Source organism: Cimex lectularius, unplaced genomic scaffold (genome assembly GCF_000648675.2).
Source record: "Cimex lectularius strain Harlan isolate CLEC.00 unplaced genomic scaffold, Clec_2.1 scaffold6, whole genome shotgun sequence".
Lineage (NCBI taxonomy): Eukaryota > Metazoa > Arthropoda > Insecta > Hemiptera > Cimicidae > Cimex > Cimex lectularius.
Window position 1 is genome coordinate 3,889,571 of NW_019392677.1, and position 126,420 is coordinate 4,015,990.

At 34.5% G+C, this 126,420-nt stretch overlaps 3 protein-coding genes and 1 long non-coding RNA gene across 7 annotated transcripts; 2 read left to right on the forward strand and 2 right to left on the reverse strand.

Annotated features, from left to right (window-relative positions):
* Positions 1-10,215: 10,215 nt before the first annotated feature.
* Positions 10,216-16,061, reverse strand: LOC106673629 (L-allo-threonine aldolase). Its single transcript, XM_014405811.2, has 10 exons — positions 15,860-16,061; positions 15,654-15,806; positions 15,477-15,594; positions 14,556-14,639; positions 14,289-14,377; positions 13,906-14,085; positions 13,258-13,451; positions 13,054-13,190; positions 12,671-12,795; positions 10,216-11,124 (listed from the first exon to the last, which is right to left on the reverse strand). The coding sequence occupies exons 2-10, from the start codon at positions 15,768-15,770 to the stop codon at positions 10,921-10,923; spliced, it is 1,248 nt and encodes a 415-aa protein (XP_014261297.1). The 5' UTR covers positions 15,771-15,806; positions 15,860-16,061; the 3' UTR covers positions 10,216-10,920.
* Positions 16,062-34,252: 18,191 nt separating this feature from the next.
* LOC106673610 (myosin heavy chain, non-muscle) lies at positions 34,253-112,223 on the forward strand. Of its 3 annotated transcripts, none has more exons than XM_024225514.1 (28): positions 34,253-34,857; positions 93,056-93,212; positions 94,299-94,429; positions 95,898-95,921; positions 96,684-96,776; positions 96,842-97,004; positions 99,678-99,821; positions 99,893-100,260; positions 100,329-100,499; positions 100,571-100,735; positions 100,816-100,991; positions 101,231-101,459; positions 101,522-101,737; positions 101,800-101,937; positions 102,124-102,338; positions 102,410-102,533; positions 102,600-103,262; positions 103,324-103,998; positions 104,079-104,264; positions 104,320-104,514; positions 106,663-106,827; positions 106,905-107,332; positions 107,391-107,533; positions 107,593-107,782; positions 107,867-107,984; positions 110,624-110,787; positions 110,865-111,014; positions 111,075-112,223. In XM_024225514.1, exons 1-27 carry the CDS (start codon positions 34,504-34,506, stop codon positions 111,001-111,003), a joined length of 5,934 nt encoding a protein of 1,977 aa, XP_024081282.1. In that variant the 5' UTR covers positions 34,253-34,503; the 3' UTR covers positions 111,004-111,014; positions 111,075-112,223. The 3 variants fall into 3 exon arrangements, with proteins under 3 accessions (XP_024081282.1, XP_024081283.1, XP_024081284.1); XM_024225515.1 differs by having other exon boundaries at positions 110,868-111,014; XM_024225516.1 differs by lacking the exon at positions 95,898-95,921.
* LOC112126445 lies at positions 95,680-106,664 on the reverse strand. 2 transcript variants are annotated; one of them, XR_002909978.1, is made up of 3 exons: positions 106,629-106,664; positions 97,787-97,974; positions 95,680-95,936 (listed from the first exon to the last, which is right to left on the reverse strand). It is a non-coding gene; the product is annotated as an uncharacterized LOC112126445 (long non-coding RNA). The 2 variants fall into 2 exon arrangements; XR_002909977.1 differs by lacking the exon at positions 106,629-106,664 and having other exon boundaries at positions 97,787-98,538.
* An 888-nt stretch (positions 112,224-113,111) lies between the features above and the next one.
* Positions 113,112-113,878, forward strand: LOC106673677 (cytochrome b-like; the record flags this gene model as incomplete). The annotated part of the gene is given in 1 exon segment (XM_014405864.1): positions 113,112-113,878. A coding segment is annotated over 1 exon segment (750 nt), but the record flags the coding sequence as incomplete, so codon positions are not given.
* Between the last annotated feature and the right edge of the window lie 12,542 nt (positions 113,879-126,420).

A 126,420-nucleotide genomic window follows, 5' to 3' on the forward strand; every position in this document is an offset into this window, starting at 1 on the left:
TTCAACTGGCACATTTATTGAATTTAACGCATTTTCAAAGCTTAGGAGCTTCTTCTTCAGAACTGTAAACATTACGATATCATGAAGATATGATCAATAACAAAAACATACAGTGAAGGTACGTGGTGGGACTTTCTATAAAAGACATGACATTATATTTTTACGCTGCCTACTTTATTGTAAAAGTATGGTTTAAAAAATAAATTTTCAAGTAGAATCTGCTAGTGATATTAGAATTTTAATAAATTAGCATTTAAGCCGACCTGGTGATCAACTTTCTTTTTCAAATTAATTCCCTGTTTGTAGTGAGTGATAGAGAGTGAATGAGGAAGACTGTGTGAAAAATAAAAATAAAAGAGAGAGTGACTGAATGAATGAATGAATGAGAGTGTGTGTGTGTGTGTGTGTGTGTGTGTGTGTGTGTGTGTGTGTGTGTGTGTTTGCGTGGGAGAGAGAGCACGAGAGAGTGAGTGCTTAAAACGATTCCGGATTGCTTTTCAACACAATTTTTTGGATTACTTTATTTTTGCTAACTTCTTAATAGTCTAATCTAAGGATGAAATAAAAAACTTTTTTTCCGATTTACGATGGTGTGGAGTCAAGGAATAATCCTATGGTTTATGTTTGTGTCTATCCACAGTGGAGGGACACAAACACAAACCAAAGAATTATATCGAAAACTCATCAAACGTTTTATTTCTTCGGTTTTAATTGATTAATATAGACTGTTTTTGCCATAATGTGTAGTTTATAAACGTGTTATTCCAAAATTATTGTACATTATATACCATTTTTGTGAGTTTTGAAAAAAATCTGTGGCGAAAGATTTGAAAGAAAAATTGTTTGTTTCTCACAAATTTGTATTCAGAGGGTTTTTGGAGCGAAATGGCCAAAAAAAATTGTTATCCATATTTTGCTAGGATCAAATTATGTATTACAATATCTACTTTTTAACTAATCTAATGTAATACGATCTCGCATTTACCTTCATATCCTACGTAAAAAAGGAATCTGTACACAATAACATTAACATGCATGCACAAAAAAGTCAGAAACCCTCACTCAAAAATTAATCGATCTGTTCTAGAAATGTTGAAGTTTAAAAAAAAAAAAAAAAAAAAAAAAAAAAAAAAAAAAAAAAAAAAAAAAAAAAAAAAAAAAAATACCGCCCATGTAATCTTTAAAATAAAAATCTTTTTAATGCCTATTTTGAATATTTGAGTTTCTGGTATATATATTATTTTAAGAATGTAAAGGACTCAAAATGTGTATTAAAAAATCATCCTAAAAATTAATTGATTTGTTCTGGAAATATAGACTTCAGGCTAACATATTTTCGATTTATCCGTCCATTTATCCAGATGCAACTCCGAAGGGCTACATACGACTAAAAAAATATGGAATAAACGAATAATAATAATAGAATAATAATATGCAGAAGAAGAAGAAGAAACTAGCGAAAAAAGGGAAAGCTTGAAAAGAAAAATCGAAGAAGGAAAACGAGAGAATTAAAAAGGAGGCGAGCTCGGGAGGAGGTGGTTTTTCGCAGATCTTAACACTGGCATAGCAAGAGGGAAAAAGGACGTAGTGGAGATTGAGAACGGGTCTAAAGGGATAAACGTAATGCCTATTTTGATAGGCTAGTTTCCGGTATCATCAAAAAACAGAGGTTCTCAATGGGTGAGGTTGTAGAAACGCGGGAATTAAAACGGAAGTGAGCTCGAGAATAGGTTTTTTTTTAATTCGGCTCTTGTCCAAACATACCGCCCATTAAAACTTAAAAATGGTAAGTTTTTAACGCCTATTTGGATTATTTGAGTTTCTGGTATAATTTTTTTGTAAGATGTGAACGATGAGAAAAAAAATCATCCTAAAATTTGATCGATTTGTTCTGGAAATATGCGGACGCCGACCACCTTTGGCTTCAAAAAATGTGGAAATACGATTGGAGGCAAGGTAAAAAACGGGAAAACTTGGAAAGGAAAACGAAAGATGCTCACTGGGCGAGGTTATCAAAAAAAGTGAATAAATCAAAGGTGAGTTCGAAAACAGGTTTTTCGCAGATCTTACCACTGGCAAAGGAAGATCTGAACTGCTGGAAAGGGAGGTAAGAGAGGTTGAGATGGGTCCAAAGGTATAATAGTACAGAGTTACTTTGCTCTCTCCCAGGCATACCACCCATTAAAACTTTAAAATGAAAATTTTCTTAGTGCCTATTTTGATTATTTGAGTTGATCTATGAAAAAACTCATCTATTTATTCTGGAAATATAGGAGTTTTTATGTAATTGACTAAAATATGACAATTTGATTTGGGTTGATTTAAATTTTCATATTTTATGCAAATAAATATTGTCAGATTGCAGTTATCGTTTTCTGAAGGAAAACTTCAATATTTCCACAATGAATCGATGAATTTTTGAGTTTTTGATATCATATCAATATATGTATTGATATTAGTATATACATACATATTAGTATATACACATATATTATTGTATCATACATATATATTAGTGAACACGAATTAACATCTATTAAATAAAGATGTTGCTGCAGATTATGGGAAGAAGTGACAAGATTGGTGTGATAGGAGAAAATTGCATCAGTAATTGCAGCAAAAGTAAGGATAGAAGTGTCAGGGTGCTCAAAGATATCAGCTATATCTGGTAAAGGTCAGGGGCTACCCCGGTGGTACAAGATATGAGGAATGAGCAGTACCCGGGCTAATACGGATATAGCTGGCATCGAGGTAGCTTCAGTTAATAGGTCGATACGAGGATGCCCTTCAAAAGACGTCTACAACGCGATGGTACTGCTTTGTGGTGGAATGTCGCCTGAGGAATCCAAACTGATGGTCATGAATGATATTTTAATATTCTAGGATTTAGTAGGTATCACTCTAGGATTTCCCCCATTATTGGCAATAGAAAGTAGAGATGAGTTAGTTTTTCGGTATTCGGTGTCAAGGGTTTCCAAAAGACAGAGAAGTAAGTTGCGCGAAAACAGGTAGGTGATTTAAACCATTGCTTTCTTGAAGAATTGTTTAAGGATATGAGGTGAAAAAACGCTCATACTTATTAAATCAAGTAGTGAAAAAATTACTTTTATAACTACTTAGTTTATGCGCCGTAAAAATAAAAGGCAATGGCTTTTATCTCAGACGGTTTATTAATGGTCGAGAACTTTACCTTCTTTGGGTCATTTCTATACCCCCTATGTGTATATGTCTTTACTGTATTTTTTATATTTGATTAATTATTTTGTAATAATAGTTCTGTTGAAAAAGCGTTCGAAATACATTAAATCTAATAAATGAGCCTATTGTTTTTGTTGAAATTAGAACCCTACAAACAGCATGTCTGCACAAGAACCAAGGTAAATAAAGAACAAAAATGATACACATTTATAATAAGGCTAAAAATAAGTTACGATTTATTGACCAAAACCTTTTTTTTTTCTTAATTAAACATGCATAAAAAAGTAGCATTTATCATTTTTTAGCATATGGATATTCTTCTTTGTTACCACGAGCATCATGCGTGTCACATCTAGTTTCAAGAATAAAACATCTAGAAACAAACATATAGAAATATCTATAGTAAGCAGAGAGTTTTCCACATAGAAGTATTATATGCGATGAGAAACGTCACAATGCATCTTGTGCAATTTCAACGATATGCCAAGTCCGACCGGGACGTTCCAATATTAAAAGAGACAGTCAGCGGTCTTAAATTTGTGTAGGGATTATTATTATAAGAAGATAAGATTAACTGGATCTAAAGTTAAATCAATGGGAGGACTCTAACTTCGTGCCAGGAGTTGTATTTAATGAATGGCGGTGCTTAGACCATATTCTAGGTTGATTTATATTTAATTGACATGGATGTTTGTTTTGTAAAATGTTAATAAACAAAGATTTCGTGTTTGTTAGAATAATTTGAAGGAATTTAGAGGTGGGTGAATTCTCCAACGTGTACATTGTACTAGCCTGCAAAAGGGAAGACCATGGGTGCCATTTACGGAGTGAAATCTATTACGAAGATTACTGTAATAGAAGTTTGTTCTATTCATGGAATCAGGTGATTTCAACACGGAAGACAGGTCTGGTTGCCATTCAACCGCTAATATCTAAATTGCGAAATCACTAGGGGTTCGTGTACATGGTGCTTATTCCGCACCTTTTACACTTTCGAACAGAAGTTAAAATTTGTGGTCTAGGCGATATTGAGCGGTTGAACCAATAGAAATAGAGTAAAGTTGATTGATTTCCCTTTGTATTCTCGCCCCATCCGTACCATTGATTACCCCATCCAAGACGATATTTATCAATAGATATTGATCGGTTCATATTATTCATTTATTGCTACATGATTCCTTATTGCTATAATTTTCTTTTTTATATACTACACAAATAGTACGCAAATTTAATTTTATAGTAAATTCGCTCTTCCAGGCTTACCGATGGGCAGAATCAAAAGAGTAATAGCCGTCAGCCCGCCCAATATAGGTACAGCAGCTTCCGTAGTTTCTTCGATATCGTCACCAAAAACTCCGACAACACCAGTAAACAACACTAAACCAGAAACACCTTAAGCACCATCGAAACCTCATCCTAAATCCACTGCTAAATCTACAAACTCAATACAGCTTATTCAGCTTGTTTCGCTTGGTTGGGCCGCAACACTTGTCCACCAGCTTAAATCAAAAGAGCCTCCAGGCTGTTCCTGAATTGATCCCGGAAAAAGGTACCTCCTCTCAATGAGCCAGCGTTACCTCAATCTCAGCAGGCGTTACCAATGTTCAGCACTGCACAGACTGGACAGCTCAATCCCGTTACCTCGTTAAGTTCGGTGTATGTTCCGACGCCGTTAGTGCCGCAAACCAGGGCAACATGGAAGAATTCGTAAGGGCATTGCAAGCAGCCATCATCTCTCTTGCCACGAAAGCTCAGACAAGGACAAAAAGGGGAAAAAAGAACTAAAGAAAGAAGACTGTGATGAAATGATTATTAAAAGAAAAGCAATTTTTTTTTCTTTTTATCACCTTGGGTAGTACACGATGGAAGTGCCAACAGAGCTTTACGTATCAAATTTCTGCAAGCAAGGCAAGTAATGGCTTCCACTTTGTAACACTAACCAAGCGGTGGATAGGGATGGTTGAATCAAGAGATGAACCACCTCCTGATCCGCTACCTCAACCAAGCCGCCAGTGTTGCAAGTCAAATCTGTGCATGTACTTCATGTTAGGTCAGTGTCTGATGAGAGTTGCAGTTAGCTGCAACGTGATCCTCGTAAAAGTCAATCCTTTCGTGGACCTATTCCGTGCAAGATTCCGTTTTTTAACGGTCTCCTTAAAAAGGTGTTTTCTAATTAGGGATGAGGATCTGTTCTATTAAAAAGGTTAAGGAGATTGGAAAAATCAAAAACATGTCATCAACATACTTACAAATAAGCTTAATATTATTAAAATAGGTCGAAAGCCTGGCAGTAGCCGCTTTTTACCAAGAGTGCATAAGATTGTTTTGAAACCCTTATCCATTTTTATGGCAAAAACATTTGAACCCTTCTTAGTATTATCAAATTACAATGGATTTTGATCACCTTTTCCCATATTGGGCTCACATCCCCTAAGAATCCCTAATCATCCCCTAAGAAAAGTATGTAACTAAGCAAAAACATGATTAAGAGAAATGACACCGTTCTTCAAGAAAAATCATACTGTCTGCTAGACAATAAATGGCATCCATGCTGCGAAAAAGATCAGTTTTTGTTTCAAATCATATGTCCAAAAGTACATTTTATACCAGGAATAAATATGCAGGGTGTCGCTACAGATGTCAGTACGTTGGAAGCCATGAAATGCATCATAGAGCATAAAAACACTAGAGTTTATCTATTGATGATTTGTTGCAACTGATGATGAACTATTACAGTATATTGTGGGATTTCTTCAAGAGGCCTGTGGGGCGATGAATTTGTAGTATGGTCATTGTCTGCCTACCCTTACTGGATCTAATGAACAGGTTTTTAATTTTTACCAAATCCAATAACGCATCTGACAAACTGAAAACAGCAAGAACAGATGGACCAATATACTCAAAAAGCCCAAATACAAGTTGTTCTCTTGAGGTCTTCGGGGTTATGACCTATAACTTGGCCATTTTCCATCTGGTCTGCCTATCCTCACAGTGTCTAATGGATGTGTTCATTTGTTTTATGCTGTTTTCAATAATGGTATATGTTGTTTTAGCACATCCCATCCTTTGAATTTTAGTAAGTATATTAATATTATTTCAATTAACTATACTTTTTATCTAAGGTCTTGGGTAAGAAGAAAAGTTAGTGTCACGAGCAGGATTCGAACCCATGACCTTCAACTCAATATGCCACTGCTCTAACCACTTGAGCTATCTTGACCTCAATCCACTCGGACACCAACTCCTCCCTCATCTCAACATCATTAAAAACAATATTATAATTAAGTACGTTATTAAAATAGAAGAAATGAAACTAAAATAGTTGATGTCACTCTGAATCAAGGTATGGGCTTGAAAAAGAAAGCAAATACAGTTCTTACTGCCAAGCTTTCTTCCTATTTTAAGGTCATCATCAGGGCCTATAATAATTTCACATTATGAAAAACATTTGTACAATTGATTTAACAATTGTTTTTCATACTCTGAAATTAATATAGGCCCTGATGACCTTAAAATAAATGGAAAGTTTGACAGTAACAACTGAATTTGATTTTTTGTTTGAGACCATACTCTAAAGTGTTCGTGAGTGAAAAATTGATTGATACTTCCATTATTGAAAACTAAAATAATTCTAAAATTAGTACTACTTTGACTCTTACAATGATGAGAAAAATGCAGCATATGAACTATGAATGTTGTAAAATTCTATTAAGGACATACAATCTTAATGTTTGCATAAAATATAATTATGGTAATTCATTATTTACATTTTTTTCTGTAACATTTTTGACCTGCAACTTTGAAGCTGAGCCTTCATGCTTCCCAAATTTGCTAATGAAATCTGAAGAGCCAGAACTGTCAGCATTAAAGGTCAAACTTTTCTTCTCATTACCCGTTATCAAAGTGCAATGAGAAGATACAATTGGATATTTTGCCCTGAAGTAGTTGCCAAAGAGGTGGAATTTGAAAACTGACTTCATTTTCATTATTGGTGGCAGTTTCCTTCTTGCTCATTGTCAACAAATTTAGAATCAGAGAGGCCATGTGATGTGACAGTCATTTTTACAAATATTTAAAATAAATACTATATATAATATGCAAATGAACTCTAAATCATGAATGTATCAATGCAGGAATAGTTTATTAAAAAGATTGGTCGGTTATAGTCGGTTACTCACACCGATGCTATAAAGCTCGGCAAAGAGCTAGGAAGAGATTTCATGAATGGAAACGATGGGTTTCCGCCAATTCAAAAGTGACACATGGTGCTGACTAGCAGCTAAGAGTCCACCTACAGTTGTGTCATTTTTCCTGTAGCATCACACATCCAAATACTTATAAAAAAAAAAGCTTCTGATTTTTAGAATTTTTCGACTTGCGGCATTTTTCTTGTGGGTGTGCGATATGTTTAGCAGTCTTAATTGACCCTAACCATTATTTAATTTAAACTGACTAGTTTGGTAAAACAATGTTTATTAATCAAGGTAAGATGAATCAACCTTTTATTTATCACCAATTTATTGAGGATCAGGGATGAGGTCACAAAGAAGTGAGTATTGTAACTTTTACGACAAGTTTTTGACCTTTGTTACAGTCTTCTTCAGGGCTACATTACATTGTCATAAATTTCATTACGATAAAATATTTTTAAACCTCTAACAAAACTTTAAAGACAATGGTTGACAATAATTAAATCTATTATTGTAATCAAATTTATTTTTGACAATGTAACATAGCGCTGATGATGACTGTAGTGAACGTCGAAAGCTTGGCGTAGAAGTTACAATACTCACTTCTTTGTGACCGCATCCCTGATCCTTAACAAATTGGAATGTTTATTAATATTTTATTTATATAATTTATAATTGTTCAAGTGTACATACCTGTAAAACAAAACCAGTTTTTATATTTTTTTAATCTTTGTACACTAATTAAACGTTCACTTGGAGCACTTTTCTCCATTCTGATGGTTTGGCGGTTACGCCACATGCCAGTAGTTCGTTATCCTAACTATACCACTGCTTCCTATAGTAAAGATACAAAGGTGAAATTTGTATGTTCCTATCTTTTCATCAGCAAAACTAATTCTACAGTTTTTCCGACTATATTGTATCAGTAGTTTTTTAAACTATAACTGATTCAGTAAGTTTTGCGATTCTAAAGTTTTAGCGTAGTTTTGGCGTCTATTGACTGTTAGCGCCTCCAAATCGGAATTTGAAAGACGCGGGAAACGCGTAATTATAGGAAAACGGTATTCGCCCGGAAGCTGACAGCTGAGAGAATGGACTCCACAAATTCCAGAAAACTCTCTTTTTTGTAAATACTAACGCCTATTATTTAGTCTATAGCCTAGTTTATAGTCTCTAAACCCGTCCAGCACTAATAAAAACAAAGTATGAAAGCTTCAACGAAATCGGTTAAGTAGTTTTAATTTTTAAGATTAACACACATACGAACATTCATTTTTATATATATATAGACGGATAAATTACATACTTTCGTTATTTTTTTAATAGAATGATTCCTACACACATATTTTTCTAATTGAATTGAGGGTCAATGGAGTACTAAGTATTTTGCCAACAGCCCCCTTACATTACACATTCAGCTTTCAGTATTAGAAGTATCGACCACTTTTTCACTTACGAACACTGGATCAAGGTATGGTTTTGACAAAGAAAGCAAATTTGTTTGCTACTGACAAGCTTTCATCCTATATTAAGGTCATCATGACTTCACGGTTGGCAATGTTCAGACTGAGTCGGTCTTCAAGGAAATTTGAGATCGTATGTAAAAACTTAAATATGTCAATCTGTAGGCATGTTTAAGGTAGTTTTGCCCTGATGATTACTTTAAAATAGGTCGAAAGCGTGTCAGTAGCTCCTAAATGCTTTCTTCTTCAAGAACACCTTGATCCTGACTACATATTCATGCTAATAAATACATTCAATCTCAATATGACTAAAGAAACTCAAAAAGACATCTATAAAGTACTATATACAGTAAAACAGGCGACCCAAATACTTGCGGCTGTGTTCAAACAAAATTCTCATATTGGATGACATTTCTACACGCTCTTTATATAGTGGCAAGTAATGTATACTTTCTCTGCACGGCCACCATTTGCCACCAGGAATAGATACTTTTGGGTGACTCGTGGAGGCTGTATAGAAATAGATAGAGCTAGTTAGAGAAATAGAAGGAGAACGAGAAGAAGAAAGAGAAATAGAGAGTGAGTGAAAAACAGAGAACGAGTAAGATTAGTGCAAGAGAGAGTGTTTTTTAAGTCCCTCTTTCCACCAATTACGTAAGATTATATTTGACATGTGAAAAGACATTGATATTATTAGTGTGAGATAGAGAGAAATTTTCAATTTGTTTATATTTTAAATTGTACACATATTACCTTACTTTAAACTTATAATTAATTTATTTGCAGTTAAGTATTGAAACAGTAATGATCAAGTTCAAGTTTTAATTAAGTGTCACACTACTGTTTTTTTCTCTATCAAAGTACATTACAGTTATGATCATATACTAAATATGAAAAACAACTCGAACCAGGTAGTGAAGACAAATTCCCAACGGTATTCCTCACTTAATAAGATAATTAAATAATTTGGCAACAATAACTTGCAAAATCAATTATTTAACAGTAATAGATACAAGTTTAGGATGGTACAAGGTCCTTTTCAATCATCTTTGTGGTAGTTGGTTGGCTCTGGGCAATTTATTGCATCAGTTGGTTAAGGTACGCTGTGATCGACCAGTGTGTCGACTGTAGGTGTCCTTGATCATCGTTTTAGTGTTTAGAATGTCCAAGTCTTTGTGGGTAGTATGGTTCCAAACATACCACGGAGTATTTGATATAGGTTACTGCTGTTGTAGGAAAAATTTTATTCAATATATATATNTTTTTAATACAATTTTCCATGATTAATAAGTTGATAGTGTTTAATTATAATAATTTGCCTGCTAGGCTGGAAATTTTTGGGGTATAAAAAAAACGTTTGAAGATATTTTTATTTTCATTTTTATTTTCAAAGTACATAATCAATGCGACATGGTCACATCAGAAATCTAAAAATTTGTTCCCAAACAAAAGTCTCGCCTACATGAAAATGCCGAAGACAAGAAACTTCTACTCAGCCAAAAAATAATCAAAAGGACAAAGCAAACAATTTTGAACTTCTGTAGTCAGTGCTGTGCGTTTACAATGTTACATGTTTCTTTATTATATAATAAAATTAATGGTTGGTGTATGAAGACCTTTTTATTATAAAATAAACACACAAAAAATAAAATTTGCATCACAATGTGCTCTATCAAAGGCAATTTTTTTCAATTAACTGATAAGTGGTTATGGCAAATTATTGTTTAATTTGTTTACATAGCAATTCTAAACAAAACTGTTATGCATAAAAAAATCGGCTAAAAAATAAAATAAAAAGAAATTTTATGCTACATTTTACTTTACAAGCCTTAAAATATAAAATCAATTACTGCTTGTAAATAATACTGATCTAACAAACATTGAACAATATGATAAATTCCATCATTAATATCAATGAAAATGGTTTTGTAAGTGAACAGTTTTTTAATTAAAAAATATAGAATTATTTATTTCCTAAAATATCAAGACATTGCAATGCTTAAAAATAATAATAATAAATTTAGCAAATGGATATTTGAAAATAATTATATCAATTTTAAAGTCAAAACTTATCTTCTATCCTCAACCCTGGATGTCATATTAAGTTTTGCGTGTTCATCAAGTTCCCTGATTACAAATTGCATTTTCTTAACTGTCGCTTCAGCATCTTCGGCATTATTGTTGCAACAGACCACAAGCCTAGCTATGTTCGTTGTCCATGGTAGGATTTTGACTGCTGTTTCAATGCCTTCGTCTAACTCGTCTTTGGTAATCTGACAAAAAATAAAAAGTTTTCTGATCATTACACATTTCCAATTACAATTTTCCTTACTGATTATTCTACTATCTAGTTAATAATAAGTAGAGAGTGGATTTAGTGAAATTAAATATATGTGTGCGTGCGTGCGTGCGTGCGTGCGTGCGTGTGTGTGTGTGTGTGTGTGTGTGTGTATTTTTTAACAAATATGCAAGTAAAAAAGAAAAATATGTAAAATAAATATTAAAAAATTAGTTAATGAATTTTATAATTTACAGATATATTAGTTGACAAGTAAAAAGGAATAATAAAACACCAAAATAAAATCAAGAATAAACTTTTAATTTTAAAATGTTAAAATGTAAATAAATAAGTGTATCTTTCTTGGGCTAAAAAAGCACTATGAAATAAAATATATACACGGTATATAATATAATATATATACTAGGTATTTGAAAAATTTGAACACGTTATCAAATCCTTAATCTTGAAAATTATTTGAAATAATTTAAATTTTTTAATTTTCCAAACTAAAATTAAATCAATCTGATGTTGAATATTTTTTTCCCAACCTATAGAATGTTCACATCTAAGGATAAAATGGGAGCCTAATTGAAGACTGCAATTACATTTGAAGTGAAAGAATTTTTTCCCCCAATCAAAATAAGAGCAATCTCTTTGATTTGTCAAGTTCAGGATTTTTTAAATTTTTTTAGGACATTCGTAATGTTTTGATTCATTTTATCTGCTGTCCTTCCAATAATATTCTCCGATTTCCAGAAGTTGTAGTTTACTACAGCAATGCTGTCTTAGAGTGAGACAAATCCGGGTTCCCAGTTGCGTAATTGTGCTTGCCTGTTGGAAGCAATGAAAGCTAAATTTTGCACGAGTCTATTTATTTCCGTTAATCTTCGAATTTTGCAATGACTTTAATTTTTGAAAAATTTTCATCATAGTATTCGGTGGCTTCTACCCAGGTCCCACCTCATTACAACAAGTTATGGTCAGAGCAATAAATCTGTATAGTCACAATACATCCTCCCTACCCTACTCTTTAGGAAATTCTTTTTTATTTATTTATGTTTGATATCAAAGATATGGATCTGAAAATTCACTTTTCTCAAAATTTTTGTTTGCATCTTGAATTCTCTAGTCTCTGAAACCCTTCTTATGTTTTTTTTATTTTTATTCTCAATCATTTTATTGTTTATTTTATTAAATATGGGCCAAAATATATAAATTAAGGTAAAATATGTTACTATATGTAAAATAAAATATAGTTTATTTGCTTTTAAATAGCATGGAACATGTAATAAAAGTTCCAAAATCGGTGTACTTAGGCCCAGAAAAAAAGTAAAAATAAATTCAGTCCCTAATAATAAATAAAATATCACTACTGAAGACAGAAAAAAGTTGAAACACATCTACCAGCCCAAACTATCAATAATAGGCCAAAATGATTGAAGATGACTAGATTGGTTCATTACCCCAAATCTCACATTATTTCTAGATATATATTTTTCTTTTTTATATAACCTAAAAATATATATAAATTCACTTACTGAAGCAAGTCGTTTGCAGAATTGTTGGGATGTGATAACATGTGTATCAACGTGAATCAAAAGAATATTCGTTTCCAAACTGTCCAAATCCACCTGCACTACTTGGCTTTTCATATCGTGAATCCCTAAATAACCAAATTACAAATAAATTAACAAATAAAATAAAAAATATGTAATTTAAAATAGTTCATGTTTTTTTTTAAATTAATATTCTTGCGGCTACATGTTAAATTAAAACAAGGTTGTAACTCTTTACAGCTTGTTAGTAAGCAACAACATGAACTATACAATTTATAATTTGTATTTAACAACTTTTTACTTTTATTTAAATGAATTAGCTTTGTCAGACAGCACATCTTTGAACTCAAATTTGTAGTTTATACCTTTAGCCACAGTTCTTGCATGAATATGATCTTCTTCCAATCTTTCGACCATATGGTCAAGAGCGTAAATTCCAGCGGCTGCCACTAAACCAACTTGTCTCATACCTCCTCCAAGGACTTTTCTCAACTGCCTAGCTCTGTTCAATAGAAAAAAAAAGTTTCATTTAGTACAATCGCTTACTCATTGGTTCAATTGAAATTTACTTATGGATGAAATCGGCTTTGCCTATAAGCAAACTTCCGATTGGCGCACCTAGCCCTTTGCTCAAGCATACATTGATAGAATCGCAATCCCGCACAATCTCGTGTGCTGGGACTTTGGAGCTTACGACACTGTTGAAAAATCTAGCTCCGTCCATGTGAAGAGGCACTCCAGTATCTTTCAGCGCATCACTGAGCTGAAAAAAAAAAATTGGCCTATATATTATGGATTTTCTAGTAGCATCATTTGTGTATGCAAAAGTTTAGTCTTTTAGAATTTTTTTCACATAAAATAATCAACTGAATTTTTATTTTTTGGTTTATTTATTTATTTTTTTAATTACTACGTTTTTCTACAAGTTATATAACATTAGCAATTAAAAATGAAATGTTATAATTTCACTAATGAAGATAACATATTAACCTTTGAAGAGATTTCACACAATTGAAAACAATGTTGTTGTTTTTTTCTTGATTTTTGTAAAATTATAATTTTTCATAATCGATTCAGGTAAAAAAAATGCAACTAACGAATAATAACTATCAATAAAAAAATATATATTTAAAAAAAATACTGCTTCAAAATAAGATAGCTTATAATCTCGTTTCATTTTATCAATGAAATCAAATCAAATTATTAACATCCCTCACCTCTCTAAGCCAACTGAGAGGAGTGACTCGCCCTCCACAAGAATTGTGCGTGTTTTCAACGCACACAAGCGATGTCCGTGGTTGAAAATTTTGACTTCTTCTAAACTTCTGAAGCATTTCTTTAACACTGAATGTGCCATTGGGAAAGTTAGGAACGCTCCGAAGTTGTACACCTGCAATCTATAAAAAATACAAGTGGCAATAATAATTGGTAATAACATGGTAATTAAAGGTTTAAACTCAACAACAGAACAGCAAACCTCAATAATGTAAAAATTAACAGTATTAAATAAGTAAAAAGATAGGGCTAGGTGGTTCTTTCTTTTATCCAAACTTTTCTACTTATTTGTTATAAAGCACATCATAAATCATTCAATGATTACCTGAGCGGCACCAGCTTGTTCCCATAATAATATATGACTATCTTCACCGACTATTATCTCACAGCCACGATTATCTGCATGGGTCATTACTAACACAAAAAAATATTCACACAAGTAGAATAAGAGTTGATATTAATTAAATTATAAATGCTATAATCAGATTTAAAAAAAAATCAGAAGTTTGCAATTAATCAAATTTTCATATTAACTGCTATGATGCAAGATTTATTAAACTGACTGATAGAAATTTAAGAAAAAAGCCCTTACTTGCCAATAGATTTGCCATGGTACCACTTGCCACAAATAGTGATGTTTCTTTATTTAACATTTTCGCACCTTTTTCTTCCAGTGCTAAAATTGAAATGTTACATAATAATAACCATTATTATCCCATAAAAATTTAAAAGCTGAAAGTATAAATCAATACATACTTAAAGACAAAAAACCGGAACTTGTTTTTTGTTGCATATTTCAAACTATTATGTATTTTTATGGTTATATTAATTAACATACTTATTTTAATGTAAACCAAATTCATGATTTTTAATTAAAACAATATGTAATTATGATGGTTTGAAAGAAAATTCACTGAAGTATTTTTCTTTCAAACCATCATAATTAAATAATTTTTATTAAAATTTTGTCTGAAAACTCTCAGTATCCACAGAAGATTCATACCAAGCGTCACCGCGATAATAGGAAATACCTTGAATTTCAGGCTTCAAAGCATTTTATTTTATATGCATACCAATTAGACACGTTCTGTATCACGTGTGCCTATCGTCAATGTTATGAATGTTTAAGGATTTTATTATTAAAAAAAATACATTGCATGCTAACATACATAAAGTGTATTCAAAGCAAGAAAACAATGTATACATACATGTTCTAAAACTCAACAGCGGATAATGTAAAACGTCAATAATGAAAGCACAGATAATGAGAGCCAACTGTATGTAATTATATAAACATAATTATATAAATAATAATGGATAAGCCCAAAATAAAATTTAAAATAATTAAAACAAAAAATTATGTTAACTAACAACAAGAGATTATACTTAAATATAGAAATTTATTAAATTTTATACCAATAAAAATTGCAAACCAAAAAAATTATGTACCACAATTATTATGACAGAAATATGTTAATATAAGTCAATTGTTTATTATAAATTTAATACCTACCATTAACAGTTGGATCCTCTCCGTATACATCATCTCCTACTTTTGCTTCAAACATGACCTGTCTCATTTCTTTGCTAGGTTTGGAGAATGTATCACTCCGATAATCGACAATCCTCACCTTTTCACAAATAATTTTGACATCAAATATTCATTATTAAATAAATAAATAAATATTACATTTTTTGGATAGGTCAACGATTCTTGAGCATTGTAAATTGAGGCTTTACCAACTTCGAAATAGTTTTTAGCTTCATTCAGCTGTCTTAAAGATCTGCAAAATATCCTTGCGTGCATTTTTGTTTTGTATGGAAAATCCTCGTTAGTTAAAACCTAAAAAAATTGTTAAAATAAAGAAATCGTCAATGTAAAGATAAGAATATTACTTTAAATGGTTCAATTGGGCACTGTTAAGTTTGGTGAGGAAGGAGCCAACTCTGCTTCCTTAAACTTTCCCTACAATAATTTCTACACCTATCTGCATGTTTGACGCATAATTAATTCATCTGGTGGGTGTGGCTTGTAGAACCAGTTCCTCGTTGGCTATGGTTAGTTTGATATTCACCACTGACTACTAGTAATGTTCCCAAAGATGTTTTAAATCGCCTGACCAGGGTTTATCAGTCTTGACCTCTTAATTGCGTCAAATACATGAATTATAAAATCCGATTTATGACATCAATCACTCTATTACGATTTTAATCTTTCTTTTATTCTCGGTTTGTTAGTTGTTTTAATGCCAATTGTATTAAAGCCCTAAAAATATTTTTTAATATGTTAATATTCTTACTTTCAATAACGTTTGATGCAAGTAGTGCTAATAAAAACATTCTTGCATTGTCAATTATCAATTTGATCAGGTACACAACATTGCAAAAAGTGCATTTTCAATGTAAACATAAGATCATGAGAAATGACAAAAATCAGAAAAAGTAGCTAGTGATCATAAAAATAATTATTATACTGGAAAACAAGTAGTAATTTAAAGGTCTATTTTAAGTCAGTTTTAAATTTTGGTTGCAAAGAAAAAAAATTTTAATCATGCATTTTGTATTTTACGAGAAAATTTTGAACAGCATTTTCAAAAACTTTTCTTTAAATAGAAAGAAATTCATACAGAATCTTTTGAAATTATTGGGTCTCAACTTCAAAACATTTATTCTAAAAATAGTCAAATATATTTTTCTATAAATTCAAGATAAAACAATTTATCGCAAACCCAAAGCATGAAAACTTGTTTCGTTGTCATAATTTGTTTAAAATAAAGAAGAAATTCATACAGAAAGATCTAATAAATCAAAAACTACTGGGAATTTATTTGTTATATTGGACTTTCATCCCAAAGAGATGCCATTCCCTGATGTGCTGACCCTAGGGTATATTGGAGAGTTAGGCGACTGGGTCGTTTCCCAACCAGGTTGGGTTAGGCTTCAACTGTTGGGTTATTTCAGCTCCTAACACACGCAAACTATAATCCAGCCTAATACTAATCAACTTCTATAATAAAATCTCACACTTAAATATATTCACACCTGTACATTGACTTATTCTCGTTAGTCAGTAGAGTATTTGATATTCCTCCATCAACCTACACACAATATTATAATATAATCTAAATTAGGTAATAAATACACACACTCAAACAAAACACATAACCTTCTTTGTTATAGTTGTAATAAAAAGAAAAGTTTTTCTGCCTACTACCACTTGATTGGCTTCGACTTCAAATGTATATTTTCCAAATATGTAGATTATTACAAAAAAAAAAAAAGTTTAATATAAAACTTATTGCAACGTAACATTTGAATTGATCTAACTATAAAATCAGTTTCTCATGGAACTACCATGCACTAAAACTAGAAGAATCTTCATGAAAACTTGTTTCATTATCATAATTTGTTTAAAATTGAGAAGAAATTTATACAGAAAAGTCTGATAAATCATCAAACTCCTATAAATTTTGTTGATAGGGTTGCAATAAAAAGAAAATATTTATTACTAGTACAGTTTGATATGCCTAATTGTGGTTTAAACTTAAAAACATATATTTTGAAAATGTTTTTTTCTTAAAAATATATTTTATTAAAGTTGAATGTAAAATGACTTACCACAACCCAAGGACTGAATTGATCTAACTAAACAATCAGTTAGTTCATCATGGCACTTAAATACTCGCCCCTAACAATCGTGATTCATACAAAAGAAAGACTTCTGTTGTAACTACTTAACTATGACAAAAATGTTTGAATTGACTTAGATTAGATAAGATTGCATGGTGATTTTCCCATTTATTTCCAAAAACTTTCTTCTAAAAAGCAAAAATTCACTTATTATTGCTTACAAACTACTCTTACTGCTCTATTCACATAATGCAATTTATTCTAATTGTTGATATTATAGTTTCAAAACTTTTTTATTTCTTTTATATTTTTTAATTGCACTATCTCTCCTGCATTAGCAAAACCTCAGTTCGCATATTCAATGTGGTGATGAATTTTTTTGTCAAGGGGAGGGGTTTAAAGTCCTGTGGAGATGTTGGGAATTGAACCCACAACCACAAGAGTCTAAGAACCAAGATTCTGTTGCTTTACCCACTCGGGTTTATGCAGTCCCCATTTTTGTGGTCTTAATCAACCATTCCAAACAGTAAAGATCACCGAAAAGAGAAGTTCGATGTTATTTACTTATGCACAGCTTGTAATAATCAAAGTGTCAGCCATCAAAACAATTCTGCATGATGACTTAGGCCTAGGAGAAAATGAATAAAAAATATTTTAAAAGAATTATCCAATAGCCACGACTACCTTGCAATATAATGCTGATAAAATACAGCATAAAAAGCAAAAATAAATGCTCTACAAAAACACAAAAACCTAACTGCTGTTTCTTTTTTTTAAATGCGTTTTATTCAAATTAATTGTAAATTTATAATCACAAAATTGCCTATGGAGCTTGGTCATTTTTGGTTTTGTTCTGCTCATTCTCACTATTTTAAGGCATCATTCTGCTTACATCTGTGACTAACTTCAAACCCCTTCACAGAAAGAGAAAGGCTGGCATGTAAATGGGATTAATCAGTACAAAAGTAACAAAGGAAGTAACAAATAGCAAACCATTATTTACTGTTTATTTTGACTACAATAGCCCCTAATTACCTGTAATTAATGTGGAAATATAAATGATTTAATTTTAAACCAAATAAATTGAGTGGTGAGTTAAATTTGTTCATCAGTGTAATATCGATAAAAATAAGTGATAAATTTAATGCAATATAAGATTCTGATGATGGGTACAAATTCCTGAAATGTCCAAATAAATGTAAATAAGTAATTTATTTACTTTTTTATTTTAAACCACATGGAAATGTTTTCTAAAATAAATCGAAAAATTGAAATAAGACAAATCAGTCTTAAAAATTCCATGCTAAATAAAACACCTTTATAAGCTAAAATTATTTACAAAAAAAGGCACATATGACATGGCAGTAAATATCCAAAAGGCCAAATGACCATCTTTTATTTTCATTTTATTTTAATTCTTATTTATTTTTAAGAAGAATATATTAAAAATAATTGATAGACTGACTCATTCACTCTTTCTTTCTATCTCTTTCCCTTGTTTCTACAAACTTAGTCTGGTATTTCTAGTAATATGCAAAATTAGTAAAATTAAACATTTTTTTATGTTTATTTCACTTTGTTAGGTTTATATGAGTTAATTTCAATATAAGTTATCGTATACCAATGTTGACATTTAATTATAAATTTTTTATTTTTCATTTTTATTGCTGTATTACCAGATGTGAAAAAGAGTCCAGTTTCACATTTTTATAATAAAACTTAACGATTAAACATATCAAATATATTTCTCACCAAATAACAGAGCAAGATTTGTTCTAATCGACTGTTCAGGCGACACTGCTGTTATTTGCAAGTAGGATGTGTTTGATTGATGTCAACAATGCATAATTTGTGGGGAGCTTGGATTGAAATACCTTAATCTGTCCGTAACAACAATTTAACGAATTTAATAGGTTAAAACTATAAAGCTAAAATATTGATTTGGTCGTAGGAAATAATGTTAAAATCAATTTATATATTTTTTAACTCAAACATGAAAATGTTCATAAATGGGGTAGTTTTTCATAATCGTACTAATCATTAGGGTATGTATTTAATTGCTCTGGCACAAACTGTTAGAGAATCTTCATCAGGTTTAATTTTTTTCTTTCAATTTAAGAAAAATCAGTGTTGATTTTTATTAAAGTCTAATTGATATTAATACAAATGCATTATTTGTATGTACAATAATTTGAAAAATACAAATAAAACCGATTATATTGCACATGTTGCTAGTTCCATCAATACTCCTACCTAGAGAGCATGTGCTTTCTTACCCTTGTCCTTTGGTTATTGCATCTCGTATGTTTCACTCTCCCCAGAGTTGACCAGTTACTGTTTTTGGATGGCTCAAATTCTCGCCTTAATTCGTTACACTAGGCATGCATGGAATAACAGATATTAGTTAAGGAGTTTAATTTTTGATTTGTATTGTACAACCTGTTTTTCTTTTCTTTCTTTCTCCTTTTAACAGTTGCTATTTCTCTTTTCTTTCAATTTATTGCATAGGCAATAATTATTAATCTTACTTTATTGTGTATTTTTTTCGTTTCTGATTGTTTAATCAATGACCTCTGGCAGACGGATCCAAAATCCATGTCCATAAATGCTTTGAAAGCATAATTATCATTTTTTCTTATGTTCAATAAAGCATTATTATTATGTATTTAATTGCTCTTACTGTTGCAGAATCTTCATCAGGTTTAATTTTTTCTTTCAATTTAAGAAAAATCAGCCACCTTATACAGGGTGGGTGACCAAGACCCGAGGGGTTAAATGCCTGGGTAGACTTGTGCCCCATCCCTAAAAGGTCCAGGACTTGGTCGGCTCACGTGTCCTGCATAAACCTCTTGGACTTGTGCACAAACCCTAAGATTTTGGACCATTTTATCTCGGGGAGTGATTTGGTGATGTTCTCTCCTTCAAAGATTTCAAATCTAGACCTAGCATACCTATCACACTCTGCGAGGTAGTGCCTTGCCGTTTCTTCTTTTATTTCGCAGAAGCGGCAAAAGGGATCTGGCAGGATACCCATTACGAAGAGGTCTTCTCAGTGGGCAGTGGCCCGTCAAAATACCTATCAGCCTCCTAATTCCCTTCCTTGAGATAGAGAATAGCCATTTCGATTTATTTTTGGATGTATCTTTTTTATGTGGCAAGTTGCTAGGCCACACTAGGGTTTGGGGTCTAGAGAAGTCATATTGGCTTCTTTTTTTGACCGACATGTCATGGTCAGGTTATTGGTGCCTCTGTCTTCTGCCAGGGATTTCATATAATTCCATTAGCTTTTTGCCTTTACTTTGTGCAAGAACCTGGTATTTTTATTTCTCTGGTGCATTATTCAACTATGATGTCAGACTGAAAAACTAATTTTAACTAATGAAACAGTTCAAATGTGAAAAGAAACAAGAAGAAAATTTTAATTATTAATTTGTACGGGGTTTTAAATCTTGCAATCTGCAAAATTTGTCTTCCCAGAATTTAATTCAAACTAAAGGAAATTTTTTTAAAATCCAAATTCCAGTAAAGGCTGAAGATCTGGCTACCATGTCATCAAGCCGTGAAAGACTGAAAATCTGAAAGAAATGCTACACAGATCCATAAAAATAGTTACAGAAAAATATGTTATTAAGTCCATATGAACTTATTTCATGGATTTAGAAGATAAAATGGATAGGAGCTTAATTTTAGGACTGAATTTATCCCTTTCTTTTAGTACTTATTAACACCACGTGAACTCGAGTCAAAACAAATTTTACCATCTGGAAAAAATGGCGGTTATCTTTTGTTATTTTATTAAAGGATATTTTTGTTTGAAAACAATTTGCTTTTATGATATATTCATTGGTTTTTAATAAACTGACTTTGCCAATCGTGACTAAATGGTCTCCCAAGTGCACAATCGTTCCATTCTTAAAGATAAATAAATGAATTGAACAATGTTCCGAGTGAAGTTTTATTCTATTGATTTATATATTCTTCAGGGTAACCCCAAAGTGATCGTCAGTGTCTCACGTGAGTTTTCAGTTTATTCCTAATTTAATCCACTATTTGGAGACAATCTCCAACTTTCTCTAAACTATTTTGTGATATATCTCACCAAAGCTATCAAGCGAAGAGACGAGAAATTTGAATTTTTTTTTACAAAAAAATAACCGATGAGATTCTCGAATTTCGTTTATCTTCAAGTCCGATTCTGTTGAATTCTTCGGGTAGAAACGCCTTGGAAACTTTACCCCGACTCATTTTTAAAATATCATTCACTTTTTCAGAACAACCCGGATATATTTTAACTTACAAAAATAGGTTGTTATTTTACATCGAAAAATTGTCACCCAGTACATTGAATTTTTAGTAACAAGTGGCAAAAGGCATGTATTTTGGCAATAAAGTCGTTTTAGATCATTTTTTGTCTGCCTACCCTAGCTGTTACGAGCTGAAATCTAGAGGCCCTTCATCAATATTACTCGTTTTTAATAATTTTGAAAGTATTTCAACCCTACTTCTATTTAACTTTTGCAACCAAATTTCATTGCTAAATAAGGCCTTGCTCGTTTAATTCGATCGTCCGCAAGTTTTGTTTAACGCCTTATTTGGACAGATACGAAACAAAGTTTCCAGGTGCGGTCGAGACCTGAGAAAATCAGTTTTTAATGGTTATCGAGGGTTAATCCTAATTTAAAATGTCAAGTCCTACGCAAAAGGCTATCCTAAAAATAATTAAATCCCCCCCCTTTATAGAGAGACTTTATTATCCAGAAATAATTGTGGGAATCATTGATCATGGTCATCAGTATAACGTGCTGAGATTTTTTTATATTACTAAATGAAAAAGTTGTCTGTTAGCAAGTTTCATAGAGCATAAAGTATTTTCCCTAATGGGCAGATTTCAGTTTTTGAAGAAATCATAAGAGGATTTTATTTACAACATTTAAAACTGTATTCCTGATCTTTAATTTCTCTTCAATTTGAAGTCTGACTTTGTTTAAAAATTTCATATTGAAACTGCCCTACTATTTGAATTTTTTAAAATTCAGCTTTCCAAGTAAACACCCTGTTTAAATATTCTCTCAAGTTAAACCCTGAAAAGGCGTGTAGAATTAATTGTCCACAAGTTAATTAGAATCATTACGATAATCAGAATTACGTACAAAAATCCTGCAGTTTTTACTTACTTAATATTCGATGAGCGAGCATTCGAAACTGTTCGTGAGAACTTCCTAAGCTTCCCTTAGAGAATCAATACTTCACATTTACCCGTGCCAGTTTCGGACTTAGATGAATGCCTGTGAAAGAGAATAATAGCAAATAGGTTTTACTTTGAGTACCACTTGGCGTTTATATGCTTTGGGTGTTGTTGAGGGCACAACGAAGCTTTCCATTATGACTTCCAAGTCCCCCCTAAGCTTGCCATTGTCTTATATAGGCACACCAGGCACCATATAAATATGTACATGATCATAGCCTTGATATAAACATTACAGACTTATCCAGACACTCTTCCTATATTTTAGGTAAGGGTAGCTAGTTGTAAAAATTTACTCACCATGTTGGGCAAAAGTGAATTAAAATAACTTCAAAACTTGGCTATTATAGAGCACAGACGAAACATAAATTTAAATCAAGCTCGTTTATTTCTTTATACCATACCATATATGGTCTATGGAACTTTCCCTTGAGTACCGGTTTAACGATTAATTCTTTAATTAAGTCGTACAACGCTGATGGCAACCACCATTTTCAAAAGGAATTCATCCCCTATTTAGATTCTATTTGGTATTAATTAAACAACGTTAAATATAATGAATATCTTCTTCCTGCCGAATCGTACAAAAATGACCGTTTGTCATTAGTGATAAGAAGGATGCGCTAATTAAGATCTTAATCCGACCCAGTCGCGAATTTCCCTTATTATTTTGATGTATCATTTTTAGCTGACTTCGAACCGACAAAACGGGGACTTCTTCCTGTCAAAAATGTTACTGCTGATGCAGCGGTTAAATATGACAATCTTTGGAAAAATTATACAAGTTTTACATAATTTATAGAAAAACATCAGACAGAAATCAGATCTTCTGTTTTACGTTTACCTCAATCCAAAATTTAACGTCATTAATCATGCACCAATTTAACTGACAAGGCGAGGATTTTGATGAAACTTTTTTAAGTGATACTAAGTCGAAAAATATTAGTCACAAGACTTGCCAAAGTACTATTGGGTTGTCCGGAAAATAATGCAGGATTTTAAGTTTTCATTAAAAAAAATCTATATAAAATATTCTGTTTACGTTTACAGGATTACTCATTTGTATGAATGTCANATTTTGATTAAAGAACATTGCTTTAAAGTAACTAGTTTCTTTTTTTTTGTTTAATACCAAAATCCTGCATTATTTTCCGGACAACCCAATATAAGAACCGAGAAAAAATTATTTTATCTAATTTAAGTAATTTTTAAAATATGGTTTTCTGTCTTTGATGTGCATGTATTTCAAAGTTATAATATATCATTCTATGTATTTTTTCATCTTGAATAAGAAAATGATATGCACGAAGTATTAAATGAGATTAGATATACGAAAAGTTACAAAAACAAAAACAGGCTTGCAGTAAAGTAGGTCAATTTTTTTAAACCAATTCTGATTCGTTGTAAGCACAATTTAAAGCCCACAAGACCGCATGTTTATGGCAAACAAAAAATTTTTGGCTGTATTTGGTATTTTGTTGGCTTAAAAATTCACATCTCCTCTGGATTTTACGATCATCCATATTTCACCGCGAGTGAGGAAGAAAGTAATTGCGACCAGTTCATTTCAAAATAAATTTAAATTTTCATGATAATGCCACATAGTTTATATTGTGGGATAACCTCGTAGTCACTTTGATAGTAGTTTATTCATAGATTTTTCTTTATGAGTCAGTTCAAAAAATGGCTGATCTTATATATTTTTACAACTATGTCCAATTTTTAAATTATTGAGTTAGTTAAATTGGAAAACTAATTAACAAGATTCAGCATCCCGGTACTTGGCTAACTTTGGATCTAAACCACAAAGTTAAACAAATATAGATACTTCTATTAACAATTTTACCCATTTTCTGTAAAGATTTTCCATCTGCCCTGATGAATAAGTAATTTTCTAACTTTAACGGAAACATTATGTAAATTTAAAGAAAAACAATTTGTAGTTTGGTTTTTCCGATCATTATGTCTTCGTAGCCTCACTGTTTTGTCAGAGGCGTTTCAGGTTCTCGCTATCTTCAATGGTGAGTTTTCGTCTTGCCTTACCTTATATCCCTGACCACATAAAAACTTTAGATGAATCATAGATTTTTACGTTTTTTCTAACCGATGTGATTGCAGTTTTTATGTAATTCAGACTTTTTTATCTTAAAAACCTAGTGACCTCAAACAGAAAACACAAAATTCAGGTAGCTTCTAAATTTTTGAAGATCAAAGTAAAAATCGAGAAATTTCTTCTAGTCATGTCTTAACCTGCTTATAACCCTGACCCACTACAAATCTACGGTTAAATGATCAGAAACTGCCTACCCTATACTACTTTGGTCTTTAAGACGCGTTACAGGTCCTCCTCGTCTTCAGTGGTAGGTTTGCCCCTTGCCTGCTCAAAACCTCAAAACCTTCGATGAAACAACATTTAACACCTTTTTCATTCCGATGAGATAGTTGTTTTTATATTAGACTTAGTTCTTCTAAAAATGTTTATTTTGCTGTTGAACCAGTTAAATATTTGTTGTTTGTAGTTGGTCAAGGATATAAGTAGGGTGAGCCACCTCCAAATATCTGAGCCAACGACGTGCACCAATGAGGAAACTAAACAACCTTAGGAATTATCAAAGTAAACATTGTGTGTGTGTGTGTGTGGGGACTTCTGGGCGACAATGCAAGCCCCAATGCAAGAGAATGCTTCCCATATGCCCCCTGAGTCCCCCCGTGCTGCCTGGCTCCTCGGTCGGGCGTCTGCTTCCCCCGCAGGCCGCACTCAGGACAGATTCAAGGCAAATATAACCCTAATTGTGGTTGCTGCCTTTAAACAAAAAAAAAAAAAAAAAAAAAAAAAAAAAAAAAAAAAAGTAAACTGTTTTTTAAGATCAAAAACTAACATACGTATTTCAAAAGATAAAAATTATTTATATCAGAAAATATAAATAAAAGAATATAAAAAAATCTATGAAGGGGTTTAAATTAAACAACAAAGATCGTGAAGTTTGATCGGGCAGAATCACTGAAGATGGCAAGAAACCGAAATGTGTCAGACCAAAACGTATTATAGCCGGACCGAAGTGATAGGAAAACGTCCAACCTACAGATTCATCTTCCCGCGTAGCTCTAAAGGACTACTGACTAGAAATTATCTCGCTTCAATTTTGTAGATAGATAAAATTGTTTACGAAACATGGTGTACACAACAAAACAGACTTTTTATGACAATAATTTTATCTAGTCGCGGATATTTAATACGACCTTGAATCTATGATCAGTAAAAAATAGGTTAATTTAATAATTTAAAAAAAATAGGCGATTCTTAAAATTAAAAAAAAAAAAAATGAGCTCTAGGCATGGTGTAATATATACTTTTTACTGACAGTAAGTAGCCCATATTGGTGTAAATAATATGTCTTCTTTTAAGCCCGAGCATGCTGAATTTGTTCAGTCATTATTGATCTATTAAAAGTTGTTTTGACATATGGACGACAAGCGAGTATTTTAAACGTAATTACTTGTCCAACCGTAAATTACAACTATCCTATATAAACAGGCTTTATGACTAATAAAGGATCGTAGATTGACAGTGCAGGGTGTGAAAATCAACAGCTAGGCAAATAAGGCCAACGGTCCGTTTCAGTCGGACGCAACATAGTCCTTGTTATGCCGTAGCGTTGTTGGCCGCTGGATCCACTCGATTCCATATATAGTCAAATAACCGTAGTGGGATAAACTAGGCTGTATAATAGAGACTCGTGATGTTGAGGGGGGGTAGTGTTTCGAAACGTTGGGATGAGAGGACACTGGTTTAACTTTACTACCATATTTAGCATGGTGATTATTCAGAGATAACGCCATGTGGCGTTTGAGGTAACTCGAACCTCTGTTCGTATTGCTCAACTTAATCCAATCCAGTAACGCGCATTTCGGGCGCCGAAATGTGACTCACCGCCTTCCCCAACAAGGAAAGAGGTTGAATTTCTTCAATTATTATCCCGACAGCCCCACCTCGACCTAAAAAGACTAAATCGAACAACCAATGTTCACGGTGATTTTAAAATAACGATTTCTGTCAGAGCTATATTTTATAAATTATGCATAACGTTAGAAAGGTTTTTAAAATTTAAATTATTTGAAAGTGACATAAAAATTTTATCCTCTCATACAGAAAAAACATTCAGTAATTTTACATTGTGGAGTTTGCTTCTGTGGCTCCGATGTTCCCTGATCATATTGTTCTTCAAAGTCTCTTAGCATGATGTTAAAATTGGCATTTGTCATCTCAGATATCCACTAAAGTTGGCAAAATTCCGATTTACATCATAAAACCCCGAATATGTTGATAATGATGGTCATGAATATTGAAAAAGATTCATAAAAGAAATTTTTGTGCCGTTATCTGTGACCAAAAGAAGTTTTTTTCACATATACAAAACTAGTATAACATGCTTTTATATTTATTATTTATTTTATTGTATTATTTATTATTTCTGAATGAATCAAAGTGAACGCTTTGAATTTGAATTGAATTTTGGATAATAGATACGTTCGGTTTCTCGCTTTTTGTGGTGAGCACTGTCTTGGCCTCACCCTACTTAGAACCCTGACCGACTGGAACGCCATCACCGACCAAAATAATCGAAGACGACAGACTATATGCCCATCATCACGCATATTTCAAGGGGAAATCTCAAAATTCCTCGTTGTTTCGGTTTGTCAGACCTATTTCGGTTTCTCGAAATGTGTTGGGTAGTGTCTTGCCTCACCCGGCTTAGAACCCTGACTGACCGCAAAATCCATTACCGACCAAATTAATCGGAGACGACCAGACTATATGCCAATAAAAAATTCCTCACTGTTTCGGTTTTTCAGACCCATTTCGGATTGTTGTCATGTGTTGGGTAGTGTCTTGCCTCACCCTGTTTAAAACCCTGACTGACTTCAAACGCATCACCGACCAAAATAATCGAGACGACCAGACTACATGCCCATCATCACGCATAATTCAAGAGGAAATCTCAAAATTTGTTTTGTTTGGCACACCCATTTCGGTTTCTCGTCATTTCTTTGCTGGGTAGTATCTTGCCTCACTCTGCTTACAACCCTGACTGACTGGACATCCATCACCGACCAAAATAATCTGAGAAACCTAGACTACATGCCCATCACACGCATATTTCATGGGGAAATCTCAAAATTCCTCAATGTTTCGGTTTGTCAGACCCATTTCGGTTTCTCGAAATGTGTTGGGTAGTGTCTTGTCTTACCCTGCTTACAAACCTGACTGACTGGAAATCCTCATCGGTCACAATGATCAGAGGCGATAGGACCCCTTAGAACCAAAAAGTTATCTCAAAATTCCTTTCAGGCCCTTTCACGAATAAAACACATTAAGATTTCTTTAATATTAGCTATCTTAAGCTTGTTTCTTTTTTGTACAAATTTAGTTTAAAGCAGCAAGAATTTAATTTTTTGTTTTAGGATCGGTTCATAGGCTGAAAATCGCCTAGTTCAAGATAATACTTTGATTGAGAGTGTAATGCGAGCAATTCGAACATACAAAACTATCCCAGTCTACTGCTCCCTATGTTCCCACAGGCCAGTTCATAGGGTGGTATCTCTGACCTCCACAAACGAATCGTAAGTAAAAACATCATTTTATAATAGAACGAGAGAAAGAGAGACTGTCACAAATCTCGGAATGGCACGGCTTATGTTGTAACATAAAAATAACAATTCGTTTCATCTCGATCCTAAGGCATTCCGTATGGATGTAGTGAAAATAATGACGTATGTGAAAATGCTGCGGTTACGCGCCGTGGGTTTCAACTTATCAAATATGCTGGACTTTAAAGAGTGAAGTCTGGTCCTTTTGATATCTTTATTTGAAATGTTTAGGAATTTTGTTTTTCAAACAAATCGTTTGATGTCCTCCCGACATGAAAACCCATAAATATCTTACATAGCTGTACAAATTTGGTTTGTATAATTACCACATCGTGCCTACCATTTAAGGTATTGGACGTTTACTTTGACTAATTATCCCATTAACATTTACAAATGTATGAAGTTGTTTTCTCGTTAATCAGCTCAGAAAAAAAATCTTTTTCTAATCAATTTCACAAAGTTCTGTTGGCATAACATAGCTGACCGCTTTACGAGTTTTATCAAATCCACATCATATCCTTAGGATTAAATTGTGAACCGTTGTTGTGCAGTATGCCAGTTATTTTACATTTATACACAGTTTGATCGTCCTCTATCGGTTTGGTCCGCCCGATTGCGCTTGATTGAGAAGAGTTGGATGCTCTTTACAATTAGATAAGCAATTACCGCATTTAATTTCTAAAATGTAATCTTGTGGATCAAAAGTTTTGGATTTGAAATAAACCAAAATAGCCGTAAAAAGGTGATATTTTGTATATATTTTTTAGATTGTGCCCCAAATAACGGGCTAATTTTAGTAAATTAGTTCTTCAAGAGATCTGACCATTCCTCCATAGCCGTACCTGGGCTTAAAAAAAATTATTTTGGATATTTTGAGTGATCGGTTTTTGATTTTATATATACCAAAATTTCCGGAAAGAATTGACATTTTTCGTATATTTTTTAGATTGTGCCCCCCCATAACGGTCTAATTTTTGTAAATTAGTTCTTCAAGAAATCTGCCCATTTTTCCACAGCCGTACTTGGGCTTAAAAAAATTATTTAGGGTATTTTGAGTGATCGGTTTTGGATTTTATATATACCAAAATTTCCGGAAAGAATTGACATTTTTAAATGGTGATCCCATAAAGGTGTAATTCTGGTAAATTATTCACGCGATCTGTGTATTCCTGCATAGCTGTACTTGCCCTTTTCAAAAAATTATTTAGGGTATTTCGAGTAATCGGTTTTGGATTTTATATATACCAAAATTTCCGGACAGAATTACATTTTAAGTATATTTTTTAGATTGTGCCCCCATAAAGGTATAATTTTGATTAATTAGTTATACACGAAATCTGATTATTCTTCCATAGCCTTTCTTGGGCATAAAAAAATTATTTAGGCTATTTCGGGTAATCGGTGTTTGATATTATATTACCAAAATTTCAGGAAAGAATAGATATTTTTAAATGTTGATCCCATTTAAATATATATACATATTAAGATTGTGATCCTACAGAGGTTTAACTTTGGTAAATTAGTTATTCACGTGATATAAGTATTCATTTCAAAAATTATTTAGGTTTTTATTAATCGGATTTTGATTTTAAATATGCCGAAATTTTTCATATATTTTTTAGATTGTGAACCCACTTAAGGTGTCTGTTGAAAAAATATTTTTATCTTATAATTATTCAGAATTTAACGAGAATCTCACGATTTCTGAATAATTATCGATTAACGGTCACTAATCACCACTCATTTTTATCTTATCCTTAGACGGACCTTTTCTTGCCTATTAAGCGAAGAGTACGTAAATTATTTATTAATGAAAATTGTTTTATTTCAACTTTGAATTTAAATTGAATTAATTTAAAAAATGAATTCTATTTTTCACGAATCTTTTCCATCTAATGTCAAATTACCCGGAATACCAAGTAATTTTCATACGTGATTCAAACAGCGTACCCCTACCCTGTTCTTACCGTCTATTCGGCTTTAAATAATGAACATGAAAGTGATTATTGAGTCGTTCAGACCTAGTTATTAATCTATATTAGGGTAAACGAGAAAATTACGACAAGCTTTAAGGACCCCGTTTTGGCCGTATAACTCTTTTCCTAATGGGCCTATCGCCTCCTTGAAAGGCGATGTTCGGTCCTGGTTCGACGTTCCAATTTTCACCTAACAGATGTAACGATCTCTTAACGATCAGCCAGCTGTACCGAAATGGTCACAAGGATGAGCTTTAGACGTCCAATTATTTTTTTATTTGCTTGTTTTTATAACACGTGTGATTTTATATGGCAATTGGCACTTATAAAAATTTACCAGGTTATGTCAAATCAAACGAAAACACAAAATACGTCAAAAACTGCATACTTAAAAAACACTGTTTTGCGTAGTACCCTGTCGATGATTTTAAATTGTCATTCTGTGAGGATTGAAGGTTGAAGTTTCCATTAGAATCCTTGAAAGATCTATATAGCTCAATCTTATTGAGATTAATTTTAATTATAACTAAATTTAGTTGTCAGGCTAAGCTTTAAGCCCAACGTTTAAGTATTTGTTCAACGAACGGTCAAAAAATAAGGCTAAGAGCAATTACCAAAACTCTGTTGAATGGTTAAAGGTAAAAGTAACAACAGCTGATCTATGGCTTTGAATTACAACTTTACCCCGGTAAAGCTCATACGTGAAGAAATAAACAAAGCTAAAGAGACATGCCCACCGTGGAACAGTACCAAGTCATGGCAACTATGAATTTCGAATAAATTGGATATCCTGTTCCTCCCATCATACACGGTTAAAATATCCTATGAGACAAGTTTTGCATCCTTATTGGTAATATAATCTGTCATGAAGGTCTAAGTGAGTAGTCTGGTAGTCTCCAATCATTTTTGTCGGTGATGGATTACCAGTCAGTCAGGGTTGTAAGCAGGGTGAGGTAAGACACTGCCCAACACATTTCGAGAAACCGAAATAGTATGACAAACCGAAACGAGGAATTTTGAGATTTCCCCTTGAAATATGCGCGTTGATGGGCATATAGTCTGTCGTCTTCGATTATTTTGGTCGGTGATGGCGTTCCAGTCGGTCAGGGTTCTAAGTAGGGTGAGGCCAAGACAGGGATCACCACAAAAGGCGAGAAACCGAAACGTATCTATTATCCAAAATTCAATTCAAATTCAAAGCGTTCTCTTTGATTCATTCAGAAATAATAAATAATAAAATAAAAAATAAATATAAAAGCATGTTATGCTAGTTTTGTATATGTGAAAAAAAACTTCTTTTGGTCACAGATAACGGCACAAAAAGCCGGGTGAGGCCAGACACTACCCAACACATTTTGAGAAACCGAAATAGGTCTGACAAACCGAAACAACGAGGAAATTTGAACTTTCCCCTTGAAATATGCGTGATGATGGGCATATAGTCTGGTCGTCTCCGATTATTTTGGTCGGTGATGGCTTTTGCAGACAGTCAGGGTTCTAAGCCGGGTGAGGCAAGACACTAACCCAACACATGACGAGAAACCGAAATGGGTCTGACAAATCCTGTTCAACAACACTACCTGTTGTTTTGTTAATTTTTGTCCCATGTCGACTTAGAGTTTAATGCAAAAACTTAATATTGGACATACATATATCTAATATATTTTTACGTGCATGTCTATATATGCGAGTCTGAATTTTTATCATATTTGTCTTTAGAAATTCTTAAATGGTTTCTATAACCATCTTATCCTCTAATGCGAGTTCCATCAGGAAGTAATTTGATATTCCTTACGGCATCGAGCAGAAGAAGCGTCCATTAAGAATTCTTGGAGAGTTTGCATTAGAGGGTAAAGATAGTTATAGAAACCGTAAATTGTTTACCTTCTTTTAACACAACTGACACAACTGCTACAAATTCACGGCACGAGCACTCTGGATCACATCTGGTCTTGAAGAAGAAGGCAAATTCAGTTGTTACTGCAAAGATTTCGACCTATTTTAAGGTCATCACCAGGGCGAAATAATGTTAAATATGTCTACAGATTTGACATATTTCAGTTTTTTTTATAGGCCCAAATCTGCTCTAAAAACTCAAATTACCTCGAAGACTCAGTCCCATCATTGCCAAGGACTGTCAAGACATATTTAAGATTGCCCTCATTATGACCTTAAAATAGGTCGAAAGCTTAGCAGTAACAACTGAATTTGCTTTCTTCTTCAAGACCATACCTTGATCCAGAGTGTTCGTGAGTGAAAAAGTGGCCGATATTTCTAATACTGAAAACTTCGCGTACGACCTCTTTCGATGCCATGTTACATACAATTTATTGGTGATCAGCTTTTTTGTTGCAACATGTACAAGATTCAAATCTCTTTCAACGTTTGATCAACAGGTTCAAACCAGTCAAAATTTTGTTCTTCTTACGTTCAAATTGAAACATGACTTGAAACGTGTTGACTGTTTCCTGTTCCAACTTTTGCACTATGTGTGTACTTTTTTTTCAAGAAGACTTGAAGTTGGATCATACAATTATTAGAACTTGCAATCACCGAATTATAATTAATATATTGCAGTTTTGTGTGCATCTTCTTTTGTTATGCGATCGTAGTTAAGTAGTTAGTCAAATGTTTCTAATGACGTTCGAACCATCTTTGCCCTCTAATGCGCTACCCATATGCAAGGAGTCCGATACTCCCAATGGATTTTAGGAATTCGGAACGTCAGACTTGCTGAACGAACAAACACTGAAGGACAAAGACAATTTTAGAAACTAAAAACTAAAGTTAAATCTTGGAAAATAAGATCCTCGCCTTAAGGCTAAATCCTCAGTAGTACGTCCATCCACCGCCACGTGGCGTACCAAAATGATCCAAATTTATTCAACCTCTCGTTTCTATACCGCTTCGATTTCTTCCGTTCCGTAAACGAATTTATTATCCCTAACATCATAAAAATTGGTTGGTTGGTCAAAATTCTTTCCCGATACCGAAAGGAAATTTACAACAAATCTAAAACCGAATGCCATTGTCTGTTGGAATAGGTAGGGCATTGCATAACGTCACTCGTCAGGCACTCAATCTACTGAGTTTCTTCGAGTTTTTAATCTTTTCAACTAAAAATCACAACCAGCTTTTTTGACAACATTCCCCTCTCGACAAAGGTAAAAATAAAAGTACAACGGAAAATCGGTCTCTTAGGCGGGAGGACCCACCTAGGGCTCGTGCTGCCACCTCAAGGCGTCCGGTCCAACCGGAATTCTCTACAGTCATCCCGATTATCATCGATCCATCGATTATCAATCATACCGAACCGGGAATTCTATCCTTAATCCTGATTGCTTTTGTTAAAAAGGAATATTTACTTGTTTTCGTTAAGTAAGAGAGTTAAGGGACAGTATCGGTTTAGATGTAATTTTTCTTTTTGTGTTTTTTTGTGGGTGATTTTAAAATTGATTTCTGTTAAGTTTAGTTTTAATATTTTAATTTGTTTTGTTTTATTTTGTTTGGAGTGTAGTGTTTGATTTTCTGAATATTTGTAGTGTTTGTATGACCTGTTGTTTTAAGTGATGTTTTTATAGCTTGTATTTTGATATTTTTGTTGATTTTTTCGTACGTATTTTATTTAGGTCGTGTTTTTCTTTTTTGGCATGTTTTATGATTTATCGAGTGATTTGTTATTTTGTGAATTGCGGAGGGGGCCTGACGGTTGGAGAGGGTGGCCTAGGCCGGGAGGGGGCGTCCGCCGGGGTCGGGGTCGATGTTAGAATCGATTTATCGCCGAGCAACGGGCGTCTTCCACCCAGTCGACCGAGAGGGTTCACGACACAAGCTCACCAGCCTCCTCACAGAGCACACACCTGTTTAACTGTTAACCGGATGGAAATTAGTGTGTTTCTATACTTGTGTGATATGTGCTGTTCCTCCTGAGTATAAAAGGATAATCGTGCTATTTTCCTCGAGTGTATTGTGTGCCGAGTGAACCGACAGGCCGCCCCGTTCTCCCCTTCGCACCCGGTGTTCGCGCTTCCGATCGCAACATGGCTGACGACACGAAGGTCGACCGTTCGGACCCGGATTTCAAATATTTGTCTGTCGACAGGAACACTTTCAACGACCCGGCGACCCAGGCGGAATGGACGCAGAAGAGGCTCGTCTGGGTGCCGCACGACGTGGCCGGCTTCGTCGTCGCCGGCATCAAAGGCGAGCGCGGCGACGAAGTCGAAGTCGAGATCGTCGAGACCGGGAAAAGGACCCTCGTCCCCAAAGACGACATCCAGAAGATGAACCCGCCCAAGTACGACAAAGTCGAGGACATGGCCGATCTCACTTGTCTCAACGAGGCCTGCGTCCTTCACAACATCAAAGACAGATATTACTCCGGACTCATCTATGTAAGTTGATTATTTATTATATTACTTTTTCTTTTTACGCGTTGACACTCTAAGATTTCGCCCCGGGGATTATCACGCCGACGGATTTAACACAGCATAAAAAAACAACACGTGTCTTTTCGACTCCCACCGCGACAATTTTGCACTCTCGACAATGATCAGACGCCCGAATGAGCAAATTTCCACCGTTTATGAAGTCAGGGGCCACAAAACTGACAGCAACCCCAGTCAGGAATGCCACGCTTCTCTCCAAGTTGCCTGCAAACGAACTCACATAAAAATTCACTTATGTTTTTTTATTTATAAATTCAATCATAACAACTCAAAACACTTATATGTTCAAAGTGGCCATAAAAATTGGATCCACAGAGTTGCATTCTAGCTACTCTCAAAATTGCATGCTTACCAACTCAAATAAAAATTGACTAAATTGTATTCCTTAACATTTGAGCTAGCATTACAAGTCGTACAATTCAAAACTTCAAACTAAATTGTGATTTACTAAGCACGAATGTGCAGATTTTCACTGTTTATGAAGTCCTGGGACCCCAGTCTTGATTGCCACGCTTTTTTCCAAATTGCCTGCAACCAACTGACATAAAAATTCGCTTATGTTATTTTTTATTACGTTATTTTTCTTGTCAATTCCGTCTTAACAACTCAGAAACATTGAAATATATTCAAACTGGCCTCAAAAATTGGATCCATAAAGTGGCATTCTTTCTATTCTCAAAATTGCATGTTTACCAACTGAAAAAAATGATCAAATTATAATCCATGACATATAAACTGGCAATTTGGACATATAAATCGTATACTTTAAAATTTAAAACTGCAAATTAAACTGTGACTTGCTAAGCATGAATGCGCAGGTTTTCACTATTTATGAAGTCCAGGGGCCACAAAATGAAATCTAGATAAATGGCATGCCTCTATCAAAATTACCTGCCAAACAACTGACATAAAAATTCACTTACTTTTTTTTAGTACGTTATTTTCTTTGTAAACTTGTAAATTCAGTCTTAACAACTCAAAACACTTGAAAATATATTCAAAGTGCCCACAAAAATTGGATCCATCGAATGGCATTCTGGCTACCCTCAAAATTGCATGTTTAACAACTGACCTAAAAAATTGATAAAATTGTAATCCATGACATTTAAGCTGGAGAACATCCACAGTCAGGAATGCCACGCTTCTCACCAAATTGCCTGCCAACCAACTGTCATAAAAATTCACTTTTTTTATTCAGTCATAACAACTTAAAACACTTGAAATATATTCAGTGGCCTCAAAAATTGGATCCATAGTGTGGCATTCTTTCTACCCTCAAATTTGCATGCTTACCAACTGAAGTAAAAATTGACCAAATTGATTTCCATGATATTTAAGCCGGCTTTACAAATCGTATAATTTAAAATTTAAAACTTCCAATCAAACTGTGGCTTACTAAATACGAATGTGCACATTTTCACTGTTTGTGGCCGTGCGGCCACAAAACTGACAACATCCCCAGCCACGAATGCCACGCTTGCCTTCCAATTGCCTGCGAACCAACTAACGTGAAAATTCACTTGTTTTTAATTTATTTTTTATAAATTCAGTCATAACAACTCAAAACACTTGAAATATATTCAAAAACTGTCCATACAGAAATTAAATACATAGTTTGGCATTCTGGCTAGCTTTAAAATTGCATGCTTACCAACTGAAATTAAAATTGACCCAATTGTAATCCATGACATATAAACTAGCCTTACAAATCGTATAATTTAAAATTTCTAATCGAACGGTGGCCTATTAAGCACGAATGTGCAGATTTTCTTTCACTGTTTTTGAAGTCAAGGAGCCACAAAAGTCACATCCTCAGTCACTAAATTGCCTGCCAACCAACTGACATAAAAATTTACCTTTTATCCTTGTAAATTCAGTCATAACAACTCAAAACAGTTGAATTATATTCAAAGTGGCCACAAAAATTGGATCAACATGTGGCTTACCAACTGAAAAAAAGGCCGCAACAACAAACATCTAACAAATTTTTATTTTTAAAAAATGCTCAATATTCGTATGTGTACAGTTTAAAAACGTCACAATCACCCCAACTTAAACACCTGAAGTATTTTCTAGCACTAGCCTGTTAAGTCTCAATATTTTAATTTTCACTATTGAGAAAATAATGAGGAAAAAATACTTAAGGCAATAAGGTTCTTCTTTCTTAAATGCCTTCCAAATTTCCGCTGTTTTCTAAACAATTAATATATATTTTCGTCAGGGGGCCAAAATATTGACAATATCCCCAGGCAGGGATGCCACTCTTCTTTTCAATTAGCCTGCCTTCCAACTACGCGAAAAAACCCTTAAAGTTTCACTTTTTTTTATCATTCAACCATACCAAAACATCCACTAGATAAAAATTCACCAAATATTGCTAATTATATTGTTATTATATAATATTGCTAAGTACTGCTCGTATTTATGTAAGTTTTAAGTCCTTAAAACACCTGAAGTATATTCATACAGTGGTCCTATGTGTAACTTTGCACAGTTTTAAGAAGTCAGAGGCAACCAAAATGTCATCCACAAGAAAGCCGCGCTTCTCTCAAATTTACATGCCTACGAACTGACATAAAATTCCAACAAATTATTGACAATAAATTCATCATGTCATCCCAACTTAAACAGAAATTTTTCAAAAATTTGCCTATTAAGTCCCAGTGTATAAAAAATGTCACTGTTTTTGAAGAAGGGGGGCCACGAAAATTAGTTACACACGGACTATTCTCAAAATTGCCTAACAATTGTCATAAAAATTGACCAAAATGTCATCCATGATATTTATTTTCCTCTCATCTCAAACATTCAACTTTTAACATTTTAACTCCGCTCTATAAATAGTACCTTTAGAAAAAATATGAAAGCTAGCTCAAATGAAACCTGCTAAGCACGAATGTGCATATTTCTACTGTTTATGAAGTCACGCGGCCACAAATTCAGTTCGTGACAGCCACGCTACGCTCAAAATTGACTTGCAAAACCTTCAAAATTTTCATCCTCCACATTTCCACTATAGAAGTTTAAAACAATAGTCATTACAAAACACATATGCACGCGTTATTTTCAATACGCACTTCAAACTTTGACCCGCTATATTGGACCAATTTCCAGCGTTTCTTGAAGTCAGGTAGCCTCAAAATTTGAAGCTTGACACCAGACATGAATTTCCTTTAAGATAAGTTCATTTCTTACTCAATCACATGAAAAACCCTTAAAGTTTGTATCTTTTAAAATTTGCACAAATTTCCATTTTTTCTGAAGTCGATGGTACACAAAAATGACACCCACATGAATTCTACAAACTTGCCTGTTTACCGTCTATCATTGAAAGCATTTATTAAAGCAGTTTTTTAAACCTCAGTCATCCCAGTTGGAAATAGAGAAAGCTTTTTCAATATTTTTAAACACACATTTCTACTGGACAACTTTGTCATGCTAAGCCCCAATATGTAAATTTTTATTGTCAGTGTTTTTTAGTGTCAGAAGTCAATCGCTAGAAAATCCTCGGTTGTATAATTGCCACGCTACTCTGGAAATTGAGGAAACGTCTAAAAATATTCAAACTCTTTACATACGTTCTAAGTCAAAAATCTTTTATTTCCAATATTTTAAACAGTGGCCTTCCAAGCTGAAATTTGCAGTGTTTACAAAGTAGAAATTAAGTTCGTGACAAAATTCACAAAGCATGACTCACTCTCTTCTGCAGATCAAACGAAATTCCTACAAGCTGACCTCCCATTCCTTCACTTTTACCCCCAAGTGAGGTTTAACCTTTTGAAAATGGTGAAGAAAAAATTTATTACTCGAGTAACATTACGTTGAACCCAAGCATTTAACTCTCGTATTAAATCTAGCAATTAATATTCTGCTGTCTACTTAAAGTTTTTGATTAAGAAAAAATTAAGTTGGGTACGTGCCATATAGGCCAAAAATCAAAAACAAAACACTCATGTGATAAGGATTTAAAGCCTATTAATTTGTATCAGTTGGAGCATTTCGAAAAAAACCAAAAGAAAATGTATTCCATTTAGTTTTTACATTTTTTCTTTTTAACTCAAACGAAAATTTGTTTTAATTGCAAACATTTTTCGCTAAAAAGCGGGTAGTGTTGAAAGTTATCACGTTTATTTTCTATGATTTGCAAAGGTGTCGTCCACCTCAGTATAAAGATAATGCCTTATCTAGGATTTTATTCTAAAATGAAATGTCGCCGTGAGAAAGGCTGAAGAAGAATTTGAATGAATAAAATAGATTATTTTTTATATGATGAAATAGGTTTGAAATATAAATCTCAATTTTACGTCGAAAGGTTGAGTAAAAAGACTGTTATTTTTCTACGATATTTAATGAATAAAACAGAACAAAAAATGAGTGCTTTTTTAATTGTACAAGGAAAATGAATAGAAAAGTATTAACGTTTTATATTTAGCATTTTCAACTATATTTCGACCTTTCCAAAGTGTAACCTTTTACAATCAAATGTAGCACTAAAAGAAAAATAAATAAATGATTGCAACTGTTACAGGTTGAAATAAAAAAGGTAACATGTAAAGTGTAAGGGTTACATTTGACTTGGAAAGGGTTGCTTGCGATTGAAAAGGGCAACATTTGATTTGTATAAAGTCAAAATTTGACTTGGGAAAGGTTCAGCTAGGCTTGAAAATGCTATCGAACTATGTCGAAAATTAATCTCTTTTTTTTCGTAGAACTGGCCTCTTTAAATCGATCACATTTTTTTCACCAAATATTATTCATATTAAAATGACCCCCATTTGGAATTAGGTTGTGATAAAAATGATGATTCAACGTTATATTAATTCTCGTTCTAGAAAATAAAGGTGGGTCAGGAAATTTCAGAATTTAATTGTTTTACATTTCGAATTATGGAAGGGATTTGTTTTTTCTAAATCACTCTTTATCACCGATTTCGATAAGGGGTTTCTTTTTAAACGTTTATCTTTGTTTGTTTTTCTCGGCGATAAAGCCATTTTGACTATTTTCCTGTCATTGGAAAATTCTGTTAACAAATCATTCATTCACTGAATTAAGTTATGTATGATAATCAGGTATTAAGTCACAGAACTATAGAAACTCCCAACTCATGCCAACCTTTCGTTTAATTCGTAAACATCTTCAGGGCTGAGTTAGTTTACAATTTCTTTATCAGGTATATATGTAGATGTTTATAACTCCTTGATAATAAATAACATAAAAACAACAATTAAAATGTCAAAAATACTAAAAACAATAATAGATAAAGGGGCCGTCGGTGGCCGCAACGGGGTTGAGGGTGTTGACACGGCGCTCATCACTGTAAGGTAAAGGTCCGGGGTTCGAATCCAGCGGCCCTGCATTCGAATCCGACATACTTCCAAATGTTTTTTTTCTCTCAAAAACACCAGCATCGAGAGGGTTTATATGACCTCTGCTGATGCGAACCCTCGTAAAAAAAGATAAATTATTGTTTTTCGTATTTTTGGTATTTTAATTGTTGTGACGTTGGGAGTTTCTATGTTTCTGTGACCTAATACCTGGTTATCACACATACAAATCTACACAAGGACGATCCTTAACAATATCTTACTGGTACATCATGTATCTCGATAATTCATCATGATTATGATCTGGAAGTACTTCACAAATTTAAATCATTAGCCTTGAATTAAATTAAAATGTTCACTTCACAAAAGATGTTGAAAATGTTTGCCTATAAATGGGCAGATTGCCCAAGTCAATCCTCTGCAATGAAGTTCACCATCTAAACAAATTTGGTTAATTTTGATATTAAAATGCAAAAAATCAATTATTTAAGGGGAATTATTTTTTTTATTAGGTAGCCAGTTAGAGTATGGCACAATTACCACGTTGGCTGGACTGAAAATAATATGGATTAGAGTGTCTCCAACTGTTGCCAATGAGCAGCTTCCTCAATAAAGCCAATTAACGTCAAATTTGATCGAAATCAAATCTGCAGTTTATGTTAATTAATCAAAAATTTGTTGATGAAGTAAAGTTACAGTTTTATACTTTGTTTACGTTTGTGTTTATAAAAAGTTTTTGCATATTTTCCAAACTTTTTTAGAACTGATTATTTTTGGATCGAAAATGGTCTCAAGCTTCCTATACAGCTCTTTGCTTGGGTGATTAGTTGTTTTTAGACGGCCAGTAAGGGTAGGATTTTTTGAGCCAGACTTAAACGGAAAATAGTAATGGGGCGGTGTTTATTCCTGGACAAGAAACCAGGATTTATCGAGGGGCAAAAAATACGCTATTATTTTTAGCCGTAATAGGCCGTTGGAGATAAGCGTTGTATAGATTTTTTCGTTGGTGTTCGGAAGGTAGTTTTTCTCTCGGTACTCCGTGAAAATTACATCGATAAGAATTACGAGTTCTACTTCGTTTTTTACTATTCCCTCGATTATCTTGACTTGAGAAGTGGGTTCTCGAGATAGCCACGAGGAAGGCATGGTGGGTCCTGCACCGCTGTCTCCCACCATAAAACGAGGACTTTTGAGCCGGCTGCCACACCTCGGAGGGACCAAGGACGTCCACATCGGGATAGATCGGAGAAGATCGTAGTTCCCTCTAAAGAGCGAGGGGTGGGCTGGAAAGGAAGAAAAATAAAAGACCGTGACAAAAAAGAAGAGATGACTATGTTATGTGGTGGGGTCTAGGAGAGTCCCGTCAAGAGGTGTCCAGGAACCGTTTTAATAACTCTCAAACCCTGTGCTATGCCCGGAGTGAAAGGTTTTATTCACTTTCATCGGGCTTCTCCCGTTTAACCGCAGATTTCTTATGCAACGACCTTCAATTCTCTTCGGACAAATTTAATTTCCTTCTAATAATCCCTCGATTCTTTCATAGGATCATCGAGTATTTCTGCCTTAAAGACCTTAGGCTAACACGACAATCAATTGTTCAATTTGTATATATGTAAAAAAAGCTCCTTGACCCAAAACTATCACAGCTATCAGACCAGCCAAGTCTGACTAGGACAACATAAAACAATTGACAATTCAAAGTTAAATTTAACGAAAAACATGATAAGAAATTAACCGAATAAAAATATAAAAGCAAGCATTGCTGAAATTAAAATGTTAATAATTAAGCAACATCTCGTTTCCCATTTGCTATTGAAACTGCCTTACCTCCATTTAATTGCGTACTCTTGTATTTTTTTTTTATTGTTTAAATTAATATGCCAAGACGTAATAATTGTATATTAGGCTGGGGATGAAAGAAGCGGCTACAAGACCTGCACCTAGAAGTAGATGTATTGGGCTCCTCTATTTTCATAATTCGCTGGTCAGCTTCAGGTTGTTAATCGTCTTCCATACCTTTGCCAGCAGTTTATTAGAATAAAGGTGTCTCCAGGCGCGCGGTATTCGCCGAAAACCGAACGTTTTCCAAGTCTCGAGATGCTCGTCTTGGCTCGCATATGGCGTGCCTATGTATAAACATGCGGGGTTTGTATAACCTAGTCGATGCGGAAACTGCTAATGCGAGTCCTCAACTTACTATCAGTCGTGATGGACAACAATGAAATTTATTGCAGCAGCTGCGGTTACTGTTTTGTGCAGTGACCTGAAACCAATTCCAAACCAAAGTAGACGGTAGATGGCATCACTAAACCATTGACACATCCCAGTTTTTGACGCTTTCCTTGATTTTTTAAGGCAGATATTAAAGAATGCCAATAGTGAATTTGTTTTAAATCTGTCACAGAGTACTGATGCCCCATCCTACTTTAGATGCGTTTCCACGCTTCTGTTCGTAAACATTGAGGATCTCCAAAACTGTGGCGTTGGGCCAATCTATTATTAATCAAAATGCAAAGCTTGTTCTTAGTATAAATTAATACATCTATGCTAGTTAGGAATCATATATTAATGAAAAATAAATAGCATTAAATGGAAGTATATACGTAGTGTTGATTTTGATAACAGTTGACAGTTGGTTAAAGGTATGCAGTTACAGTTGATTCCCGAATGTGTAGATGCTTTGAGTACGGTTATTTAACGAATATTCGTGCACTTTGAAGCAAAACCGCCAATAAGCCGAGCACGGAATATTGCTCGGTAAATAACCAAACATCCATCTTCCAGTCGGCGAACCTTTGCTCGGCACATCCCGTATGTCTGCGAACCTTAAGATCTTGCTTCCGGCTTTCCTTTCCTGGGCACACTAATCTGCACCTACTTACCCCATCACAAAAATATAAAACGTGTCCTGCGGTCTCCTTTTCCTGGCAGTATCTGGATGGTTTCTTCCGCCTGTATCCGGTGCATGTGGCTTCATAGTCGGCAGTGTTGTGCCAGGAGTCCAACCAGAATCCTGGTTCTGTTAAGGTTATCCTCTAGTAATTCCTTTGTGAGTCTTCATGATGGCCCGTTTACGAACCTCTTCGCGTGCCCCATTCCTGGTGTATTATTCAGATTTTGGACTCACTAAGGTTCAATTTTCAGATGCTTTTTTTGTGGCAAGATGCTAGGCCACATAGGATTCCGGTCCTAGAGAATTAATATTGGCTCCTGTCCATTTTCTAATTGCCTCTGATGTTCCGAATGTACAGGGACCAATGCGATGGTCAGGTCATTAGTGTAATTAACTCCTACAGGGTATCCGTACCATTCCAAACGCTTTTGACTTTACTCGCATGAGGCTGCCTGAGAGGCAGATACAATGACAATCCTCAAATGTGTTCCTAGGTTTCTAGCCTTTTTATTGCTTTGGAGTAGTGTTCAATTGCTATGATTTCAGACTGGAAAAATGTAGCGTATTTACCTAAATTTAAAGTTAGTTCTTCCTAAGGACTCCAGCTCCCATGCTATCCGGTTCGACCGGTCAATATGGCAGTAGATATTGGCCTTCAGAGATGTTTTTTTGCCCCATCTTATATACTGTTTTATTAAAATTGGTATGACATTAAGCACTCAAAATAAACCTGGATCCCAACAAAAAGATCTGATTTTATTGGTAAAAAAATAAACTGACATTTTGAAAAATGCATTATAATTTCATGCAAATTAGAAGTTTTACTGGCCTTGTTCATTTAATGTGGTCTCGATTTCAATATATATTTTTTATAATTAAATAATAATAATTATTTTTATATATTGGAAAACAGCAAGTAACGAAACACAATTATTATAATTTAAAAAATCTCTCTTAAGTTTTCTGCCTTTGCAATTTAAAAAATTGCTGGCAATCGAAATCTGTAGGAATTTACAAGTAGATTGTTAAAAATTAATGTTTGCCATTAAAATTTATGACTCCTCGTCAGAAAACGTTTTGAAAGCAATTTTCTTTTTTTATTTAATCGTTGGCATATTTGTGAAGCCCGGGATCAATGGAGTGTGGTGAAGGATGATATATGTATTTCGTCCTGCCGCTGGCATTTAACCAGTCTCTATTTCACCTGGGTGGGCATAAACCGAGGCTGGGATAAAACCGATAAGACTGAAATATTTTAACAAAAGAAAAAAACTACTTGTATAACAATATCGTTTCCTATTTACATATGAGCTCTTTTACCCGTTATTTTTATTATAATTAAAAGAAGACTTGTTCAAAACAGGTTTTTGTGAAATGTTACTGCATTTTTTACACTAGATTTTTATGGTTTCCATTTCGTGGCCATGTCTCACAAGAATGTAGTTCTGGCCTTTTTTCGAGGTTTTCTTTAATTAATTGAATCCTTGGGGATGAATTTTTTGAAATGTACCGGATTCACACAATAATTGTTAGTCAGATAAATACTTAGCAACGAATTTCAGTATTTTTATTATATTCATGTTGTACCTATGTAGCCCTGCACGTGATTGAAGTTTTTGTCATATTGTCCGTTGTAAGGAGACTCATATTGAGGAATGACCTAGATGAGTGTGTGTGAAAACACAAAATAAAACAAATATTTATGCAACTTGGATTTCGTTTCTCTGCCAACCGTTTTTTCCCCATCTGTTTTATTGTGTTTTTAAGTTGAAAATTTCAAAACAAAACAAAACTGGTGGAAAATTCCAACGGAAAAAATAAAAAAAAATTAAACCACCATGCGCAGAAACTTTTTTTTACTATTAATGTTGTTTTTACTACCAAAAAATAAATTTAAAATTTAATAAAATATTAAGACCAATAGAAATAATTGATGTTTCATTGTTTTATTACAAATATTCAGGGATTATTTTATTAATTTACAAGATTTCTTCTACAAGCATAGGCAGATCAGCAATAGATCACAACATTTTGGCTTTTTTCAACAATTTCCTCCTGTATTCTACTAGGATTGGACAAATTTGGGTTTATAATTGCATTTGTTTAAAAAGATTGGTTCGTTCTAGTTATTTTTAACAATAGGTAAAACGTTTATGTACGCTTCTCTTTAATATATGTCAATAACCCTGTTTTCCCCTCCTCTATCCTATTTTTACAAATACAGTCTTAATTACATTGTGAACTGAATAAGGAGCACATAAACAAAATTAAAATTATCATTCGGACTCTTTCATGTGCACCTTTTGACAATTTGTATGTAAATGAGACATTTGTTTTTGTTTTTTTAACTTTTCTTTTCCATTCGTTTCAATCAGTTTGTTTCTCTCCATTAACATAATGGTTCTTAATTGCATTTCTATTTTTTCTTTACAAAAGTGGTAATTGCTCGATGACGTACTGACATTAAAACCGGTTTTACCTTGGAGGTAATCAATCATAGGCGAATTGTGAGCAAAGGCATTTGTCAAAGTCTACACATCGAAAACGACAACTCCACAAATCCTGAGTCGACACGTTTAAGAAAATCCGTTGACTGCCGAAAGCAATTAACATCGTTGGAAGCCGAAATATTCAACAGTCGATTAGGCTAATTAAAGGGCGTACAATTTCGACTAGTGGGTCCTATCCTGGATATTTCATCTGGCAGAAGAGAAATCAACAGCTCGTGACTCAACCAATAGAACAGATTTTATACTAAACCTGCCAGCCCTTAGGGAAAATCATCAATTGGACCAAAGGCGTACTATTTTGACCAGTCGGTCCTATCCTCGATATCACATCTGGCAGTATAGAATTGAACAGCTAGTGTCTCAACCAATAGAACAGATTTTGCACTAAAAACCTGTCAGCTATTTGCGAAAATCATCAATTGGACCAAAGGCGTACTATTTTGGCCAGTGGGTCCTATCCTTGATATCCCATCTGGCAGGATAGAAATGAACAGCTCGTGACTTAACCAATAGAACAGATTTTATACTAAACTGCCAGCTATTTGCAAAAAATCATCAGATGGACCGATGGCGTACTATTTTGACTAGTGGGTCCTAACCTGGATATCCCATCTGGCAGGAGAGAAATGAACTGCTCCTGACCTTCAAATAGATTTTATTCGAAAAGCCTGTCGGCTATTTGCGAAAATTGCACAATTATTACCCTTTAATTTAAAGTGTCCATTAAACCTAGATGTACCCCCAGGGCGTGATGAAAACTCCCTTTGATTACCGATAAATTATTCAATTTTCGTCATGTGTCATAAATAATAACGGAGTTTGCTCCAAGACAACGTTTGAACCGAGAGTCTGTTTATTTTGCGTTTGAACAGGGGAACATGGAAATAATGGAACAAGGAAGGGACTATTGACTCTTTAAAATGTCATCAGCAGCCCCCTTTCAACTGTCATGAAATTCCGCTAGTTCATCAAAGTTTTGTACAATACACCAATTCTAGGAATATATCTTTGGCCCTTTGTTGCTTTTCAAAGAAAAAATAATTCTATTTCCGAGGTTCAGAAGTTATAGTTTGCCATTGTGAAAATTTAGGAAATTTAGTCTATCTAAACAACAGTGTTAACAAATAAGTTCTGTTCTAAAATTGATAATTAAGGTTTCACTTAATCTTCTATCGCGTATATATATATATANTTTGTGAAGTCAATCATTAAAAATTTATATTTATTTATTTATACACCAGCAATAGACAATTATATTACAGTAATTACACAAAAAATAAGATTAATTAATTATTCAGTCCATATATACACATGCTTCTACACCTCATATGCAATAGAAAAGTTCATATGAATCATGATCCGATTCTCAACCCTTTCTCAGATATTCAACATTTAATGTTTTTTTCAGTTGTTTACGGTTTTCGTCATAAATCTACTCGAATCTATTTAACTATTCATTTTTGGGGAAATACAAAAAAAAAAGTTTAAAAGAGCTTTTTAGTTGAGATGAAAAAAAGTCAATGGCACGAGCGGGATTCGAACCCACGATCTTCGGCTAGATACGCCGGACATCAATTTCCTATCTCAACCCCACCTTATGAGTTTTCCCTCCTTTTTGCCATTTTTCAAATGTCGTGAAATCGGATTGGATTCTCGACGACAAATGAAATGGCCATGGAGAGCTTTAGTGAAGTGTACTTCATTTTAATTAATTAAATTCACTAATTTCGTGGTCCGCTTGACTAATTAATACATTACAATTAATTAAGGTTTTTAGTTGAGATGAAAAAACTTTAAATATTACTTTAAACTTTAAATATAGATCAATCAGGATCACCATTGACTTTTTTTATTTCAGCTAAAAACCTTAATTAATTGTAATGTATTAATTGGTCAAGCGGACCACTAAATTAGTGAGTTTAAAAGAGCGTTAAATATCCTTTAAGTAGACACCCTTCTAGAACTTTCATATTAATTTTGGGTAAAAATTAAACAATAAATCTTCCAAAAGCTGCTAAATTTAAAATTTGTACAATAAATAAATTTTCAACCACGTTGGAAAAATACACGGTTGAGCTTGGCAAATTTCATAAAAACTTCTTGGTTTAATAAGCTTTCTAGTGGTATAGCCTTTACTTTAATTTCTTTGAAACAAAATTCAGAACTTGTATGCTAAATCGGAAAAAAGTGGTGACGGTGTGATTGTTGAATTGATGAAACTTTTTGTCCTAGGCAAAATGTATTTCCCAACTTTAACTTAATAAAAACGCACAATAAGAAAACAATAATAAACATAGAAAAACACATAATAAAGAGACAAACATAGCTAACAACCAAAGAGGAAAAATTGGACAAAATATCTCCACTAAATATAAACAAAAGAAAAGAACAACACAAAAGTTGTAAAACCCAATTAATCTATTAAAAAAGCGCAAAAGGAAAGAACGTAATTTGGTTGTTCAAATGTCTTCAAATTTGTTTTACGTTGAATTTTTCTTTGAATCACTCTGTACATATACCAGATGTCCCTAATTGATTGTTGTTGTATGCGTTCCTCTCAAATTCCTTTTCTTCGTATTGATATCTTGTATATGGGAGAGCGAGTAATGTTTGGCTTTTATGCACACTGGATTCCAACTTGAGCTTATGAATGTTTGCACATCGACATTCGTATAAATCATTTTTTTACTTTTTCAAAAATGTGAAAAGAAGTAAAGAAACTTGTGCTATTTGTGGCCCTTTTTTTATTTTGACAAATCAACAGTTTTATCTTATCTATTTGTTTAGCAATTTCTATCGTTTCAATTGCCTTCGTTAATCATAAAATAAATCAATTTAAGGTCAATAAATGAAACCAATTTATAAAAATTAATTGAAATTCTATCCAGTCGTCATATAAAAAACAATCTTGTCTAAAGTAGAGTTGATTCCTTGAATAAGGATCTTAATAAACTTCGTTGTTGTTGTTTTTTTTTAAATTTCATTTGTACTTTATTCTTTATAAGATTACAAATATAGCTTCTAAATAAACCCTGGAAAATTGTTTTATAACAAATATCAATTGTTGAATGCCTGATGAAAACCCCTTGTCCTAGATGTTTTCATGATTTGTTTCTTGGTAGTTACAAATAGAGAAATTCAGCCACCAGTTTTATCATCTTTTTGAAAGATGGGACGAAGGCTTTGATTGATTTATCGAAAAATAAGTGATTACTTACACTTGCTGACTTTGTCTGTTAGATGATTGATTTTCATTTTAATTTCTTTTAGCTTTGAAAAACCTTTTAATATTTTATCATTTATGTATGTAACCATTTATTTACAAAGCACCAAAGTCTTTATTGCGTTTTAATCCTACTTATTTACTTTCCTGTTTCTCCGGCCAAGTTATGATATACCAATTAGGATGGTAACAGACTCTCACTTTTTTAATCATATTTGAGCTACTTTCTTTCTCAACTTTAATTCTCAGGGATCTTATTAATTAATGGATAAAATATTATAAATAGTAAACACAGGTATACATAAAACTGAAACAAACCGTCAAGTCTTGTTAGATTCACACTGCCTCAGAGTACTCGATGATTCACTTCGTGAGAATCGGAGGAAAGCACCTCCATTCGCGCTAATAAATGACAATTACATACCACAATTCATTAACATTACCCCAAGCACTCGGTATTAACTAAAGTGAATTTCTTTGAGTCTTCAAAATTTTTAAAAATACTTAAATTTAATAGACATCCCATTTTAAGATAATTTCGTTATAATTTTGAACATAGCAGGCTATAATAATAAATCGTACCGGTCTCTTTAAAAAATATGGTTTAAATTTTTGATCTGTTTTTATGAAAATTGGAGCCGATAAATGCCCAGAATTTATTTGTTGTATTTTACTCTCATTAATTTAGTCGACTCTTCCTGGCGAAAAAAAGCAATTCGCTTTTAATTTGTTATTAATTACAGCAAATTACGGCAATTATTGTTATCAGAAGTGAATAAGAACTAGGAATACGTGCTCTAGAGCGCAGATTTTCGGCTTCTATGACATCGCGGAATTTCGCATCACAATAAGGGTATTGTTTTCAACCCGCGTTGAGAAAATAAAGCTATAACGGGATGAACTGTAATTACCGACAACGCATTCCATCGTATTCCGTTTTCAGATGAAAGCGTCTCATTTATGATAAGCATTCTTACTGAAATAATTTTAATTTACGGCTGATGGGTTTTGCAACGTTTAATATTCCTGAGGTTTTGTGATGTGCATATCTAAAAGTCAAAGTGGAAGCTCAACTTTTCCACCTATCGTTTTCCCTTATATTAGCAGTATAATTGCTATTGGATAATAGCCAAAGCAAAAAATCAGAACCTTTATTATTAAAATACAATCAACCATTTAAAAAAAAAATTATTTTAGGTCTGCAGTATAAAATTCTATTTCATCCAACGTGGCACTTTGTAAAACAGCTTTTGATGGCTCAAAAAACTAAAAACTTTTTCTGAAAATTCTGTTTCTTGATTCTTTAAAATTTATTTTTTTCATTGCAATAAAATAATTTAAGGACCACAATTCACATATAAAACAAACAAAAAATAGTTAGGGTGATAAGTGGAGCCTCGGATTTATATGCAATAAAGTCCTCAAATATATATCATTAAACAAAACACCTAAATATGCCCTATAATTTACACTAAAAATATTAAACTACACAGGATTAATGTCAGAGACATCATTTATTCTTCTTAGTCACAAAATGTTTCAAAAATGCAAATTTATGCAATATTCTAGACAAAAAGTATTAATGCAATTGTGCATACAAATCCTGGCTCTATTGATAAGTGATACATTTGACAAAAAAGGCTTTTTGTTTTGTTTTTCAAGTTATATATCTTCATATAGCGGTATAGTTAATTTTTATGCTGTTATGAATTTGAAACGAATTAACGATTTTTTTAGATAGAAATTTTTTTATAAAATCGTTTAAAAGTAAATTTGGCAGCAGTGGTTACGACGAAATGTTTTGTTTTTTAAATTATATACCTTCATACAGCGGTATAGTTAATTTTTATGCTGTTATGAATTTGAAACGAATTAACGATTTTTTTTTAGGTAGAAATTTTTTTATAAAATCGTTTAAAAGTAAATTTGGCAGCAATGGTTACGACGAAATGTTTTGTTTTTTAAATTATATATCTTCATACAGCGGTATAGTTCATTTTTATGCTGTTATGAATTTGAAACGAATTAACGATTTTTTTAGGTAGACATTTTTTTATAAAATCGTTTAAAAGTTAATTTGGCAGCAATGGTTACGACGAAAATGTTCCTGTTCTTGTATTTGGGATGTAGGGGCTTAATCAAATGTGTCAAAGTCGAGATATTCCTTGAACCAAGTTTGCTATTTTGTAACTGATAGATAGCTCGACACTACAGTCAGTTAATCCTTTAAAGTGTGATATTTTGTAAACTCTTTAAATATTAAATTCACTAATTTCGTGGTCCGCTTGACCAATTAATACATTACAATTAATTAAGGTTTTTAGTTGAGATAAAAAATCTTTAAATATTACAGTTTTGTTTTGTTGTTGACCACGGGTCGGTTGGTCATAACACTGGTCCTTTTGGTCGTTCTCCACAAAATAATCAGGTAGGAATAAACAAAAAGCAGGATCAGGATCAAATTCAATTTCCCCAAACAAGGTAAATATATAACATAGAAATTTGATAGAAATTATAATCTTTGCCTGTTCACTTATATTTGATATTTTTAAAAATTCAATCGTTGTTAATCACAATTAAGTACTCTTTGCTTTTAACCTATGAATAGCTTCGGTACTAGCTCGTTCTAGAGTCTGTTAACCCCTGCAAATGAGCCATTTCGGAAATTCTTTTCAAGTTAGCCTTTGGTTTATTCCTATTGTGCTTTCACCCCGAAGGATTGTCACTCCCTAATACTAGGGTCTATACCTGAGGGTAGTTCACCACTCCGTTATGCGGTACATAGTTCATATCTCCTTTAAGCCCGATGCCCTGGAGAGATCATTTCAGCCCCCAACGCATGCAGAATAAAATCTCGCCTACAACTAACTAATTTCTATAATACAGTCGCACAAATAAATACATTCACACCTCTGTACGTTGCACTCATTCTGGTTATTCGGTGGAATACTCGATATTATTCCATCAGCCCTAAAGACACACTGCTGGAGTGGTGATGGTGACACTACTCACTAGGTCACAAACGGAAATTATTCGTTAAAGAATCAGCAAGGAATAAACAATGGATGTATCGAAAATGCGGTCAAAGCAGGATCATAATAAAATTCAATTTCGTCAAACAAGGCACTTTTAAACAGATAATCTAGAAACAAAGCTTATGCGAAAATCTATGTATCCCCAACCTGAACTCATTGGCACATGTAGCGTATAAAAATCTCGAAAGGTGGCATTCTTTAATATCTTTGCAGTACGATAACACATTTAACACAAATAATGCCTTAAAACTGAAAAGAATTTCTGGCCTAAAATAAAAATAATGCAGCCAGAAGTAAAAGCCTATATCAATTTGGGAAATTAGGTTGTTTCAAATATAAAAGGATGTTTTGTAGGGTTTTGTTGGATTTTTTCAAAATTGGTTGATTTCAGATATAGTAATTTTCTCTGAAATGTCCCAAAATTGTCCGCATTACTGAAAAGTGACGTTGAGAAACTGGTTTGGGCTTGGAACCAAATGGCGTGTTGCATAAGGTCAAAGGGTTATTTATCCAGTGTTCCCAATTCGGATCAATTCGTTAATAAGTTACGTGTTATTCACTCCTGTTAACTTTTAGTCCACCCGTTGACCAAATCTGGTCCTGACCTTCTATCATCGTTATACGGGATAAATCGCCAGTTGTACTACACTCTTCTCCAATGGAGTGACAGGTGGTCTCTCCTTCGTCTGTTGCACAAGGGCCCAACTCGCCTCTCTCTTCTCGGTTATCTTTCTATATAAGGTATAAGATTCAACTGTGAAATGTAGGTCGTGGCAACCCTCTTCTGGCTGACTCATTTTCTCGAAGGCTAATTGCACATTTTTTTTGCCCCTTTTTGGTTGTAAACGAATAACTTCAAAAACTATTCTGTTGTATAAAATTGGATTTATCCCGGGTATCGGTTGGCAATTTTACGACACTTTAAATAAAACATTGTTTTAAATTAGCTCCAATGAGCTTATACCACGATCTCAGCCCCATTACCTTCAATTTATCTTCGATGTAGCACGTGATACGTTAGATGAACAAATCTCCTCAACTAAAACCATACTCATTATAAACAAATTAAACATGTCGATTACAACAGAAAATAATTACATAATAGCATCCTAATAATTATTTGCTTCTGGTGATATAATTCATTATTTATTCAACTCTAAAACATTTTACTTAGTAAGATGATGCTATTGTTAAAAACTAATTAGCGTTATTATTGCTAAAGCATGACAAACAAATAAAAAATTAAAACACGGTTTTTAGATTTGCCTTATTTTCTGAAAAATATTTAGTCTATCACCTTGTATTGTATTTACACAACTTATTACAATCACTTGATGATTTTGGTTAGCAATGCGGAAAATATATTGTTTTACCATTCCATTTTCATTACTGATAGCTTTAAAAAAGGTTTTTGATATTTGACAACTTACGGTGTTTATCATTTATTTACAAAACAACGGTTTAATTCATTATTTCATTCATTATATGATATTATTATCATGATATTAAGTAATACGATAACTATCATCATCATCAAGTAGTTCAAAATACGATATTTTAAATTTTTATTTATTCTGGTCAATAAAACAATTTTATCAAAATAAACACAAAGGCATAAAAATCGGACACAGGACATATTTGTGTGCAGTGTTTATTTCAAATTGCATTTACTTTTAACGTCATTTTTTAAAAAATCTCATTTAATTTGGCTTATATTAACATACATATGTTGTAATTATAACACAACGATAAAAAATAACTATAGTTTGAAGTAAACAACTAATAACCTTTCCAAACCAAACTATATTTATTCGAACCAATATAAGTCTTTTCCAACTAAATTGAACTATTTCACAACAAATTAAACTTGTTTTAAATCAGTGATTTTTTTCATTCGACGATCAAGTTATATTTTCTCAAAAATAAATTAATCTTTCCAAACCAATACTATACGTTTTCCAACCAATTTATGTCTTTTCCAACTACGCTGAACATTTTTCAAAACAAATTAATCTCGTTTAATTGTTTTGCAAAACGGTTTAAATTTTCGGGGAATGAAATCGGCGAATATGTAAAAAGCATAAGGCCATTAATTAATTTTAAACAAATTGGGTAGAAAAATAGTAGTTAAAGTGAAATAAAGTAATTCCTGTCATACAGGAGGGCTTAACGTCCAAACTATTCTTGGGTGTCACGGACGAGGGGGTCACACCACTTTACAATACATTTTCTAAAAAGTCACGGGCCCTGCCGGGATTCGAACCCAGGTTGGCAAATGTGAGTCGGAGAATGTTTATTTTGTTCCCGATAAATTTTTAGAAATCATATGTTTCATAATAAGATAATGCTAATTGGTGTACACTTATCGCCAGTAAATTCGTATGTTTTTTGTTCCATTTTCATATAGCTAAAAACTTTTTAACATTTTACGATTTAATGTAATCATTTGTTGTCCTTTATTTACAAATGGTTTAAGCCGTTATTATTTCCTAATAAGTCTAATCAGAAATGACTTCAGATTTTTAATCCTCCTGGCAAAATACCAATAAATTATTTATCCACTAGTGGAGTACGATCTGATGAAGGGGATCGTGGTGGTCAAACGGTGTCCGATTCGTATTTGCCATGCAAGCGGTTCTGGGTTCGAATACCGGTATAGACCAGAGCTTTATTGAGAATAATATGGAAAAAGTATTGTACAGTGTTTCTCACGCCTTCTAATGATGGAAATTGTTAAATTAAATAAATCACGTATTATTTTTAAATAGCAATCGAAACTTTTATTAAGAATTAAAGTAGAAAGAAAAGATGGGTAGGAAATAAATTGTCTTTTCCATTTATTATGTCAGACGCGTTTCGGTCTAATATGGACCATCTTCAGTGACTTTTTTATACAAAATGGTTTGGCGGTTTTTTTACATTCTAATAAGTTCAGAAATAGATGTCTGGACGACTATGGACTTGGCAAAGTTTGACGAGAATCCTAGAAATACTACTACTCGCCAAGTCCATAGTCGACCAGACATCCATTTCTGAACTTATAAGAATGTAGAAAACCGTCAAAACATTTTATATAAAAAAAAGTCACTGAAGATGGTCTATCATACCGGAACGAACGTGACTAAATAAATGCCGGGTTTATCATTCTTATAAGTTCAGAAATGGATGTATTTTTTTCTTGATGACTATGGACTTGGCGAGTAAAGAAAAAAATCCACTTCTGAACTTAAAAGAATGTAAAAAACCGTCAAACAATTTTATGTAAAAAAAGTCACTGAAGAATGGTCTATATCAGACCGAAACGCGTCTTACGTAATAAATGCTTATTGTGGAAAAGACAGTTTATTTCCTACCATCATCTTATTATAGAGTTCCACAAAATCAGGATGGACACTATCAAAAAGTTAAAATATATTGCTGTGTGAGTAAAAATATGTTTATTTGCATAATATAATTCGTTCTATTTACAACTCACCTCTATAGATTGATTGAAATCTTTATGAGTTTCAACAAATTTATGCTAATCGGTGTACGCATATATGGTTGTATTTTATGATCGTTGTATCCATTCTTGAAAACATATTATTAAATAAAACGAAATGTTGTTGATTTCATAGAAAAAAATTGACTCCCACGTGTCATTGAAATTACAGCTCTCTGTAACAAAAGTATGGTGTAATCTTGGTTAATCAAAGACCCTAATGGAAGCAAATATCTATTGTTTTATATTAAAACATTCATGTATTGGTTGGACAGATCGTGCCCCTTTCGTCATAAACCCACTTAAGAATCGTACCCCGATTAAGAACCGACCGGGTAAATTAAGCGTCGTTAATTTTTATATTTGTCGATCAGACCGGAATAGTTTCTCCTTAGAAGGGAAGCCCGTCGAATCAGACGGGGGCGTGCAATTCTGGAATGATGGACGTATTTGGAAATGGAATCTGCGAATGTTTTGATTAGGATCGACGAGAAAAGTGCTCGACTCGTCGTGAGACGTGGGAACTTAATCAGTATTTTAATTCCCTTGACGTATAAGGTTGACAAAGTGGACTCAGCTTGCGGCTGATTAATTAATTAATTAATTTACCATTACACTTTCTCACCCGAATAGGGGAGAAATGTAACATGGTTGAATATTTAATCCACAGCTCTAAAGCACTCTTTTCTATATGAATAAAAATATCTTCAAGTACAGTTTGATACCTTACAATTTACTCCCTTTGATATTGTTTTCCAACCACCATTCCTTGAAAAAGGTTCTTGATTAATTTTCCTTCATCATTGTATTGCTAGGGTTAATTAGCTTATAAATAAACCATTGGATATAATGTTTTATAACAAATATAAGTTTGTGAATGCCTGTGAAAATCCTTTAGCCAAGAAATATAAAATAGAGAAATAGGACACCAGTTTTATCGATCTTTTGAAAAATGGGACAAAGACTTTGGCCGATTTTCCGAGAAGTAAGTAGTTTGACAAACGTTCTCTTGCTGACTATGGCCGGTGAAAAAACAAACATATTGAACAAAATGCAACAAATCTGTTGCTTTTGTTAATTTTCATTTCATTTTTAAAAACCGATTCGGTTTCGTGGTCCGATTGACCAAACAAATAATTTTCAATTAATTAAACTTTAAGTAAGGTATTGGTTGAGATAAAAAAGCCAGTGCCACGAGCGGGATTCGAACCCACGACCCTTCGACGTGAATTTTCCCTCCTTTTTGTAAGGGCCGAAGGTCGTGGGTTCGAATCCCGCTCTTGACACGGACTTTTTTATCTTAACCAAACCTTACTTAAAGATTAATTAATTGAAAAGAATTTTTAAAAACCTTAATATTTTACAACTTACGTATTAATTACCTGTTCAATTTTTTGTCATCGTTAGCCCCCTTAGCTTCACTTTTCCTGATTTTATTGCATTTTAATCCTACTCATTTATTTTCCTCTTTTTGCAGCCAAGTTATGATCAGACCAATTAGGATGGTACCTCAGGACCTTATCAATGGATAAAATATCACAAAAAACAGAATGATAGTCTAGTTAGCATTCAAACTACCCCGAGTACTCGACTTTCCCCGGAGTAGTAGGGGTAGTGTTCAATTCGCGCTAATAAGTTGCATTCGGACACCACAGTTCATTCACACTCCCCAAGAATACTTGGAATTCCTCCGGGTAATTGAAGGAAGAGCCCCATTCACATGCCAGACTTAGTTCGAATTACCTCAGATTACTTGTCATTCCTCGGAACAATTGGAGTAAGCTCCCTTCATTCGCGCTAATAAAATATATTCCCACACTACTCCAGACTACTACATAAAATAGAAACAAGATAAAACATGATAGTCTGGTTATGCATAAAAGCCATCGACCCTAAAGACACTGCTTGAGGGCAGATCACCATCACCCCTCACCACTCACACTAATAAATACACGCATTCAAACAAACCATACATATAAAACAGATGTATATATAATTTAAAAAAATAAAATAAAAGGGGAATAGGGGACCCAGTAACTCACTACGTGCCCGAGAACCATTCTTACATTCAACGACATGCCTATAAGGAGCCAAGACATGACAAGCTTCTATTACGTGAAACCCATCGAGAAACCTTTCCCTTGGGTAGTGTTTCACAAATAACAACAGCTACTATTTCTGAGATGCTTCGTGAAAACCCATTTCCAAGGTTTCCATTCGTGTTTTTTCCTCGTTTTGTTAATGTTAGAAATATTATTAATTCTTCATAATCTTTACGATATGGTCGAAAGGTTCATGCTCTGGTACAGTTTGATTTTTTTTATGATTATCGATTTTGTTTTATAACGGGTACCATTTCTTGAATAATGTTCCTGATCTTTTTTCCTACTTGTTTCGTTTAGAATTACAAATATTATTTTTGTCCTTTTGCGTAATCTGAAAAAGCAATACTAAGGAAATTTTTCGTGTTTCGTAAGAACGCCCAAACGGAATTTCCCCCTTTAAAATATCGTGTTCAAGGGCCAGAAGGATCTATCATTATCCTACCTACTTTTTTTAAGAAAAAAGGGCCATCTATCTGGGAGGGACTGATGTGACAGCTATATCTGAACCTATTACCTAAACGCAAAACCTTTTTTAGGATAGATGAGGAAAGCTTTTTAAAATAAACTAGTTTTTCGGTAAAATTGATGGAATTTGTCAGCTTTTGCGATACATTACCTTGTTATTTATTTCAATCTCTTAGTTCAGATTTTGTCGGTGTCTTATCATCCTTATGATCCTTCCAAGAAAGCTATGGATTTATATGCACCTTAATAAATAAATTACGTCCAAATCATTCGATAATTTATTATATTTTGTAATCCATAAATTTGGATTGGATCGACAAAGGAAAAAACGGTCTTAAAAGCGGGCCGTTTATGCCCGACTTTAAGCTCACTTTATAACTAAGTCGGGAACTGAAGTCACGACGCGCTTTCCTGTTACGGGATGGACAGGAGGCGTGCTCGTGCTCCTCTTTCCTTTTCTATTTCGTGAAATGTTAATACGGGAAAGATGTTTAGCGACACCCACTTGCACAATCGGACGGATGTTCCTTCTGGAACGCCAACGTAGGCAATGATCCACCTAAAAACCTTTTTAGCATACAATTACGAAATTCAATGTTTACGGATAATCAGCGATAAATCTTTGCCAAGATCGTGATTTACTGCGATTTTCATATCGTACATCTCGAGAGGACACCGCCGAAGTCAGTAGTCAACAAGAGGTGGAAAAGCGAACTGTTCCAATAAAAGCAGAAACCCCTGGCCTAAAATCCTTCTTGAGAGAATAATTGAAAGCCAATAAAAAAAATTTATAATTACTTATTACTTTGAAAAATCCAAGGCCTACTCTAAATTGAATTAATATATAAAATTGCGATTAGTTTTGTAAAGATTATTATACGTTTTCAGATTAACCTAATTTTTGAGATTGATACATAAATTGCCTTGTATACTGAGAACTTATTTTTCATGTTTATAAAAACACGTACTGTACAAATTAATCAAAATTCCTCTTGATATTTTCATTATTGAACAATGCTTTATGTAATCATAACAATGTTAAAACGAAGGTAAACTATGTGTGCAAAAGGTGGCTTGGTATGAGATGAAATCTTTTGCTGAATCCAAACAAAGTAGTTTTTTTTCATGACTTTGCTGGTGATATTAATTAATATCAGGTCAGCGTTTGATGAAATCAGAGTAGGATTGTAATCTTAAAACTTGGTCTTTATTCTTATTGAATCTCACATACCCAAAAACATTGAAAAACGTTTAAATTATTCCTTTTCATTAATTCGTGTGCCGCCCTCATCATTCCACGAACCAACAAGGTTTCAGAGTTTTCAACACTGAATCTGGAGACTATAGTGTAAATACTATTGCTTGGGTGCGTTTCTAGATGTAGCACAGGCTTTTGATTTGGTCGGCACCCTGGGGGGTACATCATAAACTTTCTATCCATTCCTTATTACCTTCTGCTGAAATCCTATCTAACAGACCATTGCTTTAGAGTGAGATGCGGCAACAGTTAGACCGTTACAAGCCGGCGCCCACAAGGGAGCATTCTTCGTCCCATCCTTTATATGATTTGCAGTAGTAGCACACCCTATATGGTATATAGCGGTGATGATGGACCACCTACGTGGACTATGCTGCAATTTTGTCTTCTAACTTGAATCCTATCCATGCTACCTCATCATCCAAGTACACCTTGAGCTTGTCCAAGACTTGTGCTATAGGTGGAAGACCAGACTGAATGAAGAAAAATGTACTGTGCCCGTTCGCATTAAAAAATTTCAAAAGTCTTGCTCTGCATTGTATGTCAAAGATACCGATTTTCATTCAAGTCAAATATTTAGGACTTAGACAGCAAGCAGGCTGACGTGGAATCCCCAAGACTTAAGAGACAACTACTACGAAGTCATCTCTAAACTATAAAGCTATATTGCGAACACTTTGAACATAGGGAGTGGCACTGTGAAGTTTCGCCAAGCCATCCAACCTCCAGCGCATCGAATCCTTCCAATCAAAAGTCCTCAGATAAATCGTCAAAGCTCCTTACTACGTCACCAACCTCACTATCCACAACGACCTCAACCTTCCTTTAATCAACGAACTGATTCATTCCCGATTCCAAAAGTTCCACCAACCTCTCGATCTATCCTAAGCCTACTGATCTAGCCGTCTACACACACATTTCCATCCCGAGAAACCGCCTAAATCGGACTAAAGACCTTAACCCCTCACGTTGAGTACCACGATTGGCATATGTACTCCGGGTGCATCGCTAGCATTAGTGTTACTGCTGTGACGTCGTGAAAAAACGTTTTGGGTTCATATTTGTAATACAGGGTACAAATAAAACGATAATAAAATTTAAAAACTTCGCAAAAAAGGTGAAAGAACATCACTTCTGATTTGCTATCATTTTAAAGTTCGCAGCATTTGCTGATGGCACATATGAAATGACATCAAATAAACTTTTAAAAAATTGAGTTTGCCCGTCGATTTGTAACCCGTCCACCTTTGTCCCTACCAATTTTGAGATTTTTTTGTCTTTTTGTTAATTACCTGTTACATGAATTAGCTATCGTATTCATGACCCACGTGGCTTTTCTAAGCTACCCGCCGTTGGTTCGCGTCGTATCAACGCATGTTGTAAAGAAACTGTTTCAAACCCGTCTCACGTTCGCCGGAATCAAGTATTCGTACTCCGACTTCAAGGAACAAACTTTAGAATTACAATTCTAGTCGATTCGGATGTCGACAATAGTCTTGAAACGTTATTGTCGCCGCGAGTATCCGCCCGATGTTATTATTGCCACCCCGCCAAAAAAGTCGACTCGAAGAACGAAACAGAATGTAAACCTGTTATGAAGTAGTGATGAGATCATCGTCTTAAAAAAAATCACGATCCCGGCTGTGAGAACAAACCCACCCGTTTGCGACTGGTCGCTCCGAATTAAATTAACCGAACATATCTGGTTAATTGATGAAGTTGAGATTATATCGGAAAGCTAAATTGAAAAGCATAACCTCACATGACCCACTGCTTGATGGCGCATATTATAGTATTTGAGATGATTTAGTCAAATACAACCATTTCCTAATGTTGCTGCTGTTATGATGTTAAAAATGTTACCATCTCAGTTAATTCAATGATGTATGAACCAACACACTTGAATTTTAGCTTATGGTATAACCAAAAAAAGGCATAATTTAAAAAATTGGGCAGTTTGTGAATCAAGTTAGTCCATTCTTGCACATTGGAAACGTCAACTCACCTTTCATCATTTTACTTCGTATGATCTCACACAATTACGCTGATTTGGAAAAGTGTGCAACCTTCGATCCAAAGTTCATTCCTGTATTTTTAAAATTTCACTTTTCTATTTTATCTCGTCACACTTTCGTCCTTAAAACTGTCTACTTCGCTGTGCTGCCTCACTCTTCCTGTTTGTTATCTTTAGTTTGACGAATTGTTTCCTCTCCGTTTAATTAAGGGAATCTGATAACCTTTCGTCTCAAGATAGCCTAGTCTGGCTTTGAATATCGGCTTTATATACTCTCATGAAAATAAACAGTAAATCCGCATTGACCAGGGGATGATTTAGGACCGTATCTGCAAATAAGTTAATTATAAAAAGCTTACGGTGATAATATTTTTTCCACTGTTTGTTATCAGAATGAATTCTTAAAAATAAATTTCTTCGCTTTTAGAAAACCTATTGGAATGATACAATTGCCCTGTGCAATATTAAATTTTAGCTTTTTCTCAGAGCAAATTGGATCATGTAGAAAGTTTCAAGTTTAAACAAATCGTCCCATTGTAACGGCTAATGTATGCTGCGGATTGTTAAGACTTATGGATTGAGATTATGCTTTGTCACGATTCTTTCTCTCTACGTGATTAATCTCTCAGCTTCTATCTGTACTATAAAAAACGGCGGATAAGCCAGAGTGGTTTGGAACGAGGCGATTGAGATAGTGACTTTACCTTTGTTCTCCGTATCTCGAAGTCCGGACCAAATAGTTCTTCAGAGTCAATTGGATCAAGGCCTCTTAAATTTAAATCATCTTGTGACATTCTCTATTCAAAATGGGTTGTTATAATTATAAAGCTGTCTGTGCTCAATTTGAGAACGAACAATCGTATCAGATTTTGTTTCACTTGTTTCTTGTTACGTCATCTTAAGTGAATATCAAAAATTCGAAATGTTTTAGGTAAACTTAAGATAATGCTATGTAGTGTTTCTTTTGACATTAACTCGGAAATAAGGTGTGCTAATTTATTAACAAATATTCCTGTTAATTCATTTCCTTGTTTAAGTGTTTTTAACTTCCTCGAAAAACGTTATTGCTGGAATGAATGACACCGCATTGCGCGATTTTGATAATCGGATTATCGACGGATTACTGATGACTCACTCATAAATCGAACGATATTTTTTTTCGAATTCAAATCGTTTCAATGATTGCAACACTGTGTCTAATGCGGATGAAAAAGTGCTGTATCACAGTTTTAGAACTGGCTGCATGGACAACAGCGCCACATCACTTTTTTTGACATGTACATGCAAGAGGAACAAATGGGCACAAAGAATGCAGGAAAAGAATCAAATAGGTCCTGCATCAAATAAGTAAGGATCCATATGAGAATAAATCGTAGAAGAGAAGGATGAGAGGAAACAATTCTGCACAGGACATAAGCAATCTAAAAAAAGCAGCTACCACATCGCAGACAAGACCCGAAGTCCTCTGTCATACTTAGCGGAGATACTCAGAGAACATATTAGAAGAGAAGATAGGATTGGAGTAAGGAAACAATAGGTGTTACTAGCCAAAAGCAATCGAAGAATAGGAGCTCTCACTGCAGACAAAACCCTAGTTCTTTTGCCGAATGTTCACACTATGACAGAACATTTTAGAATAGAAGATAGGATGATAGTCGGGATCTCTCACTGGAGTCTAGCAATCCACGAATCCCATTGGAAACGAAAGAAATATAGAAAACATTTGATATTACAGATGATACTCAAGGTCAGATAACCCAGCTGCCAGGATGATAGTCGGGATCTCTCACTGGAGTCTAGCAATCCACGAATCCCATTGGAAACGAAAGAAATATAGAAAACATTTGATATTACAGATGATACTCAAGGTCAGATAACCCAGCTGCCATCAGACGATTATTAGTCGAAGGACGTTGAAATGTAAGACCAAACTAAATAAGGTGGTATCGCAAAGCAGAGTAGTGTTGACTCAATCGAAGAAGGAGATGACGGAATTCCTTATAATACAGTACATAAGAAGACAAAAATCTTGCGAAGTTTGAAAGTTTCTGTACCAAACGAAGCACCGAATCATACCAGGCACTGGGTTCCACAAGAGTTGAAGATGATATCCTTGCAAGGAACTGGCTCACTGACCTGAACCTTATCTGCAGGATCATCCTCTATCGCAAGATGTCATAGAAGATTGGGGAAATAACGGAAAGCATGAAGATACTCCAGGTCTGAAGAGGTGTCTTAGCAGTCAATGAACATATCCAATGAATATGTGTAGATTCTATACAATCACCTGTAAGACTGGTTATACACTTATCCGTATGAAAGGTTACGTAATAGTGTATAACCATTTTGTATTTTATCCATTGGTGTTAGTTGGATGGAAAAGTGTTGAATCAAGATTTTAATCGGGCAGTTCAAAGCTAGTACGTATCTGCATTGACTTCACGGTCATGATTTCGGCTTCCGTTTGTAAACAGAATCGACCTCAATATTTCATTGTAACTGACCTTTATTCCCTTCAACGCTATATTTGGAGGAAAAGGCTAATCCCAAGTCTATCTAAATAACGACACAAAATATGACAAAATTGATTTTTTTTTTTTTTTTAATGAAGTTTATTAGAAATACTTGATTAATTGAAAGGTGGATAACTATTCCGGTCATAAAATCTATCCTTGAATATATTTTTTTATTTTTTTGGTCATGAAACGTATTCAGGGACGTTGTGCCGACTTGAATGCCAGATTAGCTTCATAATCAGCCTACCTCGATTGGCAAGATCATCTCCCCAGCGTAGTAGAAGCTAAGGAAAAAAAGACGTGATATTATTAGCAGGGGCAGAGTTCAATGAATAGACACAGAGAACGTAGGCTCCTCCTTTCCCCATCCTTTAATTCAAGAGTTATCAATGAATATTGGAACAGTCTCAAAAGATGGTAATCAGAATCTAAACCACGTTCAGACTTAGATCGAACACATGGCGCTTGACCTTTAAACACCTTTATCTTCTGTATCAAAAGTGTTTTATTAGAAACACAGTAACACAAATTTTAACGGGTGTGTAATTATTTTAATATTATAGCAGTGCCAGCATGTTAAACTCAGTATATCTGTCGAGAAACATGAAGTTAAACCGGAATGTAATTCAAACTTACCTTTTGAAAATATACATCGTGTTAATTATACTTTTTATTAGCATTATTGTTACTTGTTTACACTTACTCCATATTCATTTCCTCGCCCCTAAGCTATTTCATAAATTGACGTAACTGCCCCTTGGGAGTTTGGTAAAGGTCGTTTTTCATTTTAATGCTTATTTATCGTTTCCTATCTTTAGGGGAAATTGATCACTTCGGCGTTGTTTGTTAACTGGGTGTTTCTTCTCTTATCGTATAAAATTTGATAAGTTTGTGAACAGTTGTAGCAGCGGCAGCTTTGTGAATTCAATTTTTGGTCATTTTTACACTTTATACTTTAAACTTAAATACAAACAAAATGATTGAGAGAGCTGTGAGCAGTGGCAGCTTTGTGAACTTAATTTTTGGTCATTTTGACACTTTTTTTTTTCTTGGAGCTCATTGGACGGAGCTGTCGGATACATGCATAATATTTTTAGATGGACTAGCATCCGTTAAACTTTCATTCAAACTGATTGAGAGAGCTGTGAGCAATGGCAGCTTTGTGAGCAGTTTTTGAACAATTTTACACTTTTTTGCCCCTGGAGCTCATTGGACAGAACTGGCGGATACATGCATAATATTTTTAGATGGACTAGCATCCCTTAAACTTTCATTCAAACTTATTGGGAGAGCTGTGCATCTTTGTGGACGAATTTGTGGTCTTTTTTTACACCTACATTTTTTTCTTGGCTCTTGGGGCCCAATGGACGAAACCCTCGAGTGTAATATTTTTCGAAGGACTAACATCCATTAAACTTGTATTTAAACCGATTGAGAAAGCTATGATTAGTGTGGCAGCTTTGTGAATGCAATTCTTGGCTCCAGGTAATTGGAATTGGACGAATCCTGTGACACATGCCTAATATTTTTCGACCTAGTATAACTGTAAAAAATCATTGAAATCGGTGACCCGACGTCCGTAGCCTCCCCTCAGTGTTTTCTAATTGTACTTTTTAGCTTTGGGCTTGTATGTCTGTTTCTTTCCGTTGTGATTGTGTTTCAAGGACATGTCCTTTTTCGAGGTATCGTTTTGTTTACAAGTTAATTGTTAGTGTCTGTTTGTAGTCTTTTGTGTGCCATGTTTTATTGTTTGTATTTCTCGTTAGTTAGAGGTGCTGATTTTGGTCTAGCCTTTATTTGATTGCTGCCATTTTATTTTTTATCAACATCAAGAAGACATCTCGCAATGTAAAGTGTTGAAGAAAAAATCGCTTTTGAATGAAAGGTTTGGCGCTGAGGTTCTTACCGATGTTTACTAATCCTCGTCTTACGAAAATAATATAGAACATGATTCAGCATGGAGTTCAAAAGAGGTTTGCAAGGAGGGAGAGCTTTATTAGCGAATAGAATGCAACCCTAATCTATTTTGCCTCGTCAAAAGACGATTGTTCTCGAGGATAATAAAAGAGAACTGATGAAGGCGAACCTCTGTCCCAATTCTCATTCGAGAACATGTCCCCACGTCTTTATAAAACCGGTAAAGAGTTGGTTTCGTAGTTCAAGGAAGATTTCCTGGGGGGCGAGTAACCGTTGAGTGAAAAATTATCAACGGATTATTGTGTACTCCTTGGGTGTGATAAAATCGGGTATCGTGGGCATCCGGGTCAAGTGTTCGTTTCTTGGCGCCTGCCAATCGAAATGGCAATCATTAGCATTCCAAGAACAATGCCCAAGCTGAATATCTCAACGTCTGCTTCTGACAATGAATTGAGCACAGACGATACGTTTGCTAGTTACTTTGGTTTCATGTGTCAGTTATTGGCAAGTCCTTACTGTACAGGCGAGTTTTTCCTTCTAAATTGTGGTTATAATGACAATAAAAAGTAGAATATGGCGGGAAAAGTGTTTTAATTTAAGTTTGAAATAGTTGCTCTTCTTCCCTTCTTTAGTCTTAGTCGTTGTTTTTTTAATAATAATTATATGTTACTCTACGTGACAGATAGCCTTTCATCCATCGGAGATGTGAACTCAAACATCATTAGCTAATTATCCAACCAAATAGGTCACTTTTGAAAATCAGAATCTCAGAGTACACATGAATCGAGAGTAATGTACAATGTAATTGTCCTTTTGAAAAAAAAAATCTCTCATATCATAAACCTTCAATACGTTGGATAGAAACATTTTGAAGACAGACGCATACTAAGAATCTCTTTTCATGATTTAACTATAAAGATAACTCAGAATGCATAAGAAGTGGCAGTAACTCATAAAACTGCTGACGGTTGAATTGAACAAATACATTGTTAGCACGATCAGACGTGATAATTGTTAATTTGTTCCAACCCAGATTCTAGTACTTCTAATAATAAAAAGAACCACCAACATTTAATGAATTGCAAGACCAAATTGAATTGGAAATGAAAAGCATAGTCAACCTTTCCTGAGTCAAGCTGACATAGTACCGGAATCCATCTGCGGTAGGAATTCGTTATTAATCGAAGAATTTCTTAGAAGAAAGTATGGGAATCCACTGATGAAAATATATTGAAACATCTCGCAATATTTGCAAGAAGAGAAATTGTAGAATGCGTCAAAGGAAGCGGAAAGACACTTTGAATCATAACGGATCACCGATGACTCAGTGAGCATCTCAGAAAGATGACTTCGTATATATAATGCAAAAACACCGAGGAAACCCCAAAAATCCGCAGGAGAAAGTATTTTATCGGAAAAATAATTGAAGTAATAAAATGACGATTAATTAAGAATTAAGTTGTAAGGAGTGGTATAGCGTAAACACCATGAAAATTTCAAAAATAAGTACAAAATACGTTTTCGTCATATATACAACATGAACTGTCGAGACTGTCATCTCAAAATAACTGTTTCAGAGATATTATTTATAGGTGTTCGAATGTTTTATCAGTTCTTCATGATCTGGTTCGTTTTCTGATAAAAACAGTCTTGAGAGGAGATTGGTTGATAAAACGGAATTTTATCCTACTTTGAGCACCATTGGTCCGATTCTAATTTCTGATTTTTCCTTTATATTTTGTTTCTCTCTTTTAGGTTCTTTTGTGAACTTCCATTACAAGCAAAGCACTTAATATACCAAAGCCTAACCTTAAAAGACTAAAATATCACCAGCGTGAAGGTCCTCCCAGTGGCAGACCTGAGACTGTTCTAGTGCCTAGTGTGCTTACTTTCTTTTTTCTTGATCCCTTTTTGCTCTTTTGGTAAACACTTCCATTATAAGGAAACCACTAGATAAACCAAAGCCTAACCTTAAATATTTTACAAACTATGACCAGCGTGAAGGTTCATCCAGTAGCAGACCACAGATTGGACCAGATGCTTTTCTCTCTCTTTTCTTGATCCATTTTTGCTCTTTTGGTAAACACTTCTATTATAAGGAAAGCACTAGATAAACCAAAACCTAACCTTAAATATTTGACCAGCGTGAAGGCTTATCCAGTAGCAGACCTCAGATTGGTCTAGTGCCTAGTGTGCTTTTTTCGCTTTTCGTGTCTTTTTTGGCTCTGGTTTACTTCTATTATGGGGTAAATGCTTAATAAACCAAAGCCTAACTTTAAAAGATTTTGGGAAATATCGCCAGTATGAAGGTCTACCTAGTGGCTAGCTGAATTCAGATTGGACTATTGCTTAGTGTGCTACCTTTCTCTTTTGTTTCTCTCTCTCTGTTGTTTCTCATGTGAACCCTTCTATTCACTAACAACTAAACACTTGATAAACCAACACCTAACTTCAAAAGATAGGAAATATTACCAGTGTGAAGGTCAATCCTATGGCTAGCAGAGCTCATATCTGGCTAGGGGTATGTGCTTTCTTTCTCTTTTGTTTCTCAAATTTCGGTTCTTTTATGAACACTTCCATTATAGGCAAAACAGTCGATACATCAAAGCCTAACTTCAAAAGATTTTATGAAATATCAATAGTGCGAAGGTGCAACCAGTGGCTAGCAGGCTAGGGCGTATGTGCTACCATTTCAGAAAAATCAAACTTGCGTCACAAAACCTCTCTACTTTAACATATTTAACACGATTAATACTATTTGCGTGATTGCTTCTAATTTGTACTGGATAGTAGATTTCGAACTTTGATTTTAGGGTCTGCGTGGAGATCAACTTATAGTTTGGTCGTTTCCGATCATTTTGGATGAATAGGCACAAGGCTAATATTTGAACGTACAGTTTGTATATTTCGTCTTACCGTCTTACATCGCAAACAATGTGCTCTAACGTAAATCAGTTTAACTTCTTAAACGTTGATGAAGTCGAATAGCAATATCATTTAAAAGAAATTGGCGAGTTTATCTATTCGCGACATTTGTTTGTAAGATTGTTTTGTTCGATGAATCGCTGGTTTAGACTTCTACCCATCGTCGCTTGAATTTAAATAAACTGCCTGTTGATGTCTCCCAAAACGTATCAATTAAAAAAAAACTAGAGTTAGATACACGTTGAGGCCTGTGAACCCACGCAGCCGGTGAAATCTGTCTCTAATTTCGTTGCATTCCACAGCCGGTAGCCCTGGCCGTACACCAAAGTCTCGATAAGTCACTGACAATAGCGTTTATAGTAAACTCTTCTCGTAGCCGTGTGTTCACCTGGTGAATCCTCTCTGTTTAAATAGGATAGTTCTAATTAAAAAGTCTCTTGGCTGAGGCGATCCAGGAAAGAATGTTGTTTACAACCCGACTCGGAATGTGAGATGTGATCTTTTAAGTGACGAACGACTCTAATTTTGTGTGTTTTCCTTAGCGAAGAACGACGTTTCCAAAAGATCCTTTAAGTAAGTTCAATTAGCCGTTGAAACGTGTCTAAAAAGAAAATAACTGCTTCATTACGCAACAAAAACAAAGCCCACGTTTGGCATTTCGTTGTCAAGCCCCTCAACTTGGTCTCATTAATGAGCTATTTTACCACAGCTATTAAAACTTGAGCACTATTGGCAAGTCCTAAAGGAGAACCGACTATTTTTTATTTGGATTCATGAGCCTTATAAAGGTCAACAAACCAGAAAGTTATGTTTATTCCGTAATGTCATTGTGATTTCATTTTTTTTTCTTCACTGTCTGGGCTAAAAATATTAAATACCTTGGAATGTATCTAGATACCAGACTTAATATAAAAAACCTTCGTGGTCCGATTGACCAAATAACTTCTTTCAAGTAATTAATTTTATGTAAGGTATGAAAAAGTTAGTGTCATGAGCGGGATTCGAACCCGCCGACTGTCGTGTGTTCGAATCCTGCTCGTGACACTAACTTTTTCATTTCAACCAATACCTTAAATAAAGATAAAATACTATTAAATCCATTATATTTAGTAGTCTATTGGCCAAATTACTTCTTTCAATTAATTAATATTTTTATGTAAGGTTTTGTTTGAAATGAAAAAGTTAGTGCCACGAGCCAGATTCGAACCCACGACCTTCGGCTAAATACGCCGCTGCTTTACCACTTGAGCTATCGTGACATTTTTCATTTCAACCAAAACCTTATATAAAAAGATTAATAAAACACTATATTGAAAAAATGCTCAAAATCATGGATGGACCATCTTAAGGAAACTTTAACCGGTCTTAATAAGCGTTCATGTATGGACGGTAAAAATGAAAAACTTATTTATGTACAATACATACGTCCATTAATAACTTACGGTGCTCCCATTTGCGGAAGTATGTCTAAAACCAATTCTGCTAAGCTCCAGGTAGTCCAAAATGCTGCTCTAAGAATTATTGTAGTGATGATGACGATCTACTAACTTCGAACCGACGTTGATGTTATGGAGATCTGGGATATGGTCTTTTTAACAATTACTATTGTTTCTTCGTCTTCTTTTTTTGTCTTTTATGGGATCTTCATCAAATCAGTATATTCACAAAAATTAATTTAAAACTGGGCGAATGAATATTTCATTTATAAATATACATAAATAACTATGTTGGCTTACAGTTACAGCGTCGTTACGGTTGGTAATATAGCCTCGTTCGATGGTGGTCATAATAGGTACTTAAAAATAACTATATTTAATACTCTTCTGATTTTAAACAAACATTAATAAATATAATTAATAAATGGTGAGGTACATATTTTTATATAATAATACGGTTACCTTCTAAGAAGGTAGACTCCGATTGACTATACGCATGTAAACTTAGGTCGGGGACATACTGTTCGGGCAGGTTTAAGTTATAGCCCACTATGACCTCAAGCACAGATGAATTCGAGGAAGAAATGTAAGAATGTGCTGCGACTGTTGTCCTTTGTACAGCACAAAACAAAAGACAAATTTGGGTGCATGAAATTAACCTTTGGCGGGTACCATATTTAAATAATTCTTCGTTATAAAGTCGGAAATCGTATTCGTAGACAGGCAGATCTCGGTCTTATACGTCCAGTCACCGGGGTTGGGCTCCGGTTGAAGTCAACTGCTAAGTCAATTCTGCACCAAACGCATGCAGTTCCTAGATCCAAACCTACTCATATTCTTATTCATTGTTTTACATATTCTGCTATTTACATACCATTACATCAATTTAGGATGGTAGAGTACTCGATATTGCGCACGTCTTCGCTCTGACACTACACAATCACGCTAATAAATACATTCATTCCCAACACACATTAGGGTACACAACAATACCAGCACTATATACAATAAAACAACCCTGTTTCCTCTGCGAATGGGAACAAGACCCCCTCCCCCAGATACCCGCTACCGTGCTGAAGCACAATTCTCATATCAGGTGGCATTCTACACCGAGCCGGGGGAGTCGCACCCTTCAGTTAGGGAGCAAAGAAGTTTTTTGACCTGTGTGTTTATTTTTTTATTTTTCTCACAGCACAATTTTTAAAATTAAACGCTATTGTTGTTCGAAAGCATCCGGGCAGAATCTAGGCCAGATAACAAGATTTCGATAACAAATAAGTTCTATGTTATTAGTCATTTTATCGTTCTATTTAAGACAAAGAATTGGTTTGAGATAAATCACTAGGACATCCTTATTATTATGAGTTTCTTTTTCTTACCCTTGCCAATCAATAAAGTGAAGATTTTTCTGTGCAGATGTCATAGGGAAACATCCCAAGAATGTGGGGGTCGTTGATAATTTTATCGTATTGCTATTAAATATCAGTCCTGTACTGATTTATCTGTTTATTAGAGATGCCTTTCGATTGTTTTTACTGCGTTCGTAGGCGAGAATACTTTTTCCATAAAGTTAACACTTTGCCATACTGCATAAATAATGTAGTGAAAAAGCCACGCTGAAAACGTATTATTTTAGTGTCTTTCCTCCGATCAAAATGTGTTCATACCTTATATGCACTACGTAATTATTCGGGTTTGATATAGGTGAAACAATTCAAAAAAATTTAAAATATTTATTTATATAGGACAATTCTGCCTATATATTCACTTGTGTACACATATGTGCAGAACCCATCTACCCCACTACCCCGTCGGGCTATCCAAAACAAGGTCTTTTTAGCTTTCAACGCATGCAGTTTTAACCTAAACATACTATCACTTAAATACATTCCCTCTTATTTACATCACACTCAAGTAAAATGAGTACTGAATACGTCTCCATACAGCTCATACTTACAATACCAAGAGTCGATGAGGTACTTGATATTCCGCCATCGATACTTGTTAAAATCACCAAATTTAGTAACATTTCGGGACTCCTGCTTAAAGAAGTAGAGTTGAGGTTATTTCAGTTTTATAAATGTCCAGGTCTTATTGAAGGTATAATGAAAACAACACAAATACCAAGGATATGATATTAATAAATATTATTAATAACAAAGTGATCTCACCTTCCTGCAAACCAAATCCATTGATCAAATTTTATGAAGTTGAAATAGTTACAAGGGAGAACAACCCAAAAAAACTAATTTGTCTTGAAAACGTGTATATTAATTTAGAGGGAAAACAATGTAGGAAAATATAAACTTGTATGAAATTGGACGACGAAAAAGGTCTAATTTTAAATATTAATTTTGAGTTGTCGCTGAGAGAAGACGTGGGATTTCCGAAATATATACGAGTTATAAAAAAAAAATGATTGTTTGTTCTGTTTTCAAAAAACCTGACCAGAGATTAAAACACTTGAATTACCTGATATAAGAAAAAAATCTATTTTTACAGAATTACCTCACTTTCTTCTAGAAATCGAAATTAGGGATCTTAAGATTTCTCCTTGAGCACAATTCTTATATCTGACGGCAATTCTACTCGCTCCCTATATAGAGCCAAGGAATGACATACGTCAATTATGGGGGGGGGCAATTATTTAACTATTATCTGCATACTAGGCTCACGTATATTACATATTTTATTATCTATAAAGTAATAACCTCGCTGCACTAATATTTGTTGTGTGGCTCACTTCAGAATTGTTTTTGTTGTTTTTTCTAAGTGGGACATAGGCCCCAATAATCTCGATTCGCCAACTTTTCAAACCGGCAAGAATCATTGTGCAAGAAAATAATTAGAATGCCGTCCCTAAGCCTGGCCTTAATTAGAATCAATTGATCACTGCTGACGCGCTATTTCTTACTGGGTGTCCCGTCAATTGATTTCTCAAGACATGTTGCGACTCTTGAATTATCCTAATATGATTCACGTGAAAATCGGACGTAACGCGATAAACGGAAAAAATGAAAGGTAGCCAAAAAGGGTTGATAATCCAAATGTCACGTGTGGATTTTCTTAACTCTCCAATGCAAACACCTTTCATTGAATTCTCAGTCATCGATGACCTTTGTATCTTCATATTCGTTCATTTCAAATACTTATTGAGTAATTTAGGCTTTTTGAAAATTAAGTTTAAACCAATTCATCACCTGTGTCAGTTTTGACCCTCAGGGCAAAACTGGATAAGTAAAAAGAATGCAACTTTTTAGGATTGCGATTTTAAAGTTTAAAACTTTTTGTACAAATCCAACTTTTGTAGTAACTTATATGTAATATGCTCATATTTTATAAAATCCATGGTCATACTAGAAATGCGATTTCACATCATTATATCTAGTTTTTAGCATATAGTTACGGGTAAGCTTTTAGAAATCTATCAGAGGGACTAACTTGACAAGTAGGGCGATGGTGGCCACAATGGTTAAGGCGTTGACAGTGCGCTCATAAGGTAAAGGTCCGGGGTTCGCATCCAACGGCCCTGCATGTCCTTACTTAATTTTTTTTTCGAAAACATCGGCACCTGGAGTGTTCATATAACCTCGAAGTTGAAATACACGTGTAACCAAATTTTCTTCTTCTGAGTGTTCTAGTATTTCTTCCTTTAGACCTTTGCTAGTGGTTTTCCTCAAGGTTCAATCCTTGGACTGAAGGATGGCTTACTTCGACATACAAGTGAGCTTTTTTCAAAAACATCGGCACCCCGAGGGTATATATAACCTCGTATTGAAATATCCTTGTTAAAAATAAATAAATAAAAATTTAGTTATTCTGCGTGCTCTAGTAATTCTTCATGTAGACCTTTTGCTTAATACTGTTCCTCACGGTTCAATCCTTGAACCATTGTTATTTTCCCTTTATCTAAATGATATACCGTGCTCTGTCTCCTGTTTCAAATATGACATTTATGCAGATGATTTTCCGTCTTACATGTAGTTTAAATTAGCTAAGTTGACGGGTTTTATTGGTAAATTTATGACGACCTTAATTAGAAAAAAAAAATTTTTTTTTAAACGCCAACACCCAAGGGTTCATCTTATAATCTCCTTTAAATACCCCCGTTAAAAATGAATAAATAAAAATTCAGTTCTGCATGCTCTAGTAATTTTTCCTCTAGACCTTTGCTCAATGGTGTTCCTCAAGGTTCAATCCTTAGGCCATTGTTATTTTCCCTTTATCTAAATGATATATCATCCTCTCAGTGTAAACTAGCTGAGTTGCCGGCTTTTGGTACAATTAATGAAGAACTTAAAGAAGAACTTTTTTCAGAAATACCAGCACTCCGATGTTTCTGTAACCTCATATTGGAAACACCTTCGTTAAATATATATTATATACGCGTAAACTAGACGTGTAAGGTTACCTTCCATTTTGCTACGTGGGTAAAATTAAATATGTCAAGTTATAATAAAAACCTATAATAAAAAACTAAAAGCCTAAATATTTAATATGCGCTTCTCTGATTTGACCAAAATTCTACTTATCAAGTTAAGCCCCGATGGTGCAGAATCAGTCTTTGGTCATTTTGTCCATTTCAAATCCTTATAATACAATTCCTTCCCATATTTCATGCTGACAGGGGATTTTTGAAAAACAATTAGCCGACTGTTCAAGAATGGCTGTTTATGCTTGGGGTGGTGGCGGCCTGCTGTCGTTTCCGCCCGCGCTCAGCAGTTGGTGGCCCCCTTCTCGTCAAGAAGTTCAAAAACACTTTTGTTGAAACCTATCATCTTGGATATAATTTTGGTCGATTTTGGCTAAGTACATTGATTTTTATTGCTCAGCTCTTTATCAACAGAAAAATGACCAACGTACGCAAACGACTGTAGAATTTCCCCCTGTAGTCTGCATAATTTGAATGAAGAATTTATACAGGTTGTCAAACTTCAAACGTTGAAATTATCATAGCTCGACGTTGGTCCGTATCAAATAGACGGGTTTTCCCTCTAATTTCTACAACGAAAATTAAACAGAAAATCGTAGTCAGTGAACCAGGCAAAACAAAACGCTCATATGCACCTAAAACGTTCAAAAAAATTTTTTTTAAAAATCTAAAAAATAAGGATGACCAACAAAAAAGTTAATCGCTCTTGTAAAAATTTACTATCTATAATTTTAGCATTTGGCATAGGTATTTGCGAAACCTTCCCTGATCATAAGCCCTCAGGATCGGGTTCGATGAACTTCGCTCCCCCCGACCGAGGCGACTTCGGTGTTTAATGGAACGAATTTTACTCACACGGGACATTTACCGCAGGTTTGTCTCAAGATGATTTAACGTTGAGGAAGCCAATAAAAACAGTTTAAAGCCCGTGCTAGCAATTACCACATTTATAAATTTCAATACCAAAACATAGCCAAAATTTCTGCTGTCTAATGAATTCTTAAAATTTTTGACTTTGTATTTAATAATCATATTATAATTGAAAACCTTCCGGAGTCGTGTGAGTCGCTAAAATGTAGGGTAAATAATAGAACGTCGGGTCGGAAATAGAACCGACTAGCAGAAATAACATCCCCTTACTCTTCTTTTTACTCGGTTAACTATTTTGAGATGTCCAGTTTAAACCCGGAAAAAAATTGCCATCGTTATTTTTATTTTATTTTTTTTTGTCTTTTCTTTCGATTAATTTCACACGCCTACACCAATTTGCAATATAGAACGCAAATCGAGACGCCGTTCTACCCACAGATGTTGCCAGGGTTCCTGTGGAGATCCAGTTGAACGTTTTGATTGAAGTATGGGTTTCAATCAAACTCCTACGCCGTATCGAACTCCGCAACCGTTCTTCACAGCTGCCAATCACAATTTAATACATCTTAATATACATTCTAAACAAGCCTTTTTTCGATCATATTAACAGCAAAAGACATTAGACTTAGGTGTTTTTTAAGCTCTGGAAGTTGTTAAGCGTGTCCGTGGATAAATTCCCGGCAGACTCTAGGCGTTGACAGGCCTAGGGCAGACCTCAGTCTTATACATCCAACCATCGAGGTTGGGTTCCAGGTGCCATCAACCCAACCAATTCGTACTCACGTTCAATCCTATTTAATACCATTCATTCGATTAGGTCGATGTAGTATTCGATATTTCTCTGTCATGCTTTATACGTATTATACAACTAGCCTAATGTAGGGTCGATGGGTATGCGATGTACCCTCTCACCTCACACTAGTAAATACATTCACTCTCAACACAACCATCACACATATTTTACAACTAACCTTATTGAGGGTCAATGGGGTACTCGATATTACGCCATAGACCTACTCATATCGCACGATCACGCTAATAAATGCAATCACTCTCAACACAACCTTTACACATATTTTACAGCTAACCTAACTGAGGGTCGTTGGGTACTCGATATTACGCCATCGACCCTCTACATCGGACATTCACGCTAATAAATACACTTACTCTCAACACAACCTTTACACATATTTTACAGCTAACCTAACTGAGGGTCGTTGGGTACTCGATATTACGCCATCGACCCTCTACATCGGACATTCACGCTAATAAATAATCACTCTCGACAAAGCTAGGTATACACAACTATTATTACTACATACAATAGAATGTCCCCGTTTCCTCCATGAATCGCCCCCAAATACTTGCCGTAGTGCTCAAGCACAATTCTTAAAAAGAGTATTTAGTTCTATTGGGTCAGTGATGCTGAAACTCTTCCAATATAATAATACCACTTGGATTAAGAAGAATGTGCCCAAAACTCTATTTATTTTCGAAAGCTATTCGTAAAGCGTAAAGGCTAGATTTGTTTGTTTCCAGTTTGACATATACAGGGCCGATTTCGTTCTTGTTTCGCTGGTACTCGTCCAAACTGCTAGACTTATTAGAAGGTTGATTTTTACCGTGCACATTTCATTTGATCTCCCACCAGATAGATCACCTCTTGGCCCCGACCATAATCACGATGGATGTTGGCAGTCATAATGAACCATTTTCGTGCCAAATGCCAGAATTCATGTATGTTTACAAAGTGATTTCTTGGAAATTTTACGTTTATAGCTTTCCTTTTTCATTTAGGATGATTACCGTTTGCTTATTTAATTCCGCAACTGCAGTTTCTGTGTCACCGCAGACACTATGATTAAATCTCACATTCTACGCTAGCCGTATCAATAAAACTTCGTTAAGTCCATCGCCGAATATTCAATCCTGCCATCATTTAACAGGCAAAGTATAAAATCAAGCATGCAAAACTGAATGGGCATTTCTCCGGTTGCCTTTTGTGTGCCGTTTGCAGTGTTTATTTTGGACTATATTACCCAATTCTGTAGGCCATTTAAAAATAATAATATTATAAAAATATATACTCACCAATACAAATATTTGTTTACAAATGTTTAAAATTTAACAAAATTTAACTTCTGTCCTCCCCCTTTATATTTTTTATTGATACTTTTCTGGATTAAAACCAAGTCACGTATACTTTTATTTTTTTGTCTAGTTTCTCATGAACCAAAAATTTTTGAAAAAGAAGTACAGAAATTATAAATTGTTAATATGAACATTATATACAGTGGTTTAGAGGGGTTTCTGTCTAGTGACACTTACGTCCAGCTGGTTACGCTATAACTAAATTATTATTAATTACATTATATTATTTTTCCATTAGAGGAAAAAATATTAGATTTAAAAAGCCCGGCTATCGTGGCCAGGTTATACTAGAGCGTTATTTATTCTCCTGAGCATGTTGGCTGATTTGGCAGCAGATCGTACTGGTACTAGATTACATACATACATCCCTGATGTACTCCAGCATCATCAACATGTTTGTCGCACCATGCCGTTCCGATATGCTTGTATATATGGGCGAGTCTGTCGCAAGCCTCAGAAACCTGTTCTGGACAAACGACAGGCGGCGACATTAGTCCTGCAGGAGTATCGTCCGAACCACAACCTCGTATAGGAGTAGTTTATAGTGAACAGAACAGCGGGAAAAAAGATCCGATTGCAGCTTTGCCTTTGTTCTCTCATTGGGTGTAAAAGTGAGCTTACGGTCCAATATCACCCCAAGATATTTGACCGACTCAGATCATGACACAGTTACACTTTCAATTTGGTTCTTTTTGTACAGTAGCAGTCTACCCTCGCTGAATTGCATCCGTTTTATTATTCATTCTTGAACTTCCTATGCAACGCGCAATTAGGGCGAGGCATTTTGTTGAAATATACAAGGAACAGGATGGGTCCAAGGATAGAACCTTGAGCAACACATTTTGGATCAACACTCAGAGTTAACGGGATACGAATAGAACTTAACTATTTCAAATACAAGTTACTCATCAATGTTCATTTTTTGTAGAAAAAATTTTGAAGCTGAATTTAGTTGTTTTTAATTTAGAACAACAGCCAGACATAGTTTTTATGCTATAAGCGAGAAAATATGTCAGAACTTCTTTTTACGTTATTTATTACTACTATTTATATTTTTTAACGTTTGTTTCTGTCTGCGCTTCAAAAATTGTGAAATTCGTGAAGGCCACAAGACACTGAAATGGTCGGAAACGATAAAGCTAAAAGCCGGAATTTGTTACTTGATTTTTTTTTTCTTTTTCTGCTCTTTGTCTCTTTACCATCAAAATCGATTAAACATGTCACAGCCCGTGGTTTTGATTGAGTTTTAAAGAACTTTCCCTGTAGCAGATACGTGGAGCCTTTCGATCAATGGGTCTTTTGTGGTCTCGCGTCTGCTCCTCCTAGGCGCCGGGCTGTGAAATTTCCCCGACGTCAAAAATCCGCGCAAGAATGATGTCCAAATAATATTTCTTTTTCGATATGACGTACAATGCGATAATCACAGAAATTCCGATTGGAAAGTGTGTAATACCTATCAACTCTCCTATGAAACCGTTCCTCTTGACCTGTAGTTCACATTGTTTCGCTATTGTATTTTTTTTTCTCCACAGTTGTGTCCCTTGATTCGAGTTCGTTAGGTTTTTGCCAGGCCCATTGCGCAGTTTTGCCACGTGCAATGGTGTTGATGTTAATGAGGTTGTACCTTTCTAGCCCGTTGGTTTTGTCTTTTATCCATTTTTGCCAGATTTTTTTTAAAATCTATAGACTTGTCTTTTATTTTTGTTACTGCCAATGAAAATTGTGCAGCTTTAGTCTTTATACAGTGGAATAATAAAATGGCAAAGTTGTTACCTAGTGAAATGCAGCTGGTGACTTAGGCGGAAGCAGGACAAGATTACTACTACGCCTTCCGGCCTGTGAAGGCCATAGGCATGACTTTACCTTCTGTAAACGGACTTAGGTACGGGTTTGAGTTGGTCGGAGAATAATTTATTTCGTGTGGTTTCAAAAACATTGCTTTGTCGAATTTTTCAAGTATTTTTTACAATGCAAATTACCGTGTTATGCTGAGGCGAACCTTTTCGAGGCAGGCCGTCATTTTTTCGTGAATCATATGGCGTACGGAAAACTTCCAAATGAATTTTATTTACATAGAGAACAATCAGGACGACACAACGGCCCCTTTGAAAGTGCCTTATTAAAAATAATTGTACAAACTGCGAGACCACTCACGGATGAATGTGAGTCAGAGTGGATTTCTCTGAGCTTGCGCACCTGGAGGTTTTTTTGTAATGAGAGGTTGACCTGTGTGAGTCAGTAGGTGAAAGAACTTTTAAGAAGGACGAGCATTCCTTTCATGCTGTACTTTTCTTAATCATATTTGACAATATGTAGTCGATGGAATTTCCCCCCATTTTTTATTCAGAGTTTAACGATTTTTTTTTTTTTAATTAATCGTTACAACTTAACAAATCAATATTCATTATTTCCACAATTAGAAAAGTAGAATTTCAAAATGATTACGAAGAAATTTTGAAAAAAACCCAGTACCCTTCAAGTCAAGTCTTAAGTCATGTAACTTACCTTTGATATAGCTATTCGATTAATTTTCCAGTGTCTTCAAATTATAGTTAAAATGGCTGACTATGGAAACTAACTATGCCTACAGTGGAATGTACTATGCGCATACAAAAGATGCCCATACCCAGAAAGTGGGGTAAGGCAGGGAGACGGATTAGCACGTCTACTGTTCATTCTGTTCCTAGATGAATCAATCTATGATCCAGGCGTTCAAACCATAGGAACTACATTTATTAGTTTTTTTAAAATATTTTTTATTGGTCTCACTCTGAGGTATCTAGTCTTAGTACAACCAAGTGTGTCGACCCCTGCAACCAGCCAAAAAGCCCACCCTACAGGAGAGCCGAGTTGCCAAGCACCGCCATCGAGGAGACCATCCCATACATAAAACCAGTCATATTATCACAATATTCGGAAACTCACTCCCTTGTCAGACGTGTCAGGGGGATTTGGATAAAAACCTTACATAACATTGCAAAGTGCACCTGGAAAACTCCACATCTCGCCCACAACCCGGGGACAAAGCGCAAGACACTCCCTCAAAAACTACTTAATATAGTTCTTGGTTATACCGATAATTTAGATATTGCAAGTAGATCCAAAGCTATAGAAGAACCTTCTTCTGGAGATAGAGGTAAGAAGGAGACTTGGGCTAGCTCTGAAAGAACCTCTCAAAAACCAAATACTTAAAATGAAATTTCTAAACTAGGCTCCATTGTCACTACTGAAAATAACATATCAGTTCAAATAAAAAAAGATAACCTCTGAAAATAAGAACTTCTTAGCACTTATTAACAAATTCAAAGCAGCCTCTTGGTTAGAATGACGAAGTTGAGGTTTTATAAAACTTTAATAAGTCCAGTCCTATGGGTCCGAGATCAAGATAAAGGAAAATTATTCGCTGCGAATTTGGACCTGTGGAAAATGAGCGACCAATGGTTGCACTGGTTCTAGTCCGCTATTTAATGAACTTAATATAACCAGGTTTATAAAAATGTGGGCCATGTAGCAAGAACGAGCGATGAAGAGATCCCAAAAGACTTTTAAAGGAAAATTTACATGGTTCTCCAATAGGGGGTTCAAAGCTAAGCTGGCCGAACGTCAAAGGGAACGTACCAAGAACTTACTGAGTGCAATGGATCGGAAGAATGGCGTAAAATTCTCCAACTTGTTTGTCGCGCTGTTGATATAATGATGATTGTTTAAATGACAATGTAATCAAATCCTGATGTAAGGAAACCCAAAGATACCTGCTGTGCTGAATGGATAAGGGAAGATGCCAAGACCTAGCTAAGTTTGAGGAACTATAGCGCAGCTACAATAGATCGGGAAAATAGGCGAAAGCCAAAATCCCATGGATTGCCGCGCTGTTGATGATAATGATAGTTTGACTACGTAATCAATTCTGGTGTAAGGAAACCCGTAGATACCTGCTATACTGGATGGTCGGCATAAAGGAAAATGCCAAGATCTCGCTGAGTTTGAGGAACTACGGTATAGCTACAATGGATCGGGAGAACTGACGAATGCCGAAATTCAACTGGATTGTCGCGCTGTTGACGATGATGATAGTTTAATTAACTACGTAATCAAATTCTGATGTAAGGAAACCCAAAGATGCCTGCTATGCTGGATGGACAGCATAAGGGAAGATGCCAAGACCTCGCTGAGTTTGAGGTACTGTAGTGCAGCTACAATGGATCCAACTGGATTGTCGCGCTGTTGTAGTTGTTGATGATGATGATAGTTTAATTGACTACGAAATCAATTCTGATGTAAGGAAACCTAGAGCTGCCTGCTCGTCACACGAGTGGGTCTTACATTCTCTCCGAACTGTTTTTTCTCTTTTATTACCAACCTTCGAATACCACAACATTATTATGGTTGGGTTCTCTTTGTCGGAGGGACCACAAAGAACTATTCTAAGAAAATTCAAACAATGGATACTGTTGATGATGATGATGATAGTTTAATCAAGTGCGTATTCAAATTCTGATGTAAGAAAACCCAAAGATGTCTGCTAAGCTAAATGAACGGCATAAGGGAAGATGCCAAGACCTCGCTGAGTTTGAGGAACTATAGAGCAGCTACAATGGATCGGAAGAACTGGCGGAAGATCCTCCAACTGGGGTGTCGCGCTGTTGATGTAATGATAGTGATTGTTTAAATGACATTGTAACCAAATCTTGATGTAAGGAAACACAACGATGCTTGCTAAGCTGGATGGACGGCATAAGGGAAGATGCCAAGACCTCGTCGAGTTTGACGTACATTGCAGCTACATTGGATCCAACTGGATTTTCGCGGTGTTGTTGTTGTTGAGTTGTTGTTGAGATGATAGTTTAATTGACTACGAAATCAAATTCTGATGTAAGGAAACGAGATGCCTGCTCGTCACACGAATGTTCTTATATTATCTTATACCAACCTTCGATTACCATAACTTTATTATGATTGGGTTCTCTTTGTCGGAGAGACAACAAAGAACTATTCTAAGAAAATTCAAACAATGGGATACCGTTTAATTTCAGAATGAGATGCATGCTGAATATACTGCATATTTGAGTAATTCCAGTGACTTCTTCCTCCTTTGTTTTTTCTTTTCTTTTTATATCCCTGGGTTTGAGATAAAATGTTGGACACTTACAAAACCGGCCTAAAAATCCCTCTTCAGGACTTTTAGGATCTAGAATCCAAAGGAGTAACAAATATGTGTTTAACATGAGTTTAACACCAACCCTGGATATAAAATTTTGAATAGCTGTTCCATGCAAGGAAATTAGAATAAAGTAACGCCGAATTTCAGTATCAGTAGCTCAATTCGTACACTCATTTTCATTTTAGGCCACCACGAAAGAAATTCGTTCGAATTATATCGTGCGTTCATGATGGTTCGGAAGCGACCGCTGGTTCGTGGTTGTGGTCAGGTTCCTAAAGTGGACCGTCTGAAGTCTGAGAGAGATTTTCTTCCAATTTTGGTTCTTCTTAAAAAAAGGCATTTTATTTTCACATTAGTTGTCTTCAATTAACATAATAAAGTTCAATAGTACATATAATATTTTAGTAATATAGTTCGGTGAATCACAACAGGATTTTTAAAAAATAAATGAAATTCTTTGGGTTTTAAACAAGACCTATTTTTGTTCTAATGCTGTTGATAACGAAAGAGCCTACTGGACATTCCTGTGATATCAAAGTTGAGTCAACATCACTTCCGCCTCATCAGAGATGACAATGTACATTAGTCACTTGACAAATATGACGAAGCGACAAGGATTTTCGTCCGAAATGTCTTCCTGGTTTACCAGAATTTGACGTCAATTTTTGAGTACTCGTAACATTTTATTGTTTTCTCGATTTTTCTTATGAAAAAAATTTACACTTGAGAGTTTTCCTCGTTTATTCGATGAAACGGAGGATAAGTACGTTTTACAAGAGATGATTTATGAAGATGAGAGGACATTGATCAGACAAAAAAATATTAGATGTATTATCTTTAAAATTAAAGTTGCTTCAAGTCTCTCGACTATACAAAGAAGGATATTATAAAATAATTAATTATTATTAATTAAAACAATAATTCTTGGTTCTTTTCCTTGTTGTTTTTCTTAGAAGTTATCTGTCAAGCCATAAATATAACCAGGGTCTGATAAAATAAAAAATACAGGAAGTCAGATGACAACTATGCTATTGTGTGCATATGACTGTTGCACATTTCATGTCAAGTGTAAAAAGAACAGGTTCCATGAAAGAAAATTATTTTTCTTATTCCCACTTTTCCTCCCTTTCACATTTAAAGGCTTAACAGTAAATCCTTATCGTGAGAGGAGGGTGGCCTCGATGCGGAATTTCAGTATTTCCCATTGATTCCTCCCTCCTGTGTAATCCTTTATGGAAAAGCTCAGGGACGGGCGAATAACACGGGTAAACAAATTATATCGCGTTTGTTTTTCTGAAGGAAGTTTATGGAAGGAAAGAGCAGATGGCCTATGATGAAGTAATCAGGCCGTTAGTTTTAAGCAGCCACGTGCCCTCACTGACACTGAACACCAGCCGAAAAATATTCTTAGGTTACTTAAACCGATTTCGGAAGAGGTCTGACTGGAGATGGTTGCTTACGTTGTAAAGAAAAGACAATTCCTGCGTTCAATCAGGCCAGAAAAGTTCTTAATACGTTGAAAATGCTTTTACGTCTGAAAACGTTTAACGTCGATATATTAAGAGTCAAAGTTCGCATTATTTGCTTTTTTATTGATAAGCTTCAATAGTGATCAGTCGACAAGAATGCGATTGTATAATATTGATAATAAAGCAATAAAACTTAGAAATTAATACGCAAAACTGTTATTTACTGTTTGAAAAACATTTGACTCCGTATTATCAGTGTTGTATAACTCAATTGTCTCATTTTGGAATGTTTTGCGTCTTTGGATTTATTTATTTTTTTATTTACAACGTTATTGTTGTAAAAAAAACATTAGTCATGTTAACAGCATAGAAGGCTGCATTATATTTCAATTAGAGGAGCCCGATTTACATGGAACTTACATGAGGTCTCAGACCATTAGATGTCCTGTAACAGATAATTAAGTAACATTTAAGACAATTAACAGGGAAAGAAAGCAAACTAATTAATGTTCTTTTATTACAGTGAGTCTTGTACATTTTTCGTTTTAGCGCAGTTTGGTATAGTAGATTGTGATGACCTCAGCAACAGTAGGGAGCACCTTAGGATTTTGGTTGATCTTGAATTCGATTTGTATGAGATTTAGCATTTAAGCAGCCAGATGAACAAATTCCTGATGAGCTTCATATATATCAGCCTTTTGTTGGCTTAGGAAAGAATTTTTTTGTCAAGATCTCAGACGAATATTGCTCGAGATAGCCTGGTCTTAAATTGTTGCAGAAATTTGAGTTTGCCATATGTTATTGATAGCCTCAACTCACTCTGAGTTTGTATTTTTGCATGGCATTAGTGAAGTGTGTGCTTGACGATCCAACAGGGGAAGCCATTCGTGTAGAGTAGTTACAGTAACGGGCTTAAGACGCATCCTTGTGTATCACTAGAATTAATAGAGAAGGAAGGCGATATACGAGTGTAAAAGACTGCCGTGTCAGTTTGAATCTTTATTTTTTTAAGCAGCTAAGTTTGTCATTTTGAAGTTCAAAACGTCCATAGTGACAGACTTGTAACCTTTTTCGCTTTAGTCGTCTGGCTCAATTGAATTTTGTGCAGTTCGGTAGCTTGTGATGACCTCCGCAACAGTAGAGATATCTAAGTCTTTTGGGTTCAGTATCCTTTCTGCCATGGAGCTCCAGTTATCAACTGTAAAATTTTGGTTCTTGAATTCGTTCTATACGTGATTTAGCCTCTGAGCTTTTCGTTTGCTAAAGAAAGGAGTTCTGTGTCAAGATTTTCGACGTTTTTATTCTGAGACGAATTTTGCTCACGAGATACCTTAGTGGATTCTTAGATACCGCACCGCGTTTGTTGCTGTAATTTCTGTTAGTTCTTAAAATAAATAAAACCACATCTCACACTGAGCTTCATTCATAAAATCCTGAATTATTGAGTTTCCTCTGCAGTTTTTTTCCATTTTGAGCGTGGCATTAGTGAAATGTGTGCTTAAAAATCCAGCAGGGGAAGCCATGCGTGTAGAGTAGATTCAGGTACGGGCTTAAGACGGTTCCTTGTGGGGCACCTGAATTTAGAGAAGGAAGACGATATTACAAGTGTAGAAGACAGCCGTGTCTGTTAGAATCTTTGATTAATTTTCAAAATAGTTAAGTGTTTGTAATTTTGAAGTCTAAAATATCAAAAAGTTATCGAATCATGAATAAAGTCAAACGTATGAAGATTCTAACTACAAAAAGTTGACTTTATGATCTTACATATTAGCCAGAACAATGATCAATTTTTTTTTTTTTTTTTGGAGCTCCAGTTATCAACTGTAAAATTTTGGTTCTTGAATTCCAAGGGATTCGGAAATCGGAATCGATCCGACGACCATACGGGGGCGCAGACGACCACTGACTACCGCAGTCCTCAGAATGTCATGACTTATATTTTGTAAAATTATTCATTTTCATTATTCATTTTGTTTTTTATGGTTGTTTTTCTTCGGATTCAGATTGTTTACTCCTTTCGTAATATGTCCATTATATCGATTTCAGGGGCTTTTCTTTCTGCCAACTTTCTTCAACCCTGTATTTCTTTTTGATACAATTAAAATTGCCACAAGGCTTTTTCTTTTTCGATCTTTTAATTTTAACAGAAAGTACACGGGGGTGGCAAGAAGAAAATCCCCCAAAATTAGTTCTACCTAATACCAAAAAAATTTTTAAAAAGTAGTTGTATTTGTTCAAAAAAACAATATATTTTTTCTTTTCTATCATAACAGTGAAATGTGGACATTCTCATAAATAAATTTGGCTTATTTAGAATCTCAGGAATTTGTCATTGACCTCGTACATTCCTTCGTACTGTGTACATATTTGCTTCTGCATTCGTAAACAACGCCAGTGGAAATTGGGTCGTTGTTCTTTTGTAATGGGCTATTATTTGGTAGAATTTTTTTTTATTGTAATTGCATTCATTCATGCATCTGTTCAGTTGATAGATAAAAGATTAAATTTTTATATTTTAATTTGGTCTGATTAAATAAAAAATTGTGGATGGCTTTTTTTTCTGTTAAGCCTGCAGAATGACTGAAGGATGCAGCAAGAAGTCACATTTAACTCTCTTCTCACCAGGTGACCAATCTACATATGCAAATTTCACGAGAGCTCATTTTTTGACACTTTTTTGAAGGTTAAAGTTAAATAATAAGTTTTTGATAATTTTAAGCCGCAATTCCTTTTGAGGAAAAATAGGAATGGTAATAAAAGGAAACAGAATACAACCCAAAATTGGTGAAAGGAGGGTTGTAACCAATACTACCCTCTCTTGCGTTAATCGCCGGTTTCATTCGATGTGGCATCGATTTTGCTGTAGACTATGTTCATACTCTTCCAACAGTTCCATTCCTGCAAATTTTTGGACATCATTGGGCGACTTTTTACCCTGAACTAAAGCTGGTTCCAAGTAGTCACCAATGATCCAAGAGCTGTGCCATGTGTAAAAAGAAAACCGTCGCCAATTATATATTACGCAGGTTGGGCGACCAAGACCCGAGGGGTTAAATGCCTGGGTAGACTCGTACCCCATCCCTAAAAGGTCCGGGAATTGATCGGCTAACGTGTCCTGCATAAATCTCTTGGACTTGTTCACAAACCACAAGATTTTGAACCATTTTATCTCGGGTATGTAATGCTCTGACCCTTTCCTTAAACTAGCCAGATCTTTATTCCACCAGTGATGTCGATTCTGACAGTATTTTTTCAGGACGGGCTTCTACATACGCAGAGTTTATGACCTGTGTAATGTTGTTAGCAACCTGCTCCAGCTCTGTTACGTTAGTAGGAGTAGGTATGCATCCTGTAATATTAATATAGGTTTCCCAGTTCGTTTGTTTTAGATTCCTAAACATTATTTTGTTAACTTCTCCTGAGATTTTGCAAATCAATGATACAATGATCTGAGGAGATTTTACCTGGTGTCACCTTCCACTCCGTTACCCAATTAGCAATTTGCAGAGAGGCTAATGATACATCCAATACTCCCTTCTATTTTTTGTTATAAAAGTGGGAGTGTTGCCTACATTCAGGATGGATAAAGTTTTGCTTAATATAGATTCCAAGTCTCTCCAACAACCTCTCGCATTGTTATCTGTACTACCCCATGCTAGGTTGTGTGCGTTGACATCACAGCCCAGAATAAGACCTATATTATTTTCGTCACAATATGAGTTCCTTTACTGCCTCATTTGAGCAGTCCTCATCATGGGGTAAGTTTGCAGTTGCCAGATTAAAGTTTTGTACTCCCCCTTCTCCTGAAATCAATTGATAATGATATCCCTAGAGCAAAACCTGGTTGTAGGATTGGTCTTAATTCCTTATGGGCCACAATACATGCTCTCTGACTGTGTCATGCCTTAGATCCTGAAACAGTTCAAAATTTTTATTTTTTAAACCCTCGCCAAGTAGTAATGGCATATACGGAACAACTTCTGACACACATCTTCAACGTATCGCGCAGCTGTTATGAAACCCTGGAAGTTTGAAGTTTGTGCGGCCTTCCATAAAAATGCCCAAACCATAACACCCATAGCTAACCATAAACCACCATCCCATAGCTTCTCATAGCTAAATGTTCTCCAAACCCTCTCTTGCTCGTCAGAAGACCTCAAATAAAACCTTGATTCATCCGAGAACAAGATTTTAGTCCAAATTTTCTCAGACCGATTGATGTGATTTCTTGCGAAACTTAACCGAGCTGTTCTGAGCCTTGTCAGTTCTGGGACTAGTGGCAGACCTTATAATCTGGCTTCTGAACGTCTCGCCTTACTACTGTCATAAAATTGCTTATTGTTGAAGTTGTTGCTTGATCTCAGCAGAGGTAGAATCTCGATTACGGAGTACAACGATCATCTCTCGATGGAAACCTGATCCATGCCTTCTTTGTAGCGATGGAAGTCCCTTTGGGCATGTTAAGCACCCTGGCTACATACACTTGACATCTTCCACCTTCCGACAATACTATGATTCTAGCCAAATCTTTATTATTTAAAAACCATCACTCAAACAAATTTGCAACTTAAAAATGGTACAACATAAAAAAAATCAAGCCACAGAAAGAAGCAAGCAAACTAACAAAGAAGAGATTCAAAGATTTATTTGCAAAATCCGTTGGTAAACACAAATGGGAGATTTTTTCTCTGTTTTATTTACCTCTAATCCTTTAAAACTGACCACATATTGTAAGATAATCAATGGAGGATTATCGAAGTGCTAATTAAAAATATTAAGGTTGGCCATCTTATTTTTTTTCCTCTTAGTGTGTATATACACAAACGAATAGAAATTGTGGACATTTTACTGTTTGGTCAGATTAAGGGACGCAGAAAGTGTGCAAAATCATTAGGACATCATAAATCATCAAATTAACATCGGAAATGATTACTGAAATTTTTCCGCGTGACCACTTTCAAAAAGTTAAGTCAAACTGACAAGAAACCATAAAATTTTTCTTTTGGTCTAAACAGTTTTCAATACGTCGAATAACAACGGAATAGTTTTTATCGGACTTTCACAGAATTTTCCTTTTGTTGACTCATTTTCGCACTCCGAATATCCGTGAGTCATGGCACGGGACTTCCGATTGCCATGATAAACGGTCACGGGACGACCATTCTGGCCATGTGGGGATATGCTTCCATGTTAAACTTCAGCTGCATTTATCCTGATTGGAAGTCACATAAGTCAACGTCAGACTTTTCCAATGACTCAAGTCATTTAAAATAGAACAATCGGATGGACGTTAACGATCCACGTCACATAAGACGGTGCAAACAAGCCAATTAAAGAAGTTATCAGAGGTTGAGCTAAACTTGCCGATATTTCAATCCCAAAGAGAATTATACCTCGCGTGTTTCGATTCCTATTCAAAGTGGTTTACATTTTTTTAACTTAGACCATTCCAGAAATGTTTATGTCGGTCAGGGATCACCCCACTTCCCTTGCTCTCTCCACTTGGTTATAGACCTTTACCCGCAGTTCCAGTTGGAACGGGAGTTCGACGCCCTTGGGGTCTTGGATAAAGAGTCCCAGTTCGACCTTGCTTTTGCTTCCATTGTCATCCCCACCTTGTCTTTAGACACCCTCTTATTATAATTGTTTCATTTTATAAACTAAACCCATTTAGAAGTTTGCCAATTTCTCCGTGGAATCGTGGACCTAAAAGTTTTGTCCTTTTGATTCATCCTAGTAGAAGTTCTTTTCAATGCCTGAACAATTAGACAATTATAAAGTACAATTGTTAAATTTTTATTTTTGAACTTTGCGAAATCGTCAAACGATATACCCCATTTGTATTGTACTATAACGATATACCCCAATTGTACTATAATAAAACTTAGGCCAATGTTTAGAATTCCACCCACATTGAGACAAAACAAAACTAACGATACAATATTTTCTGAATTCTCTTCCGTACAAGTACATATATTGTTAATCACACCACGTTTCAGTAAATCTTGAAAGAAAAAAGTCCTAAAGTCCTTGAGAGGACGTTCAAAGTTTTTCAATGTTAAACCACCTCCATCAATTTCGTATTTTGAAAAAAACAGAGTTTTTTCCTTCAGCATTATGGGCTGAGTTAATACAGATGGATTACTTTCTGTCAAGAAAATGAGACTTAAGATTAAGATTTTTTTTAATGTTACAACTGTATACTTCGACGCAACTAGTAAAACATAATATTTACATATAAACAATATTAACAATAGTGCGAAAGCTTCAACAGCAATCTCATCCAGTGATGGTAGCCGTAGGTTAATATGATGAGCGAAATGGTCTTCAGACTGTCAAGAAGTGATGTCGCAGGGCCACCGACGCTTCAGTCTTCTGTTAGGATTATTAGATAATGTGTATGACAGGTTTTTTGACAAAAGGGTTCAGATGATGGGGTAGTTTGGAAGGGATGTTTTGGGGATAGTTTAGTGACAAGAGGAACATTTAGGTCGGTATCGACGGTGCAATTGGAAAAATAAAGGGGCATTGATTATTGTTCTGAGAATTTTTGATTAAAAATTTTTAAAAGTTTGGTTTGTTCATTTATCTTTCATTGAGCTCTGAAAGTGTTGACAGTTTATTCCCCAGATATATTTAATATAATATTCATACACTCAGAAAAAAATTCTCCGAACACCTTCAGTGAAACAGAAGCAAACCTTTTTAAATTAAAACAATAATGGGCTAAATTGAGTAACTTGCAATATTAAACTTCCCACAACAAAATCCATGTGAACTTACGTTGAACAGTCATAGGTTCATTAACTGGATTGTCTCCAACCCCGTAAGTGGAGACAGACGATGCACATGTTCAACATGAACAACGTACATATATAGATTTATTTGTTTGAAACAAAAATTCTCTGAACGTATTATTTTAATTTGTTTATTTACTGAAACATTTAAATTTTATCTCAGTTATCTTTAAGTTCATTCAGTTTTTGATTGATAGAATTACTAAAGATGAGATGATGGATTTGACCTGCTGTTAAACAATTTGGGAAAAGGATTTTCAGTGAGGTCACAACAGTCTGACCTCACCGAAGATCGTTTTTCCAAGTTAATAGAATTAATTTTTGCTTCTGAATTACCGAAGGTAGGGAAGCCTTGTATTAAGCAGGAACTGGAAAAAAATATTGTCCTCCAAAATCAAAATTTCCACTCGTATTTTGCATTTCAGACCTTTATGGACAAATTTAATTCCGTGTCTGTCTATCGTCAATTCCTTGTAATGGAAAAACTTCAAAACCGTGAGGCCAATTTTTATGAAATTTTCAGAGATTGTGTGGGTTGCTTTCTAGATGATCCCCGATGAATGCATGCGCATGTACAAAATGCTTTTTTTTTTTTTTTTGTCACTTTTGAAAATGTATTAGTCCATTCCTGTAAAATGTCTTCTTTTAGATGATTTTGTTTTTAAGATGCTCTTCAATATGATACAAGTGCTCGATAGGTTTAAATTTTTAAATTGAGGTGGTGTCCAGAGTTGGCTAGGCATATTGTGTTTTCCGAGCCATGTGTTTGGAATCGTTGTCTTACTGGAAATGAAAGTCCTTTCTATACCCAATTTAATAATAAATTCAGTTTTAAAACATTGCTGTAGATGTACAGGACCATGATCTCATTGGTTATGTGTAAATTGCCAATTTTATATATGCCGTACAACCCCCAAACAAGCACACCTCCCCCATGTTTGAGCATCTGTAGTTTATTCTTTATTTTCGAGTGTTCCCAATACCCAAGTGCTTACCCAATACTTTCTTTTTTCTATGAGTCATAAATTTGCTCTGATCGGTGAAATAATCTACCAAAAATGTGTAATTTTTAGTGACTGTTAACTAATGATTATTTAGAGATCGTAAGATGCAATCTGGTGTGGTGTTTTATTGGGATGCTCTTCAGGGCCCGGGATTTATAAACGTTGTTTAAATTATACACAAACATGTAAGATTATGATGTACACAATATAAAAATTTTAGGTTTAATCAAAGTATTTATACTCACTCAAAGTGTGTTTTCTGTGTGTAATAATTTCTATATTGTGTACATCATTACATATATTCATAGTCATATCTTACATGTATTTGTATAATTTAAACAATGTGTATAAATTCCAGGCCCTGAAGATGATCTCAATAAAGATCAAAATGTTAGCACGATAAAGAAAATATTTTTTTAAACCTCCATCACACTAGACCGCATCTCACGATCTGTAAATAATCTATCAAAATGCTAACTGGAGGCGCTGCTCCCTGTTCTTCTTGTTTATACAGGGCTTCTTTCCGTGATTGTGTCTGAGCATTGTTTGTTTTTTTGTATTTTGAAATGGTTTGAGGCGTAACTGAAATATTATAATCCGGATCAAGTCGTATTGTATTGTATTAATTCATCAAGATAAAAATGCAAAATAAAATCAGCCTTTCTCTTTTCAAACTGATGCTCGCCTTGTACAGTTGAGGTCTTAGTTCATGAATTTATGATTATGTGTAGGAAGTCTATCCGCTTAAAACAATTTTAAACACATGCCTGTGTTTTCTGCACATATATGAGGTTGTTCTGCGATCGTGGGATATTTTCAATGAGTCATAGTCAAGAGAATTGTGGGAGAGAAAGGTTTTTAGTGATTCTTGGATTGGGCTAAAATTGGTTTATATATTTTTCCTGAGCAATTTTATGAATTAAATCAAAACAAAAAAAAAGTTTTACTTCATTTTATAATTTTTTCTGCCAATTTTTCTTATCATACACAAAATTGTGTGAGCTTTTTAAAACTAGTATTGCCATAATTCAAAATGTGTAATAGAACTAGTGTCAACACCTCCACAAATACAAATTTAGATCAAATATGTCGAACAGAAAAATTTAATATTTGAAAATTTACTAATTACTTGAGTAACGTGTTATTATTTTTTTCCAGACCTACTCCGGGCTTTTCTGCGTGGTCGTCAACCCTTACAAAAAGCTGCCGATCTACACGGAGAAAATCATGGAAAGGTACAAAGGGATTAAAAGGCACGACCTACCACCACACGTCTTCGCCATTACCGATACAGCTTACCGTTCCATGCTCCAAGGTAAATTTGAACAAATTCTTATACCTGTTTGGTCTGTTAGACGAGTGGTGAATTAAAAACGGTTTCAGTTTCTAAAGATCATTGTACATTGACATCTTGAAAAATAAAAAATTGTATTGGGTTTTTGAAAATTATTTTCTCAAGGTATTCTAGAAAAAAATCGTTCAAACAGGAGAAATTTTATATTAAACATTTAAATGTTTAATTTTATACCTAATTGGGTTGGTCTTTTAGACAAAGTAGTTAATTAAAAACGTTTTCGGTTTCCCAAGGACCATTATACATTGATAGCACTGGCATCTTGGAAAATAGTAGAAAATTGTTCTGTGTTTTTGAAAATTATTTTCTCACGGTTATTCTAGCTAATTAAAAAATCCTTCAAACAGGAGCAATTTTACATTAAAGTTTTAAATCAGAAATCTGTTCAAAAGTTAACATTTTTCTTTTCAAAAATTATTTTCTTCAACTAATTTTTAGTTGTACGGTTTGAAAAGTTGTTATTCTATTCTATCTACAAAACTGTCACATTAATTTGTTATCAGTAGAATAATTTAGGCTTCCGATCTTAAAATGAGGCCAGCTCTATTGTAAAATGTCATTAGTAATGTTATTCAATAATATTTCTGGGAATAAAATCTGTCGTTAATTAATAGTGTTTTGCTGATTCAGCGATACGCCTGCTGATGACAGTTAAATTAAAAAAATTCCAGTGTATTTCCAAAGCGATGTTATAAAATCATTAAATTTTAGAATGTATATTATACACTTTTTGTTAATGGAAAATTTTTCTAAATTCAAAAAAGTTTCTAGTAAAATATTCATTTAGATTAAAATCAAATGCCAATTTAGAAAGTATAAGTGTCCATCTCATATTTTAAGACAATTTTAATTTTATGTATTGACTATAATTATTTGTAGTGATGATGACCTCTAAGGTTTCAGCCAAGTTAAATTTTTGGCTGTTGTTTTTTAATGTTGTAACTGGGATTCTACTCACTTCTAATTTACACTATTCACAGTCTTATTTTACAAAAAAAAAAAAATCTATTAAACATATAAAATCTATTGTTTTATTATTTTTTACAGATCGTGAAGATCAATCTATACTTTGCACTGGTGAATCAGGAGCTGGAAAAACTGAAAACACGAAGAAAGTTATTCAGTATCTTGCGTACGTGGCGGCGTCCAAGCCCAAATCTTCCGCCACGCCACATACGGTGAGTAACTGTTTAAACGAAAGATTATTCTAGGCATGCAAATCATTTTTGTAAATATACTCTAACGGTTCTATCCTTCCATCTGTGGGCGACGTTTCGGTTTTGATCCTTTACAGAGTTGAAGGGGGTGTTGCCAAATATTTAATATGAACAATTTTTAAAGACACTGTTTGCAAAGCAAACAAGATAAGGAAGGTAAATTGTAATTTTTTTTAATTTTCTTGGTTCTTAGATTTTGAATTATTAAATAGATTATAGAGGAAGTACAAAAATGCGTTTTACAATTACATCTGTTTATTTTAAATATATAAAAAAAATTTAGGAGGCATCTTAGGTGCTAGATGTAATTTTAAAATGAAATATTGTTTTATTTATAATTATAAAAATATAATATTAATCATACAGGTTGAATGAAAAACATGTTTGGTCACCAAATAAAGAGAAACATTTATCTTTTTGTAGGTGTATGGATGTCTTGTTTAAAAAACTTGTTTTTTTTTTGTTTTTTTTTGTGATATTTATCTTAATTTGTGAAAGTGAGGGTAGGACCCTCTCAGTGGGAGTAAAATTATGAGCGTCTCTTATCTGCTCCGAATATCTGTTTTTTTTTTTTTTTTTTTTTTTTTTTTTAAGTATTTTTATTATTCTGGGCATGTGTTGTAAAAGGGTTAGCAAATTTTCAAAACAACTGTTGTACACAACAACATATTAATCTCCGTGAGATTTCAACGCTTCAATGCCAAATAAGGACAGGATCTAAGCCAAAGCTTGATACCATTTATGGACATACCATCCTTATCTCATTGCTTATTCAGTTTTACTTATTTCTTGCGATTAAACATAAATAAACTAATTACTTTTGTTTACGTTACTTTGATATAAGTGATAGATTATTATGCAATTATAAAAATTACGTTATAGCCATTCTTCTTAGCTGTAAAACAGGTCCATATGTTTTTTTTTATTGTGATCTTAGGTTAAGACCTTGCTTTTAAACACTGTTGACCTACATTTCTTTATAAGGTATCTTGCCATAAATGGACTTGGAAGTCCTTTGAACAACTCAGCCTGCTTATTACAATCTACCTTGATGATAGGTGTTTTTCATAATTTGAAATAAGCGATTATTTTTTACAGAATCCTTTTTTTTCTCCCTTTGGGTATTGTTTCATTCTATCTAGATAAGTGCATGTTTTTGGCATGTTATATTAAAATTAGATATATTACAATATTTCAAGATCACAAGCGCATTTTTTTTTTTTTTTTTTTTTTTAATAAAGCATTTTGAATATTTAGTATTTTATATGGAAGTAAGAATTATTTTGATCTCAGTATTATTTACATTGTAGTCATTTGGATATCCTTTTTTTTCTGTTTTATTTCTCTTGGCACCTGCACTGCATGTTTGGACTGCACAATTTTGGTGGCCAATCAATTGGAATGCGATCACAAATCAAACAAAACTCAGGCTCAAAATCAGGCTCTGATCATTGTAAGTATTCTGTACCTGAAACAAAACTAGTGTTAATAAATGTTCTTACCATCAGTAAAAAATGTCAGGTCGTTCAAAAATTTAATTGTATCTAAGTTTATTTTAAATAAATTGTCTAATTTTTTTTTACATAAAATTACAACCGCACCTTTTAGAAATAAGTATCAATTAGAATTTGTACTAATAATTATATTGAATTTTTTTAAATTGTAAATTTTATGTAATAAAAGAGAGAACATGTTTTAGGAATTTATTAATAATTTATATATACTATCTGCATACTTAATGTAAATGTTAAACAAATAGATAATTTATTTTGGCTATAATATAAAAATTATTGATCTAAAAATATTAAGTATGTTGATAACATTGCCTTTTTTCGGAATCTCTCCTTATATTTTTTTTCTTTTCCTTTTGTTACATGCTCCAAAATTCAGCCAACAAATTTTGCGGTATGTTAAATGAGTGTTGTAATGGTGTGTTTAGTTGTTAATAAACTATGTGTTTATGGTTGAGAGTTTTTTTTTAACAAATTAGTTCTGAGAAAAAAAATTGTTTTATGTTCCAGGTAAAGTAATAAAAAATTGAACTTAAATTTCAGCTTTAGTTAGTACTAGTATGAACTAGTAGAGAAGCTATTTTTAAATTTTTTTTAGCATGAATGCACGGTTTTTCTTTTTATTTGCACTTTTCAATTTTTGGCTTTTGATTGGTTTTTACTGTGATTTTTTTTTTTTTTAAATATAATTTTTCCTTTAATAGGGTGAACTAGAACAACAGTTACTCCAGGCAAATCCAATCCTTGAGGCATTCGGTAATGCGAAGACTGTGAAAAACGATAATTCATCGCGTTTTGTAAGTTCTCTTATTTTTCAAAAATACACAACCTGTTATAATTTTTGTTTGATTAATTTTTACAGGGAAAATTTATACGCATTAATTTTGATGCTTCCGGTTATATTGCTGGTGCCAATATTGAAACATATCTTCTTGAGAAATCAAGAGCCATCCGTCAAGCTAAGGATGAAAGGACTTTTCACATTTTTTACCAACTTCTTGCTGGTGCTTCTGCTGAACAAAGAAGTGAGTATATTAAGTTGGTTTTTTTTTTTAAGTTCAGAACAGGTTCTGAAAAAAGCACTGCCAGAATCGCGACCGAGTTTTAATTTTCCCTCTTAATTTTTAAATTTATATATTTTTTTAACTGAATTTGACATTATGTGGATGTAGTGGCTTATGTCACAACGCTTTTTCCACACTATAGAAGAGTCCCCTCCCCAAATCTCGTGCTTACAGTGCAACCTCCTCTTCTCCATTTGAACAGGGCCGTGTCGTGGTGACCGTCCTGGGTTTTCCACTTTTTCAAGCTGGCCATGTCCTCGATGTCATCCCCAAAATTGGAGGCTATTGGGGTTGATACGAGAGGGGTCAATGGCTCAGCTAGGGGCGAGAGTGACCCCCGGGGCCGGACTCATTGCGAGAGCGATGGGAGTGGTACTGAGGGCTTTCAGGTGTTCCTGAGTCGCTGACTTGTAGAAAAGGGCTCCGAAAGAATCTATTAAGGTCAAATATCTTTTAATCTTGGTTTAAATTTAGTTAGAATAATATTTAACTTTTATTTAATGTTTTTTGGTTTAATTGAATTTTGATGAAGGCTAATTTTGGGCCAGTTTGTAGTTTTTAAAGGTGTTGGGTTTGGGGTGTAAAATATATATATTGTTTTGAATAAATTTTTTGGGGCTGTATTTAGCTTACATTTTAAATTATTTTATTTCCCTAGGATAATTTGGGACTTGTTTTCTTTTGCTTTTTTTTTAAATTTGGGGACAGGTCGATCTACATAAATGATCCCTCTCTTGCCTTACCAGTCCAGATCGTCACATTGATCAGCCTGCCTTTGTTTATGGTTCAACGGAATGCAAGAAAAAGGTTTTGTGTGCCAGAATATTAACCGTGCAGATTGTCCTATCAACAACGAAAGATCATCATGTCCAAAGGACAACCGGGCCACAAAAACCCACTGCTTTCAGGTTGAACGGTACTTGTCCAGCCCCTGGAAAAATAAAAAGATATTCTTAGCATGAACAGTGGGTATTTTCTGTTTCTCCTAACCACACGGCACACTCCGACAGCCTAAAATGCTCGGAGAATTCCATTTAACACACGGTCCAACAGTATTGAAATTTTTAAGATAAATTAAGATTCTTTTGATCATTCCCTATCAAAACAACTTATCAGAAGAGGAGTCTGATAAAGTTGAGTGATTCATACCAACAATTCACATGGTGCGTAACTGACATTTACAATTCTACAATAGGATGATCAAATTATTAAAAGGCACATATTCGATATTAAGTGCACCAGGCATGAAGTTTGAAGTACTTCATGTTCTGAATGTGTAATAACCAGAGACCGGATTTTTTTTCAGTAAAAATTGCCAAAACATGCAGTTGAAAGTCCTGAAATATGCAATAATATTCTGCAGTATTAATACTTTAAAATATGCAATAATACGCAGTAAACCAGATTTTTTACTATCAGAGTAACTTTAAACAGAAATATAGGTAATTAAACAAAATAGATATTTAAACTCTTTAAAACTAAAAATAATTAATATTCACAAGTGTGTGGTGATTAGTGACCGTTAGTCTTTGATTATTTGAAAATCGTGAGTTGTGGTCTGGTGTGTTGTAGGTTTCAGAAAACTTTTTCTTTATCGTGCCAACGTTTCGATCTTTATTGAGATCATCTTCAGGCCCTGGGATTTAGAAAAATACTTCGATTCAATATAAAAAATATATTTTTTTGCATTGTATAAATTCACTTTTTTCCACATCCTATATGTATTTATTAAATTTAAACAATGTTTGTAAATCCCAGGCTCTGAAGATGATCTCAATAAAGATCGAAACGTTGGCACAATAAAGAAAATGTTTTTCTGAAACCTACATCACACTAGACCGCATCTCACGATTTCTGAATAATCAATATTCACAAGTATTTACAGTTTATTTACATTTAACAAAAATATTTTCTCACTTACATAATTAAATTATGTTTTATATTAATTGAGTACAATTTTGTGAGAATATTGAAGTAAGACCTAGGAAGGGGTTTTATATAATTTTGTCGGTATTCCTCGGATTTTCTCTTCCCGTCGTTGCAGCCTGTTTCAGTTTTCTTCAAATTAAACCGACTTTTCATCAACTTTTTTTTAACAGATTTTTTTATGCTTCCCTCGAAAACCAATATAATTTTTTAAAATATTGTGCACGATTTTACGTAAAAATCCTTCAAATATGCGATATTGTTCAAACATGCAATGTATGCGATCACCAAATATGCTCTATAAAATTTAACCTTCGGCTTTCTAGTTGCATGATTTGGATAGATAATTGATTTCCTCGGTCGTATGTGGTGGCAAATAAAATATGCAACTGCATAAAAATCCTCTCCAGTAATAACAATGCCAGAACACTAAACCAATTGGTACATCGTAAAGTGAAGTACTTCATCATACAAGAGGGCTTACCGTCCAACTACCCTTTGAGTGTTGCAGACGAGGGTCATACCACTTGGCAATACTGCTTTTATTCAGTTCTAAATTAAAAATCTATGAGCTGAGCTAGGAATCGAACCCAGAATCGCTTATGTGGCAAATACAAGTTGGACGCCATATCCACTCGGCTACCGCAGTGCCCGTATTTTAATTGGTTCATTGTATTCAATAAGATGTTTTTTCTTTCTTTTGAGCAGAAGAGTTCATACTTGAGGATCCCAAGAATTATCATTTCTTGAGCAATGGTATGGTACAAGTGCCTGGAGTGGATGATGCTGGAGATTTCCAAGCCACTATCGGGTCGATGGCAATTATGGGAATGACGAACGAAGATCTTTCAGGTAAATTTTACATTTCAATCTATTTTTGTAGTTTATCTTAATTATATTAATTCGCGTGTTTTTCTTTACAGCTATTTTTCGCATTGTGAGTGCCGTTATGTTGTTCGGCAGTATGCAGTTCAGACAGGAGAGGAATAGCGACCAAGCGACCCTCCCTGACAATACCGTCGCTCAGAAAATCGCTCACCTCCTAGGCCTTTCGATTACTGAAATGACAAAAGCTTTCCTCAAGCCTAGGATCCAAGTCGGACGCGAATTCTTAACGAAGGCTCAAACCAAGGAACAAGTCGAATTCGCCGTCGAGGCCATTTCGAAAGCCTGCTACGAAAGGATGTTCCGTTGGCTGGTGAACAGAATCAACAGGTCGCTCGACAGGACAAAACGACAGGGAGCGTCTTTCATCGGTATTCTTGATATGGCGGGTTTTGAAATATTCGAAGTAAATATTTCGATGATGAATGATATGAAGAATATCGGATCTTTTTATTAATAAGTTCGGCCTTTTAGATCAACTCTTTCGAACAGTTGTGCATCAATTACACTAATGAAAAGCTCCAGCAGTTGTTCAATCACACAATGTTCATTCTGGAACAGGAAGAATATCAGCGAGAAGGAATCGAGTGGAAATTTATTGATTTTGGTCTCGATCTTCAACCTACAATCGATCTTATCGATAAGGTATGAAATTTATTTCATCCTTATAATTTCACTATTGCTTATTTATTGTTTTTATGCATTATTTATTTTAGCCAATGGGTGTTATGGCCCTTTTGGATGAAGAATGTTGGTTCCCTAAAGCAACCGATAAGAGTTTTGTGGAAAAATTAGTCGGCGCACATAGCGTACATCCAAAATTCATGAAGACTGATTTCAGAGGAGTTGCCGATTTCGCAATAGTGCATTACGCTGGAAAAGTATGCTATTTTTTTATATATTTTTCATCAGACTTTCATAAAGCAGAGGTTTTTATTTAATAAAACTTTGTTTTTCTTAGGTTGATTACTCGGCTGCACAGTGGCTTATGAAAAATATGGATCCTCTGAATGAAAACGTCGTTTCACTCCTTCAGAATTCACAAGATGCGTTTGTCGTTCATATTTGGAAAGATGCTGAAATCGTTGGAATGGCTCATCAGGCTTTGAGCGATACTCAGTTCGGAGCGAGAACAAGGTAAAACTCTATTTTTTTAAACCGTTTTCTTTAATTAAACTAAATAGATAATAGAACATCCTCCAAAATAGAGTATTGAATAATTCCAATACTTAACAATTAAAATATAACGTATGTTTTCCCCTTCAATTGCAAATAACTTTCCCAATAGTGCAACTGAAAAGAGGTGAGTTCACTTCTCTGGCTCTTCTTCGTCATAATTGCTCAGTTCTGAGAAATAACATTAAACCGTTTTGCAGGAGAGGAATGTTCAGAACTGTGTCGCAGCTTTACAAAGACCAACTGTCAAAATTGATGATCACGCTGAGAAACACGAACCCAAATTTTGTTCGGTGCATTTTACCTAATCACGAAAAGAGGCCGGGCAAAATTGACGCACCGTTAGTTCTCGATCAGCTAAGGTGTAACGGTGTTCTTGAAGGAATAAGAATATGTAGGCAAGGATTTCCCAATAGAATTCCATTCCAGGTAATTTAAAAAATAAAATAAATTAAAAATACAGTAACTTTCAAATAAAATTATGCAAACAGGAATTCAGGCAACGTTATGAACTTCTCACTCCAAACACTATCCCCAAGGGTTTCATGGACGGTAAAAAAGCATGTGAAAACATGATCAACTCCCTCGAGCTTGATAAAAATTTGTACAGAGTTGGTCAATCCAAGATTTTCTTCAGGGCCGGAGTGCTGGCTCATCTTGAAGAAGAACGTGATTATAAAATTACGGATCTTATTGTCAACTTTCAAGTGAGTTGTTTTTACAAATTTAAGAAAAGAACCGAATCAAAAATATTTTCTTTTGTTTTCAGGCGTTTTGTCGAGGTTATCTCGCAAGAAGAAATTATCAGAAGAGACTTCAACAGCTCAACGCCATTCGTATTATTCAGAGGAATTGTTCGGCTTACCTTAAACTGAGGAATTGGCAATGGTGGCGACTGTACACTAAGGTAATCTATATTATTCAGCTGATTCCGAATGAATATCTTAAAAGATAAGGCTTATCTTCAGATTTAATTTTGCCTTTTATTTCCCAGTGATTTGTTATATAAATTCAAATGGAAATGTCAACGAAAATCTCTTATCATTCAATATTGACTAATAGCGATTCTAAAATTTTAACCGTAAATCCTCAGGTCAAACCCCTTCTCGAAGTTACAAAGCAGGAAGAAAAGTTAACACAAAAAGAAGATGAACTGAAACAGGTCAAAGAGAAATTAGAGTCCCAGTTGAGGAATAGCAATGAAGTCGAAAGGCGCCTCCAGACCGCACTCGAAGAAAAGGCAGCTCTTGCTGAACAGCTACAGGCAGAAGTTGAACTCTGCGCAGAAGCCGAAGAAATGCGTGCGAGGTAAATAGAACGCTGAATACATTTTAAAATTTATTCCATCACTAGAAAAAATTATACGACCTCAATTGTAGATTATCGGTACGCAAGCAGGAACTGGAAGAAATACTGCATGATCTTGAGGCCAGAATTGAAGAGGAAGAACAGCGTTCCAATGTCTTAGCGAATGAGAAAAAGAAGCTTCAGCTTAACATTCAAGTGATTCATACTTTCAATCTTGGCTTTAATATTGTTAACAGAAATTACCTATTTTATTTATTTTAGGATCTTGAAGAACAATTGGAGGAAGAGGAGGGAGCGCGTCAAAAACTCCAACTCGAAAAAGTACAGTTTGATGCACGACTCAAAAAAATGGAAGAAGACCTTGCTTTGGCTGAAGATAGCAACTCGAAATTAGTCAAGGAAAAGAAGGTACTCGAAGAGAGAGCTAGCGATTTGGCACAGACCCTCGCCGAGGAAGAGGAAAAGGCGAAACATTTGGCCAAACTCAAAGCTAAGCATGAAGCGTCCATAGCTGAACTCGAAGAAAGGCTTCTAAAAGATCACCAACAAAGGCAAGAAATGGACAGAACAAAAAGAAAGATCGAGACTGAAGTCAACGATTTGAAGGAACAGTTAAACGAGAAAAAAATCCAAGTCGAAGAGCTCCAACTCCAACTCGGGAAGCGTGAAGAAGAACTGGCGCAGTCCTTGATGAAAATCGATGAAGAGGGTGCTGGAAAAGCACAAACTCAAAAAGCACTTAGAGAATTAGAATCCCAGTTAGCAGAACTCCAGGAAGATCTTGAAGTGGAAAAAAATGCCAGAGCTAAAGCTGAAAAACAGAAGAGAGAGTTGAATGAAGAACTCGAAGCCCTTAAAAACGAACTCTTGGATTCTTTAGATACCACAGCCGCTCAACAGGAACTCAGAACAAAGCGGGAGCAGGTAAATTCTATCATTTTATTATAAAATGCCGTTAACAGTGCTAATTTTATATTTATTTTAGGAATTGGCAACTCTTAAGAAAACTTTAGAAGAAGAGACTCAAATCCATGAAGTTTCTCTGACTGAAATGAGGCATAAGCATACGCAAGAAGTAGCAGCGCTCAATGAACAACTGGAAAATATTAAAAAATCCAAAGCATCGTTGGAGAAAGCCAAATCACAGTTAGAAGCCGAGGTCGCTGAGCTCGCCAATGAACTATCGACCGCTGGCGCCAGTAAAGGAGAGAGCGACAGGAAGAGAAAACAAGCAGAAGCTTCCCTCCAAGAAATGGCTTCCAGGTTGCAAGAAGTGGAGCGTGCCAAGGCCGACCTTACCGATAGAGTCGCAAAACTGACAGCTGAAGCCGATTCGATATCGCAACAACTTGAAAAGGCTGAACTCAAAGCATCAACGGCCGTCAAAGATTCTGCAACTATGCACTCGCAGTTGCAAGAAGCCCAAACTCTTCTTGAAGACGAGACCAGGCAGAAATTGTCACTGAGCTCCAAATTGAGACAGCTCGAAAGCGAGAAAGAGGCGCTTAGAGAACAGCTTGAAGAGGAGGAAGAAGCGAAGAAAAACCTAGAAAAGCAAATAGCGTCTCTCACTCAACAGGTTGCAGAATGCAAAAAGAAAGCCGAAGAAGAAAGTGAAAAAGTTACTGAATTGGAAGAACTTAGAAAGAAATTATTGAAGGTATTGTTTTGTTTTTTATTTAATTTTCAAATTCATAAAATAAAAGGATCAAAGGCTTTAACGACAAATTTTTCTTCCAGGATATTGAAACACTTCAAAGGCAGGTTGAAGAACTGCAAGCGGCTAACGACAAACTAGACAAAGGAAAGAAGAAACTTCAAGCCGAATTGGAAGACGCGACGATCGACTTAGAAGCCCAAAGGGCTAAAGTACTCGACCTCGAAAAGCGGCAGAGAAATTTTGATAAGATCCTAGCTGAAGAAAAGGTAAACCTCGTTTAATTCTTGAAATATTTTGGTCTCTTATTTGTTGCGATTTTAGGCCGTATCAGAAGCTATCGCGATCGAAAGAGATTCAGCTGAGAGAGAAGCGAGAGAAAAGGAAACGAAGGTCCTCTCGCTGACCAGAGATCTTGACGATTTCATGGAAAAAATTGAAGAACTCGAAAGGAGCAAGAGACAACTGCAAGCTGAATTGGATGAGCTTGTCAACAATCAAGGAACGGCAGACAAAAACGTATGTTTCATGATCACCATTGTTAAAAACAGAACATTTCCCATACAAGTTGACTTATAAATAACAAATCATGAGTAAATTCAGTCAATAGTAAAAGTTGAAAAGTATCTTATACTGCATGAAAACTATTTAAAATATTGACAATCAATCAAAAAATCTCAGTCAATTATATCATAAGATGACACATTTTTACCTATATACGAAGTATATCTGTCATAATAGGTATACTTTTCTTGTGTTTTTCTGAACATGGGGAAAAGAAACAGGAAGAGGTAAGGAATCAGTGGAATATTCCCTTTTTCTTAAACCCCTTCACTTTTTCTTTCTATTATTTTTATTTAGTAGCTGTAGAAGCTTTGCCTTATTTTTTTTTTACTTTGTTTACCATTGTGTTGTTTTGTTTTATCAGTAAAGGGGGCTCGACCAATTTTGGAGTTAAAAGTTTTTTTTCCCAGTTAGAATTTTTTCTGCATTTATAAAGGATTTGCAATTTTGAGCACCGGAAGTGCTAAAAAATAGAGATTTTTGACAATTTTTTAAAAATTTAATGTTATTATTTGATTTCTTATTTTATTTTTTAATTAAGTAGATTTTTTCTGCATCATTGGATGTAAAGAATTTGCAATTTTGAGAACTGGAAGTTCTAAAAGAATTGAACGTTTTAATTTTTGAAAATTTATAAACAAACTTTATTAAACTAGAATATTTTGTGCAGCATTTGGTGTTAAGAATTTGCAATTTTGCGCACCGGGAGGCGCTAATAGAATTGAAAATTTTTGCCCAAAAATATTCATTTTTGACATTTTTTAAAAATAAATTAGATTTCTTGTGCATTGTTTGGTGTAAAGGATTTGCAATTTAGAGCACCTGAAGGCGCTAAAAGAATCGGAAAAATTTGACTTGAAAATTTTCGCCAAAAATATTTATTTTTGAATTTTTTTAAACAAAATTTATTAAACTTGATTGTTTGAGCATCGTTTTGGTGTGATGGATTTGTAATTTTGAGCACCAAATGGTGCTAAAATGATCAGGAAATTTCGGCCAAAAAATTAATTTTTGAAAAATTTGGCCAAAAAGTTTTACAAAAAAAATTTAACAAATTTTATTAAACTAGATTTTTTCTGCATCATTTGTTGTAACAGATATGCAATTTTAAAAACAATGTGCTAAAAAAAATTAAAATTGTGATTTTTTATCATTTTTAAACAAACTTTATTAAATAAACTAGATTTTTGGGCAACTTTTGGTGTAAAGGGTTTGCAATTCTGATCACTGGAAAGCCAAAAAATATATTTTTTTAACAAATTTTATTGAATGACTGTTTTTGCATCGTTTGATAAGTGCTAAAAAAAATGAAAATTTTGATTTTTTGACAATTTTTAAACAAACTTTATTTAACTAGATTTTTTGGTGTAATAGATTTGCAATTTTGAGCACCATAAGGGCTAAAAAAGAATGGAAAATTTTGATTTTTAAAAATGTGCCTCATTAAAAAAACTTGAAAAATATTTCACAAAAAATGCCTAGACACTCTCCTACTCCTTCGTATTGGATTACTGTTCAAAAAAAAAGTATAAGTAAACCCATTCTTCAGGAAAAGAAATATTCCTTCAGGCAATTTTTTGAAATACATTTTCAGACAGTTTTTTTTAAAAATAACTATCCGCATTAAAATTTATACTAAAAAGTTCACAGGAAAGCATTGATTAAAATGAGACCAATTATGATTTGGTCGGATCATTAATTCACAAAATATTAAAATAAGAATGGAGGGATTAGGAAAAAGAATCAATGAATTGGTTGGCCCCCTTAAATTATTACAAAATCAACTCTTGACCCCTATCCTCAATCCTAACCTGCTAAAGCTTGATTTAGATATTTAATATAGTTAATTCCAATTATAAAAATTTCACACAATTATCACTAATAAGGCTGATTAAAAGCAAATAGGATAAATAGATGTAAAAAATGTATTTAACTATCAGAATTTATGTATATTTGTCAAATTAAACTCCTATAATTTGGGTTTAAAAGAAAATATTATTAGTGATAATTTTTTTAAACTGATATTATGCTAAACTAAACATATTTTAGAATTTATATGAAATACTTACCTACATAAATTACATTCAAACTGTCCTTCGTTAGGTTCACGAGTTAGAAAGATCCAAGAGATTGCTCGAAACTCAGCTTGAGGAGCTTAAATCCCAAAACCAGGAAATCGAGGATGAACTTCAAATGACAGAAGATGCCAAGCTCAGATTAGAAGTTAACATGCAAGCACTGAAGACTCAGTTTGAAAGAGAATTGCAAGTGTGTACCGATCCGTAACAGTTTTCATAAAAGATTTACATATATTTTGACCACACTGTATTTTTTTTATTTTAAAGGGTAAAGAAGAGTCTAGTGAAGAAAAGCGTCGTGGCATTCAGAAGCAGCTAAGGGATGTTGAAGCAGAGCTTGAAGATGAAAGAAAACAGAAAGCCGCCGCCGTCGCTGCTAGGAAGAAGCTCGAGGCCGATTTCAAAGATGTCGAAGGGCAGTTGGAAATGCACGCAAAGGTCAAGGAGGACTTGCAGAAACAGCTCAAGAAAGTACAGGCTCAACTTAAAGACGCTCTCAGGGATGCCGAGGAGGCACGGCTCGGGCGAGAAGAACTGCAAGCCGCTGCCAAAGAGGCCGAGAGAAAATGGAAAGGCTTAGAAACTGAGCTGATTCAAGTCCAAGAAGACCTCACTGGAAGCGAAAGGCAGAGACGGATAGCTGAGGCTGAGAAGGAAGAACTTCAGGAAGAACTGACTGCAAATAGCAAACAAAAGTAAGACAATTTCTTTTAGAAAAAACCTTTTAACTGATTATAATGTTGTTTTTATTAGCTCTCTCCTTCTCGATGAGAAACGAAGACTCGAAGCGCAGATTTCATCATTGGAAGAAGAGCTTGAAGATGAACAGAGCAACAATGAAATTCTTATGGACAGAGCTAAAAAAAGTCAGAGTGTTGTCGAGCAACTTACCTCAGGTATGATCGCCCAGGGTGTATATTTGATTGAAATTATTAACGAACAAGCGCATTTACAGAGCTTGGCACTGAAAAAAACAATAACCAGAAACTTGAAGGTGAGAAAATGTCACTTGAGAGGCAAAACAAAGACTTGAAACTCAAGTTGAACGAATTAGAAACAAATCAACGCACAAAGGCCAAGATAACTGTAGCAAATCTTCAAGACAAGATCAACAATCTAGACGAACAATTAGAAGCAGAAGCAAAGTAGTTATTTTTTTATTCTTATTTTTTCTAACAAGTTTTCTCTATAAAATTGTATACGTAAATGCATATTTTTTTTAAATTTAGGGAAAAACTAATGCAACAGAAGATAAACAGAAAATTGGAGAAGAAAATCAAAGACCTTATGGTTCAACTGGACGACGAAAGAAGACATGCTGATCAGTACAAAGATCAAGTAGAAAAGGTAATTAGGTCAAATTTTCATTAATGCATTCGGGAGCAGAAGTATGCGTGATTCTCTTTAAACCAAAAACGCTGTAACTTTTAAGCAACCAATTTACTAACCACAAATGGCAAACAGTAGAGAAAATCCACAGGAACTGAGTTGAAAAGATGGTAGTATTCCAAAGAAACACCCCTTGGCCCACAAATAATATAGGAGAAACTTGACCTGTAATAACGTGGACCATAGTTTTCAACCAATTAATGGCTATGACACATGCAATTTTGACCGAAGTCTTTAACTATTTAAAATTTAACATAAAAGTATTTAAGATCAGTAACAGTTACCGTGTTGGTTTCCCTATTCCACCAGATTGCCGATCAGTGCTGTGTCATTTTCCAATATTGTCAATTGGACTAGAATTTGGATTTATATAGGCTCAAATCCGTACATAGTACATACAAACAAGCGCTGAGTTGAGTTTATCGCTTCTCGTCCACCGGCAATTCCAGCTTTTGCTATTTACAGTAAACTGCTGGCAGACTCTAGAATCATCCACCCCAAGTGTTGGCAGTCCGAGGACAGACTTCAGTCTTATTTGTCCAGCCACCAAGGTTTGTGTCCGGGGGGGGGGGGTCAACAGCTAGGACAATTCTGCATCCGAGTCATACTACTCATTCATTCAGCTTGGGTGATGGAGTACTCGATATTTCTCCATCACATTTTACACAACTAACCTAATTGAGGGTCGATGGGTACTAGATATTCTGCCATCGATCCTCTCTCTCACACACATTCACTCTAATAAGTATGTTCACTCTCAACACATCCTTTACACATATTTTGGATATTACACCATTGACCCTCCTACATCACATATTCATGCTAATAAATACAATCACTCTCAACACAACCTGTGCACATATTTTACAGTGACCCTCTCACACACACATTCACTCTAAAAAGACATTCACTCTCAACACAACCTTTACACATATTTTTGATATTATGCCATCGACCCTCTCACATCACACCTTCACGCTAATAAATACAATCACACAACACAACCTTTACACATATTACACAACTAACCTAATTGAGGGTCGATGGGTACTCGATATTCTGCCATCGACCCTCTCTCACACCCACATTCACTCTAATAAATGCATTCACTCTCAACACAACCTTTACACATATTTTGGATATTACACCATTGACCCTCCTACATCACATATTCATGCTAATAAATACAATCACTCCCAACACAACCTGTGCACATATTTTACAGTGACCCTCTCACACACACATTCACTCTCAACAAAACCTTTACACATATTTTACAGCTAACCTAATTGAGGGTCGATGGGGTACTCGATATTCCGCCATCGACCCTCTACATCGGGCATTCACGCTAATAAATACAATTACTCTCTGCACAATCTTTACACATATTTTACAGCCAACCTAATTGAGGGTTGATGGGGTACTCGATATTCCACCATCGACCCTCTACATTGGGCATTCATGCTAATAAATATATTCACTCTCAACACAATCTTTACACATATTTTACAGCTAACCTAATAGAGAGTCGATAAGGAAATCGATATTCCACCATCAGTCCTCTCACTTCACACATCCACACTAGTTATACATTCTTGCTAATAAGTACCATCATGCTAATAAACACATTCATTCTCAATATAAACTAGGTATACACATTATTATTATTATTATTATTTACAATAGAACAACTTTGTTTCTTCCAAGAACTGGAACGGGATCCAAATACTTCGTGCCATGCTCGAGCACAATTCTCAAATCCTGTGCGCTCTCTGTATGGAGCCAAGGAATGGCACGCTTTCATTAGGTGGTACAGATCGAACAACCTTTCTCTGCATGGCCCAAAAGTGTGTCAACCTCACATGGCCTATTCTTAACCGGGTGAGAATGACCCTTCTTCGATTCAGATCCTCCGAGGGCCCCCCATCAACAGTGCTATTAATAAGCGAGAGCTTCTCTGTCGATCAGGACCATTGATTCTGCCACCTTCTTTGAATTGTTTTTTATTGCATTCTTAGTATCAGAAGACAGTGGTTTAGTCTGGAGTAGGGAGCCTTAGCCGCCTCGTCCGCCTTTTCATTGCCCTTCAGACCTAAGTGTCCAAGTACCCAGACAACAACCACCATTTTGCCGAGATGTTCAAGCTCATGGTATCTCTCCAATAAACGACAGGGTCAACGGAAAACCTGTCACGGACCTGCAGTAACCGTGCTGACTAGGTAGACAGCCATTATCGTCTCGAATCACCCATGCGCGTGCCAAATTGCAGTTCTGCCATGTAAACAATACAGTGCAGTAGGAGCAACCACGAAGACGAGTGCGTTTACATGGAGAGAAACAACGAAACACTTTGATGCACACTAAAAAACCGACAGCCGGTCAGCTCACCCTAAAACTTCCTCACGCCAAAAATTTCGCAGCCCCGGCTAGGTATCCACAATGCTAGACAAGTTTCGCGAATCAGTTTTACGAATGATTTTCGAGCAGTGGAAACCCAGCTTTAAACTTTTGAGATATGGAAGTTTCTTTACACCCTCCCTCCTCGAAAGTTTGTTTTCTTGTCCATTAGATTCAAGATGTAATATGTTATGTTTTAGGTCAACATCAGAGTGAAAACATTGAAGAGAGCATTGGACGAGGCAGAAGAAGAAATGAGCCGAGAAAAAACTCAAAAGCGTAAAGCATTGAGAGAGTTGGAAGACATGCGGGACACTCATGAAAACATCTTGAGGGATTATACCAACCTTAAAAAGAAAATCAGGTAATTCGTCTTGATATCGTTGTAAGATATTATTTTCGAGTGTGACATATTCACTAAAAACGGTTGCATTTGTAAAGAAGAGGGGCTGGCATTTCTGGTCTGAGTTCGACAAGGTTAGGCGGAAGTAAACGTGGCTCGATCACTTCCGAAGATCCTCAAGGTCTCAATAACACCACCGATGAGAGTCTGGACGGTGATGATCTTTCTAACCCTTAAGCCACCTAAAAGTAAGAAAACAAATTATATTCTTTTTATTGGAAAAAATTATAACTAAATCTCTGTTTTAGAGTGTTACGTCCAAATTTTGCATGTTGAATATAAATACAAAGTGGAACAAACATATTCCAAAAGTGGATAAAACTTTCAATAAACTAAAAACAAAAGGTGGTTGTTTTTTTTTATTTTGGAATTTAGCCAAATGTACTTAAAAGTACTATATTAATTAATAAATTGTAAATTTCTTCTTGGAAAAAACAAGAGGGCTGAACCGATAGCACTGGTCAAAAAAATTGTTAAAATTATTATAATTGTAGTAACTGTAAATCAATATGCTCTTTCAATATTTTTGTTAAATAATAATTAATATATTATATAGTCAATTTTTGTACACATTCCCCATCTGGTAGTGAGATCATATCTCAAATTTATTGTTACATTTTGCTTATTTATTTCTTGTATTAACATTTTGTAATGTTCTTTTTTAAATTTTATTTTATAAATACATTTATATATATTATAGTGTCCATCTATTGCGTATTATGTCTATCGTATCAGTTGGTTGGTAAATTTTTTTTTTTTAAACATTGAGCCGAGATGCCTTAGTATTTGGGCTTTTCTTGTGTTGACTGTTAAGAGAAGCTCGACAATAATAACAGTACTATTGATGTACAAATTTACAATTAAATGTGTCATAATACTTATATATGTACAATTAATAATAAAGCTGTTTAATGTGTACTAACTGGTTGCCTGTTATTTTTATTTTTATTTTATTTTATTTTATTTTTTTTTAATTATTTTTTTTTTTTACTGCGAACAAGGCAAAATTCAAACCATCTAACGATGTATAGACTTTTATATGTAAAACATTTTCTATATACCTGATCCTGGAGGGGAAAAAAGTATAAAGATTTATACTTATTTCCAGTATTTATGCAAACGATTACCGATAGATATACAATTTACTTTATCGATTAATTTGTGTAAATGTTGTTCAAATGGATCGGCTGTTATATTCGTATGTGAGAATGAAAGCGAATGATTGTAAATAATATTAATATTATATAAGAATTAATAAACAATAGATATAGACAAATTTATAACCCTAACGGTAAATTTTTTTTAAAAGGGTATTATGAAAGAAGGTTGGGGACAAATCATTTTAGAACCTTGAATTGTAATGTAAAATGGTAATTTAAATAAAATGAAATGGAGAAATAAGTTGTATTGTTTAATTTATCTTACATTGATTCCCTTAACAATAGTCTGTCGGTACAAAATTAATTAAGGTTTTTAGTTGAGATAAAAAAGTCAATGGCACGAGCGGGATTTGAACCCACGATCTTCGGCTAGATCGCTGCTCTGCCACTATCGTGACCTCGATCCACTCGGACACCAACTTCCCATCTCAACCCCCTTTTGAATTTTCCCTCCTTTTTGCCATTTTTCAAATGTGTAATCAATTTGATTCTCAGCGACAAATGAAATGGCCACGCAGAGCTTTAGTGAAGTATACTTCATTTGAAATCATTAAATTCACTAATTTCGTGGTCCGCTTGACCAATTAATATATTACAATTTATTAAGGTTTTTAGTTGAGATAAAAAAGTCAATGGCACAAATGCAGTATTAGAACCTTCTTTGGCTAGGCCATCCGCCTTTTCATTGCCATGGTGTCCTTTATGTGCAGTTTCCTCCACCAGTTGTGAGGTTGACAAATCTTTTTGTAATGCCATAAGACTAGCCTGACTGTCAGAAAAGATTTTAATATTTTCCCATAATTTTATTTTCCATCAGTGTTCTACAACACTGTTTCTATTGTGTGTTCTACAACACACAATAGGATGTTATTGCCAAGATGGGAGGAGATGCTGATTCCTAATTTTTGTATGTAAATTCCTGCACCACTCCCTCTACCTTTGATAAGTGAACCATCTGTGTAGCAGTCTATGTTACGATGGTCATCATCCAGTATATAATCATAAACACAAGGGGTGACTATCTGAAAGCGCTTTTTCCCCGATAATCTTTTTATCACTAACGCTTAATAATTGACCGTTAACCTTACTCAATAGTTAACCGTTAACCCTAACCATCCCTTACTAACTATAGCAACAGTCTTCCTGGGTTATGTTCTACCATGAGGACAAATATCTTTATGAGGAGCAACAGTAATCACAAATCTACTTTCTGTTATCCCATACGTGGGAAATAACGTTATCTTATGATTATGGGGAGGATTTTCCATTGAAAATGCCACATTAACACGATTTTTCGCTATACACTTCCTCATACCATTCATAATTACAGCTTTAGTAATAATTCACTTACTATACTTACACCAAACAGGCTCTAATAACCCACTAGGAGTAAACAGCAACACTGATAAAATTCCATTTCACCCATATTTTTCTGTTAAAGATATAATAAGATGTATAATAATACTATTATTTTTTATATTAATAAACACTATAGAACCTCAACTTCTAGGGGACCCTGAAAACTTTATTCCAGCAAACCCATTAGTGACCCCTATCCATATCCAACCAGAATGATACTTTTTATTTGCATACGCAATTCTACGATCTATCCCTAATAAAATAGGGGGTGTAATCGCCATATTAGCAGCAATTAGAATATTAATAATTTTACCTTTGCTAAACAAACCAAATCTTCCCAATTCTAAATATTACCCCCTAAGAAAAATATTATTTTGAATTTTTTGTTTTACTTGGTTATTGCTGACATGAATTGGCGCTAAACCAGCCGAAGAGCCATACATCTTTACAGGCCAAGCCCTATCAACTATGTATTTTATATACTTTATTTTGTCCCCCCTAAGATCAAAATTTTGAGATAAAATAACTCAATAGTCAAATAGCTTAAATTTAAAGCATGTATTTTGAAAATACAAGATAGAAAATAAACATTTCATTGGCTTAATTTGAATTAATTAAGAATTCTGATCACAACTAATAAATAATTTAATGAAACAAGTAAANATCTTAAATCAGCCCCTCAAAACAAAATACAAGTAAAAGTTCTTATAAAAAGAATATTTATATATTCAGATAAAAAAATAAATGCAAAACCCCCTCTTCTGTACTCAATATTAAACCCTGAAACTAATTCAGATTCTCCCTCGAGAGATTTTCATGTGACAAATGTTATTGCACTTATGATTCCAGCTGCCCTCGCTTATTAACCTGTAGCAGCTGATTAGTGCTCTGACCTTAACCTCAATGTGAAGTGGTGTGGTATTTATGATTTCAAGTGCAAGGTTGGGTGTAGTTGAAAATGCTCCTGTCATCATCAAACAACCTAGTCTTTGAAATGACAATTTATTACTATTCCCTTTATTTTCTAGACCTTTCCACCACACTAAAGCTGCAAAAAAGAATCTAGGTAGAATAATTGCAGCATATAGCCATTTGGCTACCCATGGTTTGATGCCTCATGTTTTACTGTGTGTGTATGAAGTCCTCATGAATGTACCACCATCCCTAACCATTCTATCCCAAATTTCAGATTTTATACGGAATTTAAAATTAAAATACCCAATAGAGCGGACTGGAAGGGATCCCAGTTTATGACGATCACATCTTGTATACAGTTGGCTATAAAACTGATCTATGGAAATAAACCAAGAACTAGAATTCAAGTCTTAGGTCTTTCAGGCAAAGACTGTGCCAAGATCATAAGGTTAGGTATTAAAAACAAAATAATAGCCATCTACTGGGACATCCAGGCAGCACTAAAGGCATAAAGTCCTGTCAGACATTGAAGAAAACAACAAAATCATCCTTTGTGTACCCAGATCATACTGGTAACTGGCCCCCCTCTGGGCTGATAAATTGGGGGGGGCCAATGTTCAGAAGGGCACTATCAGCTCTGAATTTTTGCGTCATACCAGACTGCCAAAAAAGTAGATCCATCAGGCAATCACAATAAGTACTCAGTTCATTGGGAATAATGTATTCCAGAACAGAGCCATACGTAAAAAGTTCATAAAAGGACTAGAATGATAGGAACTGGATACTGCAGACTCCAGAAGCACATGTACAGACTAAGACCAGCAAAAACAAGCCGGTGCAGATGTAAGAAAAAAGAAGAAACAGCAAAACATGCCCTTGGTTTATACGAAGGATGAATCTGGCTGAGTCTTTCTTATTCCTGGATGGGAAAACGCCACGGCCTGAAGTAGATACAAGATAACCCTTAAAGTTCATAAAGAGTCTGACTCCTTCTAACCTTAACCTTAAGGGCTTAGCAGGCAATATTACATGAGAAATTGCTTAGTTTTACATAAATTAAATGTGGAATGAAATTTTCTGTCAATTATATCACAGATTTGGTATTCTGAGAAACATTGTTTCATATAAATATCTGCTTGCTTATCAGAACTTATAATTGTATTTATTAATAACATTCTTAGACTTAGTGTGGAAAGGAGATATTTTAAAATAAGAAGTGCTTGGAATTTATTATCAATACGATAAAAGATATTGAAGGAGAGTAATTACAATGTTGACAGAGAATTGGACTTTATAAAAATTACAATTATTTTACTATGAATGGCAAAGTGAAATATTTCCCTTTTGAAAAGCTTGCGTCTTGCCTCACCCTTTTTATATCCCTAACAGGGCTAGATCCACTTAGACACATCGAAGAAGCAGAGGTAATGAGTAATCTAGTTTACACAGTTAATTTGTCTTCTCTTCTGAAATAAATACATGTACTTAAAACATTTAGTTGTGAGGTTTATAACTGGTGCATTAATATAAAGTGTAACAATTTATTTTATATGAAGAAAGTTAATTTAAAGGAATTATTCATAAAAATTAACAAAACTTTTTTTTAAACCTTGGGTCAACGAGGGATTGAACCTGCATTAAGACATTTGTGGTCATTTTTGGCACATCTTTAGTTCTGCTTGTTGATTAAATTAAAACTAAGTCGTTTCTGATCATTTTTGGTCTGCCTATCAATACTGTTTTGGCCGTAGCTTTATCACCCTGCGGACCTCAACAGAAATGCCGAAATTCATGTAGTTTCTGATCTATTTACGATTAAAATAAACGCGTGGGAGTTCTTTAGTTCTGCTTGTTGATCAAACTGTAACTAGGACATTTATGATCATTTTTGGTCTGCCTATTAATCCTGTTTTGTTCGTGGATTCATCACCCTGCAGACCTCAACAGAAATCTCAAAATTAATGTAGTTTCTGATTTATTTACAATTAAAATAAACTCGCAAGAGTAATTAGTTATGCGTTGATCAAACTGTAACTAGGTCATTTATGATCATTTTTGGCCTGCTTATCAATCCTGTTTTGTTCGTGGATTCATCACCCTGCAGACCTCAACAGAAATCTCAAAATTAATGTAGTTTCTGATTTATTTATAATTAAAGGAAACTCGCGGGAGTAATTAGTTATGCGTTGATCAAACTGTAACTAGGTCATTTATGATCATTTTTGGTCTGCCTATTAATCCTGTTTTGTTCGTGGATTCATCACCCTGCAGACCTCAACAGAAATCTCAAAATTCATGTAGTTTCTGATTTATTTATAATTAAAGTAAACTCGCAAGAGTAATTAGTTATGCGTTGATCAAAGTGTAACTAGGTCATTTATGATCATTTTTGGTCTGCCTATCAACACTGTTTTGATCGTAGCTTTATCACCCCAGCAGACCTCAACAGATATATCAAAATTACGGTAATTTCGAGTTAACTTTCGATTAAAAATTCGTGAAAGTCCTTTAGGTCTGCTTGTTGATCCAACAGTAACTAGGTCATTTCTGATAATTTTAGGCCTGTCTAACTGTTTTTGTCGTAGGTTCATCACCCAGCAGACCTCAACAGAACTCTCTAAATTATTCGCGCTCTTTTGGTTTCAGACGCGTTTCGGCTGTTATACATCATCAGCGGAACGTTTGTTAGTAGCCTCAACCTGCTTATATCTCTGATCAGACTTGATTGAATTAAAGCAAATATATCTTTCTCTTTGTCTCTTTTTAGAATCCAAGTGGATCTTAGAACTTAAATTTTATGTGCAGTTTGGATCTTTTCAGGATCTTTATGATGCCTTGCTTCCCCCTGCTTATCTTCCTGATTAAAACAGCAAATATAGACCAAAATGATCGGGATAACCCAATGTAAAGTTTCATCTTTCTTGATAGTGATGGACCAGAATCTACATTATTTTTATTGGCCTGCCTGGACGTTTATACTTTTCGCCAATTAAGTTGTGTTCTTTAAGTTGTGACTTTGTTAAGTTTCTTGCCCTTGTTATACCCTGACCAACGATGTTCAAACATCGTCACAATAGATTTTAGAAAGCATTAAAAATGAAACAAAAACAAAAGTGTGGCAGACCAAGACTTTTATATGTTTATGGTAAAAATATTCTGACAATTTTTTATAATGTGATGATAAAAATAATCCCATGATTATATAATTTGTCAAAGCTTTGATTAACTGTAATTCATTATCATTAAGTCGTTAAGTCGATACTAATCATTATTACCCTGATCAACCTTGATTGAATTAAAACAATATCTTTCTTTTTGTGTATTTTTCTTTGTAGGTTCCAAGTAGATCCAATTGTTAATAAAAAATTTTTTGACGTTTAGGAGTGGAAGGTTCGTTACTTGCCTCAACCTGCTTATAACCCTGATCAACCTTGATTGAATTAAAACAATATCTTTCTTTTTGTGTATTTTTCTTTGTAGGTTCCAAGTTGATCTAATTGTTAATAAAAAATTTTTTTGACGTTTAGGAGTGGAACGTTCGTTACTTGCCTCAACCTGCTTATAACCCTGATCAAACTTGATTGAATTAAAACAAATCTATCTTTCTTTTTGTCCCTTTTATTTTGTAGGTTCCAAATTGATCTAATTGTTAATGAAATGTTTTTTGATTTTTCGGAGCGGAAGGTTTGTTACTTGCCTCAACCTGCTTATAACCCTGATCAACCTTGATTGAATTAAAACGAATCTTTCCTTTTGTCTGTTTTTCTTTGTAGGTTCCAAGTTGATCTAATTGTTAATAAAAAAAATTTTTGACGTTTAGGAGCGGAAGGTTTGTTACTTGCCTCAACCTGCTTATAACCCTGATCAAGCTTGATTGAATTAAAACAATATCTCTCTTTTTATCCAGACCAAGACGTTTATATGTTTATAGTAAAAATATTCTGGCAATTTTTTATATTGTGATGATAAGAATAATCCCATGATTATCTAATTTGTCAAAGCTTTGATTAACTGTAATTCATTATCATTAACTCGTTAAGTCGATATTATTAAAAGCTCAGTGCAAAAAACGTTCTCGGTGAATTAAGAAATTCCATCGAATTTCACACCTACATCACATTTTCACGGAAATATTCCTCCAATATTTTCTATTTTCTATACACCGATAATAAAAGTTATCTGAGTCAGTGTGACTCAGTCCAATGTTGGATTTTTTTAAAGAAACATATTTGTCTATTTGAATGTATTACAGAAAAAAGAACACTGCCTTTTTGGCAAAACACGCTCGGACTTCAGTACCAGTAAGTGCTCTTTCAAATTATAAATATCATAACAATCAAATGACGTCAAATATTTTCGTTAAATTCATTCCAGACCGTATAAAATTAGATTTATAAATAGATTCACCGGAAGTATACAAAAATAATTTTTAGGATAATTACATTTACGTATGAATTGAGATTTTTTCGAAAACAAGTAAGTACAACTTATTGTTCTGAATAAAAATTTCCCACTGAAAAACTAAGACAACCCTGAAAAAACCGTTCCCATGATAAGTACAATTAGAAAAATTTTGCAGGCTTAGACAATAATCCTAGTCCAGAAATGGTCTTGAGTCACGGAACAGATGTTTTTATTACAGCCACAAAGGTTATCAATTAAAATTAGAAATAAATTTGTTCTCGGTTGAAGAATTTGGAATCGTTTTTCCCAAAAATCAAGTCACAAATTTAGGTTTTTGATCTGCCTATTGCCATCAACAATGAGGTTGACAAATCTCAAACCCATTTTTAAAAACGTAAACTGAAACAAACATTAAAAATACAAATGAATCACGTGAAAACAAGTTCAGAAATATATAGAATATCTTAAGAATGGTTGGTCAAAATTAAAATCCGTTTGCACCGTTGAATTCAGTCAAAAAACTTTTCAAAAAAATGTACATTGATAAGTGAAATAGTTGAGCTCCTATTCGTATCTAAAGAGAGATCAAAACTCGTTGGCTCATGAGAAACTAGACAAAAAAACAAAATACTTGGAGTTTTTCCCAAATAAGTCTCAATAAAAAAAATAAAAATATGGGAGACAAAAGTGAAGCGTCCTGTATGCACTTTGTATTATTTACGAGTAAAATTAAGCAATTTGGCAGGCTGGGGAGATAATTCGCTTAGGATATCAATTCGAATATTTTGGGTCGTTTCGGTTCTGTTTTGGTCTGTCAGACGCGTTTCGGTTGTTCCCCATCATTAGTGGAACGTTTTCATTCGACTCAACCAGCTTATAACCCTGATCAAACTTGATTGAATTAAAACAATATTTTTCTTTTAGTCCATTTTTCTATGTAGGTTCCAAGTTGATCTAATTGTTAACAAAAAAATTTTTTTTGACTTTCGGAATGGAAGTTTTATTCAACCTGCTTATAACCCTGATCAAACTTGATTGAATTAAAACAATATCTTTCTTTTTGTCCATTTTTCTTTGTAGGTTCCAAGTTGATCTAATTGTCAATAAAAAAAATTTTTACGTTTCGGAGTGGAAGGTTTGTTACTTGCCTCAACCTGCTTATAACCCTGATCAAACTTGATTGAATTAAAACAATATCTTTCTTTTTATCCATTTTTCTTTGTAGGTTCCAAGTTGATCTAATTGTCAATAAAAAAAAATTTTACGTTTCGGAGTGGAAGGTTTGTTACTTGCCTCAACCTGCTTATAACCCTGATCAAACTTGATTGAATTAAAACAATATCTTTCTTTTTGTCCATTTTTCTTTGTAGGTTCCAAGTTGATCTAAATGTTAATGAAATTTTTTTTTTGACGTTTCGGAGTGGAAGTTTTGTTCATTGCCTCAACCTGCTTATAACCAGATCAGTAACAGTCCCCCTATGAAAATTCACCTGCTATTCTTAAATATTTATTCTCTGTAAGGAGTTATAAAAGTTTTTGAACATAAAGGGCAAGGTAGAATTTATTATAAAGAAAAACAATTTTTTGTATTTTTATTGAGAACGTAAATAATCGAAATACTCAAATTGTTTTGTGGTAGAAAAGAATGTGCTGAGAGTAAGCACTCGAACTTCAATCCTAAATATTTAATGGTTTCCATTGCATTTTAGCATTATCGACATTTACAACAAACAAAAAAAAATGATACGTCTGGCCTCCTTTCAGCGAAGTTTGGGTTTTGAAAATTTTAAAATATTTCAAGTATCTTTGTTAGGCTATCGATAGAAAATTGTTGACAGGGGCAATTCTGAAATTTGAAATAAAAAAATATTTTTAAAAAACCGTGATATTAGAGTAGTGAAAACATTTAAATAAATTTTAAATAATGTACGGTCAAGGACTGAACCTTGGAGCGCCCCGGTCCTTGCGTTATTTCAAATGTGAAGGATTTTCTTTTGATTAAATAGCTATCGATAAAATGTACAAAATTAAGTTGAAAATTGATCTTGTGCAACACAAATTCGAACAGTTTTTATACTTTAATAATCCAATACAGTTCTATTATGGTATTTTCTTTAAATAGGTAATTTTTTCTTATAAAATCCTATTACTGAAATACCAGTCGAGGATAAGAGGTTACTTACTTTGTAATTTTAATTATTTATATTTTTTATCTAAGGTTTTGAGATGAAAAAGCTAGTGACCTTTACCGGTTTTCATCCAAGACCTACTACCAACAAATATAAATCTTCTAATCTAACAGCTCATCCAGATGATTCCTTTCAACCACCCTCGCCGACAAAATAGGCGATAGTATAGGGATAAAAGAGTCCTACTGCACTTTGACCTAAATAGATTTATTGTGCTCCTCTGTTTTATAATTCACTGGCCAGCTTCAGGCTATTAACCAGCCTCCACAGCTTTCCAGCGGCTCTTTAGTGTAGTATCTTGCTTGTGGTTTTTCCTGTCCTAGTTGCAAGAATCAGGAACTACATTGACCTTCACAGAAACATAAAATGTGTTCTGCGGCTTCCTTCTCTTTCTGACAGTATCTGCACAGTGTTTCTTCTGTCTGTACTATCCAGTGCATGTGCTTTCTTAAGTGGCAATCTCCTGTAAGGAGTCCAACCAGAATCCTGGTCCAGTTTCCTTCCAGTAATTATTTTGTACTTTTAGCAGATGGTCCTTCTATGAATCTCTTCGCGTGTGGTATTGTTCCACCAGGTTTTGGATTCATTAAGAATCCATTTTAAGATGTATGATGCTAAGCCAAAGTAGGGTGCAAGACCCCAGAGTCCATGTTGGTCCCTTCTTTGGCCAACATTTCAAACTTTTCGTTGCCTCTGGGGGCCCATGCCCGGTACAGGTCATTAGTGACATTGTGTTCCCGAGTACTCATTGTCAACAAGACAAGAGGATCTTTAGCGTCCGCACCTGGCACATGGCCTTATCGGACGTTTTGATTCTCAAGATGAGAGCTGACGCACTTCTGCATACGACGGAATGGTGTTACCGCCGCAGCATTGGTGTAGAGGTTTCCCAGCCCCAAAGGGCCAGTACAACCACGCTCTCCGCTTGTCCACTCCGAATGGTCGGGCCCGCATTGTGCATCGGGTCGTATGCCGCACGCAAAGGGCTAACAGGCTGAAATACATCGCCCCCCCCTCCCGCGTACTCTCTAGATAGAGAAGGCCACTCTATCTCTCTAGTATAGAGGCTCCCCCAGCGTAGAAACATCCGGGAACGCCCCGGCAGCGGTTTAGTTTAAAGTGGAATTGCTAACCACACCCTAGATGAGCACCGCCTACGGTAAAGTCTCTTATCGAGCTCAGCCAAACCTGTCACGCGCATTCGAGGACGCCATAGGCTCAGCCTAGGTGGTCCGATCCTTCCCTTCCCCAAGGGTACCACGCCGGTCATACGCACTGACCAGGTCATTAGTGACACTGACCTCCCTCAGGGCCTCCATGTACCAAACTCTTTGCATTCACCTCTTATAAAGCCCCGGGAACACACCCGATGCTACGCCATGGGACGCTACCCGACGCCTTGCCACGTTTTGGTGGGGTGTGCACATCTATCCGTCGCAAGCACCCGTCGCATAGATGTGCGCACAGTCCACAGCGTTTATCACAATAATCACTATAACAATCGCAACGCATCTTTTGTTCTTAATGCACTATTTTGAGCAGAACCTTGTAATAAATTGTTAGTTAAATTTTATGTGCACAACCATCTAATAAATTGTTTGTTAAACTTAATTGTTTTAAATAGTTACTCCTAACCATCTAATTAAACAATGTCTATAAAAACTTATCAATTTTTGATCTCGTTTAATTTGGTTTACATTAAAATAACATGTTGTAATTAATATAACGACAAAATTACATGTACTTAGTTTGAAATAAACTACAAAAAACATGAGTGTCCTGTTCTGACGCTACTCGACGACAATGGTGTTATTTTATGAGCAAAACCATGAAATAAATTGTTGGTTAAATTTTATGAGCAAAACCATGTAATAAATAGTTAGTTAAATTTTATGAGACAAACCATGTAATAAATTGTTAGTTAAATTTTATGAGCACAACCATATAATAAGTTGTTAGTTAAATTTTATGAGCAAAACCATGAAATAAATTTTTGGTTCAATTTTATGAGTAAAACCATGTAATAAATTTTTGGTTAAATTTTATGAGCAAAACCATGTAATAAATTGTTAAATTTAATTGTTTTAAATAAAGGTATTCCGGTGTTTTGATAAATTTTCTGCCGTCGTAATAATAAAATAATTTTTATTTAATTTTTATAAAAACCCATGAATTTTTGATCTCGTTTAATTTGGGTTATATTAAAATAAGAATGTTGTAATTAATATGACAAAACAATGAAATAAATTGTTAATTAAACTTTATGAGCAAAACCGTGTAATAAATTGTTAGTTAAATTTTATGAGCACAACCATATATTAAGTTGTTAGTTAAATTTTATGAGCAAAACCATGTAATAAATTGTTAGTTAAATTTTATGAGCAAAACCATGTAATAAATTGTTGGTTAAATTTTATGCGCAAAACCATGAAATAAATTGTTGGTTAAATTTTATGTGCAAAACCATGAAATAAATTGTTGGTTAAATTTTATGAGTAAAACCATGTAATAAATTGTTAGTTAAATTTTATGAGCACAACCATGTAATAAATAGTTAGTTAAATTTTATGAGCACAACCATATAATAAATCTTTTGTCTTCTATTGTACTCGATGCGACCCGACGAAATCTGGGCAGTGGGTATCGCAGAGCGTCGGGTAGATGTGCAACCTTATTGAAAATCGGAGTTTGGATTTGCGTCGGGTAGCGTCGCATGGCGTAGCATCGGGTAAGTTTGTTCCCGGCTTAAGACTAGGGCCTTTAGTGCTGCCTGACTGTCAGAGAACATGACTATCTTCCGAAAATGTATTCCTCGCATTTTTATTTCCCTGGCGCAATGTGAACCGACAACGTTCAATCGATATGATTTCAGACTGGAAAACTGTAGCTGTCAGTTCGGTCTTTGGGTTCACCCCCAAGACTCCAGCTCCTGTGACCTTGCCGGTTTTGGAGCCGTCAGTAAACCAGTAGGACTTCAGCGGTGTTCCTCCTTCCCGATCTGGTTTCACTACTTTGTACTTTCTAGTAAAATTGTATTTAGGAGTAGTGGCATTGACTGGCGTGCCTAATATGACATCATCCCTCAGTTTCCATTGATTATTTACATGGCATATCCTCGCACATGGTTGTCCATTTATGAGCTGCTTTTCTGGCTTCTCCTTGGATTCAAATATGAAGTGGTGGGAGGTTTAACACTTCCAGGGCCGCGGTTTGCGTTGTGCCCAGCGCTCCAGTGACACTGAGACAGGCGGTACCACTTAATACCATGATTGCATTGGCCTGCAGTCTTGGTCCACCATGTACATTCCAAAATATTGTTGCACGATCTCCTATCCAGTGATAATGACACCAGTCTTAATTAAATAAATAACTTAAATAAGTAGCCTTGAATTCTACCAATGGGCTAGGGATTAGTATTTTTGGTTAATTTGGCTAGCAAGCATCTTTGTAAAATCGACCTTAAAATTTATAAATAAACTCAATTTATAATAAACAACATTATGTACATAGGCGATAAAAAATTTCAAAACTGGATAAGAATAGACCAAACGACCTTGAATTGGATTAATCTGTTAATTATTTTTCATATTTAACAAAAATCACTAACACTTTATTAATTTAATGTCAACTTAGTGTGTAGTAGCTTGACTGCCTTGGAATCATAAATATACGTTAGTAAAAAAAAAGTAAAATGAAATATTCCAGTTTGTAGGCAGGTCCAATCTCCCGAACCTTACGTTCAGCACGTTCCATCTACGCAGTAGAACCACCCTTTCGACGTGTCCTTCAGATAGACTATCCGGCTATTTTGATTGTTGGAGTAATAAGAGATGATACTTTACAAGGAGGCGAGCAGGTTGAAGACTAAAAAGAAGGCGAACTCCCAAGGCCTCATAACCGGCAGAAACCGAGGTCGAAAATCACCGTCAGTTCGGGTTTTGCTGGCCTCACTCAAGGGTCAACTGGTTTTGTTCGATGCACTTGAAATCGACAAGTGATCCAGGAACATTCGACCCGATAGTGCCGAGCTAAAACAACGCAGAAGGACTTTGATGGGCATTTTTCAATTTCAACTACCAGGTAAAAACATTCGACTATCCATTCTCCTCCAATAGACAATTTTACACCAATAAAATAAAAGAAGAATCGATAAAAAAAACTATATTATTATTATTATTTTTGAATGCTAGTCAAAACTTTAAGAAATAATACATAAAAATATAACAAAAATTGAAAAAATTCTTGGGTCCTTCTTTTGATTTGCTATAAAACTATAAACATCTTTAGAAAAAATAAATAAAAAATGGTATTCAAATAAAAATTTATCGTTCTAGTTAATTATATCTCAGAAATAAGCAGTATTGATCAAAGAAAACTCAATGTAATTTGAGAAAGTAATAAAAAATAATTATATTTACACTACCTATGCTATGGCTAGCAAATAAAATTTTTACGTAGCAAAGTATATTAAAATATATTTTTAGCAAACAAACTTGATATTCGTTTTTCGCAAACCCAAAAACTCCTGAATAAAAATTTTAAGAAAAATCAAAACATATATTTTTTAAATTCAACATTTTCGCTTTTCAAATGGTGTAGATTTCTTTTCGAAACTTCTCACCTGATCAACAGGTCCCAACGGTTGTATAAACGTTCAATTTGGATAAAATTCAGTAAATTTTTTAATTTTTTAATTGCTTAAATCAATTTCCTACTCGCGGATCAAAAACATTTTTTATTGCCTTGAAAATTCGAATTTAAGAGCTTTAAAGGGTGCTCAAAAGGAATCCGAATTTTTTTTTCAAAATTTTTTTTTTTCGATTTTGCTCAATACTTTCTTATATTAGAGAAAAACCAAATGAACTGGTATGTAATAAACTTGAAATTCATGCATGGCGAAGGCAGAAAACCATAACAAAACAGACTTACAAAAACAAACAAAGTGTTTGGCTTGCCGAGAAAGTAGCTAAAAAAATACTTATATTTATGTATATTTTGAGGTTTCTATTTGAATCTACCGGGTGATGAAGATGCACTTCGGTCGTTATTTTCTTGTCTTATATTAAAAAAAATATCTACTGATATATAATTTATAATAACTATGAATTACATGTACAAGAAAAAGAAATACTGCAGAATTTGAAGGCTTCGATTTTTTTAATATTACAAAAATTGCGATAAGTTTAAAAAGAATCCACAGTAAACTTTACAGGGATTTAGGCCCTTATAAATTACACCAAAGGCGTGAATTTAGTCTCCGTGAATTAATTAGAACCGGAAAAATAAATTAAAACGTTAGAGGAGTTTTTTGTTCATGTTGTTCTTATTTTTTTCCCTGATAATAACATAAAATCTAACCAGAAAGAGAAAATATTCTGCTTCCAACGGTTGTAATTTGGATAAAATTCGGAGAATTTTTCAATTTTTTAATTGCAAAAAACAATTTCCCACTCGCGGATCAAGCTAAAAATATTTTTATTGCCTTGAAAATACGTATTGAAGAGCTTTAAAGAGTGCTTAAAAGGATTCCGAATTGTTTTTCAAAAAAAATTGTCAGCCTACTTTAC

What these genes read in the sequence shown, in the direction of transcription:
- LOC106673629 (XM_014405811.2), bottom strand. Translation starts at nt 15,770, where the DNA reads ATGCACGCAAGGATATTTTGCAGATCTTTAAGACAGCTGAATGAAGCT. An exon ending in CATGGCAAATCTATTGGCAA is followed by an intron (nt 14,378 to 14,555) that starts GTAAGGGCTTTT and finishes TTTTTGTGTTAG; the next exon opens with TAATGACCCATGCAGATAAT. An exon ending in AACAAGCTGGTGCCGCTCAG is followed by an intron (nt 14,086 to 14,288) that starts GTAATCATTGAA and finishes TATTTTTTATAG; the next exon opens with ATTGCAGGTGTACAACTTCG.
- LOC106673610 (XM_024225514.1), top strand. Translation starts at nt 34,504, where the DNA reads ATGGCTGACGACACGAAGGTCGACCGTTCGGACCCGGATTTCAAATAT. An exon ending in ATTACTCCGGACTCATCTAT is followed by an intron (nt 34,858 to 93,055) that starts GTAAGTTGATTA and finishes ATTTTTTTCCAG; the next exon opens with ACCTACTCCGGGCTTTTCTG. An exon ending in TAGTGCATTACGCTGGAAAA is followed by an intron (nt 100,736 to 100,815) that starts GTATGCTATTTT and finishes TGTTTTTCTTAG; the next exon opens with GTTGATTACTCGGCTGCACA.